Source organism: Anomalospiza imberbis, chromosome 10, assembly GCF_031753505.1.
Source record: "Anomalospiza imberbis isolate Cuckoo-Finch-1a 21T00152 chromosome 10, ASM3175350v1, whole genome shotgun sequence".
Taxonomy (NCBI): Eukaryota; Metazoa; Chordata; class Aves; order Passeriformes; family Viduidae; genus Anomalospiza; species Anomalospiza imberbis.
The window spans coordinates 11,884,794-12,028,548 of NC_089690.1; the positions used below are offsets into that span (position 1 = coordinate 11,884,794).

The 143,755-nt window shown below is 45.1% G+C and overlaps 2 protein-coding genes across 3 annotated transcripts in view; one reads left to right on the top strand and one right to left on the bottom strand.

Annotated features, from left to right (window-relative positions):
- Positions 1-1,289: 1,289 nt before the first annotated feature.
- Positions 1,290-62,151, bottom strand: MB21D2 (Mab-21 domain containing 2). 2 transcript variants are annotated; one of them, XM_068200690.1, is made up of 2 exons: positions 61,904-62,151; positions 1,290-4,954 (listed from the first exon to the last, which is right to left on the bottom strand). In XM_068200690.1, exons 1-2 carry the CDS (start codon positions 62,112-62,114, stop codon positions 3,690-3,692), a joined length of 1,476 nt encoding a protein of 491 aa, XP_068056791.1. In that variant the 5' UTR covers positions 62,115-62,151; the 3' UTR covers positions 1,290-3,689. The 2 variants fall into 2 exon arrangements, with proteins under 2 accessions (XP_068056791.1, XP_068056792.1); XM_068200691.1 differs by lacking the exon at positions 61,904-62,151 and adding an exon at positions 23,476-23,592.
- A 45,400-nt stretch (positions 62,152-107,551) lies between these two features.
- Positions 107,552-143,755, top strand: part of LOC137479616 (IgGFc-binding protein-like) — a 60,534-nt gene continuing 24,330 nt past the window's right edge. The window contains exons 1-48 of the mRNA XM_068200080.1: positions 107,552-107,699; positions 109,076-109,125; positions 109,216-109,365; positions 111,042-111,304; positions 111,909-111,990; positions 113,235-113,300; positions 113,570-113,814; positions 114,886-115,169; positions 117,029-117,306; positions 119,198-119,796; positions 120,156-120,720; positions 120,873-121,072; positions 121,176-121,556; positions 121,913-122,199; positions 122,606-122,877; positions 123,430-123,579; positions 124,178-124,434; positions 124,538-124,622; positions 125,799-125,891; positions 126,263-126,504; positions 126,600-126,883; positions 126,992-127,269; positions 127,564-128,162; positions 128,522-129,086; positions 129,239-129,438; positions 129,542-129,922; positions 130,279-130,565; positions 130,972-131,243; positions 131,796-131,945; positions 132,544-132,800; positions 132,904-132,988; positions 134,165-134,257; positions 134,629-134,870; positions 134,966-135,249; positions 135,358-135,635; positions 135,930-136,528; positions 136,888-137,452; positions 137,605-137,804; positions 137,908-138,288; positions 138,645-138,931; positions 139,338-139,609; positions 140,336-140,428; positions 140,701-140,736; positions 141,080-141,172; positions 141,544-141,785; positions 141,881-142,164; positions 142,273-142,550; positions 142,845-143,443. Coding sequence (XP_068056181.1) covers positions 107,632-107,699; positions 109,076-109,125; positions 109,216-109,365; positions 111,042-111,304; positions 111,909-111,990; positions 113,235-113,300; positions 113,570-113,814; positions 114,886-115,169; positions 117,029-117,306; positions 119,198-119,796; positions 120,156-120,720; positions 120,873-121,072; positions 121,176-121,556; positions 121,913-122,199; positions 122,606-122,877; positions 123,430-123,579; positions 124,178-124,434; positions 124,538-124,622; positions 125,799-125,891; positions 126,263-126,504; positions 126,600-126,883; positions 126,992-127,269; positions 127,564-128,162; positions 128,522-129,086; positions 129,239-129,438; positions 129,542-129,922; positions 130,279-130,565; positions 130,972-131,243; positions 131,796-131,945; positions 132,544-132,800; positions 132,904-132,988; positions 134,165-134,257; positions 134,629-134,870; positions 134,966-135,249; positions 135,358-135,635; positions 135,930-136,528; positions 136,888-137,452; positions 137,605-137,804; positions 137,908-138,288; positions 138,645-138,931; positions 139,338-139,609; positions 140,336-140,428; positions 140,701-140,736; positions 141,080-141,172; positions 141,544-141,785; positions 141,881-142,164; positions 142,273-142,550; positions 142,845-143,443 — 12,801 coding nt within the window. The 5' untranslated portion in view covers positions 107,552-107,631. The remainder of the gene's footprint in view (positions 107,700-109,075; positions 109,126-109,215; positions 109,366-111,041; positions 111,305-111,908; positions 111,991-113,234; positions 113,301-113,569; positions 113,815-114,885; positions 115,170-117,028; positions 117,307-119,197; positions 119,797-120,155; positions 120,721-120,872; positions 121,073-121,175; positions 121,557-121,912; positions 122,200-122,605; positions 122,878-123,429; positions 123,580-124,177; positions 124,435-124,537; positions 124,623-125,798; positions 125,892-126,262; positions 126,505-126,599; positions 126,884-126,991; positions 127,270-127,563; positions 128,163-128,521; positions 129,087-129,238; positions 129,439-129,541; positions 129,923-130,278; positions 130,566-130,971; positions 131,244-131,795; positions 131,946-132,543; positions 132,801-132,903; positions 132,989-134,164; positions 134,258-134,628; positions 134,871-134,965; positions 135,250-135,357; positions 135,636-135,929; positions 136,529-136,887; positions 137,453-137,604; positions 137,805-137,907; positions 138,289-138,644; positions 138,932-139,337; positions 139,610-140,335; positions 140,429-140,700; positions 140,737-141,079; positions 141,173-141,543; positions 141,786-141,880; positions 142,165-142,272; positions 142,551-142,844; positions 143,444-143,755) is intronic.

The following is a 143,755-nucleotide window of genomic DNA, read 5'->3' on the forward strand; positions in this document are numbered from 1 at the left end:
CAGAGATTGCAGGCTGACATAAAGCTCTTAGTCTCCTGTTCCCTTCTGCCTTCAAATAAGTTCTCCCAACACAGCACAGAGTAACCCCCGTTAGCTGGTGGTTCTGCCACCTCTGCAGCAGCTCAGGTGTCCTTCTGAAGAAGTGACAGCTTTTTCAGCATCTCCCAGAACTTACAACAGCTGGAACCAGTCAAATTAGCTGCTTCTCCCACTGCCCTACTTGAGAGAAACCCTATGGAAAGAGAAAAGGCAAAAGCATGTTCCAAAGTAGGACCAGAGCCAGGATGCCCAAGGAGGATCACACTAGGAGATGGAAGAGGAGCCTCTAAAGGGCACTTTTCCTTCCTCCCCACCTTTCTGATGCCTCAAAACCAGACCCACTTGGCTGGGACTCCCTCCCTTTTAACCCTGCAGGAGTCAGTAACTCACAGACTCACAAAGGATTCATCCTACATGCCGCCAACCCCTCACAAACTGTCCCAGTCCTTTTGCAACCTCACTCAGGACAAGGAGCACTCAGGACAGGGAGAAGTCAGCAGAAAGGTGGCTAATGGGCAAAAGGAAAAGAAAAAAAGAAATCTCATCTGCCATAGCAGTGGGTGCAGAGCTGGAGCTCCCATGGAGACACTGCCTCACAGCAGGGACTTGTGAGGCACTCTTGACATCAGCAGGGAAGATGCCTACATTGCTAATTTAAAGCAAATTCCCTCTTATTTCAGTGTTTGTCAGTTTGGCCAAGTCTCTAACCCCATGGGGCTGAGTGCTCTAAAATGCTTGTGTGAATGACTTTCAAGAACTCTCTAATAGGAAAAGCACCATGGTTTCCTCAAAACTTGCAGAGAGAAGTAAAGAGTAAAAGGTCATTGGTATCTAAACCCACTGACTACTTTGAAATCCCACACAGAGACTTCTGCACTTCACAAGTCTGTGCCAGTATATACTCAAAGGCAAGAGGGGACAACAGAAAAGGAAGAAAATAGTCTTTTGTATTCTCTAATACACAAAACATTTGTCACCTCTGGGCTGGCAGCTTGCTTCATTAAGTTAGCTATAGTACATGGAGAGGAGCAAATACTAGACAGATACAAACATACTGCAGATTAGGATTCTGTCTCCTGGGAAGACAGATGATCCAGGTAGAGCATATAACATTCGCACAAACCTACCTGGAAAACTGCTTTTCAGTCCAGTAAAATGTCAAGCCTCCATTCCCCCACAAAAAAAAAACCCCAAAAAAAAAACCAAACCCAAAAAAACCAACACACAGAATGCAGGAAGAACAAGGTGGATACTTTTCAAAATCTTTTTTTAATTAAAACCAAAAAAAGGAGCACACACCAGAGCTTGACATGGGCTAGTCAAACTGCTGGTCACCAGGAGGTTGAACTGGCGTGAGGAAGGCTGTGTTTCTGCATATCTCAGGAGCACTGGCACAGACAATAGGTCTCTTGGGAGAGTACTCTGCCTGCCAGGCTACTGCTGCTTTGTGCTGAGCAGATTTCTCACGTGGTGATGGCAAACTTCATCCTGCAGCCCAGACTCTTCTTTCAACAAACAGAAGTCCCAGAGACTGGGGAAGAAACCACTTCAAAAAATCTGCATTTTCCACGCACTTCTGGAGAGGATTCCCCGTTTTTTCTCCTGCCTCCCCCAGGCAGGATTCACAGGTTTATATGGAAACTCATCTTTGGCAATAGCCACACGGGTAGGACCCGGCTCTGCTTCTGCTGAAGCCAATCCATGTCCTTTCCCGGACCAAACTGCAGCTGCACTGGGGCTCATGATCAAGAGCAAATTGTGCTTTAAGGTTAAATCCTCATCCACTCCATCAGGCCAGCAACTTCTGAGAGCTTCTTGTAATCGTGTACCAGTAAATTCAGGTAAATGTGAACATCTTGGCTATAGCAATGGGGTGAAGTTTTCAATTATGCCCAAGAGATGGAGGAGCTGAAGTTTTAAGACATGACTTGGGCACTAGATCAGGTATTGAAACCTCCCTGCCATCTAATAAAGCAGTTGCCAAAGCTATTGGTGTGCTGCTCCACCAGCCTGGTTTCCTTACCACAAAGGCTGGACTGAAAAAGTGACACATTTTTCATACACAATTTTTATCAGTTAGAATTTACTAGATATGCACCTCATTTGTCTGTCAAATATTTTAAAAATACTTCAACCTGCTCTAATAATCACATTTTAACACATGCATCAAGTTTGGATCAGAACAGCGTCTCTGGGATAATCAGTAAGCCCAAATTGCTTATTTAAGGCCTAAATATCAGTCACTGGCCAGCCAGCCACAATAAGTCACTCTATCCTTGAACTCTTGGAATTATTTTTGGCTCAGACTAACCCTTGTTACCATACATCTTACCCTACACACAGAAGAAAAGTGTATGTGTTTTTCAAGGCTACTGTTGCACCACAAGTTTACATACAAACACAACTTTTGCAAACATGAGACCAGAGTGAGATCTCCCACGTCCCAGGGTGAGTCAGAAAGTTCTCAGGAGTCCAGGGAATGGTAACTGCCAGAAAGGATCAGGCCTAATACATGCATTAGAGAAGCAAGGTAGCTCCTTTGCTGGAGGTCTGGCTGATTCACTTTGCACATACCACTGCTTTAGCATTACATCCTTATCTACTGGTAAAACCTGTTTCAACAACATGCAATACATATTAATGCAATATGCACTGCAACACACAATACGCATCCAAAGAAATATGCCAATGCAAAACTCTGACTGCTCACACATAGCCAGGCTAACAAGGAAGTCTTTTACAAAAGACAATCAAGAAATCACCTGAAACCATGAGACCGGAGGGGTCTCAAGCAATCAGCAATATTGAGACCTAATAACAGATGCTAATTCATGAAAGAAACACAAACAGTGGGACTGAGGTAATGGCAGAGATTTCATTAGTGCAATTACATTTAAAATGGTATGTTCTTTAATAGAATTTAAATAAGGCTTTGAATAATTACACACACTAAAACTAACATTCCATAACCTTATTCCGCATGGAAAAGCAGCAGAAACAACCCTCTGGACTGTACAAGGTCCAATTAATGAACAATTACATTCAAAAAGTAGATCAAAACAGAAACAACTCTTTCCCCAAAAAGCTGCATCATCATGTCTAAAGTCAGCTTTGTCCCCTATATCAGAAATGTGAAGAACAGATGAACTGGGCTTCAGCCCAGTAGATTTGGCCTCATCAGATTACCAGCAGTGCTTTCCAACCCAGCCTCTCCTCATTTCTTTAGGGTGATGGAAGCTCATGGAAAAAGAAGTGAATTTCTGAAGCAACAGAAGGTGAGTTGTCCTTTCTCCCAGCCCAACAATGTACATAAATTATGGAAGCTTGGAAAAAACCCCTACATTACACTGTGGCTTGTGTTTACGATGCATGTCCTCCTTTAGAAACTACTCACAGACAATGGGGCAGGGTGGGTGGAAAAAAAAAAAAAGCAGCATATGAAATAGTAATATACTGTTCCAAAATCTGCACTGTCCTGCAGAAACAGGATTTATAATTTGTTCAGATTGTTCTCAACAGATCCAATCTATGCTGGATATGTAGAAACCAAGATACTAAGTCATCAAGGAAAACCAAATTAAAAAACCTGCACACTGCAAGAGTTTTAAAAAACAAAACAAATAAAAATCCCAGGAAACGCTGACAAAAGCTCAGAAAAATTTATCATCAATTCTGAAGTGGGGCCTTGTGACATCATCTGGATTAATGAAGACAGAGATGGACTTTCCGGGGTTCTCAGTCACTAGCTGTTGCAACTTTTTGGCTAACCGGTCATCAGGCTGGTTGGGGTCCCCTCCGTCGGACTGTGGGGAGGGGATGCTGGTGGTGCTGCCCCGCCGCTGGAGCTCCAGGGTGAGCCTGTTGGCTGCCTTGACGTGCTCGATGGCAGTTCGGAGGTGCTCGGCAGGGTCGGAGCGCACCGAGGACAGCTTCCGTGCGTGGAGCATCACGGTGTCTTCGGAGAGGTGCTCCAGCATGTTGCACTGCGGGATGAAGTAGTTAGGGCACATCTTGTTGACCAAGCAGTGCTGGAGATCATCAATGAGACCCAGGAGGAAATGGGCTGCATAATCCTCCTGGGCCAGGTAGCTGGCTGGCAGCCTGTCACAAGCCCACAGCATCATGCTCCGCAGGTGATATGGACTAATGGCTTTGGGGCGGGACAGCAGTTTGATGATGATGGCTTTGCAGGCCTGGTAGGCTTGCATGAGGCTGCTGGAGATGCACTTTTTCAGCTGCACTTCACTCCTGGCAAATGACAGCCTCCATTCATTGTCCTTCTTCCCCTTGTAGGAACATGCAGGCACTAAGTAAAACCCACTTATGACTTCTTCCTCCGTGATCTTCCCATCCCAGAAGTGGTTCTCCATCAGCCAGCTCTGTGCCACAGCTGGCCAGCCTTTGAAGGACACCACAGGGACAATGTCATACAGCATGCGGCTGCTGCCCACTCCCAAAATAATGGATATGATAGTCCCGTTCTTTTCTACCTTCTCCACCTTTGGCATCCCTCGTTGGGGCTTTTTCTGGATCTCAGAGAGCACAATGCTAATGGATTCATAGAACCAGTCTGCAACTTTTGTTGGGGAGAAGAAGTAATTGGTAGCTCCATTGATATGGTCCACGATTGTGCAGCAGTCCTTCCATTTGCTGATGGTTCCTTCGTCGAACAGGCGCAGGCTCAGCCAGGAGTGGCACAGGGCCGAGTGGCGCATGTCCAGCGTGACCGGCTGGTTGCGGTCATGCAGCTTCAGCGCAGGCACCAGCAGGGTGAAGTCCATGTCATAGTCTGTGCCCCGGGCATAAACATTCAGCTCATCGAGGTCAATGTCCACCACACCTTCCCGCACGCCGCCTGACAGCAGCAGATACTCGTTGGCTACAGGCAGCTTCTGGTCGAGTTTCTGAACCATGCCTGAAAAAGACAGAGAGAGAAGTCCTTTCAAAAAAGGCAAACACATCCAGGATCTAACCAGGATTAAAACCCATTCCATACCCAGCAGGAAAAAAAGCAACCAGAGGTATCTATAACTTTTGGTGTGGCAAAAACATACATCAAGCTCAGCATTCAGACAGCCTTTGGTCTCACCTGACTTAGGGCAGGACCTTCCCTGCATTCCTGGAATGCGTGAAGTCCATCCTAAACATCACATTTCAAGCAATGGAAAAAAGCAGCAGCCGCTGGTGAAACACAGCAAAGCTACTTCCAGAACTAAATGTAACTTTTTAAACACCTACTAAACCAGTTTTCACCATATTGACATTCATTTCCAGAGTATCCAAATGTTTCACCCAACACTCCATAGAGAAAAGAGAATATTAATTGACTCGCTGTTCTTATTTTCTCTCTGGTGTAGAAAAAAGCTGGATCAGCATCAGGGAGTTGGTTTGTTCATGACTGAATGAATAGCTACAAATGTTAGTTCAAGCGGGTCTGATTTTACAATCTGCTTTACATCTACTGATGAACAAGGCAACATGAACAAAAGAAATGCATCCTTCTCTTATGGGCGAATGGAGCAGGCTAAATGATCAGGCAGTTAGAGAAGCCAGCTCTGAAACTGGCTCTTCAAGCTGCAATGACATAAAATATCTGATCAGCTCCCCAGAACACAGACATGAAGACAGATTTTTACTTTCAGCACCAAAACCAGGCATGGCATTCACCCTGCAGTGCCCGTACCAGTTGTACAAAGCCAGCTTTTCAGTGGGAATTCTATAAATACATCCCACTATACTGTGTCCATAGAACATGAACAGCAGACTGGGAAGAGACTCTACACAGAAGCTGAGATATTAGCACCTCATTCAGTGTTCAAATTAGGCTTAAAATTGAGCTCTGCACTTCAACTGCTCTGCAGTCTGCTCCTGCTTTCTGGGCTGTTTCACTGCTGGTGTTCCTCTTGTGGTTAAATGCTTTTGGTTGCTTCCCAGCATCAATTCAGCCTCCACACCTCAGCCATGAGGGAACAAAGGCCAGTGGTTCTGAATGGAGATGCTGAAGCTGTTATAAGCACTGCAAAAGGGATAGATTTTACTCCTTACAAGTACAAATGCACTAGTTTCTGCTGGCATGCAATCCTGACTCCAGCTTCTGAAAGGCAATATGGTTTGTTTACATCAAGCATGGTCAAATGGACAACTTCCATTAAAAGGAAGCTAGTCTTAGAGAGACAGCAAGGGGAATAACTAGCCAGAGGCATAAGAGAGTGAGCCAGAAAGCTGCCAGTCACTCTGTCAGCCCAGAAATCACAGGCAGACACATCAGGAATGTGAAAGACAAATGATCAGCACTACAGTCTGAGTACCCATCCTGTCATAGTCCCAGTGACTGCAGAGCCTTTCCTGAGGTAATGCATCCCTGTAGGATCACAGACACTGCCTGTACTGAGTGGGTCACCCTAGCAGAGAGCAGCAGCAGCACCGCAAGGCACTGAGGGCTGCACTAGGCTGAGTGGCACTGCAGTGCTTTCAGAGAGACTCACCTGTCCCTTCCTGCATGCTAGGACAGCAACAAGGAAACACCACTGGCATGCATATAGGTGAGCCATGACCAGAGCAAAATCTAAAGCTCCGTGGACACTGATTCCTTGGGAAAGCCAAGAAGATTGTAGGAGGAGGCCTCTGTGTGAAGCAAAATGCATCTTGGCGCAATATTCAGTGTACCTGAAACCTCCCATGTGAAATTCCTTGTTAAATACACTTTACCTGTTTCATTCCTTCCAAGAGCACTGGACCCAGTCCATTTTGCTGCACTGAGCTGGGATGATTTTCCTACCAGGCAGGCAAGGACCTAAACCCTTCCATTTCATGCAGCTCCAGGGGCTGCAATAGAAGGAAATAGCTCTAAAAGAGTGCTAAGAAACTCTTCCTGCTAAATCCTGAGCTAATCCCATTCTGCGATCTTGCCACATGCTGCCCTGTTCATCCTCAAAGGGTAATAACTAAGAAAAGCTTCTGTCAACCTCAAAAACATTTTCTGAGGCTTAGACACACAGTGAGCTATGTTACCCTGATCTGTGGAGCGGCAAAGTCTTGCACAGGCTTCTCTATCCCAGAGGCCAAATAAGTAGCAGTCTCTCTTTTCTGTACCCAGGAGGGGTTTTCTAATGGGTACCTAAATTGACGTGACTTCTGCAGACACTACTGACACACTGCCTCTGAATCCTGTCCCTGAACCAGTGCAAGCAGCCTTAGTGTTTTACACCTCTGTTAGAAGTTGAGTCCAATACCCATGGAGTGGAGTCTGGATCAATCACATCACAGGGACAGGGAGAAATTTTTTTTTCCCCCCAAAGATTAATGTACTACTGGCCCTTACTGTGGGGAAGCACAGCTATTCATGATATGAAGGGTTCTGATGGCCCATCCTGCCTCTACACTCAACCAAAATTTCCCCTCAGGATGGTGGTCTGCAGCACCTGCCATGCAGATCCACAGATGTTCCTGAGACAGGCAGACAAAATGTAATTATCCTACAGAAGAAATTGTTCAAACCTATGGGATTCAATAAGGGATACATTTTTCTAAATATTTTTAAACTTAAAGGATGAAAAATGCTCTGCAATGGGCCCTTTGCACCAGAACATCTATCCCAGAGTCTTCAACTAAAAAAGAAAATCAGGATTTTTCCAAAGAGATTCCCCACTACAAAATCTGCTGTTGGTTGAGTTGCTCTCCTTGGCCTGAAGAGATCCTTTGTCCTTACATGGGAGCAATAGAGTTGATAGTCTAACCCCATTCAAACAGCAGCAAGTGGGACTCAAGCCCTGTCTTCTGTACACTGTCAATGAGTCACTTGATTTTCCCTCTCCAGAACTCTAGACCTACCAGCAGAAGAGAAATATTGAAAAATAGTAAGGAAACGGTTACAGGAAAAGATCTAATATATCATCAATATCTCTCTACCTGGCTGGCTGCAGTTTAAATTCAAACCCTTGGGCACTGCTTGGCACAGAATTTCCCCTTCAAGTCCCGAACCAGCAACATCTGCAGCTCTGCCACAGAACAAGAGAAGGAATTTTTGCTAAATGATCACAGCAGCATTGCTGATCCAACTGAAGTGGTGGAGCAGGGAGTTGAGATAAGGTCCCCTTGAGGAAAGTATATTTAGAATATGCATAGAATGTTCTATAAATAGTTGAGCTGGCCAAATTCAGGATTACCTAAGGCTTTAGGGGTTTGCAGTGTCTTCAAACTGACCCCCTTGCTCACAAATCTATTTAAAATGTGAAGGGATTTCAAGGAATCCCATCAACCAACACTGTGTGACACCCACAACCCTGTCACAAAGCTTTCACCCCAAGCTTCTACAGTCCATGAATGTACAACAGCAGTAGGCACTCCAGTTCAGCAAGCATGTAAGTGCAAATACAAAGTAAAATACCAAGACTGGCACTCAACCCAAGTACTTAGTAACATCAGTGGGCAGTTTGAGCTCTGTTCTTTTCATCTCAGTCCCAGGACCACCTGGGAGGAGGAGGCAATAGGGGTTACAGAAAAACTAATTAAATTTATAGAAGAACGGTGCAGTTGTCTGTAAAGACCAAACCAGAATTTGTAGGGTCAAACACACAAAATAAATTTTAGCTGAAGGACCAGCTCTCATGGTATTAAAGTAGGTTCACTGATACATAAGAAGCCTCTTGCTGCTGCCAGGCAAAACACATACTTTGCAGTAGTACCTTTTGTGACACTGAAAAGGTTGTTTGGCAAAGCTAAGTGAGAGACTGTGCACCGTTACCACTTCTTTCTAAAGGAGTTCTGTTTTTCTAGACATGTAACTAATTTAAGATCTTCCCAAGCTATTAAATTTGACATTCTAACAGGTGAGTATGCTTGCAAGCATGAGAAGGCAAGGACTGTAAGAATCAGGAGCACCACCTGTAGGCCAGGCTTGCTAATTGGTTTACTAAACACGAATTCAGAGGAACACAGGTGAGCAAGTGAGTTCTACCAACAGAATGTCATTCCTTTGTTGTTTCTTCAGCGTCAGGAAAAAAAGTATTTATTTCTACTTCAAGCACTAAGATACAAATAGAATAAAAACAGAGAAAAGAGATTTTACTTTATATAACACCTACATTTGGGACACATCCTTGAATGAACTGTGACTCTGATGCAGATGACACAGAGACTATTCTTCCCATTAAAAACAAAAAAAACATAGTGCAAAGATTACAGAATTTCAGATGAACAGATTTCATGACCATTGCAGTGTGTGCTGGGATCCACTACTATTTCATGATTAGCTTTGTGTAAATAAGGAGGAACACACAGATTTGTCTTTGAAGAAACTGATCACAAGAAAAGTATTACATAAAGACTTATTTCTAACATATGCATTTCCTAATTCTGGGTTTCTTCTTGAAGCCTTTCTTCCTGATGCTTTAGATGTGCAACCATTGCCACCAAAAGGATTCATGGCAAAACAAGATGCTGTTCTGTTAGTATAACTTGGTCTCATTAAACTGAATAGGGTGATGGTCTGGGCAGTGACTGAATTCAGGAGGCTTCTCCTGCATGGGAACTAGAGAGAGGTCAAAGGAGCAGTGGGGGGCTCAGAAAGGTTCCACAGAGGAGAATCAGCAGAACCTTGCACACAGAAGAAGCCTATCACAGGAATTCCTCTGAGAGCCAAGCCAGACCCAGGCACTAACTGATGTATGCCCCTCTCGAGTTCCCTGGCAGCCTAGGGAGAAGATATATAGAAGGGATCTTTCTTATATATGTGATCTGTTCTATAGGGAAAGCTAAGAACCACTCACATACCCTACTGTCTTCCTCTTTTCTACTACTGCTTAATCCTTCCACAGGACCCAGCATGCATAGTCAAGGCTCTTGATTTTTCCTCACAGGTTCATCCTTTTTGATGCATAACCTCGAGAATACCTTTTTTCTTCTATATGAAATCATTACCATCCAGTAAATCCCAAGACCTAAGGAAGTCTGACCTCCTGGATGATCAGACAATGGCTGCTCAAACAAAAGATTTCTGCAGAGGTCTCCCAGCTATGCCTGAGCAGTGTGTGTTGAATTTCAGAGACTTTTTTAAGACAAGATGAGAGGCCACTCTGATGCATCTGGACTGTGCAGATTCTTCTGTTTCCCTTGGTAATTGCAATTCTATTTATGAGCAGCACAAGTTTTTGTTACACAGGAGAACTGGAAGAGTCAGCTCTTTAGGGGAGTCTTTAGTTACAAAGCACATTTTGAGAGGACTTGGCGGAAGCAGGCAGGGGGTGGGAGAAGAGTGGGGAGACTGAACCATGTGATACCAGTTTAGTCAAATATGGAATGCAAGAGAAGGAAGCTGCTCCTTGCAGACTGATACACCAGTGTCCTACTGATTCTGCTCCTTTTAGAAATCTTGTGACATGGTGATAGAACACACTGCAGCGCGACAGCACCCCCTCGTAAAAGAAATCAGCTTCTTTCTCCAAAGTCTTCTTTAAAAACAATCTTAAAAGTAGTGTCCCAGTTTTTTTCCATTTTTCATATGTCCTGGAGGAAGCCACTCACCTCACTGAAATCCTGTTTGGCAATGGAAAGGGGTGTTTCATGGTGCAAGCAGGAAAAAAAAAAAAAAAAAAAAAGAAAAACAAGAAAGAGCCCAGATTCAAAGGGTGAGCCTGTACAGTGAAGAGTGGTGCTGTCACAAACATCTAAACCCACTCTGGCACCAAAACCAGCAGCAGTGTTTCTGTAGTGATCGGCTTGGCTAAACCAGTCAGGGCTCAGAGACCACAACAGCAGGACCAGATTGCTCCCAGAGCTGGAAGCAGCATTTTGAGAGGAGCCCCTGCACTGCTGTGCACCTCTACTCTGGGCAGGAAGAGTTTGAGAGTCAGTTCTAAACTCATGCTGGGTTTCCAGCATGCCAGACTGCTTATTTAAGAGTCTTGTCTCCAGAGTCATATTAGCCAAACTAAGATAGGAGTGATGAAAGGTGAAAGCCTACATGGAATATAAAGTGCAAGTCAAAAAGGTGCTCTAGGGTTTGAAAAATGTGGGTAATGAGGTCTGAGAGCAGCTGAGAGGCGGAACAGAAGGAACAGGGGACAGAGAGGATAGCTATAAGAACAACTTCCTGCTACACCCCAGTTAACCCTACACACTGTGTCCATATTTTCAAATGTGCATAAGACATGAAATTCCCTTTGGAAATGGCACAAGATGCCATCTCTCCTGGAACTGCAATGCCAGAGACAAAATATGCCAGGGGACAGATTGTTTTAACAGTTCCACCCCCTGGGACTGAGAGTGCACATTTGGCAAGGGCTACACAGGGTCTAGATGGGCCATTTCTGCTCACACCCCTACAGAGCACTACTAAATATTTGGCAAGATGTTACCCTGGGGGAGACTCACCAGGATTCCTCTCTTGGAGCTGATTACAAGGTAACAGTAGTGGGCACAAACCAGGTTGAGCATCTTGAGTACAAACACATAGCTTGCAGGAGAGGCTGTTCTGCCCTTGTTTTTCCTAGTTCCTTCCCTGTTACTGAGACCCTCACAAGAGCGCAACAACCTCAGAGTGGTACACAACATGTCCATCTACTGTAGCATCCTGGCTCAGGCAACTGCTGCTGAGGGCTTTCAGAAGAGCATTAAGAGCAAGGAAAGTACAGCATAATCATTTTCCCTCTGCCATCTCCAAGCATTCTCTGACTTTGCTATTTCCCAAACCAAAGGCAGTATTTGCAGCTTTGTCTTTAATAGCACTAACAGACTTATCTGCCTGGAATGTCTCTCATTGTTTTTTAAATCAGTTATACTCTTGTTATAGTCAGTGCCTTGCAGCACCATGTTTCACAAAACACGTGTCAAAAGGACTTCCTTTTGCCAGCTTGCTAGGAAATGAAGAAAATCACCTCACCATGGCACCTTCCATAAATCACTGAAGATCTTACACAGCTTCATCAGTCATCTTTCTTCCACGTTGAAAAGGACAACTTATTTAAACTTTGTTTAGCTGCCTGTCCTGATCTGCAATTGTGTGGGCCCTGGTATTGCTACACTCAGGTGAAATGAGATGGTCAACACTGCATGACACATGAAAAGGTGACTGATGGGTAAATGCCTTCACAGTCCTCAGGGAAATACCTCAGCAGCCTTGCTTGCTAAATTAGCCCCACTTCTCTGCAGGTTTGCTCCATGTAATGGAGTCCTCCTCCCCAAAATTTAATTTCACCTTCAGGATGTTCCCCTTGTAAAGGCCAACACCAATCCCATCACGTCACAAGGGGTGTTGCTGACACTGCAAAAGGACTGTGGAAGTAGGACAGGGTAAGGTTTTGGAGACTGCACAGGGGAACAAAGTCCCCAGCCTCCCTCAGGCTCTCATCCCAATCTGAAGAGTCAGCGCCAGGTGCCTCTCACAGAAAACACGTGGCAGCTCTCCACTGATGAGCAAAGCCATTCCCTTCCAGACCTGGGAACACATTCTCCTCTCACTCCAGTCAGACACAGGGGCACAAGTACATATCAGACAGAACTTGACTCCAAGGTTGCAAAAGCACTTTGGGCTCCTCTGGGATGGTTTTGTGTTCTCAATTACTGCCTGGTATCTTTTCCCCATCCTGAAAAGGCTAAGCTGCCTCACCACTTTATGTTCTGGTGCCACTGGGCTATGCACAGAGGAATGCCACCACAACCTCACATCCTCTAAGTAACATAAGAGCCTCCACTGTAAATGCACTTTGAGCTGTTCTACCAAGACTCCTGCTTACAGCTATCAAACACAACAGAAATTCTCTCCCCAGCAGCTAAATTACCAGCTTGCTTTCTTTTCCTTTACTAGTTGTTTTCTGCAAAGATAAGTCACAGCCAAGACAAATCACAGCATCATTCCTTATGAGCTGGGCCTGAGCTAACACTGCTCATCCTCAGGGCCTGCCTTTTCTGTAATAATAGCTCTACCTTGCTGAAGAGCAGCAGGAGATTTGTCCTTGACTCAACAATTCTTCAATAAATCATCCAGAAAAGCTAAGCTTACATGTGGAGTACACGTGGTGACTAACAGCCATCAGGGAGTTGATGAATAACCACAACTGTAATTCATGTCCTTGATTTTTCCTTAAAATTTGGCTCCTGGGGTCAATGACATGATCAGAATAGCATCCCTTTCAATTGTTTTCATTCTCTTAATCTACCAATAATGAAATCTATTTAGGTTTATACAATGGGACATGTCAGAAAAAGAGGGAATGAAGGATGATTCCAGGAAACCAGCCAAGCACCAAAAGAGTGCTGGAAATCCTGAGTTCTCTGAGTACAGAAGGAAAGCAGGTGTCTTCAGAAGCCTTTCTGAGGAATGTAGTGGAGAAAATTACATGAACTGAATCTTCTCTCCAGCCCTTAGAATTCACTGGACTCCATCTGTACAGACCTGATCTGGCCCCTTCGACAAATCTGGTATCCAAACACTGGGGGAAAATAAGACAGATAGGCCAAATATGGCTGAGACAACCAATGCCAGAAGCACAATATAATTTTTCTCTGTCCTTGCAATTGAGCATGGATTGGACTAGCAAGATGAGGCAGGGAATGCAGATCTTTGTCAGAGAGTGCTGAAATCAAAAAGGCTTAAACAATACAGCTGTGTCTGAGATCATGAAGCTAAGAGCAAGCTTTCCTACAGTATCAACCAACTTCTCACCAACCACTGAGAACATGGCCAAAGCCATGCGGGGCTGGATCAAGTCACCCGTAGGAGATGCTTTTGCCAAAGCCCCATGTGCAGCATCAGCTGTATGTATGCTGGCTGGCTTTGACATTCATGCAAAATTCCTCTTCATCCACATGACCAGAAGTTGATACAGGCCAAATTTGTTGTTAGCAGAAAACAGAGCAGCTCTCCTAAGGTGAATGGAAATGTCAAGAGCATTTCTCCTTGCTTTCCATGGGAGACCGGCAGAGGAAAAACCTAAGACCTCCAAGCTTGCCTGTCCATATCCCATTGCTCCTATCATCCTGCTCCAGCTTCATCTTGCAGAGATCATATTTGACAGCACACAAAAGCCAGCAGAAGTTTCTAACCAAAATCTCAGATTTTACAGCCTTTTTTTTTTTTCAGGTGAGCACCATCATCTGTCAAAGATCACAGCAGGAAGCACTGTGTGGATTTGATCTCCATCAAGCACCAAGCCCACAACCCCAGCAGCTGTCAAGGATCTCTTATCCCTGCAGCACAGGCAGTGGCCAGGAAGCATGGAACCGAATAATTAGAGTAAAAGAGAAAGGGAAAAGCAGTAGGGTAGAAACTGGGCCACCTTGTGTGAAGGTATGCAGTAAAATGCCACTGTCATTTTGGCACAGGACAGCAAAGGTGAAATGCAGTCACCTGAAGAAGGCAACAGTAAGAAGTCACATTGCCAGGTGGCCCTGAAAGATGCAGGTATTGCAACTGCCCTCCCTCCAGCGTAAGGTGTGGATTGGCTGGTGGGAAGGAGGAGCTGGTGGAGCTGGCAGTGCTCACTGGCCAATGCCCTGAAAGCATTTGGAGTGAGATGAAGGCTGTATTTTTGGAGCCATTCTCTGTTACCTGGAGCAGGCCTTGAAATGCCCTTTGCACAGAACTCCCATCCCGTTTTGCCCACTCTGCTCACTCAGGAGAAGTTCCAAGAGAACAACCACATCTGTTGCAAAGCCTTTTTGTGCTTACCTGGAATGAAATAAAGCCTCACACACATATTTATTTAAAGAAAGGCCTGGTGATCTCTTGGATCATCAGGATGAAATTTACATTGCAAGGTGAAGGAGGGAGGAGAAAGCAAAATTGTTGCTGATCAAATATAAAATTCGTGAAGTATGTTCCAGGAAGCTGTCCCTGCCAATAGCCTGGTCCCAAAGTAATGTCTCATCTAAAAATCTAATGGAACAATGGCATGAGCAAGATTTGGATCCAGATACTGTCAGAAATGCATGCAAAAGACCTCACAAACTAGGACCTCAAAGTCTTCTTGTAACAGAAAGCTGATGACAATCAAAGCTCATTCTTCAAATCTCATCTCCTGTCAGGGCTGCTTCACCTTCCTGACTCCGAAAGCTCAGGTGAGGTGAGCAGAATCCCATTCACCAATGCCCTCATGTTTTAGGAAGCAGTGTCCCCAGCCCAAATATACATGAAAAGAACAGGCCATGAAATCACGACAATGTCTTCCTAGTTTCATTTTCCCCAGCCATTTTTGCAAGGTGGACAGAGGAAAGGCAACTATTGCTCAAAATGCAATAGAAATATAATTCAATAGAATAGAAAATTCAGTTAGCTCACTTAGCTTTCCCCTGAAAATGTGAGAACTAGAAATGCTTTGTTTACACTCTATTTAACAGAGAACCTCATATAACTCCAGTAAAATGCCTTAAGGAAAAACCACAGTATACTGGTAGAATTTGCCTACCTGCATTTGGAGTTTCTTTCAAAAATTAAAGTACCTTCTTTATTGTCTTATACAGTGGTAATCTGGAATTTTAATCCTACAAATTCCCTTGTACATACAATCATGAAAAGTGCCAAAAACCTTTGCTCACAAATGATGATAAAGAAATCATGCTTAGAAGAGGCAGAGGTACATGGAGAATACAGATCCTTCAAATGGATTTAGTAATTAGAAATCTCACCTGTGTTTTATAGATGTTGCTGTGAAAATACTTTGTAAAATTTCCATGTGTATATTCAGCTCCTGCAAGGCTTGCTATCCCTTGCATGGAAACACTTCCCAGCACAACAGAGATGGATATTGTTTGAATACAGTCCCGCTACACAGAAAGTAACGAATAACACAGTGCTTGCTGCTTTCCCACTGACAGCTGGTCCCCACACTGTGATTAACAGACAAAGAAAGAAGATTACAGACCTCCTAAATTTGCTAACACAGTTTTCAGAATTAATTGCATGAGGTAGAATCAGGAATACGAGGGTGTGAGCTGGTCCTGTAACAAGGGTGTTCGTCCCTGAAGTCAGACAGAGCTGAAGTACAGCCCATATCCAGCAGAAATCAGAGCACAATCCTACTTGTTTGTTCCTGGCTGCACTTTAGGAAGGAGCTGGCAGAGGCAGAGACAGAAAAATACTGGTTTGTAGCTGAAGCCAACCATCACCACAGCACAAATCGCACCCCGAGCTGCGCTGCTGCTCTGGTATTGTTCTGCCTGTGCCCAGGGAGACCTGCCTTGGATGATGGGCTCAGCCAAGATCTGAGGCCTCTGAACTGCCCTATTCTTCTTGCCTTACAAACAACCCACAGGGAGGAGTGTAAAAAGACCTTTCAGATTTCCTTCCCGACTTGATGGGGTTTGGGGCACTTCCTAGTTAAGCTCAGGGATCAGCCAGCTCTTACCCACAGGCATAGCCCAGAGGAGGGCAAAAGTACGTCAGTTCCAAACGGTCACTGGCATCCTCTGCCTATAGACAGGGCACCACTAGGAGGACTCTGCAAAATTTTTGTTGCTAAGACACAACACCCTGCCCCAAATTATATTGTGAGTATTCAAAAATTATGTAAGAAATATTGCACAGAAGTTTGTGTTTGAGGAAGAAGCAGCACTTTATCCCTTCCCAGAGAGATGGCTCATGAAATCATAGTGCTGCTAAAACATCTCTGCTTTCCCAAGCTGAGGACATTCTACTTTGCTATTGGTTCTATAGATCACCATATTGAACTTTAAATCTGAAAGGAATGAGGGATTTGTCTTTACAAAAAAAAAAAAAAAAAAAGTGCGTCTGCTGCTAAATAAAGCTAGATAATGAGAGATAAAAGAAACAATGGGAAGGATTCCACTAATTGACGAAAGGAGTGAGATGGATTTGTCTTTACAAACAAACAGTAGGTCTGCTGAAAAATAAAGTCAGATACTGAGAGATGAAAGAAACACTGGGAAGAACCATAAATTCCATAGGAGTTCCACTGATTGACACAAGGAAAAGAAAAGGAGGGTATACATTAGAAGGCAGTCTTAGGTATTAGGCACTCCGGGAATTCTGTACCTCTCAAGTACCTCAGCCAGTGGGGAATGAGAGAGGGACATGCGGCCGGGAAATGAGGGTAAAAAGGAGGCTGCGTCCTCCAAAAATTAGTGAGACCCCAGGGGAATGCCCCATGGCCTCTCCCTTTATTCGAATAAAGTTACAGTACTACTCCGTCTCCTTTTGGACAGGAACCTCCGATGTTTGTGGATTAATCTTCCTGACAAATCTTACTTCAGACTTTACTGGCAGTTGCCCAGCCGCCTTAGCGAGAAGGCAGGAATCATTCCGCCTCGCTGCGGGCACGGTCACCGTCCCGCCCAGCGGGTGCGGGGCAGCCGCGGCGGCAGCGGGGCGTGCGGTGCTCTCTCCCGGCAGCAGATGGCAGGAGCGCACCGGCGGAGCGGCGACAGCCGCGCCCGGCCGGGACACAGCGGCACGGCTCTCCCGCCGCCCGCGACAAGGCACGGGCACGCACGCAGCCCAACAGCCCTCCCCGCCACCTGACAGGGCTTACCGTGCACAGCCAGCTCTGACACAATTACAGCTTTGAGACCGGCACCAGGCTCCCGAACCGCACTCGCTCCATCCTTCTCACGGGGTGGGGTGTACGCCTCTGGCGGCAGTGTACGGGGGGGAGCGAGATGCGACTTTAAGAGGGGATAAGCCAGAAGATAGACACCAAACCTGTCCGCAAATCCTATTTAATGCCAGATTTCCAGCTTGTGACGACTGAAGGAAAAGGCCAGCATTTTGTCTAAGCCATCTGTACACAGCTCCTTTTGTGCCATTCTCTTTGAGCATTTATGCCACTTTGCACAGCAGCACAACTGAGCAGGCAGCGAGCACTACGGCTTCAAAGGAGAACAACTGCTGTTTATAGAAGCACTGTCAAGAATTTATTGCTGAAAAGAGAATGAATCATTGCAGGTAAATTTAGTTCAAAAATTAGATTTTCTATTTCTTCGTCAAAAACCAAGTAAACTCTCAGCAAGCACAGAGCTGCCCAGGAGCAGTTCTTGTGTTCAGTGGAAGCAGGTACTTCAGTTTAAGGACAGAGGCCTCCAGAGAGTCAGATTAAAGGTGATGTCAACATCTAACTAATCCATTTCTGTTATTTATTTTCCTCCTCAGAACATAGTGAATACAAAAAAAAAGTAATCTAGCAGCATTCAAAATAAAATGCAAAGGGGATCATCTAGGAATGCACATACACCCATGTATTGAAGAGCAGGGCTGGGATTTTGGACCTGATTCAGGGCAATAAATAGAGAGTCTATCTGGAAATGGGGGACGAGCAAAAAGCATTAAGGAAAAAACCAACAAAAATAGTGTTGTAAAGTCGTGTTTGCATGTTTTAATCCAGTGTATAAAATTTCTGAACAAAATCGATTTAAAATGCACCTAAATAGCAGAGACAAAGGAAGACAAAACCAGCTTCTTAGTCAAAGGAACTGTATTTCTATTTTGTCAGTGTAATGTCCAGAGTTTTAAAATACAGACCCTCTTCTATGGGCAATCTTCTGCAGAAAAGGGAGGAGATTACAGCATGACTCCACCTGTAGGACCAAGATTCATCAAACTGTCCATGTGTCAGCTGAGTTATGGGTCAGCAAAGGAACAAATCCAGAGTGGGTAGTGGGTGCATTTAATGTGTTTAACTAATTGAATGTGTGTGCTCTAACAACTGTGAACATCTGGCAACACAGAACACATCTGGGATGAGGGAACATCAAAGGAACAAACCCAAGCACCCTTTGAGTTTAGAGAAATAGCAAATTACCACCACAAGTACTGTGCTGGTAACGCTGCCACTGAGAGAACAACAGCATCGTGCCCAGGAAGAGCATCAGCTCTCAGGGGGCTGGGTATCTCCTACAGACACTTCTGAAGCTGCATTTAAATAGCTATTGTCACACCCACACTGTAGCTGTAGGCCAACAAAAACCTTAATGCAGGAGACAAACATGTATTTTTCTGCCCCAGAACACTCCCTAGCCTTTGAACACTGCTCAGACAGTGTCATAGGAGACACTGCTGGCATACACTCTTGCTGGCTCCAGACATGCATATCCAGAAGCAGCCCACAGCAAGCCCATTTTAACCCCTAGAATTTATTTCCAAGTATTGGACTGTGATGCAGGATGTCCTGTTCTTTCCCCCTTGCCCCCAACCCATATTCAGTCAGGAGTCTGAAAAAAGGGAGGTGAGTGGTAATTCTAAATTTTCATATCTGTTTTCCCATTCCACTCCAGTTAAAAGGAAAGGGCCCAGCCCCAGCAGTCAGTGTGAGGGACAGGGCACTTATTGCAAGGGGGCTGGGTGCAGATCCAGTTTAAGGATCATGGGAGGAAATTCTCTCCTGTGGGGAAGTCAGTAAGCAGGGACAACAAAAGGAACACATCTGGAAAACAGCAGAGGAGGCAGAAAAAGTGAATGAAGTGGCAAAGAGAGCCCTCCTAGGGCCATAAAAGTTGCAGATTCCATGAGGAATTCTTGTCAAATCCAATGGGATGTGGTCTGGTTTTAAAGCAAAATGGTGGCAGTTCAGAAAACACACACAGGTTTTAAGCATTGAACAGCAACACTCACCCAAGCTCTTTAACTTTGGTGCTCGCTCTGCCAAAGGTAGATGAGCTGGGCATGGAGCAGAGAGGGGCCAGAGACTCTGTAATTCAGAGTCATGCTTTTGAAAGCCCCAAGTATTTCATCTCAGAGGCCTGAGACCAGAGCTTGTGCAACAGAAGAAACAAATGTGGAAGACAAGTGAAGCAAAGACTGGTTACAGCAGGGAGGAAATGCAGGAATCGGGCTTTGGGGGAGCCTGCACTGCTAAAGAGCAATCGCTTGATTGCACGAAGGACGAATGCTGGGAGCTGTCTGAGTCTCCTGCCTGCTTGAGATGCTCAGCACACAAACAGCCCTGGCTCAGTGAGCCCCAAGCCACAGCTGCATTCCCCACACCAGTGGATGAAGTGAGAGCAGCTTCTCTCACCTATTTCCTCTCCTCCTCAACTGAGCTGAGCTGAATTTGTGATCATCAACGCAAGCTTTGTATCCATTGCAAGATGAAGCACTTCGCCTGCTTTTCCCAACACCTCAGCTAGGATCAGAGGCTGCTCTGCCAACCCTTGTGTCCAAAACCTGGAACATGGACTTAGCCCATGGAAACATGGAAGGAACACAAGGTCCATTGCTTGTCCCCAAGCTACAAGCTGCCAGATCGCCTTCCTGACTTCCTTCCCCTACTCAGAAACAAAGCTGGAATTCTCACAGCATCATCTACTGGCTCCAGAAACTGGAGCTTTAATGACAGCATAAAATTTAACATCACACTTGATTAAAAAGAGAAACAAAAAATATGATTCTGAGTTGGCACCATTGTAAGGCGCCCAGGTGGCATTTTGCCCCCTCCACTGGAAAATGCTGGGCCAAGTCCAACCACTAGAGACTTGCACAAACACAGCTCGGGTGTGAACCCCCTTGGCCCCTGACTGCTCAGGGCAGAGTTGGTGTCTGATGGTGACAGCCAGCCTCTCTGCCCTGGCAGTGGCATGACATGCCAGCAGCCTCCAGGGTAACAGAAGAAGATATTTTTTACCCCTATTGTTTCAAATGTGTGTCTCCACACACCATCCCACTGTCTGCCCTTCAAGGTCACACACACACACATTATTGAGGCAAGGGCTGGGACAGAAAACCACACCACTGGCAGAATGGATGTTCTTCCCATTTTATGTCTCTTAAAAGCTGTTAACCCGAAGCAGAGAGAAAAGGAATCAATAAATGGAGGAGTTGCAATCTCTTTTGGGTATCTTAAGAGCCTGGCTTTTGGCTATTTTCAGCAAATTAATGTGGGGCTCTTATACACTTATTTCTGCTCTCTGTGAGGTGAAAGCAGGACTGCTGCCAGCTCCGTGACTCATACAAACACAGGGGAGGAAACATAAAACAAGCTGCTGGCTTGCTCTTTCCCAGGGCTTAATCACACCCTTTGTAACTATTTGATGTGCCTGCTCCAGCGCATCCGAAGCTGCAGCACGAGAACAAGCAGGGCTGGGGCTGGGCTTCGACACCTTTGGCACAGAATTGCTGCCAGAGCCCCATCTCAAACTTCCCACTGAACAGAGAGAGGAAAATGGAGATCTGTCTGCACTTTTGAGACAGTAGCTCTCAACAGTCCCTGCCAGCTGGGCAGAAATAACTGTTATGTTTTGTTACAAACCATTTTTGGCTAGGACACACAAGAAGATCCATTCTCATCCATCACCTCCATCTACCAACCTAACAAATACCTACAGAGCTGTTCCTCCCTAAGCCTCCAAATCCTGAGCCATAGGTAAGTATTTATATTGTATTCAAATTCAGGTATTCAGCAAAGATGTGCTGGAGGTGCTTGAGAAATGCTCGATATTTGTTATTTGGCCATATTGCCAATTCTTGTCTTCTGTCGTTTTCTGAAAATCCAAGTTTCTGGAGTCCTAAGGCAGGGCAAAAATCTCAGCTTAAATTTATGAAAAAAAATTAGCAACTCCTATCCATCACAGCTGCAAATAACCAAAAATACCCTGAAGGAGATGAGTCTCACTTAAAAGTAGAAGAAAACAGAACAGAAATAAAAATACACCAAGAGCTTTTAATTTTAGAGTCCAACTCAGCTTCTCAAGTTTCACAAACCAGCTCACTGTTATTCCCTCTAAGCTGTCCTTTGGATGGCTGGCATCAACTCTCTCTACAAATTTACTGAGTAAGAAAATAGCGCAGTAATACCCACTGGGTCTCATATAGGAAGGGAGATGGAGAGATGGCCCTGAGGAAAGGGACAGAGGGATCCCATGTATTGTTCCCTGGGACAGTGATGTTCTGGAAAAAACACTCCGAAAAGCAATCTGCCTGCAGCCCTAGGGATGGCAGGGGCAGGGTATATTCTTCCTTGGACAGAGAGCTTCCTCCTCTAGAGTTCAGGAGTGCAGCGCGTCTTTTCCCAGCACTGGTCCCTGTCTTGTTGTGATCTTCTAAGTGCCCACTTTCACATCACAAGCTCTGCTGGATCTCTAACATCCCTTCAGAGTTCTTCCATGCAGGCAAAGTCCCTCCAGACTCAAAGCAAAACAGCAGCAATGTACACTTGTACTGGAGGTGTTAGAAACACCACAGTGAGCAGGGAAGAAAGGCCCTATTCCAGAGACCATTTCCAGCCAGGTCCTGCAGTGCAGCACAATTTGGGCACCTCTGCCAGGGAAAGAAGTTTCCAGGAGTTGAGAGAGCCCTGACTTCCTCACCAGCTTTACTGCTGGGCTCCTTGCTTGCTTCCCTGCTCAACCTGAGTTAATTATTCCCACCAGAGCATAGTGCTTGCCCCACTGGGGCATCTGGGAGAAGCATTCACACAGGGTATTGCTGTGATTTGGTGCAAAGGGGGACAGAAAAGCAAACTGCAGTTTGAAGAAGCAGTTCTTCTAAGGCAACACAGACCAGCATATCCAAAAGCCGGCTCCTGCCTTCCCTTCCAGCTACTGTCACAGCTCTCACAGCTTCACACCAGGCTAGGCCAGGCTCTGTCCAGGGCTCTGCACACCTCCAGGCTCCTCTACCTTCAGCTGATGTCCCAGAACATCCCCTAGGACACTGACCAAAGGAAGGGGACAAGTCTTTCAGCACCCCACTTGACCCAGCTCTCAGGACCGCCAGAGCTCTGCTGATGCCCAGAGCCCAGCAGCAGCAAACCTCTGCAATGCCACGCTCTAACACTGACAGCTGCAGCCTTCATCGCTGCCTGAGGATTATCCTCCTCTGACCCCCCTCCAGCTCCTCTCTGTGATCTGCCCACCCCATTCCACAGCTTGGCACAAGGCCAGGCTCCTCTGCCTCCAATCTCCGTTACTCCATCTGTCCAAGTCCTGGCCTTTTCCAGCACCCTTCTGATGCTCCAGGGGCACAGCTGCCCAGCCCCAGAGCCTTCCACCCATCAGACATCCCCCAAAGGGCTCCTCAGGGGCTCACAGATAGTGACAAATCAAAATTTTGAACACCATGCTCCTTGAGACCACTCATTTTATCTTCTCCCCCATCTGTGATCTGTGTGCACACAGGGAGCCAAGAGCCTCACTCCCTCGCTATTTCTGGATGTGGGCAGACCCTCCTCTGCCTCTGCTATTGAAGATGTCTGACATAGCAGACAGGCCAGGGCCTGGCATTTGGTTACCTTTCAGGCTCTCTGTTTAGCTTCTACCCAGAGATAACAGATCCCCGCCAAGAAAGTTAGTTGTCTAGGAGACCACTTTCAAACAAGAGTTTGCTAGAAACGATGTTATTATCAAGGGTAGCACATCTCCACCGTGGAGCACTGGGGTTAACTGCCTGCCAGCTCTGCCTCAGTTAAAACACAGCCTCAGAGAGAGAGAGGGAGAACATCAAAATGAAGTTGGCAGCATAACCAAGTCCCAGAGTTCATAATTTCACATAGGTACAGGATTCCCTGGAGGCACTGCAAGGTCACCAAAGAGAGCTGTGCTCCTCCTAGTGTCATGGCTCAATCGCCCCCTCACTTGCTTACACTGATTTAATAATCCAAATTCAAGCCAAAATACAAAGAAACAGTTCCTAGCCTTTCACTAACATTGACTGTATCTCCTCTGGGAACTGCATATTTCAGGTGGCAATATTTAACCTAGAAACAAATGAAAGCAGAAGCAGCTGTACAGGGAGAGCACAAGAGCAGACAGGTGGGTTGGGATGGTGCTGAGCAGAGGGCTGGCAGGCGCCTAATGAAAGATGCAGCCGAAGGGCATGCAAAAAGTTTCACTCTGTGGATGCAGTGTTCTGGCTCCCACTGCATGTTTCCTCCCTCTCTACAGCAATAAAAGCTCCTTTTTCATTTGCCTCTGCCTTCAGCAATAACAATTCCTATTTTCTCTGTTTCCTTCTTCAGACACTGGGTTAGTTAAGAGGGAGAAATCTGCCACTTCCACCCCTCTTACATTACAAATAAAGCTCCCTCACAGCAGCATTATGAGCTACCAATAACTACACCAACACTGAAAAGGCAGCCAGAGAACAGCCGCCAGGAACAAAGAGTGCAAGTGGGTAATAGGGAAGAGTTACCCTGCACGTAATCCTCAAAACCAGCCAGAGATGAAGCAGTTGAAGGAAAGAAAGGCATTTGCAAAACTACCAGGTGTCAGCTGATCTATTTCTAATTGCCTGAAATGACAGCCCCTGACAGCATGAAGCTAATCTTACATCTCTGGAGAGGAGTTTCAAAGGTAGGAGATATTTCCTGGCACAGGGAAAAAGCTGAGCAGGGAATTCAGGTTATAAGGCACATAACAGAGTGGGAGCCATTTTAAGGTCTTCAATCACTTATTACAGCACAGAGCTTTATTTGGTGAAGCCTCTTCTGTACAAAACATGTAAAAATAGCAACTGGTGAGACATGAAAATCAAAGATAGTGAGCTTGTGCCAGAGACATTTAAGGGCAATGATGATCTGCTGTTATGGCTTCAAGCAGTGATTTAAGTCTCCATAATTAATTCTTTGCTCTACACTGGACATGAATGAGGGGGGAGGTTTCAAGGGTTATAGTTCTATCTTCAAGGTAAAGCAAGCCTGAAAATGCACAAAATTTAGCAAAGAACTCAGAATATGAAGTTGAGAGTTTCATTCCATACCAATTTTTTGCTCAGTCTCCTACCAAAACAAAGACCTAGACAGTTTAGCATCTTATGCAGTTTGTCTATAAATGAAATTCAGCACCGATTTATCACATGGCAAAGTCTTCTCTGAAGAACCTTTCACTAAAAGAGCAGAAACTAACAGCAGGTAAATTCTTTTTACTGTATACATTTACTGAAATCTGAATTCAGCCTTCAGGGTCAAACTAAAGAATACAATGAAATTTTAAGTGCTAAATTTCTTTCCCCCTTTTTTTTCAGGAGATTGGTCACTAGATTTTCACACTTTCTTCTCAGTAATGTGCATTTAGCATCTCTGTCTATTTGTATAAACTAAAAATTATCACATTGAGAGGCCCTCTATGCCCTCAGCACCATGTTGAATGTATGGTGACTCCCTTAACCTCAGTAGTATGTTTTTATCCTGGGAAAACATGTTCATAGCCCAGCAGCAAAAGATCATTTGGTCCCTTATTGGGCCACTGGAGGCCCCTAGAATTAATGCTGAGTGGAGGGAGAAAGTAACCTTAAAGAGGAAACAGCAACTCCAGAAGTATGTTTCCAGTGAAACAGTGGGTCTTATTAAAAAATAATTGGGAAAACAAGGTAAAATTGTCCTCCTCTGTGCTGAATTCTGTGGTTTTTAAAATATCAAATAAACCCACAGAGCAGTACAGAGGACAAAAATCCACTATGGCCAAGACTGAAACATTCTGAAATTTGACTTCCTTTGGAGTTGAAACAAAGGACATAAAACCTCTGAAATTATCCACAGGAGGAAAAATCTAAAAATATTTCAGGTACTTAGGTACAGGAACAGCAAATAGAAAATAAACAAAACATTTCAAAAACTTCAAGTGCTCTGTTCCAGCAAAGAAATATCAAATCTCATTATTTTTCCTTTAGCATGGAAAATCAGGGCAATGCAGTCTTGTGAGTTACTCCACTCAGATGGAAAATGATCAAAGGTTTTTGCTACAGCTCTGCTTATCAGGTGTTTAAAACAGCTTCACTCATGCCCTCTGCCTTCCCGAGCAGGATGCTCTGGACTGAGAGGCCAAACCATTGGCCAAGAGCAGCAAGGTGAACTTTTCCTTTTGGTGACCCCAGAGGACACGTGTGTGCCCAAGGGAGAGGTGGAGCCCTGCAGACACGGGAGGTGGATTCCATCCCACAGCAGCAGAACCCCACGGCCAGGCCTGGCGGCCCCAGCACGCATGGGACAAAGGGAACAAGCTGGAACCCAGCCGGGAGCACTCTGCCAAAGCTGTGTGCCAGAGGGAAATCCCAAAAGACTATGGCCTGGAGCCAAGGATGTGAGGACAGGGAATTAAAGAAGTCCATCTAAAGTTGACTGAATTTCCTTCTCCTCCAATTGCTGTGCAGTGTCCTCAGGACTGATGGGGTCTTTCTGTGGAACAGATGTCAGGATAAGGAGTAGAGCTCCTTTGGAAAAACCCAGGAGAATGGACAGAAGTATTTGTGAGGGTTTCTCGTCCTCAACACAAGCCACTCCTTGCTTTAATGACAAATGACCACACAAACCACTGTTTCCACACAAAAAAATTGCCAGTGTCTTAGGCAGCTAAGTGACATATATGAACTGGAGCACCACATAAGGACTTAGGAAAGATATGGGGCCAAGATGGACATCAAGCAGCTAGCTTGGGACTATAAAACAGGACTGGATTTTCCACAGAGTGGGAAAGGATCCAGACAATACAAGTAATTTCTAATCTGGGAAAGTACAACAAAACCAGAGATTTTGGTATCCACAGTTCACACCAGGACTTGGCCCCCTTTGCTCAAAAAAAGCCCTAGAGATACTCAACAGAAAGAAATGAGACAGGGAGATCAACCAAAACCAATTAGCAGACTCCAGCCAGAAGGCAGAATTATCCTTGCCATTACTGGCATGCTGAATTTCAGCTGCAGATGAAGGCTGGAAACTTTGACAGTAGGAGAAAATCAGCTTCAGGGCTTCCAACAGGCGGGTCCCAAACCACATAGTTAGATTTATTTAACAAACAAAATACATTACAACCAGCATTTTCTCTTATCACTGCTAAGTGGGGATTTTCCAGTTTGTTTTTTTTTAACTCTTTGTAGTTTCCTAAAAAATTCCAGGGTAGACACTGACTTTCTTAGTGAATATATAGCCTCCAGTAAGTTTGCTTCTCCCATCCACTTTTCACAAGCCCTGGAGCAGTTGGATATTCTTTTTTAAAATTAATTGAGTTGGACTGAATGAGCAAGATGTCAGTCAGCAAAGCATCAGCATGTTCTCAGGGCTCAAAATCCAGAGGGGTGGGGCAGAAATGAAGAGTTGAAAAGGATGTGGCATATCCATCCCCAGGACTCAACAGATCACTTTCATGAGATACTTCCATGAGCAGTTATCCATGCTCATGTATATGTGTGGGCAGTCCCCTTTCTCAAGATGCAGAGCAAATAGTAATCCCAAAATAGCTCCACTGACGTGCTAAAGATTTCTCCATGAGTAAGATACAACTCAGTGAGAGAAAGGACACCAAAGATAGCCTATACCAAGTCTGTAGCTCTCCTATCCTGGATTGATTTATTAATTTCTTCTGTGCTGGTGGTTATAAAGAGGGGGAAGGGGGTGAGGAGACAGAGACAAGGCCCTTGTGTGCAATGAAATTAAATGCACAGCAGCAGCCATCATTAATGATGCATTATGGAGTAACAAAGGGAGCCTGGCTGATTGACACTCCCTAACAAGTTGTGTATAATAAACACTTCTCTCTAAACAGAAGGTTCCTGATTATGGGATATGTTCCCCCTCATGTTAATGATGATGTTTATTGTCATAAACGCACCCCACTTGAAAGGGGAGTGGCACCCAAAATAAAAGGAGGATTGACTGGGAGATGCTTGACTGAAGAAGCCATGAGGCCACCTTGCTGAGGTCTGTACAGAGCAAAATGCACAAGGCTGAAAAGACATCCAGGAAAATAAATTACTGTAAAACAAATATGAAGATCAGGGGCATGGATGCTCAGGATTTAGCTTCCTCAGAACAGGATCTGGACTGAATTTTTATGATCAGCTCTAAATAGGTAAGTATTGGTGTAGAACCTTGGTTCTACAGCACATAAGCTTCTACATAGAGCACAGAAGCTGCCTGGGAAACCTGCTTGGGGGTACAGGCAGCCCTGCTCACCCACACACCCAGGGGAGCACCCTGCCACAGGAGACAGGCTGCTTTCCTTCTCTCAGCACCAGCCTGGCTCAGGGGGTGACAGAGCAGACCTGGAGCATCAGCACTCAACCAGGTCTGCCCACTCTGAACTGGTGGGGATCCAGCCAGTTCATGCTGACACATTCCTGTCCCCCAGGATCTCACTTGCCCTCAACAGCTCATCTTTCTCTCCCCTGATAACTCTTAGTGCAGTGTCATCTCCCCTCATCCCTCTACCAGTACTCGCTTACTCTTTCCATTTGACCCTAATGATTAGAGGCTGCATAGAACTCGTGAGAGTCCATGGGTGACTGACCACAAGCCACTACTGGTTGGGTTCAAGCCACAGCCCCTCAAGCAGGTGGAGTCCAACCCAAGGGCTGTAGGGTCCTCACAGGACCAGAACACATTCCAGGCCACTCAAGCCATGTAGAACTATACCAGTTCAGATTTCCCAAACCCTGTCTCACCAGCAGAGAATTTATCTCCAATAGAAACAGGGTAATCTAGTGAGGGACAGAATTCTCTTAAAGGAAGGGCTAACTTCATTGCAGGGTTTGAACACCTTTTGCTCCTCAGGACTGAATCCAAAATGAAACGGGATGAAAGGACCCAAGCTCAAGAGAAGCAGAGGGATTATTCCTAACCAGAAATGCTCACATTCAGAAATGCATCTGAGCAAGCATCCCAAACAAGGCCATTTCCAGACAGTTCTACAGGCCAGAGGTTAGGCCCTGGAGCATATCATGTGGAAGGCTGCTGGCACACGTTAAACAGAGGGTGTAAACTCTGAATTTCCCAGAGAGCAATTAGGAGAGAAAAGCAGGAAATTTGCAGATCTGTAATTAATGCCAGTGAGAAGTCAGAACAAAGGGTGACATCACCACAGCTAATTACAACTAGGGGGAAGGGTAGGACTAATCGTTATCCTGACCCTGTGATCCATATCTGACTTGCTTCAACTGTGCTGCTGGCCAGACTTCCCAGGATGACCGTGATTCTCATGGCATGTTTTTGGCTCTGTTCATGCCAAGCACGTGTGAGGCCAGACTCCCATATATTTTACACAGCTATTTAAAAAGGAGAGTAGTCAGGAAGGAGTCTAGAGACAGATCATAGGGCTGCCCATGGGTCTTGCAGCAAGACAGTCCCTTAAAGCTTCTGCTGTAAGAAGATCCTGTAAGGCATCGAGGAGCTGCCAGCCCTGACCTCTCTTCCCCTTCCCGCATTTAACTGCCCAAATCCCCTTTTCCACACCCACCCCAGAGCTGGCATTACTCCAGCAGTCAGAAATAAGTAGACATCTGGCACCAAATGTGAGTGAAGCACTTCTGCACTCCTTGTGCCAAGACAATTCTCCCCAGGCTGTCACCATCGGTGGCCTGGAAGCTGCTATTTCCACATGCACACAGGGGGGATGGATGGCAGGGCTGTATAGCTCATTGCCATAGATGGGGAGATGGGTCACAGAGCAAGAAAACCCAGTAAAAAGCAGGAGCTGCTTAAGGAAGGTTAGCTGTCATTGACCAGCCAGACCTGGGAAGACACTATTGATACATCTTGTTGTCCTGATGCCATCAGTGTTCTGGGATGAGCCCATGAAAGGAACTCTATGTCACCATAGGAAAAAGTCAAAGGGATGTCCAGATCTGAAAAGCAACTGTTGTAGTGCTACACAAGGTTACTAAAACTTCAGGTACCAAATTTTCAGCCACGGCCTTCAGCTGCCCCATTCAGCCATTGCAGCTGATCCTCACAATCTGTTTAACCCTCTGACTCAGTGACATTTAGCTCTCCCACTGCCATGCAAAAGGATACCAGAAGATTGACAAGTGGTCTGCAAAAATGCAACATTACAGCAAAAAGTCCCTCTGAAACAGGAACTGAAACACAGCAGCCAGCATACTGCAGCTTGTGCCCTCCACCACCCTGAAAGGACATGCAACCACTCTGCCATGAAAAGGAAATGATTTCCAAAGTAGTTTGAGTGAAATGGCATATTGGTAGAGGGAGCTGTCAGTTCCAAGGAAAACTAAAGAAGGTCAAAAATTACCCAAACAGAAAAATAAAAGCTATATCCAGAGGAAAGGGAAGGGGAAGTTGCATGGTCTTGGCTTTATTAAGATTGTTCTTTACAGAAAACATGATGTTAGTATATGGAGTCACCATTTTGGCATTGCATGGAAGCAACAGGCCCAGAAGCAGAAGCAGAGAAAGCAGCCAGTTTCTGATGAACTCTTCAGGGTGAACGCAGTGCAGCGAGTTCAACCTGGCAGCATAAAGAAAGGAAACCCACCACACAGAATTTTACTTTGAGTCTTGATACAGGAGGTGTTAATAACACACAAAAAGTATTTTTAGATGCTTTTCTAAACCGCTGCATAAATAAAGCACTCCTGCCAAAAATGTTTAACTATTATATCGAAATATTGTCAGAGATGGTACATATTATATGTTAGTGAAAATTTCTTGGTAGCATTTAGCTACACTTCCATAATGCTTCAAGGATTAAAAATATGATGGAAATCTACAGCATGACTTCAAAGTAAGACATCAGTCAGTTTATACAGAAAACCACAGTAACAGACCTGTAATACCTAACTGCTAGTCTGCAAAGGTTCATTACAAATTCCTTTAAAAATCTTTCTGACATCCTTCTCCCCTTCCCCTATTCTTGTTTTCAAAAAGACTGCAGGAATCCCCTGGATTAAGGGAAAACTCATAGTCCAGTAGCATGCAATATTCAGTCAGTCCTAAGGCTATTACAGCACGCCGCTCCCATGCAGAGATAAGCAGTGAGTTAGAAAAATATCTGAGCAGTTCCAAACATCAAGATGATTTCACACCTCAATGGAAAGTATGCAGGCTAATATTGCAGCAGTCATTATGGCATTCAGCATACAGTCATGCTAAAATCCACAGAAGAATATAACTACATTCCTTCATAGGATTAGAAGACTGATCCATATACCACTGAAACCAATAAGATTTTTTTCCATTAAGTGGGAACTGGGCTGAATCCTATAAAACATTTACTCAGTGAGCTTTCACCAGACACAGAAGTGCAGAACAGCTCCACTGTCAATACCAAGATACACCAGCATACAGTGATTTGTAATGCACACTGCATGTGCTTATTTTCTTTCCTACTAGAAGGGAAGAGCTGATCACAGAATGGGGTAGGTAATGAGGTAACATAGCTGGGTATTGCAAATAATAAGTAAACAGGAATAAATACATGAACTCATGACCTTCCAAGGGATAAAGCTAAGGTAAAATCAATAGCACCACTTTTGCATATGCCAGAAAGGTCATGCATGCAGCTTTTGAGGACAGCCACATGCTAATGTGATGTTTTGAGAAGAGAGATGATATATATAAGCAGTCCTAGCAGAATTCAACAGCTCTTAAAGACCTTTGAGTGGAAAGTTTTTGTAGTGTATAGACTATGTGTGAGCACATTGGCTTCTAAGGTCAGAGAAAAACACTAAGGCAGCCTGACACATATGTGGCTCTTATGTATGGCCACAGCCCAGCCATCTGTGTCACCTGCTGCTGGAGGTGAAGAAGCTGACCCTGTGTGTGTTTGAAAGTCTCACTCAAAGCCCCGTGGTGTGTGCTAAGGCAATAGGGGCAGAGTGAGGGCTGGGGCATCAGAAATAGAACTGGAATAGGAACCCAGCAACATTTTGTGTGTGTGTGTGTGGTGTGTGTGTGTGTGTGTGGTGTGTGCGTGTGTGTGTGAAGAGTTGGGTGGGAGGAAAAAAGCCAGCACCGAACATTGTCAGGAGGCCTTCGCCTAACAATCCTGGCCAAAAGATATCCAACTGCAGCAGATTTCCATGTGGGAAGTCTATGTCCATCCTGAGGTTTTACAGAATGGACACCAGAGCCTGGACCTCCTGCCATGGAAAAAGCCGTTTCAACAGAAAGCTAATGAATGGCTGACAATATTCCTGTCTACTAATAAGTATTAGATAAAACTGATGAAAAGCAATTAGCAGAGAGGATAGTGGGTGGAGGAGGGGAAGGTAGAGAAACACACAAGCAATCAGGCCCACAAACTAAGAGCTGTTTATGCTTGGTCATAATGTTCGTTCCAGCAAAACAAGCTTTGTCAACTACATGTTTTGGATCAAAATCCTTAAGAAAGACTGTGTCCCACAGTCTGTTACAGAGAACATCCCTGTCTGGTCTCAGAGAGAGGGATCTGTATTGAATGAATCACCCATTCATACACTGGTCAAACAGCAGTATTACCTTCCTGTTAGCAGAACTCTTGAGTTCCATTGCAAACCCCTTAAAAAGAGGGTCTGAAAAGGGGGTGGATAATATACTTTAAATTCCACTGTTATGAGTAAGAGTTATTTAAGGAGCCAGAAAACATGCATTTATCTCTTTAACATACTTGGAGATTCTTTTAGTCAAAGTGCTGGAGACAAGGGCTCAGCAAATTAAGAAGGAATGAGAAGGTATCGAGCTGCAAAATACAATGGCAGCCACATCAAAGAAGCTCACACATGTGAAAAAAGCCAAGCAGCTGATCCATCTGCACAACTGAACCGCTGTGCCTTTTATTTTTAAACACTGTTATTGCTCATGATACTTGCATCTACTTTTCCTCTCTCACCCACACTGGAGCAGCTGCCCTGCTTGTGTGAGAAAGGAACTTGTGAGCTCCAGCACTCATTAGGGTGATGCCTCACACAGGCAGGCTCTGACTGGGATGCCAATGAGACAAGTCTGTGCGAAAGGCAAAAATGACAAGGTGGGAGAGACGTTGTGGTGAAGAGTAAGTGTTCAACAACACTAGAATAACAATCCTGGGTCATTTCATCGACCATGGACTGTCTGACAGTGACAAGGAGTAGAAACTTCAGGGCAAATGTGAAAAGGCAGAGTAGCCTACAGCAATACCTCCTCTGAACACCTTCCCTGGCTTTCAGCAATGCGTGGCTTAGAGGTTTCTGCACGCAGCCTTGTAATTGCTCAACAATCACTTTGACAGGCAAATTGTCTATGAATTTGCACAACTCCTTTTAAACCCATTTGTATTTTAAATTTCATGTGCCATGGGGCAATAAGCTCCATGCTGCAACTATGGGTCATGAGAAATGCTTGCATTTCAGTGGCCACCTGCTAAGTTTATTGGTTCCTGTAATTCTTTGGCAGCGTGAAAGGCAATCAATTCATATCATACCACCCTTTCCACTCCATTCACTGTCATTCCTTTCAGGGCGAAAAGGAGTAAAGCACATAGGGGAGACTCCTTCTGGATTGCAGTCACAAATGCCATGAATCAGTTCATTATTCTAACCTGTTTCTTTCCTAAAGGAATATCCTAACAGTTTGGGTTGTTCCATGGCTGCTTTACAAGGAAGAGAAAGATCATATTCTGATCCAGGCCTGATAATCAGAAAAAAATCTTCACTACCAGGCAAGATACAAGTCTGGGCAGAGTGCTTCTGTAAATGGTATGAGTATTATCAGTCCAGACAAGTCCCACTGCAGAACAGAGACTGGGGCAAAGGGAGGAAGGCACCAGGGCACACACATCCCTTCTGGCACTGCTGGCTAAGAAACCCTGCTCCAGGGGAAAGAACTGACAAACTATGTCTGGCTTGTGCATTGCTAAATTAAAGTTGATGTATGGGAGATTTGTAAGAGCCGTAATAGAAGAATGTTGTCAGGACTAAATGGAAGATATGGAAATTTGATAGTAAAACCCACCTTCCCTGTCCATCCCACCCTGCTATGTATCTATCAAGACTAGAGCTACAATCACCTCAGAGAAGAAGCAACTGCCTACTGAGCCCACCCTTCTGCCTGTAAAGCCAGCTGTCTGGTTGTTTCAGGAGAGGATGAAAGACTCTGAGGTTTCTCCTAACTGTGCTACCACAAGGCAGCAGAAGAGGATTATTCCTCAGAGCTTGCAGGGTGGCACTTCCCAGAACCTGCTTCCATCCTGGATCCCAGGCAGCCTGACAGCAGCACTGAGCACCAATGTCCCCCAAAGCAGTGCCCACCAGCTCTGTGGTTCCCGACACAGTGGATGGACTTTATGCTTTGTGGAGGAGAGCAGCTACTCACACTCCTGAGGAAGCATCTGACAGGGGTCTCACAGGGAATCTGGGGCCAAGCTCCCAAGGCTAGACTCCATCCCTAACTAGAGAGGTCTGTGGGCCAGGCAGCAGCTTCCAAGACACTACTGATACCCTTTGTTTGCTCTTCCTAGAAGCACCACGTGGATCTGCACCAAGCTCTGTCTTGAAAGGCAATGAGAAAGGAGAGCAGTGCTGCATAGAGATTTCACTTCCATGAAGTCAGCAGCATCATGAGTTATTCAAAGCAATTTTTCCATCCAGGACATTTCAGGCCCAAGGCTAGCACTTCACAAAAGGACAAAGGAGAACAATACTTCACAGGTTCTGCTTTCCAGCCTTTTCTTTCAAGAGTTCTCTAAGTCCCAGCACACAGTAGAGTCCAAACTTACTAGTGTTGCATACAAGTATTAACTCGGTACTGTCCAGAGATTGATAGAGAAAAGAGAGAATAAGCCCAGCCTATTCCAAGACAAACCTCAGTACAGGCTGTATTCCTGGTGTTCACAGGATCACAGAATCATTTATGTTTAAAAAGACCTTTAAGATCATCAAGTACCACTGTTAACCTGTCACTACCAAGTCTGTCACTAGACTGTGTTCCTAAGGACCACACGTACAATCTTTTAATTATGTCCCGGTATGGTGACTCAACCACTTTCCTGGGTAGCCTGTTCCAATGCTAGACAAACCTTCCTATGAAGAATTTTTCCCTAATATCAAATCTAAACCTTCCCTCATGCAACCTGAGGCTACTTCCTCTTGGACCAGGGGGAAGAGACCTACCTCCAGCTGGCGACTACCTTTCAGGCAGTGATAGAGAGCAATAAAGTCTCCCCTCAGCCTCCCTTTCTCTGGTTAAACAACCCCAGTTCCATCAGCCACTCCTCGTAAGATTTCTGCTCCAGACCCTTCCCCAGCTCCATTGCCCTTCTCTGGACATGCTCCAGTACCTCAATGTCTTTCTGGTTGCAAGTGTCCCAAAACTGAACATAGGATTTGAGGTGTGGTGTCACCAGTGCCCAGCCACTGCACAATGGTCACTGCCCTGGTCCTGCTGGCCACACTATTCCTGATCCAAGCCAGGATGTCATTGGTCTCCTTGGCCACCTGGGTTCACGTTCAGCTGCTGTCAACCAGCACACCAGGTCTTTTCCTGTGGGCAGCTTTCCAGCCACTCTGCCCCAGTCCTGTAGCACTGCCTGGGGTTGTTATGACCCAAGTGCAGACCCATAACCTGACTTTCTTGAACCTTGGTCCATTGGTCCAGCCTGTCCAGATCCCTCCACAGAGCCTTGGTACTGTCCAGCAGATCAATGCTCCCACTCAACCCAGGGTCACCTGCAACTGACAGAGGGTGCGCTCGATCTCCTTGTCCAGATGGTTGATAAAGATACTAAACAGGACTGGACCTGGTACTGAGCCCTGGAGAGCACCAGGGTAGGAAACCTTCCCTTCACATTTTTAACCCAGGCCCCAGGGAGGCAGCAGACTTTCCTAAGAAGTAGGACTGGTCCTCATATTGGGCTTTCCACTCCCTTCAGAAGGCAGTCTCCTATGGCATAGGCACATCTCTTTCCCTTTATGGAAGCAGTTTTGACACAGGGCATAGGCTGACTTAATCTCAATGACACCTCCATGCTACATGGACCACTGTACCCATTATTGTCCAGTTCCACTTGCTGAGCCTCACTCATTTTATGCCAGGGCACCTGGGCAGGTGGAGCAGTCACAGAGGGGACGCGCCTGCCATGCCAGAGAGGAACTTGTCACATTGTCCCCTATGCTTTATGCTACAGTGTTCAACCAAGTGGAGAGAGAATAGGGAATCATCAGTATTGTGCTCCCTCTCAGCCTGTTGGGTATGTCCCAGGGAAGGCAGGATACAATTCCATTGGTCTGTACGTCTCTCCTGCTGGTTGAGCTTGCAGGGCTCAGCACCCCTCTGTGTGAACTACTGCACCACAGCCAGCTTACCCATCCTTGGAGGTGTTGGTGTTGGAGTTGGAGGTGCTCCTGGTCATTGGTGTTCCCCAGGGGCTTCTTTTATAGGTGTGTGTGGGGGTGCTTGGCCGCTGTTGGTCCAGGCCCTGCCCAGGTCCCATCAGCTGCTGCTCACAAGCTGCAGGCTCCTGGAGGATCTCTTGGCTTTCCAGAGGTTCCCCCTGTTCAGTAAAACCCCCTCTAAGCACTGTACTGGAGTGTTCCACTGCAGATCATGCCAGCACTGGAGTCACCTACCAAAGCAAATTTCTGTCAACTTAGAAGATCCTCACGATTGGCTACCAAAACCACAGAGGCTTTTCCTCTGCCTCTAGGATAGGACATATGCTGTACAGTCACATTGCACAGTGTTTGTGTTCCCAGAAATACTGCTTTAGTGAAGGAAATAATTCATTCAAGCTATCTTGCAGTGTAAAAACCCCCATGAAGATGACTGGGCAGTAATCTCTTTTAGGCAGTGCTGTAACCTCCTCTAAAAACAGTTGTGAAGTCTGATCCCATGTAGTGCCCTGACAGATGAATAAAATTGGCTAAGCTTTGCATTTTTTGTGTTCACACTTATTCCAGATAAGTAATGTGTTTCAAGGACAAGGACAGCTCCTGAAGTTGGCACATATGATCCAACTTTTTCCAGACATCCCAGTAAAGCCTATCAGCCTGAATTCCTACCCCCTTGGTAGACAGACTATTCCTTTTAATCTAACCTATTCTTTGTTCTGCTCTGCTTTTTATCTCTGCTGAAACTAAAACCATCCCAGCCTAGGGAATGTGCTGCAACTTATTACTGACAGATCTGCCACTCCCCTTTAACCACCTTAATGCATTTATTATAAAGGAACTTACTTTGACCTTAATTTCCTTCCTTCTATCCTACTTTTGTCTGCTTATAGCTTTGCTTTTCAAGCTAAGCAAACATAGTGCTACAGTGGCCATCTGCATAATCACACCAGCTTGTGGTGCTGCCAGGTATTTAATGACAGCAGCTCCATCCCCAACCTCGAGAGGTTTCCTTGAAGCAAAGTTCTCCCACTCTGCTGCTCACTTCACCTACACATGATGTTTTTGAAGGCTGTCTCCCATCAATTACCTCCTTCTCTTTGTGTCCCTCTCCCTTGAAAAGCTCTTGCATGCATTACACACTTCTTTGCAGGCATCAAGCAGTCTTCTGTTGTTTAGAGCAGTCTTCTGTTGCCTCCTCCTTTGGAGCTTAGTGAGGTAGGAGTGCTGGGTTTTCCCACCTAATCCTCTTTCTAAGGGTGAATCTGTCTGCAAAGGCTCTTTGCATCACCCCAAGATGCTCCATGCCATAAGTGAGAGAAGGTGGATCAAAACACTGTGTGGAGAAACACAGAGTTCTTTCTGGTGGTTATTTTTTTCAATCCTGCAGTCAGAGGGTCCCTGAGGTTTGGGACAACTGTGCCTATTACGAACACTGCATTTAACACCTTAGTCTCCATTGCTCCATATTTCAAGTGGTAATTCTGAAACAAACTCCTATTTAGCTCACAAGATTAATTCAGTGCCAGCCTCTGCTCTTGCCTATTGCTTTACCAGCCTCACTTGCCTCTCTTCTGTCAATGCTTGGCTCGTTCTTTTTCAAGCCCCTGCAGCAGCCTAGCCCTGCTACCTTGCTCAACTCACACTCTATGCACTGTTATGATGTGGTGCTCTCTCTCACCTTAATGCTATGTCACAAATTACAGTTTAGGGAGGTATTTGGGGGCCTCCTGTAGCCCTTCCTCACCTCTATTACATATGTTCCTATGGTTTATAGCCACAAATTAGACAACCCCATAACTTTAAATCATATCATCATGCTCCAGTGCCGCTTACAGTAACAAAGTCCCTATTTCTCCTCCACTGTGTTGGTTTGGCAAACTTGCTCCTTGCATCACCACACAGAGCCATCTTTCTTCTTTTTAGCAGCTGCCTGCTTATTATCTTTGGTTAAGGCAGAACCATTCCCACTCTGAACAAACACTCCAGGCTTATACACCTTGTACCAGCTCTCAGATAGCCCTTCTCTGAGAGCTCCTCACTAGCTACGGGAGAATGTCATGGAAGAATACAGACAAGACTCCAAATCCACAGCTGAACAATGCCCCTCATCAACCTTACCAGTGCCAGTGTGTGCCACAACCACTGGTTTATGCCCTAAGACCCTTTTAAGGGCCTGGGAAGGTTCATAAAGAACCATCTGCCCCTGCCTTCTGTGGCTGAGTTCATAGAAGCGTTTTCGGACAGATTTTATTAGTTTGAGAATAATATATCACCCCTTTGGCATTTTTAACAGGCTTTTGTTTCCAGATATGACACTTAGAGGGAAAGCTAATCTTCATGCAGGCACCTGCTGACACTCAGGAGCACTCAGAGGCAGTAGATGTGTGCAGCCTCATCTTTTACTTACACACACTGTCCCAGGCTGGACAGAAAGCAGAGCACGGCCACTTAAACCCATTAGAGGGGTCTTTGCTGTGACTAAGCAGCACAACGAGATTAGGCAGCAGGAGTGGGGGGATGGGGAGGACCCTGCAGCTCTGTGTTACAGACACAAGATTTTAAGCATTACACATAACAAGAGCGAAGTGTGGATGGGAGGCAGGGCACAGGATGATTTTTTATCTGCAGGACTCCTGTTTAGTTTGCTGCAGCCCTGATCATGGTGATACACAGGCAGTGAAGGGCTCATCCAGGAGACCAGAGCACAGTATCTGGGTCAGTACAGCTGAGGTGCCTACCCTGAGGCAAGAGAACAGCGTGGCTACCACAGAGATTTGTCTCCTCTTTCAAAGGGGCACAAAGGGATTCTGAGTCTCCTGGATTTAAACCCTGGCAGAGGTCAGTGCCAGCTTCTTTTCAGTATCTCCTAAGAAGGTCAACATGATAAAAGCTTCACCCCCTCAGTACTCAAAGCGATTAGCAACCACTTGATCAGCACCAATATCTTCTCCTCCCCTCCCCTAGTTTTACTACCAAGCAAGTCTGTGAGTGGGTTCAAAGGAACAGATGTCTTCATTGTGCCTTCCCCCTCCTTTTGCTCACAGGAAGAGGTGGAGCAGAGATAAATTAGTTCCCTCCAAATAATATTTTTTGCTTACTCTATCCTCTCCACTATTCAACGGTTACAGAGCTAGGGAGGAAACTGCAAACTTCTGATATTTAAGCAACTTATTCAGAGTGTGACTAAAAACTTTCACACTTGGAATACATGAAATAGCCTCTTTATCCAAACAGCATCCATGCTTTAATTCCAAATCTTTGTCGTAAAAGTAATAAAAACTTGGTGAATACATTTTACTTCATCTTTGTATCCAGCTGGAATTGGGTTTGTGGTTACTGGGTGGTTTTTCACCTATCAGGGCACACCTCAGTCTGCAATATGCAGCATTTTACTGCTTAGGACCAAAGCATGCATGCACTTCTGACTGAAATTCTAGGGGCTGCAAAGTACTCTATCATTAAATAGAAGTTGGCAACAACACAAAAGCACTATTAACCCAGCCCCTACTGCAAGCTCTTCCATCAGCATCACCAAAAAATGCAAGAGATGCTATTGAATTGCCATTAAAGTCCTGCAGTATGAGCCCAGTCTCTGCCACTTGGTGCTACTTTTTGCTCACACACAGGCAAAGGTAGGAAAGAGCCTTCCTGGAAAAAAGTGAAAGAACCTTGGCAAGATTTTGCTGACAGGGCCTGCCCTTACTAACCTGAAAGGACATCAAGCCTCCTGCTTTGAAAGCACCAGCCTCTGCACTTTGAGCAGCAGGAAAATCTCCTGTGGCTGGATAGAGAACAGACATTTTAAGCACAAAAGAAGCCAGAGCATATCTGAGACCCCAACTGCCTTATTTAATAATTACATAGAAAGAGGCATGGCAGAGTGTGCAGACACTGTCCCCTCCCCAGGCAGCGACAGAGCGTGGGAGCTCCACCGCTGTTCAAAGGACCACCCTCTCCACAGAATACCAAGGCTACCTACAATAGTGTGCAGTAGCCCAAGCCTGCCACACTTGACCTCTTTCAAACTACCAGGAGCTGTAGCAGTGGCATCGAGGAGAGACTGCTTTTTTGGCTGCTCTGCTCACTGCCACAGGAGATCTGGTTTATAGACCACAGTCAAGAACCAAACAGCAATAAGGAGGTATCCTAATTTCTCATGGAAGGTAGATAGGGTTACTAAACCATAGAGTGAGCTCCCAGAGGACAGATACTGAGAGAAACTATTGTGCCAAACTGTGAACTGCTTTCCCATGGGACCAGAATGACAACTCTGAGTTTCTCATCTCCACCCCCTCCTGCCTCAGCAGTTCTTCCTATAGTTCTCTTTATTAAGGCAGAATGTAGTATATATTTCAGGAGAAGACTGACAGAGCAAAAGTTTTTTTCTGGAAACATGAAGAGGAGACAATTCCCACCATTCCCTGTAGACATTTCCTTCCTTTGATGCATCCATGAGTGAGGCCACTAGTACTCCATGTTCTGGCTGGTGGAGGCTGCTGGTACTCTATAAACATTGTGCATAAATGTCTTCTCTGACAGTCAGACACAAGACTGTAGACTCCACACTCCCCAGTGCCAAGACTTGCTACATTGTATTCCCCATAAATGCCCTAGATGCAATAAAAACCAGGCCTTGTTCAGTAGTTGTGATTAACTTTGAATCCCTATTATGGGTTACAAAATAACCAGTTTCTCCTCCTTGGGCCCCACTTCCCAGGCACCACCATCAGAACACCTCACTTGGACTTCACCCATGCATAAACGTTTAACCAGCTTTAGGTTAAAGTGCTCCAATTTACAGCCTTAGCAGGAAAGTCCAAAGAGCCGTGCTGGTAAGACATGCAGGCTGAATTTGATTAAGCACTTCTGCTCATTCTCTGCACTCCTCAGTCTACATATAAGCAAGTTTTAAACAAACAAATGTGTGTTTACTGTGCCAGACTTTCAGGCAACTGCCCAGTCCCATCTCTGGCATGATTCTATGTATACACACAGCCTTAGAAAAGCTCATTCCAGTGACTTTCTGGAAGACTGCCAAGTGTGACTGCAAAGGGAAAAATAGGTGAGCTAATCACATTCCTATTCATGAAAACAGAATTTTCTCCATCTCAGCAGAAGGTGGAAGGAAATACATTTGGCCAAGAGGACCCCAGTGATCTCTATGCTGATGGTATTTGACTATAAAGGAACACTTGTAGTGGGAGAAGCACACAAGGGCTGTGTGTAAGCACCTCCACACCTCTACACATTAACCAAGCCTATCACAAATGCATTTCTGTACTCCTTTCAGGCTCCCAGGCTGGCTGCACCCAGTTCTGGACACACATCTTCCATGCCTTCCTGGCCTCATGATACAAGACCTCTGTGTGCACCCCTCACCCCATCACTCTGTTAGACCTTTGCTACATCAAAGGGAACTGTACCTGACGTGGCTGCAGTTACAGACATGGAGAGCACAGCCAGCCCAACACTTCTATCAATTTATTCCTTCTCTCAACCCAACTACTAGCTGAGAATTCTGGAAAATGTTTTGGCACCAGTCTTAGCTGAATCATCTAGCAATATAAGCCACATCTGTTCCCCATGCATGATCTGGAAAACATCTTTTTCTTTAGTAATTTCACAGGAGGAGAAGGTAAAATTGATAGCAGCTTGGCTCATGGCCTTGAGTATGCTGCACACTAAAGCAATCAGCTTTTCTAGTCCCAATTGCAAAAGGGAAATCAGTCCAGCTTATTCTTCATAACTTACTCAACCACTTCAATTATTACTAGAGACAGTGAGCAAACCCCTGCCAAACCCCTCAAAAGAGGAACCTCTGGAAACTGACAGACTGTCAGCAGGGATTTTTGCTGAGATGCAAAGAGAAAAGAACAAAACACCAAGCAACTGCAAACAGTCCAGTCAATGGTTAATACAACCCAATGCAAATGAAAGTTAACAAAGGAGCAGAAGGCACAGGAGTATTTAAAATGCTTCTGCTACTTATATCCTGAAAATATGTCAAAGCAAAGGTTGCAGTTTTCAACTGATTTTTACACAGACTGGAGTACAAAGGGGCTGTGTTCCCAACAAAGAAGTCCTAGAGGGACTGGTAATATAAACCAAAAATCTCTATTTCAGCATGATAAGCTGGTTTAAGTATTACTGCCTAGCATTAACCTGACCGTTGTGGGGTGGCTCTGCTGGATGTGTATGAGGTGAAACAGTTCTGCTGGTTCACTCCCTGCCAAGACATCACCAGACAGCATGGGTGCCTCGCTGGCCACAGCACCAGAAGCCACAGGAAGATGTCTGTCAGCAGGTTCCTCTTCTGGGACAGAAATCTTGAGTAGCAAAGCCAGCTATTATGCTGCCTCTTTTCTGAAGCCTGACATTTGCCAATCTGGCAAGTACAACCTTGTCTGCAGTAATCATAATGTGTATGCATCCTCTGCTGTCCAGAAGAAAAAACTAAAGGGATGGAGTAACCCAAGCTCCTTGCAGAGTGCACAGCACCACCAGGCACAGTACACCATTCTAGATCAGTGACTAAACTCCCAGCTCTTTAAAAGGCAGATAAAAACTACTTGCTCCATTGGGACAGAAAAAAAAAAAAAAAAAAGGATTTAATGGCTCTGCTCACTCACAATCCTTGAAAAAATGCCTCAAAGAGTTAAGTAGAAGTTAAGGTAAAGCTTAAGTTTTGCCCTCAACAACCTTGGCTGAATTTTTTCAGTGCCAATGAAGACACTGTAAGAGTTAGAAGAAAAATAAAGTGAGAAGAGGCAGATAAGGGGATTTCACAATGATCCAAGCCAAGCACTGCTGTCTTGTACTGTCCTTGAAAAGAAGCGAGACATCTTTTTGTAGAGAGCACTAGAAGTACAAAATCAATATGTCTAGGAGCATTTTAGGTTGCAAAGGCCACATTATGACCCGAATTAAAAAATAATCTTTCCTTTCTCTTGAGCACTAAAAACAACTAAGCAAACTTGCAAAAAAGAGTCAAACCTTTCACGAACTTTCCTTCTCTCTCCTCAAACCCCATTTCAGTATCTCCTAGATCTGTCCTTCCCTTATGGCAAGACAGCACAAAGAAGGGTTTGAGTTTTTTACTTATATAGTGCTTAAGTATAGAGAAAACTGAGTCAGTCTGGACTGGAAACAAAATGTGTTGTAAACTGCTGTGAGTGATTAAAATTACTTCAAGAATGGTCTTTAAAAAATATAAACAGGATATACAACAACTGGTTTCAAAGTTAAGCTGCAAATGAGAATCCATAGCACCATTTTGAAGCTCACTTCAAGGTGATGACGATTCACATTAGGAAGACTGTGGTGACATGGTCAGGTCCTCCATTATGTGCATCAGCCTTCTCAACTCTTCATGTCATGTGTGGAAACTTCAGTTTGTCTCACTACTTGGAAAAGTACCCTTCACAAACCTAAATACCTGACAAGAAATGCAGGAACAATTGCTCCATTTGCTATGCATCTTCCATAGGGAGAACCCTGTACAAATCAAGATGCTGGGGACAGAAAAAGCTGAATCAAATACTGAAGACCATACATTATACTGATTTAGGAGAGGAGAAAAATTCAATCACAACCTTAAATACATCTCAGTGGAAAGAATTGCATCAGAATGTGTGAAAGGAGACAAACCCCTTTCTGTTACAAATTGAAGCTAAACCTAAAGCACTGGAAAAACCAGAACTTCCTCCTTGTTTTCAATTACGTTTTCCTCTTTTGAAATTCTATCTTTTTTTGTTCAAGATTCTTTATATAATGGGAGAAGCTAGAAACTAATATCATTTTTTCTTAGAAGAGTAAAACTGAAACTAAACCTCCACAAAGCTCCCCCAAGCTGATCTATTCTCCAGAAATTAGGGATCTGTATGAAGTGTCCTTGACCTGACAAAATCACTGTTTAGGAGAAGGCTACACAGCACCAAAGCAAAGTTGGACAAAAAAAGAGTCTCTCTGTCTTATGATACAGTGCCATGCACATGCCATGCATCACAGTCAGCCAACTGTTTTCATAATTAAACTTTTTTATTTGTGTCCAACAATTATCTATCCTTTCCCAATAGCCAAATATAGTTATTTACACCTGAAGAAATTTTGTTTCAAAATAGCCAAATGCAAAATTTGAAACACCAAAGAAAAGCAACAAGATAGTAGTTTGCAAGTACACCAGCTGGGCAAGGAGATCAGCATTCTAGAATTATTATCATTTTACTAATGGAAAGAAAAGAGAGGAGATCGGCATTCTAGAATTGTTATCTTTTTATTAATGGAAAGAAAAGAGCTTTGCCTTTACAGAAAATAAGCACCATGCAGTTTGGACAGAAAGCAATCACACCTCTAGATGGACAAAGAAGGAAGGATGGGAGAGAGGGTGAAGCTTGTGCCCAGCCCAACCCTGCCTATGAAATGGAAACAACTGGTGTGTCTTCCCTGTAGGCTGAGGCTGGATAAGCAAATATTCACCTCCCTGGTATGTGCAAACAGATGCCACCAGGGAAGATGGAGCTACCTCTGTGTGGCATAACATACTTATGGTGTGACAGCTTGGCTCTGTCAGGTGTAAATGCACTTCAGGTGCTCAGAGATCTTCACCTCCAAAGCAGACTCTAGTTGGGGTCAGCACTGCACATGTACCTCATTTAGGAGTGCTTCTGGCAATTTACAGGTAAGGAAAATATATGTGCTGAGAAAAACAGGTCAGAAAAAAAAAAAAAAGACTGTTTAAATATAAAATAAAATGTCAGCCAAGTACATTTTGTGGCCACAGTAAGACCCTTAGGAATCCTGAGACGCTTCCTGACAGCTTGGTGGTAAGCACAGACTATTTTTCCCTCTCTCAGATAGCAAACAGGATCCAGCCCTTCCCAACACTTAAAATTCAATATTGCAAGAGACTGCCGACTCCTCTGTACATCGGAAGCAATGGGGGAAGCGAACAAAGCTGCTTTACTTTCTCTAATCTTTCTCCCTTGTGTGCCTGCACCAGATGGTGCTGAGCTGCAGGTTGGAGAGAGATAATAAACCCAGAGGGGAAAAAAAAGATAATATTAGGTTATAAAACAGCTGACCTTCAAATATGACGTCAGCTCCTGTTTAATTGATGGGACAGGTCCAGACAGACAGACGCATGCACCCCGGGATGCCCATATTCAGCAACTTCCTTTCTAATATGGGAAGAAACCATACGGCAGCACTGTGAAAATGGACTGCTCAACCTTTAGAGGTGTGAGAATGAGCAGAGGAAAAGTCAGAGTCTCCTTTTAACTTCAGACAGGCAGAACAACTTGTGGAAAGCATTCTTGCTGAAAGTGGTTTTGCTTAAACCCTGGTCCAGGATTACCAGTCTCTACTGATGACAGCTTGCCTTTCCCACCATAAGGGAAGTGAAATAACCCCCGAGTTAGACATCTTCCAGAGGATGAAAATTATCAAATATTAGATGTTTTTAAGATTTTGGCTACTCTGGTCCAAAAGATTGCTTCCAACTGCCATCACTGCAGGCACTGCTATGAACAGTGGTTTTAAACACCGCATCAAGGACAGGAGTTATCCTGCTTCAGTCAAGCACAAACTCTGGAAAACTCTGCCACAGCATAAAGACCACACTGTACATTCTTGCAAGCCTTTTCTCATATGCTGATGTTAAACAATTCCTACCAGTCTAGTCTTGGATAACTATTTTCTATGATGTCCAGCTTTGGGTTAAAGCAAAACACACAAATTGTACTCCTGCTGATGAAATGGAAAGCTAGGTTGCCATGAGGAAGATGGAGCAGTATAAAGTGCATAGGCCTGAGAGTGGGAAGCCCTGGGTGGCTCTCTGCCTTCCCTGCAAATGCAGCGCAGAAGGTGGCATCTCCCCCTCCTTGGCAAGGAAGACATCTCCTGCCCACCTGCCACAGCTGTCTGTGCATGTTCATGAAAAGGGCTTTAAGGCTATTCATTGATTTAAGAAACATTAGATTCTGTTTTAGTGCTGCCACTGCTCTCTAGGCAAAGCTGACAAACAACAGCCTCAGCTAGAACAGTGTGCATGTCATGCCATCCTAGAGGAAGCATTTTGCCAGTCTCAAGAGAAATCTATGCAGAGACTCCCAGCAGCAAGGGACAAAGCCACATTGAGTGAAAACACTGAACAGTTCAGTATTTATTAGTCATGTGCAAAAATAAAATAGTTTGTTGTAAGCAGCTCGGTGCTGAAGCACTGAATTCCAGTTTTCTTGCTGTGTCAAAGATACTTCAATCAGGGAGGAACAAAGCCAAGGGCAGAGACACTCAGTCCCTGTGTCCCAGCAGAGTGTCTGCACCCAGACACCAATACAAACATCCCTCAGTCACATCACAGCCGTACCAGGTCTGCCTGGCTCTGCTCTCTGCAGCCAGACAGATGCCTGGACACTGGCCAGCACACAGGTCCCTCACCAAACTACTGCTTCATCATCCTGTGAACAGCCCTGTAACTTGCCTCCGCTCTCAGAAACCAAAAGTTACTGGCAGAGAAAATGCCTTCCTTAGGAACTCAGAAATTCTGCAGAGAGACTGGAATTGGGGCAGCAGTGATTTAATATCTACCATTAAAAGCAGTTTAAAATTTTATGGTCAGAGATAATAAAGCCTATCCAGACATTTGCAGCTTGCAAGCCAGGCCATAGGCAGGGCACAAATAGCTTTGCTGCAAGATGACCAGGAATAAATTTAAGTGTATTTTATATAGAACACAAGCCCTGGATTGCTTCAAACCCTTGCTTAGTCCAGCACCTAGATGAGTAGATGCAGGATCACAAGAGGTGCTCAAGCAACCAATATTTGCCAGTTAAAATAGATGGGACCAAGAAATGAGGAATAAGGCAGAACAATGCTGACCTGTAGTGCAAAGCAGAGCATTATCTTCCTTGGTGCACAACAGAAGAGCAGCAATCCTAAAAATAACCTTACATTTTCCTCCAGAATCACCCTGGGTTTTCATTTTGGTCCAGGTTGCTTCTCATACTGCATGTAGGATCTCAAACAGTTTGAATCACTACCTAGTTATCAAGTGTGGCACTGAACGCCTGCACGTGTAGGAATTGTGCATTAACACAGTTTGGATGAGACTTCAGGATGCACTGTTGAGATCTTTCAGAGATGCTGGTCAAATGATTATTCTGCCCTGCTGAGGACACAAATTGCTTTGCCTTCCTTTGTCAGCTGCTTTTCAAAGCAAATAGAAGGACCTTCAACTACCACCAGAAACAGAGACAGGGGATGGACTGTGTGTCCAGGTTACCCTATCTGCTACAAAACAAACCCACAGACTCCTGCTGCCTTGCTGTGTGAGACACACATGCAGCAGAGGCACACGGTTCACAGAGCTGTGCACAAAGCCAAGCAGGTGGTGGGGCCTCTATGACCAGCTTCCTAACTTCCTCCCATATGGGTCAAGAGCAGACCTCCACATCCTCCAAAAGGAACTACTTAAGTGGCTGGAGGCTAAAGATGGAGTTGCATCAGCAAGGTGGGGACATCAAAAGAGAGAGGTTTGCATCAGTGATACTAGCTCTACCTTCCCACTTCTCCTCTTACCTCTTTAGATCAATTGCCCCTGTAATTGTGAGCAATACAACACTAACTACAGTCTCTTCAATATTCCAGTCACTGAAGTTGTAATGCCTTAAAAACAAAGGAATTGGGAAATGGGATGGTGAAGGGAAAGGGTTGAAGCTGTGCTGTGTCAGGGAAAGGGAAGAGGCCTTTCTCCAGCTCTTTGATGTTGACTCCTGCTGTTCTAAATGGAACCTTACCCAGGAAAATAAATCTTTAGTTAAAGAATACTGCAAACCACAATGGGGTTTTATCCTGGCAATACCAACCCCACACCAGCTTCTAAAGCTCTTAGTTGAACAGAGGGTGAGCAGCAGCAACACTGTGCTGAAATGCACATTCCTAAAATTCCCCAGCGAATGCAGGCACGCTCGGAGAAGGCAGCTTAGGGGTTATTAGCTGAGAATTCAGGTTCAGATGTGCCATGGGACAGAGGTCAGTGCAGGGATACAACCCCCTGTCTCTCGTGCACATTATTTGAAAATCTTCAAGCATTCTCAGCACTCTCTGTGCTCTCACTACCCACCATTGCACAAAGAGTATTTTGCTCGTGTTCCTTCAGTCTGTGCTGTCTCTGGGGCTGGAGATCCACATGGCAGCAGCCTCCTGGAGATCTCATGGAAACAGCAGCCAGCAGCTCCCACCCTACCCCTGATAACCACCACATCTCTGTGAGGAAGGAGAGTATCAATGCAGCAGAAATCAACAAGCCTGCTTGTTTCTTATTCCAAAGCGAAGACAAAGGTGGGGTTGGTTCAGCTCAGCAGAACAGCCAAGCCTTGCAAGGAGGGCAGGAAAAAATGTGGGTATTTTTGATTTTGGTTTGGACCAAGTACCTTGAAACAGGATGCACATAGGAATATTTTCAGAAGAAAAGTTTAAAATTTGAAATGCAGAAGAAAAAAATTCAAAATACTCTATACCCGTTCAGTAACACTGATCCTCTGGAGACAAAGGGGACTGGGAGGAGGGGATAACACAGGGGAAAAAATCCAATGCTTCAAGCTTTTATTATCCTAACTTTAGAATAGAATGGAGTCACTAAACCTTTCTGAATTTTAGAGCATAAGGAAAACGGAAACAAACACTTGATTTTTTGGGTATATTTTAGAAAAAATATGTCACACTAATACTTAAAAAGCAAAGCTGAAAGGTAACAGGGACATAGACAATGAAATGTGAACGTAAAAGAAGGTCCTAAATTCCACACATAGCAACTGGAGGAAAAGAACTGTGAAGGGAGGGAATTAATTCCTATTATTTGGTAGAAGTTTTCTGATAAATCCATTTGCTAATCAAATAACACAATCCTTTTTATTTAAAGTTATTCATTTACAGCGTTTAATAGGTACATTTTCAGCCTTAGACTCTGAGCTGCATTTGGCAGCTACAGTGCTAATAATTAACTGTTAAAATATCTTGCTCCTTCAGCTCACCAGCTCCCTTAAAATGTCTTGTGGCAGAAGCCAGTGTGCTGTTTGACCAGGAAATCAGTTGTCTTGGAGACATCTTCACATGCAACAGCAGCTCAGTCAGTCACTTTGAGTGACGCCACCCAGCAATCTGCACATTACCTTCAAACACAAAATGAGGATATCAAAGCCACTGAAAGAGAAATCATCACCTGCAAGAAACATGCTGTTCTTCTCTCATGCACTGTTAGCTGAAGGAAGAGCTGTCGCAAGATGAGAGTTCTGATCTCAAAATGCTACCTGCCTGTGTAATTAGGTCACTAAAAGGCTAATGGTGCTCCTGGTTCACACAGCCATTTATAGCAAAATTATACTCTGTGTTGGTCTTGCAGATTCAGTTTCAGGTAAACGTACAGGCATCACTTCTAAACCAGAAGGTTACTATAAGATTAGACAAAGAGGAAATCCAGAAGTGTGACCACTAGCTGTAACTAAATCTCTCAGATCAGAAAAAGAGTTACAATTGTAAAGCCATTCTGAAGTACCAGGCACCAATTTACAAAGACTACAAAACAGTTATTTCCAAAGTAAACCATTAATCCCACTTTATATGACCTCATTAAATAAGATGCTTATCTTCTGGTCACCCGAATGGAATGCTAAAATGGTGCTATTCTTGGAAAGAAAATGTGGAACCAATCCTGCCCAGCTTGAAGATGCAGAGAGGGATGCACCAAACTCCCTCTCACCAGCTCCATACACATATGCAAAATGCCAAGGCAGGAAACGAGTCAAATGCCAGGCAGATTAGAATCATGCCAGTGCATGTCTGGGACCCCAAACAACATGTTTGGGAATCAGGATTATAAATAATAGGGCATAATGTCTTAACTGCCTTCAAAACACCTCTTACCTAGGCTTCTGTTGAGCCTTCTCCTGCCCCAAAAGACAGGTTGGTGGTCTAGCAGGTGCTGGATCTAGTGCACCAAAACCACTAGGCATCCTCAGTTTTCTTCAGCACATGGTGTGATGATCCATCATAGCCAAAACTGACAGAGAACTTATTCTCTTCCTGAGCCTCGAGGACCACTAGAGATGGTGTTCCCTGAAGACCTTATGGAAGCACAGAAATATGCACTTAATGCAGCCACATCTTTGCTAACTCAGTTGACTTCTGAAACCACAAATCTATTAACCCTGGGTCTGCATGTTTGCAGCACAAAATACAAAGAAAAGTCCCCTGCATATCTTTTTCATAGTATCACCTATGACTTGGGAGTGGTCCAATTCCTGTGCAAACAGAGGTACATGCAAATGCTAAAAACCTTCTAGAAGAAAGACACAGGCCCTGTATAGAACATTCCTGCCAACAGCTCCAGTTAAAAGTAAAAAGAAAAGCTTTGTCCCAGCTGTAATAAAAGGTTCCCCTGGGCAGCAAGAGCAGTAGTTTTGCTCACAGAATATGTGCATCTCAGCTGAATTAGTTAATGTGTGTTGAACACACTGAAAATTGTGAAGTGGTATATAAATGCTAAGGACGTTATTTATTATTGTCTTGGTGCACAACAGCGGAAACCAGTGCCATTTACAGACACGAATTAAGAACAACAGGAGGTCTATCAACATGCTGTGGGTCTGGGGATTTTCTTCATTTGTCTCCCTCACTCCTGTCTCCTTCAGCCAAATCTTTTCCATAGGACTCCTACAGTCCTCGCCAAGCAGCGCTGGCCTTGGACCAGTGAAGCCTGTCACACTGGAACAGCTCTGTTGAGAGGGGGTGAGACCTCCACGTAGAATAAAACAAAGGCATATACACATTTTAAGGTAGAGTCACTTAAAAGAAGTTGAGAACTCAGTGACATACACAGAACAAGAGAGTGATTCATAAATATATAAGAAATGTCTTACAAGACTGGTCTCAGCATAAGAGCAGATTTTCAAACATTGATTTCTTTACCTGAATTTTTAAGAAGCAGTTTAGATAAAAAGATGATTCCTGATTTTTAGAGTGAACGAGTGAGAGGGTTTGTCTAGTTTCTAAAGTAACTCATGAGTGCTCTAGTTCAGAGCCAGGATTTAGGCTTCAGAGGATCAAAATAATTTTTTAAACTTTGATTTTCCAGACTAACTTGTAACTTAACTCTGCAGCTCTGATAACATGAAAATAGTTTTGCTAAGTGTTTATACAGCACATATGAATCTCTCCCCAAGACAATTAAAATAACTGCACAGAAACAGTCTTTCTTTGATGTTACAAGCCTTTGTCAAGGGGTTATTTTCACTGTAACATTGTTGCCTCAACTGTAAATTTTGCACATCCACAGAAACTTACAGGATATTGAGAAAAAAAATGCATGCTCAGGGTCAAACATTTACAGACAGCTTATTACATAATGCAAGCCTCTGAGAGATGCTCAATCAAATTGTAATAGTTCCTTTTTCTCAATAATGCACTTAGATGTGCATTACAGCTTGCTCATTGGAAAAAAACATGGGCATTTAATTCAGCTTGTCAGAGACATGCTGTGCTGGCAGAGAGACTTGCATTTCTCTTATTTTCCTCAAGTTACTGATTTCTTAGCACATGGTTGTCCTACTGTCTGCAAAATACAGATATTTCAGCAACTCAAGCTTTAAGGGCCTTATATCAAGGGGCCAATATCAATACCTGATCTGCCATTCAGCACACTGTATTGCAACTGTAAAAGATGAATTTCAGTGGCCCTGAAGTGTTGTTACAGTGACATTTCCTTCTCTATTTGCAGAGCTGCACATTTTTTGTTTAATACCATTAAAGCAGAAGTTTATTTTAAACAGCAATTCACAGTCCATGCCAGAACAGAAGCAAGCTTTGCTTGCTGTGTCTCAAGGACTAACTACTGCAGAGCAGTTTCTCAGCTATCCCTGCATACAGATTTGCATCCACACCCAGGATTCAGAATCACATAGAATGAGGAGGGGTGGGTTTCACAGAATCTGCTGAGCTGGAAGAGACCAACAAGGATGAAGTCCAGCTCCTGGCCCTGCTCAGCCCCATCCCCAAGAGTCACACCATGTGCCCGAGAGCATTGCCCAAACTCTTCTTGAGCTCTGCCAGGCTGGTGCTGTGACCCCTTCCCTGGGGAGCCTGCTCAGTGCCCAGCCACCCTCTGGGGACAGAATCTTTTCCTGACATCCAACCCAAAGCTCCCCTGACACAGCTTCAGGCCACTCCCTCAGTCCTGTCACTGGTCAGCACAGAGAGGAGATCAGTGCTGTCCCTCCTCTTCCCCTCAGGAGGAGGCTGTAGCTGCAGAGGTCTCCCCTCAGCCTCCTCCAGGCTGAACAGACCCAGTGCCCTCAGCTGCTCCTCACACAGTTTTCTCTCAAGGTCCTTCACCATTCACAGCCCTCCTCTGGATGCTCTCTAGTAGTTTAGTGTCTTTCTTGCATTGTGGTGCCCAAAACTGCCCCAGCACTCGAGGTGAGGCTGCCCTGGAGCACAGCAGAACACAATAATCCCCTCCCTTGGCTGGCTGGTGATGCTGTACCTGATGGTAAGGTAATTGTTACCTTGTCATAAAAGAAAATCAGATTAAACAAGCAAGACTTTCCTCTCATGAAGTCGTGCTGGCTGTGATCAATGACTGTGTTGTCTTCACAGTGTTTTTCAATACGTCCCAGAATAATCTTCTCCATAACTTTACAAAGCACTAAAGTGAGACTGACAGGACTGTAGTTTCTGGGGTCTTCTTTCTTGTCCTTCTCAAAAATCAGGAATGTTTGCCAGCTTCCAGACAGCTGGCACTTCTATGAATTCCCAAGACCACTCAGAAGTCATTAAGAGAGATTTTATGATAACATCAACAGGTCTTCAAAAATTCTTGGATGAATCCTATCAGGCCACACAGATTTGTAAGGATCCAACTGGAGCAGCAGATCCCACGCAATTTCATGGCTGACTGGGAGTTGATCACTGTCTCAGTCATGGTCCTCCAGCTCAGGGCACTGAGCCCCCCTTGGTCCATCATTCCCCCTTCCAAACTAGCGTAAAGCTCTGTCAAGGAGCACCTCTGGATCAACAGAACCATGCCTTGCTCTGATTGCTGGCAAAGGAAGAGATGCACTTAGAAGGAAATTAGGACATTTCCCTGCTGCTCACAGGACACCCCTTAGTTCATCTGAAGCAGACAAATGTTAGCTCCTTTGTTTGCTCTCAACTCCAGATTCCTCAGTGCACCAGAAAATCCTGTACAATCATGCTCAAGAGGGGCAATGTACAAAAAAGTTTACATGAATTGGTGACAAAGTACCTACAAGAGCTCACAAGATCATGCAAAATGCCCTCTAGAACAAGTTCCTGTTGCACTGAGCTAGGCACATAGATTAGTTATCAGCTTTGACACTCAGCAGGAATGTGTCACAAAGGATTAAATCATTATTTCATGAAGTGTCAGCAAACGCAGCCTTCCTGCTGTTCTACCACTAACTTATACATTAATTAGTGAGGTACAAAACAAACACAAAATATCTCCAAGCACGTGCCTGTGGATTGGACACAGCCAGAGCTATTAGCACAGGATTCATCTCCAAAAGGAGTCACCCAAAGCACCACAGAGACACAGCTCTTCAGACTATTAAAATGCAAAGAGTAGAAATGCTGAAGGGAAGCACACAGAAGCTAATTGCAATGTTCGTCTCAGCATTTTTGATAGATGCTTAATACCACACTTTCACAACCTCAGAACCTGATTTTCTAAATCAGGTCAAATATGCACCACTGAATAAAAACATCCATCCTTGAGAGAGGGTTGTGGAGCAGTGCCAAAAGATCCCACAAACAGGAACAGGAGAGGTGAGACAAGACATTTTAGAACAAAAAAAAAAAAAAAAAAAAAAAAAAAAAAACACACAAAAAACCACACTGCCTAGCAGATTATGCAGTAAAGCAAGAACTGACTTTGTTATTTCCATTATTTCCAGATGAAACTGAAAGTGTTTTCTTGCTGCCCAGCAGCTCTAGACCAAATCATTTATGAACTCTCACTCCATCAGTGGGTGGAAGAAGTTCTGTATGGTCTGACTGCAAGCCACATAAAGAAGCTCTTGGCAGATCAATGACATCCCACACATTAACCTCTACTTTTCTCCTAAATTATGACCTTTTAAGTGTGTCATGGGACAGGAAAAAAAAATCACTTCTAATGGCTATCCAAGCAGGATTTCTAGTTTTAGCCATGTCTTGTATTTTCCCCTTGCCTTCTGTCCCAAACTGCTGCCTTCTACTGAGTGACATTGCCTGACACTGCCAAACTGCATCACTATGCACACTGTGGACAGGATGCGTTATTTAAACTAATTTGTCCCAATTTTGCTTTGGGGTCCATTCAGTACAAAATAAGATTACTTGCTAGAACTGAGTTAGGTTGTAATCTCTCTCATAGAGGTTGAATTTTACTCGATATCAAAGCCACTAGATCAACACCAAATTACAGGCAACTATTTGCCTTCATTATTTAAATACTTTTCATGGCAAGACTCTTAGAACCAGACTTCCCTTTACATGGGAGAGTTGCATGATTAAACCATCCTGTCATGAAAAACTGCAGCACCACAATGTTTATTCTTCCAGTACCACCCCATTTTTCACAGACTGCTGAGGCACAGGAGACAAGGAAGGCCTCTCATAGTACCAAGGCCCTACTACATATCATTATATTCAGAAACTTGCATAGATCTGTATGAATTTGGGGGCAGTTCAGAACAGAGGTCTAGGGTGTCCTCACTCTGACTCAGTGTTTCACCCACAGAATGATTTTCTTAGGTTGAAATAGAGGCCACCCACCTCCTATTCTACCAGCTGAAGCCACCCAATGCTGTGAAAATGTCTGCCCACAGACCTAAACATGAGTGGGTGGCAGTAGCTACCACTGCTGTGGCAAAGACTTGGATATTATGAACCTTAGAGCAACCAATCACCCCCACTCAATGGTATTTGTACTTTTGACACCAGCATGCTCATAACAAAATACATTAACAACCTTCAAATTAAGTGCTTTAAATTAGGTTAAAATCAGACTGTCTGACAGTTGAAACAATGCATTATTAAGATCGTTGTAACTTCCTTAGCATCCACTGTTATTAAAAGCCAAAAAGTCAAATATGTTGGGGAGCAGGGAATCTATCTTCTTCAAACAGAATTATTCCTATACAACCACACAGTCACTGAAATAGTGCTTTGAAAGAACTGCAGAAAGTTTATCTAATGTAAAAGTACATGATTCAGAGACCTGTCAGTTTGGCTGAAGTACTAAGGCACAGATTAATCTACTCAGTCCAGGACAATTGCTATTTACAGTAAAAGGGAACACAACAGGATGGTAGAAATGAAAGCAAACAGTGGAGTTCTCTTAATGAAACACAGCAAAATCCATAGCTGCATCTGTCAATTGGAACACAGCTGCTGCTGAAAGATTTATTTTTAATATCTCATAAGCTGCCTTCCAGTTCCATTAGAAAAAAAAAATCCCAAAAAACAAAAACAACCCACAAAAAAAAAAACACCAAAAAAAACACCAAGAAAAGCCAACTCCTATATTTTTGTTACTCAGACAACAGGAGATGTTTGTGCTAAAAGAAGTCATAAAACTTCACTGGATATAAAATCCATAGTTAAAACGGGGAACTATGAAATATGGTTGTGAGTTCCAATAAAGCTACAGTTCAGCTCCTGAACTCACCCTCTCTACGAGTCATCAGGACAAGACTCAGACCAATAACTTGAGCCATGCAGCTAGACGTCATTTTTCAGCTCTCTCACCCTTGCTCCCATGCAGGCTCACTGCTCTTTTCCCAGTAAAGGACATTCTGTGAATTCAGCCTCCAAAGCTGCTTTCTGCTTAGCTCCCATGATAGGTCTTCTGCTTTTCCAAAGGAAAAATCCAGGGCAGATACTCCCCTTTGCTTCCCCAGAACTCCACCTACTCTACTGCTTGTTTCATACCCCAAAGCTAAGCAAATGAATGACAGTCTAAATGTAACACTGTATGTTGTACACATGAAGGGACTGTCACTCTCAAGGAATTTTCTCCTTGTTCAGAGGATAGCAGGCCAATGGCCAGAATTAATGGCTTTCTTTTAGGACATGGAATTTACCACCCCAGTGTTGCTAAGGGAAAATCCAGGAAATATGTCACCCCATATAATACACTCAACTTTTAAGCCTCTCCTTTCACAGCAAATGATCTACAGCTCTTGCTTCTCAAGTGAGCTTTATACATCAGCATCACCAGACAAAGGTGATGGACTCAACGGCAGGTCATTTTTCTTAGACTCACAGAAACCTGACAGGTCTATTCCAGAGCCTCTACCTGCAGCTGCCACCACAGGGTTTCACATAGATATGCTTGGAAGTGCAATTTGCCCTCTCAATCACCGTTCACAGTGTCATGTTGAAGCAGCCCTTGCAACTCAAGACCCCTTGAGTGGAGGGTGAAAGGCAATCTTGGCCTTAGCCACATCTCTTCCTGCCACTTTCTCACCTAACCAATCCTGCAGAGTACAAACAGGGCAGGAGAAGCTTCCAGAGGTGTGCCTGGGAAAACCTTCTTTGCAGCCAAAGGACTGGGACATGCCCATAAAGGTGCACCTCAATGCAAAAGTGCACATAACAAGTCCCAAGAAAAAGTGCAGAAGTTTCAGCTGTGCAGGAGACAAAGCAGGAATCTGGCATTTGTCAAATAAAAATTATGACAGGCAATCTCAACTGTCCAAAAAAACTGACCAGCTTGGAGATTCTCTGTGAGAAGTCCAGGGAGGACTTTTACCCTCTGAGTTTCCTATAGACTGGACACTGTCTATGGGCTATTCTAGGTCTCTGAGTACACATCCAACCTGCAGATTACCAAAGCTATAATAAAACATGTCCTCCAGCCTTCCTGAGAAATGTTGGAGTCATCTCTAATTTAGCTTCACCTATAAAAGTAGCCAGCTGCTTAAAACAAAGTTGAACAACTGGTTTCTAAATAGAATTGCCCCAAATATTTTAGCATGCATGCAAAGTCACATAGGAAAAAAAAGAAAAGTCAAAACCTCAACAACTCCTGTATCCTGGTTACCGTCCTCCACTGTAATTATAAAATTGCCCTTAAAACATAATTGCATAATTGGGCTTGGCAAGTATTCTCCCAAATCTTTTACAAATATTTCCACAGACTGAAGGAACAGGCGGTGGGCAGTCTGACAAGCCTGCCATGAGAATTTGTGCCCTCAGGACATGTTCCTAGCTATTACACTAAATACTTTGCATCACAGACTAATGTTTCAAAACAGTAGTTGAGCAAATAAAATACCAGCATCTTAAAACAAATTGAGACAAAGATCTTCAATCTATTTTCACTGATGACACATATATGGACCAACAATCCCTTTGAACAAAGAGACAGAGAAGGCTACCAAACCCTTTTTAACTAATTCCCAGTGAGATGAAATCGGTTCATTTCTGACAGGCACAACCAAATAGAAGGGTTGTAGGCTTACCAATGCTTTGTAGGCTTACCTTAGCAGTTTAGTACCCTGTCCCCTAATTAGGAAAAACAAAACCACCAAGAAACCCCCACAGCCTCAAATGCAAATACAGAAACATGTGGTCTGTGGGGAGAGGAGACACAAGTGAAGCCAGAAATGAAATCTGTGATAGAGTAAGGTTGTTTTTAACAGCTGTGCATTATGCATTCAGCAGCACAGGGAATGCCAGCAGGGAGCCTTTATTAACATAGGCCTCAGAGTACAGTGTGCTCCTATCATGATTGGCTTCTCTTGAGGGAAGGCGCACACACACACAAAAGACTTAACCCTAGAGAGATCACTCCAATCCTGTTGCTATTTCATCAGCTTGACACTACAACAGGAACCTGAGAATTTCCATGGTGTATCCTAGACACATACCTAAACAGGTACCACTTCAAACAATGCCTGAAATCTAATCTACAATAGATGTTATCAGCAAGTTATGGCAGGTAGGGAAGGGGAGAAAAAAAATGCCACACAAACCCACACAAGAGTCACACTGCCAATGCTGTTGTGCTACACAGACCTCAGGTACAGGGGGAGACTGGAAAATTCTTTCCTTGTAGAAGCTGCTGATAAAGGCAAGCTATTGTGAGGACACCTGTGTTGTCAGCACAGCAATCTGCACATATTTTAGGGGCTCATCAGTCCAGGAAACAGCTGGAAGCCTTGCTACAGATGCAGGAGCTCAGCAGGTTAGCTCACTCCATTTGGGAATCTGGTATTGGCAGCAGAAATAATTTGCTGATGCCAGCTCTGCTTCCACTCTGAGACTCGCCTCTATCACAAACACTTGCTAGCATGCCCAGCACAACACCAGAGAATTAGGAAATGATCTCAGAATAGGATCACCACCTCTCCTGTATCAGGTGCTGAGACAAGCTCCCTAGAGGTTTTGTCAACAGCTCTAAGTTGCAGCTGGCTGCAGATGCTCAAAGTATGGCCTGCCCTGATGGGCACTTCCCAGAGAAGTAACCATGAAGTGACAAAAGGATACTACACTAGAGGCTTTAAAACCCCAAAAGGCCACTTTAGCACCAATTTAAACTAGTCCTTTCCTTGATTTGATTTCTCAGGAAGGAGAATGGCATGAAATGTCCTTAAGCATCTGTCTTCTGGCTCTGCTGAGAAGTCTCACAGTAGGAAACAGAAACAAAACACCAAGCTAAAGAGCTTGAAAACTGTTCTAGATGACTGAACCCTGATGTGTACCTGGAGTGGAAAATAGAGCTCTATATAGTCTGTACTTATTAATATATCTTTGTTCCTTTCTCTTGTTACTATATAAAATTCTAGAGTCAGTATTCCACATGACATGAGCCGGTCTGAGGTAGCAATAGCACTAGAAATTTGAAGGAGTTATTTCATATGCAATGTTCTAGTTCCCAAGAGCATAATATATGGGTTTTTTTTAAGCCTACCATGTCTGTGCATTAAAGCACTTAGGTGCTGAACAGAAAGAGACAGGCAGTGTTTATTAAAGAATTTCCTGAAAGTACTTGTACTGCAAGAAAAATACTCTCTAGGTCAGGTAACCTTAAAAGGTTTTTAATATGACTGCTATGCACCTTCCATCACAATGGCAGCAAGTACTTTAAAAATCAAAATATCATTGACTGTAATATCATCATTTGATAAAAATACTTCTTTATCACTCTTTAAGCACAAAACCCCTCAAAAATGAGTCATCAGGGGAATAAGTAGTTAGCTTCTCTCATGACCAGCAGGCAGAGACTTGGTCACAGCCTCTCTTAGCCAGTCCTCTGCCCAGCACACAAGACTGTCTCTTCTTGGTTGCTACAGCCTTTCCTTCCTCTGAAGCTTAATTATACCTCAACCAAAGAGACAAGTATTTATCAGGCATAGATCAGTGTGAGTACAGGAATTTACCAACAGAGGCACCAAAATACACCTGTTGTTTTGGTGTAGGGTGTTGGCAAGACCATATGGTCTTGGTAGCTGTGAATGGACTGTGAATGTCCAGGAACCACCCACATGCAGAAAATACTCACTTCCCCCACCAGAGAGGTAAGTCATTTGCAGTCCTCCTCTAATGCCTGGGGCACAAGATTTTGGGCAAACACATGACAAGTAGTGCCTCTCCCTAATTTTCTCCAGTCCAACTCTTTAGATCTCCCAGAGTTCAGTTACTTAAAGCCAGGGCAAGACTACACAGATGAAAAAGAGTTAATACAAATTAAAAGCAAAGTCTGACCTAGACAGCAAGACATGCAGAGTACAAACATCTGAGAATATTCACAAGGTCTCCTCACCTATCATTCATCCACCAATTACACACCAGTGTAATTAAATCAGGAAAGCTATGTTTAATTTTCCTATCATCACCCGACGAGATAAGAGCAGTACGTATGGGAGGGATCAGGCACAGGGGAAAGAGCTATTTATTAATAAGTTAAATCCTTTTAGATTTAAGAGCCTCTCTTGCTAAGAAGGATCTGATCCACAAATACAACTTCTGGGTCTAATGCAGGCAAATCAGAAATCCACCTCAATTTCTGTCCTGGGCTCAGTCCTTAAGTCTCTTATTCAGAAACAAGACTTACTGAAAATTATCAGGTACAACTTAGACAGAAATAAGTTTTTTTGTTGAAACCAACGGTTTAGCTATACCTTTAAGACTGAAGAATGCTCATCTCTCAGTCATTATATTAACAAAGACAACCACATTAATTTACATTACTTCTAAACAGCCTAAGGCTCCCTGTTTCATGAACAGCAAGGCATTAGGGTGCAAATACAAGGCATGCTCCAGTTTATTCTTCTGTCTTTCTTCTATTGCCTTCTCCCACAAAAGGCAGGAGAAATTCTGTGATCCCTGTACCCTGCGAAGAGTATTAATGCTTAAACACGATCGTACAAAGCTTTCTCTACTTGCTAGCCACACAGCAGCTATAGCTGTTTTCTCTCCACTCTTCTTTGCTCCATCCCATCCAGCCATGTTTCCTCAGCCACTTATTTAAAGCCCTGATTGAAAAATTTATCAGATCATAATATTGGATGACTTCCATCAGATCAGGTTTTTAAGAACAAAAATCCTACAGGCTTTGATGCAACCATGGCTTCACCACATCTTTTTTGTTGTTTAACTGGGAAGGGGAAAATATTTATAACTGCAACTATAATTATACACGCTACTGACTTTTCAACTTGTTGTCCTTGTTCTCAGGCTAAATTTAGTCTGCTATATCCTGTCCAGCCCTTGGTGAAAGAGCAATACACATATAAAATTGTGCAAATCCCATACAACAGGCAATTATACTTATCCAGGTACCTTACAAGACAACCAGTGGGACAGATAGATTCTCATTACAGAGCGTAGGTGTGTTCATGGTTAGAGAGGAAGTGGTCTATTATAGTGACAATCCTTCGAGACAGAAAATAATAATTATTGCAATAGAACAGCCCTGTGTTTCTGGATGAGAAAAGTGATGTAGGTTATTCAGAGTGTACATGTAGACCATACACTTGGTTTGTGCCAAGTATGCTTTAAGGGTGTATGTGCACCTCTGAGCTACAAATAACCACTCACTGGCTACAGCAGCTGTTTACACAAAAATGTTTGAGAGAATATTTAAGACAATGATTGAAACTTGGATGACTGATTTCAAGGCCTAATCTGCATGTTAAAGAGCATCCTTTTGTATCCTGAAGGCTCTTACTCGTCTGAGTGATTTCTTAGTTAATTCACGGTAAATATTTATCAGAAACTGACTACCTGGAGAATCAGAGCTGTTAGTCATTCTACTGTTACTCTTAAGAAGCCTTAGTCATGCTAGAGCCCAGGTGATTTCCGCAAGGGCCAACACATGCTTCACCCTGGTTTAAGGATCCCTGCCCGCGATTCAAAGTTTTATACAGATGAAGACTCCCCCGCCACAATCTGACTTGCTCCACTCGCAGCGAGTTTTGCAACCTAAGCAAGAAAGGCAGTTCAGGAGAAGCTCCTGTACAAGCACCCGCCGGTCTAATAACCAAAATAAGCGGTCCATTAAAAAAAAATTAAAATCTGTGTTTCCTATGTGTCGACAGCTGGGGGTAAAAACAATAAAGGGTCGGACGCCTCGCCTGCAGCCCTGCTGGCTCGGCGTGTTTCTGGAGCACCGGTCAGCTCTGCGACCCAGCCTTTCCTCTGTGCTTATAAATACACCGCTGCCAAAGGCTAGTTGGACAGGACAGGAAAAATTAGTTTCCTGGGGGTGAGAGCCGCCCTGCGACCGGGGACCCCCCAGCCCGGCGCGCCCGCGGCGCAGGGAAAGGCTCCGCTGGTGCCGCACCGCCGGGAGCCCGGCCCGGGGGTCCCCGGCCGGCATCGCCCCCGCCCCGCCCCGCACGGTCCCTGCCCTACCCAGCATGGAGAAGATGAAGTCCTTCGCCGTGTGGATCTCCAGGGCTCGCTGGTCGTCGTACTCCCGCTGATCGTGCTTGGTGAATTCCTGGATGAGTTTATTTAATTCCTCCACCCTGGCTCCCGATCGGAAATCCAGCTCCGGGAAGGGAGGCTTGCTGGTGGTGCCGGCGGACCCTGCCTTGCTGGCGAGAGGCGCCGCCATCTTCATGAAAAAAAAAAAAAAAAAAAAAAAAAAAAAAAAAAAAAAAAAAAAAAAAAAAGGAAGGAAAGGGAGAGGGGGAAAAAAAGAAAAAGGAGGGGTTTGCACTGTTGAAATGGAAGAATGCGAGCAGCGGCAAGCCCGGGCGCGGGGCTGGCCGCCGGCGCGGAGCCCGGAGCGGCGCCGGCCGCCGCGATCAACAAGCGGCCGCGCGGGCTCAGCCCCCGCCCGCGGCACCGCGGAGCCGCCCGCCCGCTGCCGCGCCGGGGGCAGCGCAGCGCAGCGCAGCGGGGGCTGCCCGCGCCGGCCGGGGCCGCGGGGGGGTTGTCCGCTGCCGGCGTCACGGCGGGCGGGTGCTGAGGCTGGAGCCAGACTGCTGGCTCGGGATAAAATCCTCTTTTTTTTTTTTTTTCTTTCTTTTTAAATTTAAATTTATTTTAAACTTCAGCAAAAGCCTTGTCCTGAAAGTGGATTGTTTACTGGCTGTGAACTCTGCTCCTCTCACATGTTCCCAAAGCATTCTGTGTTTATTCATTTTTAGTTTATTGCGCCGTCTTGAAGGTTGCTTTATATATACATGTATGTATATATAAGAAATTATTTTATGGTATGTTCTCGGAGAAATGACCAAGATAAAGTACAGTAACTCCTGCTCTTGAGACCAACCCTGCCTCGAAGCTCCTGGGAGCCACATAGACAAAGGGTAGGAGGGTAAAATGGGATCTCGGAAGACTTACCTGAGGTCAGGTAGCCTGTGGCAAGGAGCCCAGACCTCTGATCTTCATCCATTTCTCCCATCGACAACATTACACCCTTTTCTTCTTTATATAATTTTAATGCCTTCTAACTTTTCAACCTGCAGTGGTTTTCTCCCTTTGACCTGATCTTCTGTGCCTTGACCCATCATTGAACATATACAGCATGATCCATTACATATCTTAGTGCATCCACTGGCAGAACTGTCTTTCTGCCCAGGGAGTATACAAATATATTGTTTTTGTCTTCTGTAGGGCATTTAAATGCCATGCCACTGATGCAAACTACTTGGATATGTATTATCCTCTCAAGATTCTTGGCAGGAAACTAAGCTTTCAGCTCAGTCTCAGACTATGGTAAAATGTGTCTACCAAAAATCAGGCATGAGCATTCAGATAGAAAATTGGAAGATAAAACTAATCTCAGTGTGAAGAGGTTACAGGCGGGTGTGAAGAGGTTACAGGCTGGTTTGCCTGATACATTGTAAATACAGATGCCAGTCTTTAAACCCGAGCTTAGGGATGTTGCTTAGTTCCTCTGAACCTTTACCTTGATCGGAAGTGGAAGTTAAGCGGAAGGGTTTGGACCCTGTCATAGAAACCACAGACCTTTCAAGCAGAACGCCTGATGCCTCTGGCTTTGTCCTGTAGCCACTGATGCCGTTTTGGGCACTGATATGCTCATTATCTAAGAAATTATGTCCCAGAGGTACAGGCAGGAGCGTGTGTGTGTGTGTGTGTGTGTGTACATGCCCTCTGCTGGGTACACGGGCCCCGTTGTGTTCAGACACTGCTCACATCGACTTCATTCACCATCCGAGCCTTGGTGATCAGGTGCCTTGTCACATGAACCTCTGACTAGCACCTTGTCCGACTTTGACCACCTCTCCAACCACGTCTCCTTTTTCTCCCTCCCCAGCAAAGCCCACAGAAAAACAAAAAACCAATTAACCGATAGCACTAGCACAATGCAGGATCTGACTTGCAGAAGAGCAATTAGCAGTGTGTAGGCCTGCCCTGGGGGATTAGTTGGGCTAGCCCGGCTCAGCCCACGTCCTCCACGCTAGGCTGCTGTGGTCACTGCCTGTCTGAGCACTCGGGACCTCTTGCCTCCCGTCCCTGCCAGGGTTTGAGGACCCTGGTGCTGTTTCCCTGCAGTGTTTCTTGCTGGGGTGACAATCTCATACAGGCGGACAGCTCCCTCTTGTGATAATGCTGCTCCCACAGAAGCCACAGTAGCTTCTGAACCCCAACCCACTTCAAGACCTGCCCTGTCCATCTCTGAACACCTCTAAGTCTCCTGTGTGCCTGTCATAACCATTTTTAGCTGTGTGGGTATCCTTGTTTCCCTTTCACGTGGTGCAAACCTCCAGCAGCTCTGCCGCATGCATCACTGGCACCACTTAGGCAAAGCAGACAGATCTTTTTATACCAGTTACAGTCTTCATCCCCAATCCTCCTGCCTCATCTTTTTCAAGCTGATGATCTCCACGAGCCTCATGGACCAGATAGCTTTCTTTCCTAACCATATCCTATTTGCTGCATCTTGAAATATGATATTTCAATACTGGAAGTTCTAGTCATTTCTTTATGACCATTTTGTCTCAGATTCTGTCTTTCAGTGGACCTCCAAATGGTCCCATCAACTCTCCACCCACATCAACCATAGACTTATAATTTTCTTCCCTGTTCATTTAACAGGTCTAAAACCCATTCAGTGACAACTTCATAGCTAGGTTTCATTGCCTGAATTCACAAAGCACCTATGGAAAACATGAAGTACTTCAGAAACAGCTAACACCAGAAGCAATGGTGATTTCAGTTTGTCTTTTTTAATGGCACATCTGCTTGAAGTTATAGTAACCTTCATACTTAGAGAAAGTTTCCATTAGATCAGGCTCATAACTGCTCCATGCTTCTTGTTCATCTGAATTTGTTTTATTCCTGGTACCATACATTATTCAGAAATTGCTCAGATCCAAAAATTTGCTTCATTCAGTGTCTGAGCTCAAACCAAGACTGCTCACCAAGAGCAGCATCAAGCAAGCAGCTTTAATTTTCTTCAAAAGTCTCTGACAGGTACTGCACCTCTCTGTCTCATCTCAGCGCTAAGATAAATTTTGCTTCATGAAAAGCAGCTGTACTTGAAAAAGATCCCTCTTACCACCTTCTCTAGAAACCTTTGAATGGGTTTGGGTTCCTCAGTGGCAATTGGCATCTGCCTCACCATCATGTGCTTGTTAATACCCTTGAAACTGCATCAGCTTGCAATTTTACCTCATCACATCAGTGTAATTTAAGATCTCTGAATAAATACACAGTTAATTCAAGTCTTACGTAAATCAAGCACTGGGGATTACTTGAGCAAATAAATGAGAATGAGACTGCAAATAGTGTTGGCCTGGAGTTTTCTACCAAATCTTTTTTCTTTCTGAAATTGAACTCTTTGTGGAAAAAATGCAGCATTCTCAAAGCTCCTCTTGTGAGCATTGTTTGGCATCTGGAAGGAACCTATGGCCTCTGCTGTGCTAGCCCCAAGAATTGCCAATGAGGACATTCACCTTATTCGGATAGGGGTTGAAAACCTGGATTACTGAACTGCTTCTCACCTACACTAGAATCTGTGCTCTCCCTCTCATATTCACCCTTCTTTTCTCCCGTGTGTTCTTTCTTTCCTTCAAACAACCTTCCTCTTTTCCTCCTTCAAAATAGACTTCCTGTTCCTTTTTTCTTGCAGAATAGATACCCTCTTTTCATTGCCACTCCCAGCAGTCAGAAATATATCATGCCACAGAGAAATGATGTGAAAAAGAAGAAATAACTGTTCTCACTTCTGTAGCATGACCTGGGACCTCAAAAATCTTTTCACACTTAAATAGGCTGTCTCAAAAAACTGCTGGATAGCAAGTAAATATTAATACCTTAATCCTAAGACTGGTGAAACAGTACTGCTATGAAGAGCTATGAAGAGCAATTGGCCCAGGGTACCAAGGGAGAAGGACCAGGCAACTCACGGCCTGATGCTCAGTGCATTTCATTTAGGTGCTGTAAACTGTACAGGGAATTAATTGGAGCAAGATCCAGAAATAAGATGGAGCCTGCGATACATCATCTTAGAATATTTCACTGCAGTTGGTAATTAGAGCATGATGGAAAATGAGCTAAATTCATCCCTCATTTCATGGAAATTGTACCCAGTTTTTTCAATTTCAAAGTAGACTTCAGAAAACCCTCCCTTTTTTGTACTTAGCACCACAGCAGCTGTAGCTCAAAGCTTCATGTGGCATGAGGACTTCACCAGGAACAAAACTGCTGACTGGAAGTGCTCTATTTTCTCCATCTGGTGGCTGCAATTTCTGTTTGTATTATTGCAGTGCCGGCTAAGCTGTTCAAGAGTCCTTTGTGCCTTGTGTTGCAGAAACCTGGTCCTGGCCTATAGAACAGGCTGTCTGTGCAGATAAGAAGAGTGACAGAGCAGGGAAATGAGCTGCTCACATGGAGAGAGCTGCTCAGTGGCAGAACAAGGATCCTGCCGTGCCATCTTTCTCCCTCTCCTTCACTGGCTTTGCACTCAACTGTGCTCTTCCCTTTGATAGCTGAATCCTGGCCAAGACTTCTCCCTTTTCTTCTGCCTGTACACTTTCTCTGTGGGACCTCAATTCCCAGGTGTGCACCAGTCCCAGTAGGAAGGAGCCCAGATAAGCACGAAACCTAGTTTCACATTAATCAGGACCTCACTTTCATTGGACTGGTGATATCCTAGTGTACTTCAGCTGCTTCACTGCTCTTCAGATCTTTCCCTCCACTAGCAGTTCCTAGTCTGGTTCTGTAGCAAGGCATTTTTGGGATTCCTGGACAGACCTGGAATGTCACAGAATGCCATGATGTAACCAAAGCACTCCTTGTGCTTCTTTGCGCCAGGTCTTCCCTTCCTTCTGATGCCAGAAACTTTGCCTGTATTCCATACACCCCCAAAATAACTTGAGAATAGCACTTACAGGTAGCAGTCTTCAGGCTCCACAAGGCTGGGATCTGCAAAAGCTGGGTTTAGTGCAGACTCAGGGCACACAGAATCTTTCAGATGAAGTCTGGACTCATGATGTTTCCCTGGCTCTGCTTGTCAAATGACATGCTTCAAAAGGGCAAGAGTTTGAGGAACTGCAGTCACAGAGCCCAATCATAGCACTTCCAGGCTCTGGAGATCTGGAACTGGCAAGGAATTGGGCTCCTGTTTTGTATCCACAGCTCCCTCTTGATTTCCCCCATTTTTAGGGTAAAATCAGCTCAATTCTAGTAACTAATGCCATGAACTCCATTAGTTTCACCACCTAGAGCTGTCTCCACATGGATATGAGTGGTCACATTAAATTGCCAGCCAAACTAGCATGGATTATACTCAGCTGTGTCCCTCTCCAAACACCTAGTGTCCCCCAGGTGTTTCCCAGAGACAATGACAAGCTCTGCTCCCTCCTTATTTCCCCTCCAGGAACCACAGATTTTGTGTCTGTAGCTAAAATTCTGAATGATTTACATGCACAATTTCAATATGCTAAGGATTATGTCAGGCCAATAGCATCCAGGATACACCACAATCTTCAGACAGTTTTAAGAAGGTGTGTGTTGCTTCCTTGACAGACTTAAAATTCTTCTCCAGGTTAAAAAAAAAAGCCTTCCTCTGTGAAGAGTTGTGATCTGCATCCTCCTGTCAGTAGAACACAGCATCGAGCCATCTGCATGGCAGCAGTGCTCATTAAAATTTTTTGAAACAATAGCATTGCATCTGTCATAGCCAGCCTCAAAGTACCCATACTCAGGATGCTTAAAACATTTTCTAAAAGAAGAGCAGATGCTTTCAAGTAAGGTTCTAAGAAGCAAACTCCTGATTCTCAACCAGCTTCAGACAGCAACTATTGAAAGTCCTCAGGTGGATCATTTACTATCCTTGCCTCAGTGTCTTTTTTTTTTTTTTTTTTTTTTTTTGTGTCTTTGTCTTTGGTGAAAATATACTGGTGATGTGTTAATCTTATTATTTTTAAGTGTCATTAGATTGTAGCCAGGCACCTTTGAAGATGATCTGAAAAACTTCATAGTCTCTAAGTGGGCTGGCTCAGGACCTCTGTAACCAGTGTTTGTATAGGTTTCTGCTGCTCATTTCCTGTGTTTATGTTAATTTTCTGTCATTAGATTTATTTTGAAGTTGGGATTTTCTCAAGCAGTGAAATTTGGATTCATATCTGAGCAGTGCTGAGTATTGCAATGCTGCACTGGAGCTAATGCTTTGGTACAAGGATATGACCTGAACATTAAATCCCTCATCCATGTGCAAATTTCTCCTACACAGTGAGCATGCAGATCTGGTGTTTGGGTTTGGTTCCATACGTAATAGATAAATTTTGGTGGGGCAGTTTGGGGAACACAAACAGTATGACATGCTCCTTTACACATCTATATGCATTATGTATAGTTTGTCTACTCATTGCTGTTGTTCATTTGTAGCTAATTGCTTGTATTACAATAATATCAAAACCCACAAATTATAATCAGGGCCCTATTGTACTTGAAACCAGATATAAACACAATGAAGAAGTGGTCATTAGCACTTCTGTTTCATTTCCTAGTATGCTCAGAGTCCTCACTCAGCGACTGTCTTCTCATCCAGGAGCTCAGAAATGTTCCCAGTGGCTCTGTGCCTGCAGTGATGTACAGACCCACAAGATCCAATTACACCATTTCTCGAGCCACCCCTCTGCTCACAAGGTGACTACCAGCAGCAGTTTAAGTTTCACATCAAATTCTGCAGCTCTTGAGCAGATTTCAACACAGCACTTTACATGCAAACTCAATAAAATAGCAGCTGTGATGTAGACATACCTGCTACTTTGGAGCCTCCTAATGTACCAGTCTCTTCAAATCCCACATTGAGTTCACAGGTGGCTCAGTTCTCCAGGCCATTGTGTAATGGCCACAGCTGTAAAAATGGCTGTAGCTGTAAAAGATGGCTATTTCTCCAAGTCTGAAAACAAGAAACACTCCAACAGCTAGACCCTTTCCTATGAAGAACACACTTCTTACTAGTTGTCATAAGGGTGTGGGAAAATAGAGGTTTGCAGGAAATGCTACAATTCCCTGTGGCAGCATCTACACAAAGAGGAAACCATCCCTTGGTCATATGTTTAAAGCCAAAAGTCCCTTTCTTCTGCCTTTCCCAACATTATGCTTCCTGTTAGAATACCCCAGTCTGTAAATGATTGTCAAACCACACTGACTTATATATCAATTTCCTTTTCATTAGCATGAGGATCTAATAGATTTCTTTATGACTTTCTATAAAAATGCAATGACATAAAATGAAATCCAGGAGGCCTGAGCTCTGTACTGTATTTAACTGCCCTGCTTCACTAAAAAAATCTCTCTGCATCTGGCCACTGCTGACAGATTTTTAAGACCTCGATTTTTGTACTGTTGAGAAGCAGCTCTCAGCACAGCTTTGGCTGATGCATGGGTTCATATCTGAGAAAGGGAAAATCTGAGATGGATAAACAAAAAGCAGGAACAATGTATAATAACAAAAAAATCTCCTGTAACTCTTGTGACAGCCTGAAAATGTGTTAGATAAAACATTTTAGAGAGCTATAATAATGAGTAGGAGTTTGTGTCCTGAACACAGGACTTGTCTGTCTGCCAAGACAATCTCAAATGAAAAATAATGAAAGAATGGGAGGGGAGGAAAGGAGGGAAAATAAGGAAAATCAAGGTAATTGTGCTTTTCATGAAAGATATTAGTGAGCCAGGACTTGGTCAGAACTGCAACACACGTGAATGGTTTTTCTAGCTTTAGTTCAACTTCTAAATCCAATAACGAACATAATCTGTTTTCCACTTCCAGTACTGAGCATGCTGTTTTCTTCTTTCTGCAATGGTTTGTATTTCCTCTTAAGTGTTTTGTGTTAGCAGCTGGCATATGAATATCTGCAATATAAATGAGTTCCTGGAAAACAAAAAACACCTTTTAGTCTGAGATTATCAAACGTCTTTTGTCATGTGGACTTTAAATGCATGGGTATGCAGTGCTGGGGTATGCACAGATATGCAATGTTGGGACACCTTTATAACATTTTCCTAATTTGATTTTTCTCAAAAAAAAAACCTCAGTATCCTTCAGTGCCAGAATCCCTCTGTGACTCCTGTGTGAAAGCTTGGCATGTTGTCACCTGGAAAGTCACCTAAAGTCACCATGTTTCCTCTTCTATCCTCACCTCTTTTGCAGAAACAAGCAAATTCTGAAGTTCCTGTTGACATCCTTCTTCTATTTTCCCTGCTGGGCACTTTTAAGGGGTGATTGAGAATAGATGCCTAGACTTTTTCTGTGACTTGTTCCCAGATCTGCAAACCCTTGCATGTGGCAGCTTTAGCTGTACTGCTTAAACCCAGGGTAACTCTGGCAGCACACTTTGGAGTCAGGCACTGTTCAGCATGTCCCCCATCAGGTGATGAAATGACAAATCTGTTAAAAGCACACAACGACACTCAGCAAGGTCTTTTACTTCAAGGTCGTATAAGAAGAGAGCAAAAGCAGTTAGCATAAACCAACAAAGGAACAGAAAAGCCTATCAGAAATGGAAAACTCCCAAAGCAGATACTGTGTAGCTCTTCCTGCTGACCAGGCGAATGGAAGACGAGCTTGGTAGCACTCCCAAATACACAAAGCACCTGACAGTGCCCCACCACACTGCCATTGTGAGGATTCCTCAGCTGCCTAAGCATGTTAACAGTGAGACCAGGTCTGTGTAGCAAACCACTGCACAACTAAGACCCAGTTTTCCCTAGGTTACAGTATTGATGTCTGTGAGGTGAAAGTGAGGGTGCTGGGCAGGGTTCAGGGAGTCCTTTTCTGTCCGTGTAACAAGTACTAGGGGAGGAAGAAACAGGCTCTGTGCAGCACAGTCTGCTCATGAGAGAGCTGTGATTGCAGCTGAAAGACCTGGCTGCTGCTCAGCTGAAGGATGTAAATAAGGAATTGATCAATTATTGCTATATTACACATGAAAACATGGATCCTTGCATGCACGCTTCCAGGATATGATCAAATTCTACAGTCAACTTACTGTGTTAGTTTATGGAGCTAATCCAAAGTAAAGCTCTCTGCATCTTCTTAAAGCTGCAGAGTTTAGAGGGGAAAGGGTCTGCCAGATGTAACTCCATGCAGGATGAAAACCTTAGCTTTTTTCTGCCTTCTTTGGCTATGTGATGCATTTTCACAGGGTTACGAAGATGATGTCCTGTAATTTCATGCAGTCCTTTTTCCCAGAAACCAGATCACTGGTCTCTGCTGTCTATTTTTGCTCTTGCTCTAATGAGTGTGCATTATAAACAAGGGTGAACAGCATAATAGAACCCTCTGGAAATATTTGTAAATAAAAGGCTTTTAGAAACCTTTCATAGGGAAGCCCTATAGACATTAATGGATAGTGAACACTTTTCTAGAGGCATTGTTATTCCACTAGTCTATACTATTCAATAGCGAATTATATTCTTGCTATCAAATCCCAAAGGATGATTCAGAAAACCATTACAATGGATCTAATTCTCTGTAATTTTCTTCAGTAATTAAGATAAAAGCCTTTCAGGGTCTCCTCCATTACAGTGCATGGGATTTTTCCACAGGAAAACAAATGATCAGTTTAAATTCCCCCTGGTTACTTAAGCAAAGTAAAGCCAGTATTAAGATTTATTTATCTTAATAAATCTTCAGTAAATAATGAAGATTTATTAAGATAAAATTTCTTTACATTTCTGTGGGAAATTCACTTAATTTCAGGAGACACTGAGGGCCAAGCATTAGGCTCCCTGTATGTGATTTTATAACAAGACATCAAACTCCACCTTCTGCTAGAGTCAAAGAGTTTCAGTGATTTTGCACATCTTCCATTTGCGCTGCCAGGCAAGGTGCTCTGTGGAGGCATTGCACACAGCAGCAGGTGTCATTCCAATAACACAGGGAGGCTCAGTGTAGCAGTGAACTCAGGGCTCTGAGAACCCTGGCACATCTGGGGAGCTGCAGAGTGCTAATTGAAACACCACTTGTGTTTTCTCCCTCGTGTGCTTGGAAAGCTATCTGAGGACAGAGACAGTGCATCTAGAATGTAGGACTGAGTTCCTGTGAAACCCATGTGGTTTTTGAGCCCTTGTCTCCACATTTGCTGCCCCAGGAGAGGCACTAATGACCTCTGCAGGGAGCTCAATGCAGAGCCTTAGGAAGAGGTCACACATAGAAGAGAAGAATGAGACATAAAAGCCATGGTGACATATCCTAGAGCTTAAAGGCAAGTATCACTCCACTGCCATGCTTTGTTGGAGCTCCCTTTGTGAGGATGTGACCTATACTTTGGACTACATTTAGCTGAGGTCAGACCTCTATGAAATCCTGACCTTGATGACAACAATAGGCGCCTTTTCACTGACTTTTCTGGGTTTCTGGTGTGCAAGATTTGTCCATAGCTCTATCGTAAGTGTGCTCCAGGAAGTGCCCTCTCTGCCCATCCTAATGGCTTTTCCTCCAGCCTCCTCCACTCCACCCTTCTCCTCCACCACTCTTTGAGGCTGACAGTGAACTGCCCACAGTAAAATGACAACAGTAATAGCTTCCATGGTGGCATTTCTCATTCCCTGATCCTTTCAGAGCCAAATGCTTTAATATCACTGGCCTTTTACATGCAGCTTATAGCTGCATGGCTTCCTTGGAGAAGCCAGAGCCAAAGCTGGGTACAGAATATAGCACTTTGGATTTAGTTGTCTTCACTAAGTCTTGTACCTGTATCTTTCCCTGTCTCATTACCTGCCTCCCAGACACAGTGTAAAAGGAAGCTGTTCTTGTTTTCAGGAGCAATGGCAGGCCCCAGCTGATAATACAATAAGGTCATTAGGGGCTAGTAGGTCTGTGAGAAATCATCCCTTACCTTAGCGAAGAATGAAAGCCTGCAGAAAATGGCTTATCAAAGATGTTAATCACCTCTGCTTCCCAGTGGGCATTTGGAGGTGTTGGATACACTCATCAGTTACAAGACTTCCTGCTGGAATTGCTGCATCAATTAGCCACATGAAAATTTTCATCATGCTCTCTCCACTTCAATCAGATTTTTCCTTTCAGTATGTGATGCTCTCTTCCTCTTTATTCCAGAGTTATTTATTTCATCTGGTGGCACTTTGCAAAATTTCCTGACCTTGATACTTATTTTGCTTCCATGTACCAAAATGTGACTTTGATAACGTCACTGTCCCAACCACTCTAAATCCTATCCACTTATCAGTAAATTTAAAGTAAGTCACAATAGGTTCAGAAACAGATGACTTAAAAGTTAAATCTTCAACTGTCAGACAGATCACCACCTCTAACATTAAAAAGAAAAGTAGGATTGTCATAGTAGGTAACTCCCTTCTGAGGGGAAGAGAGGGCCCCTCGCATGCTGGGTTAGGAACTTGCTGGACAGCCGGGCCCAGAGAGTGGTGGTGAACGGTGCTGCATCCAGCTGGCAGCCTGTTACTGGTGGTGTTCCTCAGGGGTCTGTGCTGGGGAGCTCAGTTCTGTTCAATATTTTTATTGATGACATGGATGAGGGGATTGTCTTTCATTAGTAAGTTTGCAGATGACACTAAGATGGGAGCATGTGTCGATCTGTTGGAAGGTAGGAGGGCTGTGCAGAGAGACCTGCACAGGAGGGATGGGCAGAGTCCAACGGGATGAAGTTCAATAAGTCCAAGTGCCGGGTACTGCATTTTGGCCACAATAACCTCCTGCTGTGCCATAGGCTGGGGACAGAGTGGCTGGACAGCTCTGCCTGGTAGCCCAGGCAGAAAGGGACCTGGGGCTACTGGTGACAGCCGGTTGAACATGAGCCAGCAGTGTGGCGAGAAGGCCAATGTCACCTGGCCTGGATCAGAACAGTGTGGCCAGCAGGAGCAGGGAGGTCATCATTCCCCTGTACTCAGTGCTGGTGAGGCCACACCTCGAGTGCTGTGTCCAGCTCTGGTCCCTCAGTTTGGGAAGGACATTGAGACGCTTGAGAGTGTCCAGAGGAGGCAACGAGGCTGGTGAGGAGCTTGGAACACAAGCACTGTGAGGAACAGCTCAGGAAGCTCAAGGTGTTTAGCTTGGAGAAAAGGAGACTCAGAGGTGACCTTATCTCTCTCTACCCCTTCCTGAAGGGTAGTTGTAGTCAGGTGGGGTTGGTCTCTTTCACCAGGCAGTAACTGACAGAACAAGAGGACACAGTCTCAAGCTGTGACAAGGGAAATATAGGTTGGATATTAAGAAAAAGTTTTTTACAGAAGGAGTGATAAAGTACTGGAATGGTCTGCCTGAAGAGGTGGTGGAGTCATGAACCCTGGATGTGTTAAAAAAGAGACTGGATGTGGCACTCGGTGCCATGGTTATTTGAGGTGCTGGGGCATCGGTTGGACTTGACGATCTTGAAGTTCTCTTCCAATCTAGTCATTCTGCGATTCTGTGATCAGTGCCAGTACTGCACAAGCAAGTAAACCATAAATCTTCAGAGCACCACTACAGAATGTCACTGTACTACTCCAGAGACCAAAGGAAAGAGACCACTCTCTGAATTAGCTGATTTTATTTTGATAAATTTAATGGCTTTTGCTTGATATTTTATAAAATTACTGTAATTCATGAATGGTGCTTCTTCTTCATTTAACACCATGAGAGTGGGGAAAAGGACATGACTGAAGGGATTTTCTTTTCCTCCAGACTAGGTGGTTCTCTGGCCTTAAGCAAGTCCCTACAATGTGGGGGTCTGATTGCCTACTTGCCAAACAGGAGTATTTGCAATGAAGCTGAGTTAAGAGTCACTGACCTCCATTCATAAAGTCCCTTCACAGTCTGCCTATCTTTTGAGTTCTTGTGGAAGTCCTCTGGGGGATCTTGCTGTGGCTTTTGACCACAGTGGACTTAAGAGTGCTCTGAAGCTCACTGCTAAAATTGGAAGATTCAGACCATCAGAAAATTCAATGTGGCCAAAATCTACCACGAGTAATTTCTTCTCTACATTAATTTTGATTAGGAGTTTGCACAAGGCTACAAAGCCCTCATTTCACAATGAATATTTTTCCATATTCAGAGTGACAGAAGTCAAACTGCACCAGTGTCTTTTTTTCAGAGTTTTCAGGGGACTTGTTTTATCTAGCTATACAGCTATACATACCATTCAGCTGTAGCCAAACCATAATAAATAATTTCCTGCTATTTTTACAGACAGGTGTTTTGTTCCTATGTGACAGTGAGTCCCCACATTTTCAAAAGCCTTCTGCCCATAAGTGATGTTTGCCTTTGTGTACAGTGGAAGCATACAAGGGCTCTCTCACTACTCTTTGATGAGATTTTTTTCTGCACACATCTTTTAGCAGCCCCTTTACATGAATGAATTTTATACAAACAAAATAGTTTCAAGATTCTGAGCTGAAAAGCACTGTGTAGGTGCCTAGGGTTATTTTCAATTAACAATATCTAATTCCAAGCACACCATGAATCACATTTTTCTTCTCTTTTTAGAGCCAACATGTTAATCCTTTGAAACAAAAATGGCTGCATTTTAATGAGAGTTTAAAGGGGTGAAAGTTCTGCTCTAGTACACTGAGCATAATAGAATATTTTTGTGATGCATATCTCCCATCCACTCACTTTAATTTTCAGAATAATATCTGGAGAGCAGCCTGTTTTATCTCTGGGCTCTCCTCATTCACTCCACTTAGCTTTCACTGTGTGTATCACAGTTAATTTGAAGTTGATATTTGCTTTTCCTTATGGGCACGAGGTTACAATAACATCAAAAAGATTACAGTGTTGTCCTCTCCAGGTTGGCTTGCACAACATATCTCAGAGAAGTATTAATTATAGTTGTGTTTTTATACTCTATTTCCATAGAATTATAGAACATAAGAATTAGAACATAAGAATTCCTTGTTGGATTAAGTCCTGAGCTGAAGACATGTGGTATTAGCACATGAAAGCCTCCCAGTGTCTGGCACAGACCCCATGTGGGTCTGCAGTGGGTTGGCTCATGACTGTCCTTTGCTGGTGGTGAAGCACTGTAAAGCAGCAGGCAAGACTGCCAGTAAGGGTAGGAGAGAAGTTGGAAGCTAAGAAGGAAATTTCCTGTCCAATTCATGTGAGGCCAATACCTTGTCCACAACCCCTCTCTAGTGTGATTTTGTGGCTTTCATAACCCGGTTCTCTGTTGCTTTAGCCAGTATTCAAGCCAGGAGTGTGGGGGAAATTGAGGTATCTAAAAATACCTCTGAATGCCCTTTTCCCCCTTTGTGCTCAGCTCTAGAGCTGAGAAGTCCAGGTAGCTGTTTATGTTGCAGATGGGGAGGGGTGGAAGTGCCCATGCAGAAGGTTTTTCCAAAGACTTATTTCTTATCCCCAGAGCTCTGAGCTGAAGTAGGTGAAGCAGGTGGATGACACCAGACACTGGCTGTGAGCCCAGTGTGATCAATTCAGTGCAGAGGTTTGTGTTTCCCATTGATGTATAGACAGCTACAATCTGACTTTAAACAGCATTTTGAGCTAGGTAAAACTGGCTTCTTTTTATGGGAAAAAGGAGATTTGAGGAAGCCTGTATAATATTACTTCAAGCCTTGAAGAAAAAGCCTACCTTTAGGCAGAAAGTCAAACTGCACAAATCAAACATCTCACAACTTCCTTTGATTACTCTGATCAGGCCATGTAAACAACATGCTGCTAGAGGAGAAGAAAATAAAGACTTTAAGTAGGAAGAAAAAAGGTTCTAACAGCTGCTCAGGAATTAATAAAATAGACATAAAACCCAGCAAAATATTATGGGTAAAACTAGAACAAATCATCCTGGAGCCAACCCAGCCGAGGTACGGAGTTGCCACCCACTGTATTGTTTGTAAGAGACAAGCAGAGGTGGGCAGATCCATAATGCAGAGATGTTATGGAACTGGATAGACAGCTGGCTGACCATGTTTTGGCTGCAGTGCACAGTGGCTGATATCTCTACCTATCCATGCTCTCTGCAGGTAATTTAGCTCCTGACTCCTCAAGCTATCCTTTCTCAGTTCTGTTCAGTTACTGTCAATGAACAGTGACTTTTTAGTTTACTTTTTAAGTATATTTACTCCACTTCCAGCAGGAAAGGTGTAATAGAAGCTGTGCCTGCAGCATGCCAGGAACCTGACACCGTAGACTGTGTATTAAAGTCAAAAGGTTGGTCAGTCAGTCAGCTTCTGTCCATCTCTGTAGCACCAGCACATTTTACTGTAAAATTTGGAGAGCTATCACCAGTCCTCCCCATATAGACCCCTACAATGAAAATGTCATGGGTAAGATAAATTTCATTTTCTTGCTGGCAGATTTTCCTAAATACACTAGTTTGCCTTTTCTAACCATCCTACAATATGTTGGGGCATTCCATGCAGTGTGGCTTCCTCAAGCAGATCTATGTGATCCTGCAAGAGTAAAGTTTTTAAGTTGTTTATCTGCCTACTTGAGGGTCCTCCATCACGGAAGGGAACAGCCAGTAATGATGCATTCTCCAGTGAAAGTGGAGGGTGAAAAGAGGCCTCCAAATTTAAAATACAATTCTGTGTGTGTAAACCCTTGCAGATGCAAGAATTTTTACCTGCCTAGTTACCGAAATTAGGGATAGGATGAACTGAAGCTACAATGATGAAGTAGACAATGACGACACAATAGCACCTGCCAGTCTTATTCATATCCAGGAGCCATCAGATATTCTGTAGTTATATGTGATGTGCGAACATGGGATAAGTGGACATATCCTCCATTAACAGTCTGCTGAAATTTTTAGTCCATTTTGGATTATAGATGAATTCACAGCCTCTTGCATTATAAAAAACCCCATAAAATCTCATCCCTTCTTCCACTAGATTTACAGATGGGCACGGTTCTCTCCTGGACTGGTTCATGGGAGTATCTCCCTGCTTCACTGCCGGGTCTGTACCTCTGCAATTTCCTTCCTCTGCCACATCCACTCACCCTGGCTGCAGTCTCTCCAGAGGTGACTGATGTCATTTGTGTCCAAATCAACTCAGGACAGGAGACAAGCAGTAGACAGAAAAGGAGAATGTGTTAGTATGCTTATTTGTAATGGTGGCTGAATTCTCATGGTTCATTTAGACAAAAAGAAAAGAAAATTAATTTGCTAATGGAAATTAACTCTACAGGCATAACAGAGAGCTTGCAAGACCTGATCCTTTTATCACTGAGGGATTTCAGATGCAATTTTTCTTGAGTTCTATAAAATTTCCTTGGTATTAGCAAGGAAGATCAGGTCTTACTTTCAGCATGCTGTTTAAAATATACATGAGAATTCTCCTCTCCATTGTGGCAGAACAAAAGCCATTCTCACCGCTCTAGCTGGAGAAGCTTTGGGCCAAAATGCATGTTAGCATGTTACCTCAACTGACTGATTTTCTTTGCTGCACTGATGAGCAAACTAGGAGTCATCAACTTCAGCACATCACAGGAATCAGAGCACCTGTCCCCTTGCACTCTGTGCTCTGCAGGAGATGAAATAAAAAGCAAGTAGATCAGTGCTTGTGAAGCAGAGCAGCTAAGTGAGCACTGAAACAACCTTGCAACACCCCTGGCCTGGCCTGGCCTGGCCTGACCTGACCACTCCCTCTTGACCCAGATTTACACCTCTGCCAATTCAGGTAATGAACATCAGTTCAGAGCTTCTACTCTCTCCTAACCAGCATCTTCACTAAGAGCAGAGACAGGTTGCTCTTAATAAGCAGGCAGGAGATTTTATTACTTTGATAGAGTGAAAGAGAAACGAAGGAAGACAAGAGTGCAGAGCATCACTTCCAGACTGTGTTTCAGCATATGAAGTGTTTAACAGCCATACTGGTTCCCGTACTCCACCATACTACTGCTCATTCCCATTCACTTGCTGCAATGAACCCCCTTGGCTGCACAAGGGTCTGAGATTTTGCTTATTGGGCCAGTAGTGAATACATAGCTGCATTCTTTAGCCATTTTCTTCTTCCAAAAGCCAGATCAGTTCCCTGTTCTTGTTCTTAGCGTGGGCCTCAGAAACACTTGCACTGATATAATTAAGAGGGTAGGTGGGATGAGATGTAGGCCATGAGTATTCCCTAGATCTCTGACTTTGCCACACCTTTGGAACATAAAACCCTGCCCCATAATGAAATCTCAAAGGGTAAAATTCACCTAGACACAGAAGCCTAGCATAAGAGCAACATGCAGTTTTAAAAGTCTGATTTGTTCTTAAATATTGCTCATGTCAGAAATGTTTAGTTCTAGTTCACAAGAGCTGGTTATAAATTCAAACTTTACCATGTCAGATGCTATGACAAAAAAAAAAAAGGGAAAAAAAAGAAAAAAAAAGTAGGCTCTCTGCCTCAGAGAACTCTCACACAGGCATAAGTCTGTGAAGAAACACAGAAAATGACAGATGGAGAGTTCTGCAACCACATTCACCCAGCATCACATTCCTGGTGTTGCAGGAAAGGGGACTTTCAAAAAAGTGAAAATCACAGGTTTATTTTATTTTTCCCCTTTCATGTAGAAGGTCTATAGAAATATGACATTTGTATCATCCATCTAGGCTCATCTAGGCGTGGTTTCAGTGACCTTCAATGTTTCTGAACATTTTGTTGTGAAGCTCAATTCATCAGGGACATCTTAGAAATTGTCATGCAGCCTCACCATATTTGAGTCTGATTACCCTTGACCAAGCTGGGTAACTTTGCAGACATTTTTCTCATCTCTTCTCACTGACAAGTACTGAAAAGTACAGAAACAGAGCCAGGCTTTGTCCACAGACAGTGAAAACACACACATATGCACAGAGTGAAAGCCCTAGGAAGTTTTCCAGAGTCACAAAGGCTAATATTCACCTTGCCATATTTCAGTCATTAAATGCTTCAATTACATTGCAGAGCAGAAATAACTGTTGAGATTATGGGCATAAATGATGTATTTATTCACAGGTCTATGACCCATAAATTAATTCAACATTTCCTTATATCACGGATAACGAACTTCATAGCCAAACTTCTGTTCCTACAGCAAACAAATTCAGATGGACAGTTTCCTGCTCCAAGCAAAATGTGTGTTTTGACATCTTGGAAACATGGCTGTAATGTCACTAATGTCCATCAGCTAAAGCTCTCTGAAAGCTCTGGTGCTTCAGCCACATGCCTAAAGAAGGGTTTAGAAGACTAACCAGAGACACTTGGAAAAGCTGCCTGTCAAAGTTAAGACACGTGATCTAGGAAGAGCCACCCATACATTTTGGAGCTGATCCAACACGCACTGAAGACCTGAAGGTCAATTCATTTATTGACTGCACTCTGCCATGGATGGATTCTCATGATGAAGAGACCAGGATGGAGTAACAGAGTGTTATGATTAACAGAAGTTAATGATTAATAGGACTCCTGGAAATCACTGCAGGCAGGATAACCTTGAGCAATGGAGCAGCCATTTCCTTCAGCTTTGTGGCAAACAGTTTCACAGGACTCCTTCCCTGCTCTGGATCTTTGCCTTTACTATGCCAGTGATGTAGTGTGAAACTGCAGTGCTTGCTGATGAGTAAAATTTTGAAAGGCAGCTTGCAACACAGTAAGTTGCAGAGTGAAAATGGAAAAGCCATTCTTGATTCACTCAAGGAGGAAGTGCTAGTAACCCAAAAGCTTGAATGTTTCATTCTGAGCAACCCTGAACCTTATTATGAAACCAAACCAAAAGACCTTCATACTTGTATGCCTACTTAAATCACTGGAATTTCGAGAGGTGGAGCTCCCATGGACAGTCAAAGATTTATGAATTTGAGAAGGTAAATGTCAGTACACTTTGGGTGAGCAGAATGGCCTAGAATCAGACACAGACTATGGAGAAGTGTGAATTCAGCACTGAATCGATATTTCAGTCCCTTATCCATGAGGACAGCCCCTGCTTCTCTTTCTGACTGATCAGGCAATGAGGTGAAATGCTGGTATCAAGGGTAGCTGTTATTCACAGCTATATTTTGTGTCTCTTTGCATTCAGAAGCAATTTTATTCATCTGTCAAGAGAAACAGGTTAAGATAAATTTCCAAGTTGTGTGGGAGGATGCAGCCATGAAACTCACAGCAACAAGGCCCCAGCACAGCAGCCTTATGCTGGCATAAACAGATGGCAAATGGGGAGTTATGAACTGGGGACTGGCTGGATGGGAGCCCCACTTTTTTCCCTGCACCAAGATCTATAACAATCATGCTGCAAGAGTGGCTGCAGAAGGTTAATTTTGAGAATTTACCCTACAAGTCAGACCTAATGAGATGTACAAGTGTCTGTGTGCAGCTTCTGCAGCTGCCTTGTCATTAGAGGTGCTCATTTCCTAGGTGGGCATGTGATTTCCCATTTCCTTGGGTTAGGAAAATAACATAATTATACTCTGAATTAAAATCTGCTCTGCTTTAGAGAGAAGCAGGGTCTGATATGCATATTTTTGAATGGATGTCACATTGCCATTGCACAGGAAACAGTATTGATTTCTCTTCTGTGTGAATTTTTATTTCAGCATATCAAGAGTCACTTTCATTTATACTTAAAGTCCAGAATTAATCTTAGCACAAACTTTGAAAAAAAACAAAATAAAGGCATCCCCAGTAGAAATTAATAGATAGGTGACCATCTATCTTCCTATCTTCTGTTCAAGGAGTCAGACCAGATGCACTGTTGGCCACAGGAGCACAACTGTAATCTGTCAAAAGATTTTCACTTTTGTGCAGATTTTGGGTTTTTTTTCATTTAATTTTCATTTTATTTTCATTTCTTCATTTACTCACTTTGTACTTGACTGTAATTTTGCACTGTGGATATCTCATATTTGAAACATAAGTCTGTTATTTTACTGTAAAACCATGTATAACTGTCTTCTTTCTACAGCTCCCCCATTAAAATTTCACAGATGAGAAATTCAAGCACTAGACTCATGCAGACTTGAGCCATAAACAAACCCTCTGGATTGTAAAGGCCCTAATTTTCACAGACACTTTACTCAGAAAGGCTTTGGGCTTAAAATGCCCACAGTTGAGAAATGGAAATTAGATTGTAAGTTGCTGGTTGGAGATATGCCAACTTTGTTCTGCTTTGCTTCCCTTCTGCTCGGCTAGAGGATCATTGACCCAGTGTGGCCTTGAATTTGGACTGAGAGCTCTCTTCAGCACTTCACTGTGTCCTGCTGTTCATGTGAAAGGGCGCCATGTTTTAGAGATGTGTAGTAGTCCACAGCACATGCAAAGGTTGAGGATAACCCGCTTTTTAGGGAGCAGATCCCATTTGAGATGGCAGGGGGAGCTCCACAAGTCACACTCCTCTCCATATTCTGCTTATATCCCAGCCAAGCTCTCTTGTTCCCTACTCCCCCAGAGCAGCACTTGCTGCTTCTCCTATCTCCAGAAAGCAGAGGATGTCCTCTTTGCAGCAGCACCCCACACTCCTGCCCCATATGCATGTGCAAGGATGTTCTGACTGCCTCCTTCCTTAGGAAGGAGTGAAAGTCTCCTCTCTGTGCCCTTGAAACAGTGAGTCCCTGCTGGCCCTACAGACTGCCAGGATACTGAGTGCCATCAGTCCTGCTGATTCTGTGGGTGACAGAGCTCTGCAGACATTCCCTCAGGCTGTCCTCTCCATGTTAATATGTTATCTGGACTTCTCCAGCTCTAAGTGGGTCATTTTCTCTCTCATTTGTCTCATCTCATAGAACCCTGGAGGTTTGCTCACATTTATTTTTGGCTCTGGTGGAACAGATTTGCCTGTTTCAGTTTGATTTACCTTCATTCACAGACATTTTTATTTCTCCTTCTTAGAGAGGCCAGTATTAAACCAACATGTTCTTACTGGTAGTACTTTTGTAATCAGCATTTTGCTCCTTACTCCCTGGGAAGCTGGATACCCTGTCTCCGTTAGTAACCTACAAGTGGCTGGAAAGGTACCCAAACTGTGCAGACACCTGTGCTGTGAGGACAGTTCCCTGTGCATCTCAGGTCTGGATTGTAGGCTCCTACAAAGCTAAAGCTGGAGGATGGGTTTCAAGCATCAATAAAGCCAACAGCTCTGCCTTCAGGTAGGGAGCAGACAGTGTGGCCAAGGGCTGTTTGCCTTGGTATAGGAGGAGTGCCCGGAGAGCCACTGGGGGCTGTTCCCCTGGGAGTAAAGGGTGGAACTGAGGCACACTCCACATTGTACAATTTGAGCTCTTCTGCAACTTGGTCAGACACAGACATTATCCTTCACTCCCTGAGATACATCTGGAGGATCCATGGGCTGGGCTGACAAGGATGCTACAAGTTCCTTTTACTGGTAAGGGGTAACACTGCTCCCAAAGCTGGAAGGCACAGCTCAGGCCCTGCAGGCTGAATATTATTCCCCACATCCAGCTGTAACTGAAAGAGCAAGGGAGAGCTGCTCCCTCCCCCGCCCTGGCTTCAGGATAGGGATTATAGTGTCTAAGGAACCATGAAGGAGAAACTCTCTCAACAGTATTTCTAGTCTTCTCTGCAGCCTATTCTTGCCACTGTCCTGACAAGTGTAAATCATGTCTCAGTGTAAATATACCCAGTACATCTGTCACATCCAGGTGGCAATGTTGGTTATGCTGTCTGTAAATCCACTGAGAATAATGTATTTGTGCTGTGGGATGACATCCCATAATGAGATTGTGATATTCCATAGCCCCAGATTTGCTGTTTGTGACAAAGATGGATTTCATGAACAGAAAGGCTGCCGGGAGATCCCCTAGACGTAAGGGACATTCATAAGCTGGGGATCTTTCTAGCCTACTCTGCCATAACTCAAATACAAGGGAGATACTTTCTCTTGCTTTTGAAACCAACAAATAAACACCATTAGCTGCATATGTGGCCATATATTTGCATTCAAAACACGACAAAGCACAAAACAACTAAATGTAAAAAAGCACTGTCAAGAACTGCATATATTTACAAGCCAGCCTATCATATTGATACAATTAAACTTAATGTAGCAAGTATAATAGTAAAAAAAAATATTTCCAGGTGTAGAACAATTCCTTTTTTTTTCTCAGAGGTTTAGAATCCTTTTAATAATGAAATTCTGTTTTTTTTTCCTTTTCTTCCAGGTGTAGTTTATTTATGGAAAGCTTAAGCAAAAGTCTTCATCCTTTTTCATGAAAATATACATATGCCACACCCTTCCCTCCTGTGTTGTGAGCAGAAGTTGTATATATGTGTATTTATGCATATGTAGAAATCTACAAGTAAATTCATGCCTCTCTAAGCCTCTTAGCAGCAAAACATCTTACACCTAAGTTGTTTCCTCTATCTCATTGGGAATTAATCTAGACTAGATCAATCACCTAGACTTTTCAAGTAGGTGAAGTAATATATTTATTAATAGATTTTATAAAGGCAGCCTTGGAAATGCTGAATTGTTCAAGGCCAGACAATAAGACAAAAATTGTTAAAAACACAGCCTCTATACAGAGCTCAGCAGAATTAGGAACTCATCCTAAGCCTCTTGAGTCACAATCTTATTTCTCTGTCTCTGAGACCAGCTGTCTTGTCTTTATTTAAATTATTAGTCCTTTGAAATTACTATTCTATGCTACCAAATTTCTTATTCTTTACTTACACCATCACATGTACAAACATGGAATAGAGTTTCATGTAAGTTAATAAAATAAAAGAGAGCCCAGCGTATAATGCGAACTCCAAACCCCTATCCGTGCAGAGCCCAAGGCAGCTCCTGGAAGTTGAAGTCCTTACTCAAGCTGGTGTGAAGCTAATGCTGCCCGCACTATGGGGAGCTGTACCCAGTGACTCAGGGCATGCTCTTAGCCTTAATTTCTCACAGCTGGAGCACAGACACCCCATTTTACAGGAGGGCAAAAATATGAAAAAGCAAAGCGAAGCAATCTGTCTGTGGCCATACAACATGTCTGTGACCATGCAGAGCAGGTCTCAGTGTCCCACAAGCCTGTCCTATCAGTCCCTGCAGCTGGAGCTGCTTGAACTCCTCCTATGCTGGGTACTGTATACTCAGATGTATAAGAAAATGTGTTTCTGTTGGCTATTTGCTTTGCTTCCCACCTCCACCTGCCCCTTAGTATAACAGCTGATCAGGGCTGCAGACAGGTAAGAGAGATGCTTACACACGAATTAGCACATATTTTAAAGCTGCCATTTCCCAGGACTGATCTGGACATCTGGGGCCAAAACCAGCACTGGGAGGAGTGGACACGGTTTCCCTTACATCATCAGTGTTGTGTCTCCTGAGTCACAGTGCATGCTTGGCTCACTCTATTGCCTCAGTCAGGCAAAGGGCTTGTAAAGCGGTGTAAAAGAAGCATTGATGGGATTTAACATAAAAGGTAGAATCAGGCCACTGAAACTGACCATTTAAATCTAGCAGGTCACTGATTCTTTTCTCTTGATCTGAACTGGAATAATCAAAACCTGGCTGGGTTCCCCTTGCAGTCTCTCCCTCACACCATCTGAATTTCCCTGCATTCAGAGAACACTCCCACCCCCTCTATCCTGCTCTCTGAAGGAACAGTTAGTTTGAATTATATGTTCCCTTTTTAACAACATTTTCTCAGAAATCCCAAATGCCAAAGACTGCGCATCAGCCTGTACAATCTCAGCTATTCACATGCACACATCAGTGATTTTTCCCATCTCTAATATATCAATGCTGTTTACAAAGATGATACTTACATATCTATTTCTTACCTTTAAAAAAACTGCAGTAGAGTGACTGCAGTGACAGCCCTACATAACTGCAGAGTTCCTGTCCTAGAGATACTGCTGCCAAGGGGTGAGCTAGCCTGTAAACAAGAGGCTCATGCAGCCCATGGGTATAGTTTCTAGCTTGTATTTATATTAGAAGTCCCATAGGTTTTGTAAAGCAGATAATGGAAGAGCTTTTTTCCATGTTTTGTGAGCCATATTTCAGGTTTATAATTACCAAAGGACAGAAACCTCTCCTTGCATTACTAATCTTCAGGAAAATGTCACGGCCATCACCACTAAAGATACTAAAACCAAATTTATCACAGGAATCTGAAAAAATGCCATTCTGGTGGTATCCTCATCTCTACCATGCCTGTCCAGACATTTGCCTGACACTGGTTTTCACTGCCCCAGGAGAGGCAGTGCAGTTGCGGTGGTGTACATCAGCTAAAAGAGATCCTGCACTGAATGTTCTGCAAAAGAGAAGAAAACCAGGGAAAAATCTTAAAAAATCGTCTTGGAAGACAATTTCCAAAAACACTGGGAGCTGCTGAGGAGCTCATAGAGTATTTTGAGCATCTATTTTTGCCCAGTCCCTCTGATTTCTACATCTTATCAATGTACCAGCCTGAAAACTTAGCAGGTATCTTTGGAAATTGGAGGTTTCTCCTCTATAATGTATCACCACAAAGGATGTTTGGAAAAGTGCTTTGACAGGACAAGAGGAAAATGCCTCACGTCGCACCAGGAGAGGTTCAAGTTCAGGCTGGACATCCAGAAGAATTTCTTCACTGAAGAATATTTATTTATTTTAAATCAAATTTCACTGGACACTACCCCAAATATTCAGCTCCATTTGCTCTAAACTCCATGCTGGGAGCTCAGCATGGGACTGCAGAAGCTGTTCCAGTTGGAGACAGTGGGAACAGTGGGAAGGGAAGGACAATGGGTGCTAGTCAGGCTGCCACTGAATTTGGCAATTTGGGATGACATAAGTAAATAAGCTGGATGGTTCTGCAATGTGATCAGTAGCAAAATGGACTGCTGTGGTAGTAACTGTAGTAACTTGGTTGTGATAAATGCATGTGGATGTCTCAAAACTGGTTTCCCACACAGTCTGTCATATCAAGAAAGTTGTATTTTATCAGTGACATCTTTCTGAAGTTTTCCCCACAGCTATAAGCACTTGTGATACCTATACTTAACTGTATCTCTCCCTGCAGAGGAATGTCATGTGGCAAGAAACACGGAAGGATTTTGCTGGTCCTAGAGCAGGGCAGCACTAAATAAACAGGCCCGAGTCTCTCAAAAGACTGCTGCCAACTCCAGTGGGACCAGTGCCTGCTTACATCAGCACTTGATTCACTCAGAAAAAAAGCCTAGTGATGGGCTGGAATTTTTCTTAGTACAACTCTCTTGACTTCAGTGGAGTTTCCCTTGCAGTGAATTTGTTCTGACACACTCACATTGTTCAGTCTAGCAAAGTAGCAGAGGCTCTGGCTGGCAGGCCATAATCAAATTCCACTTCAAGTAACCCAGGCAGCCTGCTGCCAGGGGTTTGGAGCAAGGAGAGGCAGTATGCCAAAACCATCTCCTACAGAATTGTGTTGTTCCCTATTATTTAGTTATACTGATACTTACAAATGTATTTTAACATTAATAGTAGAAATACTTGGGTTGGAAGGGACCTTAAAAACCATCTAATTCCAATCCCCCTGCCATGGGCAGGGAAGTCAGCCCCTCAGCTGTTTAGGGCCCCATCAAACCTGGCTTTGAGCACTGCCAGGAGTGGGGCATCTACAGCTTCTCTGGGCAGCCTGTGGCAGCACCTCACTGCCCAATGAGTAAAGAACTAAAGAACTTGGCTCTAACATCTAATCTAGATCTCTCCTCTTTTACCTTTAAATCATTTTCCCTCCCTATCACAATCTGCCTGTATAAAAAGACACTCTTCCTCTTTTTAAAAGCCCTCTTTAGGTACTGGAAGGCTGTAGTAAGGTCTCTTTAGAGCCTTTTCTTCTCCAAGCGGAACTACCCCAGCTCTCTTAGCTTGTTTTCATAGGAGAGGTATTCAAGCCCTACATTTTGTATTCTTTGTGGCTACCTCATCAGTGTTCACAGCTCAGGGTGACTTCTGATTAAGTAGCCAGACCACTATCCATGGAGTTCAGCATCCAGTCTCCTGTAGTGTTTGCTGTGGTCACGAGCAGCACCAGGACTGCTGTGGAGGAGTTTGTGCTGGCTCCTCTCCAGGTGCTGTTTGCACTTCTGGCTTTGGAAGGCACTCTCGCTCTCCTCTACAGACACACTCTTGCTCTCCTCTCCTCACTGCTCCTGCTACTGAGTGTGACAGTGCCTACCTTAGTGAAAGGAACACAAGACGAGTCTGTTCCAGGTTGCCAAGGAGATGCTGAGTAAGGTATGCAAAGTCAATTACTTCACCAGAAAACAGCAGCATGAGGAAGAAAAATAAACCTAAGCTCTTCTGGGATGAGCATGCTTATTTCTCAGAGCATGGGACTAGAATGCTAGAATGACTAGAATCATTAGCCGTTTGTACCTCAAATTCTGGTAGGATATTGTTGGGAAGAAATAAATGTACACTGTATTATGTCCTGTGACAGGAAATTTTATGTAGAAAGTGTTTGGAACAGCTAGGCACAAGTCTACTGTAGGCCTAGTATGAATTACTCTATTTCCTTTAAAATGCTGGAAGAAATCACCTCATTGTGATTTGTAGGAGCTGAGGAATAAGAGCACTTCCCTTCACACACTTTCACACAGAAATTCTCTTCAGAATTTCCCATGAATAAGGTTCTTCTTTTCCTCTGACAAATTGTGACCAGCTCTCTCTTTGCCCTTAAGAAAGGGAAGCTGGTCATTGACAAAGTACTAAATGATGGACTTGTGGATTTCAATGAAAATAAAAGGACTATTTTTCATGAGTACTTCCATACACCAAAAATATTTGTGGGAGGTTTTAGCTTCCTCTGGCCAAGGAAAAAGCCCTCCCCTGTTGCTTCTCCCTCCCTTGTCCCAATTAGTTCCAACCACAAAACTTAACAACAAGCTACCATGGCATTCTCCTAACAGCCTGACTGGTGCCCAAGTCAGAGGAGGCTGACTTAGTTGAGTTAGATTTCTCTTTGATGAAAAAGTGATTCATTTTCTTCTCCATTTCCTAGCATGGATGGACACAGACACTCCATGCAGGTGTTTCTTTTTCTGTTGCTGAGAAAAAAATGAGATTTGGAAAACCGAACCTAAACTTTCATGATTGTAGCAGTGGGTATCCAAAACCTACTCCTGCATTCTTGGCAACATTCTGCAAATACTGTATCTTGTGTGAGTCACAAGTCTTGACTGAGACACCATTCAATCTGCTCTGCTATGCCTGATTTATATTCAGATTTTTTTTTTTTTTTTTTTTGCTCTGTTTGTTTCTTATGAATGCATCAGAGTAGTCTGTGTGCATCCCAGGGTGGTGTACTGGAGGCTGTATCTTGTAGCCTGTGACTTAAAAAAAAGCCAGCAAAATTATTTTTTTTTCACTGAGCTGAGCTCAGAATCCATTTTTCTTTATAAAAAGGTCCATAATTTTTAGAGCATTTTCATTTTTTTATTATTTAAAATTAATTTTAGCTGTGGCTGAATAAACTGACTTTATAGCTGGTGAAAATGTCACTCTATAGTATTGCAGGTGCAAAGATGAAGCTATACAGTAGCTTAGTAATAATGTTATCTAGATAAATACAATTGTGATTTACAAGCCTGTGAAGCTTGGAAGTTCTTATAACAAAGGATTGTTTGTGGGTCTCTTGTTGTGGGAGTGGCTTTCAGAGGATATGAACTGCAGGGCTGCTATTTCTTATGGCAGCCCCATGGTCCCTGGTTGCCAGTCCCAGCCCAGTGAGCAGGGATTTCACACTGTCACCTCCCAGTGCAGCTGAGCAGGGACCATGATTTGATTGCTCTTGGGAATCCAGGGGGAAGACTTCAGTCCATCTTAAATTAAAATCATAGGTAGTGGAGGCAAACAAGTATGTACCAGAACATTAAAATAATCTTGGCTAAATGCCCTTCAGTGAAAAGGAAAGATCTTTTATTTGTCTAAAATTAAAATCAGAAGGAGATATGATAACAGGTTTTCTAGGATAATGAACGTGCTTTGTTGCAGCCTGAAATAAATTAAAATGATGAAAATGATGATTACATCTGTCACAATCAGAATCTCAGAATGGTTGAGGTTGGAAGGGACCACAGGAGGTCATCTAGTGCAAGCTCCCTGCTCAAGTAGGGCCTCCTGGAACATGTTAGTCAGGGCTATGTCTTGACAGTTTTTTAATATCTCCGGAGAGTGAGACTCCCCAACCTCACTGTGAAACCTGTGAGCAATCTATCTGGTGAAGGAGGGTCTCCCATAACTGTTCTCCAAGCATTCCTGCAGGAAAATGTGCTGGCCTGCTACAGTCTGGCAACAGTTTGAGCTCCTTTTTTTCACCATGCCTCCATCAGCATTTTCAGGAGAGATTCCCACTGGGCCAGTTCAGGATATGGGGAGAACAGAGCCTAGTTGGAAGTGGGCTGAATCCCTTTCACATCATTATTATTATGAGACTTCATCTTTCTTCTTCTACTCTGAGACTATTCATCTCCACCAATGCAGACAAGATTGCTGGTTCAGTGCATCCCCTTTCTATGTGAGTGAATGAATCCCACTGGCCTACCCTCTACACAGTGATAGAGAGAGTGCTATCCAACACCATACAACTTTACTGCAGCATCAACAGGTGCAGCTGAGGCTGGGATAGTCACATGCTTTGTTTATATAGTGGTGTGCTTTTGTTGCCTTGTTGTTAGATATCATTAACTGGAAGGTTGAAGAACAGAGGTTATTTGAGAGAGCTGATGTCTCCCACCAGGTACTCAAGAGAGAGATTTCCTGACACTAAAAATCTCTGTCAAAGGCTTATACAGCCAGCACCTTCTTATGGTTATAAATTTCTTTTAGAGAAAAATATATTCTAGGAAGCAGGTCTTAATTCTTCAACTACTGTTACAAAAAAGCCTTAGAATAAGAGTTCCTACAGTATAACACTTTGGAAATGTATGTGCCAGCAGTGATAAAAACATGATACGTGGAAAACAAATCTGTTTTAGTTGTGTGCACTCAGGCGTTACTTCTGATTTGTTTAACATGCATCTTCTGTCCAGTCCATCTGAAAAAAGACCAACTTAATGAAGCCCAAAGATGTAAGGTTTTTAGATCTTTTCATTATATTGTGGACGAAGGAAGAACTGTGGGGTGGTGAGCATCAGACAACAGAAACAACATTGATATGTGTCTTGATTTATTGTAAAGCAGCCATATGGCAAAGTTTTTTATTTCTGAATAGACAGCAGAATTCTTTCAGAAGTTGCCACACAGGAAATCCCTAAGGAATACTTACAGCAAAGAGACAGGTGGCCACGAGCTGTCCCACCACACAAGTTGCTGTCAGAATGGAAATACAACCATAACAGAGCTACAGATCTCTGTCCCACAGTAGCAATCAACTCCTGCCTGCCTCATCTGGCATTGCTTTCTTCAGGAAGCAACTGCTCTTTCTGCTGAGCATTCCAGATCTCTGGTTTGGCTTGGCTCCAGGGCAAAGAGGAATTTGTGGAAGTTGGCAGCACCTTCAGCTGCAATCACTGAGTACTTTCCTCATCTTTAGGCAATGAATTTTGTCATCTCCTCCTTTCCTGTTGGCATCATTTCTTGATAGACAGTGAAAATTTCAGTCATCTTGTGGATAGAACATTTTTTCTGTTCATGAAACAAGCTAAACCTGATTTAAATATTAACATTTATTTGGCTGCAAAAATATGCTCCCCACACCCAATGACCTGTGCTCTATCCCACCCACAGACAGAAGCCTCACCCAAAATATAATTCATGTTCATTGTCCTGTCAGTGTAGACAGTCTTGTTCGATCAAGAGAGAATTTGACAGTCAAAGGCAGGGCCCTCATAAAATTCTTTTGGCTTCCAAATGGGTGAGACACTCTGTTTGATCTCTGTTATGATGACACACTGGCAGATAGGTGCTCTGTAAGTCACAATGGGTCTGGACCTAAATGTTTCTGAGATCAAAATCAGTGGGTAAATTGCTGGTGCATTTTACTGAGTCATGATAGGATACAGGAAAATTACATTAATTAGACCACAGATTGCCACCCACAGATTGCGTGTGCCTGCTAAGGTCAGGCTTCACGTCAGAAAAGGAGTAGTACAAAAGTGCATTGATAAATGGGCAGGGCCTGAAAGACCTTGAGTCCTGACAGATGAAGATGAGAGAATGAAAGAATTTTTGTCTCTATGCTATAGGTAGACAATAGAGGATCTCCAAAGTGCATGCTGCTGCTCAGGTCCCTGAACCAGCTGATAACACTTGGTGTTTCTAAAAATCATCATTTGCAAAAGCAGAGGCAGCACCCTTTGACATTACCTTGAGCTGGCATACCTCTCATCCCGTCTTCACAGAATCACGGAACAATCTGGATTGGAAAGGACCTTAAAGATCATCTAGTTCCAACCCTCCTGCCATGGGCAGGGACATCTTTCACTAGACCAGGTTGCTCAAAGCCCCATACAGCCTGGCCTTGAACACTTCCAGGGACGGGGAGTCCACAACTTCTCTGAGCTTTACCTCCCTCATAGTAAAGAGTTTCTTCCTAATATCTAATCTCAATCTACTCTCTTTCAGTTGGAATCCATTCCCCCTTGTCATGTCACTACATGCTCTTGTAAAAAGTCTCTCTCCATTTTTGTTGGAGATTCCCTTCAGGTACTGGAACGTCACAATTAGGTCACCTCTTAGCCTTCTCTTTTCAACATGGAGCAGACTTACTAGATCTGTACTCTGTGAGCACATTTAGATTGTTTCCAGACTAGATTGGTGATTGCACAGCCACTCTGGCTCTCCGACCCCCAGGTTTTGTTAATTTCTTGGTATCAGATTTAGTATGGCCAAGTCAACATCTGGATGCACACTGGAACATCCACTCTTCTCTGCGTGAACAGGCTGCAAAGACCAGGATTTAACCATGGGTCTTCCGTCCAGTACCTAACTGAAAATAAACTTTCATGTTGGCCTTCAGTAAAGGGCCTTCAGTAATACCTTCATGTATTTCAAAGTTGAAGAATTGGCAGAGGGCACCTAGTTGCATACATTTCAACATCTACTTGTTTCAGTCTGAGGAAGATTCAGGGTACCTGTGGGCAATAGCTGGGCAATAAAACTGTGGTATTTCTTTAGTAATCATTGCAGTAAGAATAGATAAATAGATTTCATTGTTCAGTGTCATTCACCACCCCATAACTCACTCAAAGATTCCTGATATAGAGAGATGATGAAACAACCTTGAAGGAAAAGTTAATTTTCTGTGAAGTTTAAAATCCTTTCAGAAATGGGAGGGAATTTCCTCATTGGCCTTTTATAGATTCCTTTTATATTCCTGAAGAGTGTTTTAGGTACCATCTTTTGTCCGTATATACCTCAGATTATGTCTCTTCTGTATTGAGACTAGCTTTTACTCACAGGTTTCAGGAAGTGTTTGTGATTTGTGGTGCTCCTGTTTGAGGATCCTACCTTGCTGTACCTGGAAATGTTGAAAATATTAAGCTGTCTAAGATGCACCATCCATCACTTGAAGATGGGAATGACTACAGGGCCCCTATTCAGCTTCTACTCTGCACCATTAACCTGAGAACCAGACAACTGTTAAGATTTCACTTACATGACGACGCTCCCAGTCCTGCAAAGTCAAAGGGCACCAGATGGAGTACTCCACCTATCTTTGTACTTTCTACAGCTACAGTCTGAGGCAATTAAAGAACAGGACTCAAGACATGTCTACACAATGCAGTGCAATGCAGAGATTTTCAGCTACCACTGATTCATCCCATAGTGGAAGTTCCTCTGACTCACAGAAGTCATTAAAAACTATGAGATTATGTACAGCTTCCAGAGATGAAACTTCTGCTACAAGACTTCAGATCTTTCAGCGTCTTCAAAGAACCAGAGACTATGTTAGGTAGCTGTGAAGAGTTAAAATATTTTTATGTATGGGCAAACATTTAAATGACATGCATTTGTACGTCCAAGTAAAAGGCAGCCCGAAAGACCAACAGATAACTGGCAGAAATTGACAATCTTCCATTTTACCATGTTGAGTCTTCAGGATACTTCACTTCTCCTGCCTGTCTTAGTAATACCCTCAGGAAACTTGGTTTTCAGAGACCATCAGCAACTCAACAGCTGAAAGTCTTGAAATGGAGGCAGCCAGAACAAACACTTACTTTTGAGAATTTGAGCTATTAAAAGTAGAACTCTTCTGCTGTCTTTATTTATGAATGATATAGCCAAACTGAACAGTCTGGGAGAACCTAAGCCTCAGGTTTGGCTTTTCTGGGGCACTCCAAGCAAAACACCTGTCATTTAAAAGCACCTCCCCCAAAATCAGTCAAAAATTATATTTGGCCTGTGCTTTAAAATTCTAGTGACTTTTTCCTTGTTAAAGGCTAGTATGTTCTCTCTTTAAAAAGTAATACTAATGTGTGTAGAGAAGTGCATTTAACAGAACTGCACCTTTTTAACACCACATCTGTTCAACTTCACTACAGTTTAGTCAGATTCCTGCAACTGAATTTCCTCTTCTGGCTGCATTTAGTGCATTTAGCAAGCTCTGGACTAACTGTATGTGAGTAAAGCCTCGTTTACCCAGCACCAAAGTGCTGCTAAGGATTAAACAGGTAAATTATTAGGAACCAGATCTAGTATCCTGCTTCCTCTTCATTATCAAGCTGTTGCCTCAATTCCACTGGACACAGACATGTAGGAGAATACCTACAGCCTGGTCAGAGTGAGAGGAACAGCAGGGCAGCTCAGGCACATGGAAGGTGGAACAAAGTGCTATGCTCTGCTCCTAAAAAGCAGCAGCCAAAGCAGTGGCAGATCAAATAGATCACCTGCATGCACTGAAACAGCTGAACTGTGAGGGACTAATAAAAGGCACTGGTAATGCCATGAGGCAGCAGAGCCAGTCAGTCTCATGTCACTGGTAACTTTAAGATATCATTACAAAGCTGAGGAAATATCTCTTTTTAGCATGTTTTAACAAGAGAGGAACTTACTACACACAAGAGAATTATTTCACCACAAGCAAAACAGTGTTAAAAAAGTCAAAAACCAACCAAGGAAACCTCATGCCTTTATATAGCCTATAGAATCCAAGATTAAGTAATTTTATAATGACATAATTTAAAGTACCGGTACTCTCATTCTCTGTATGCCATTTAAGAACATTTTTGAATATTATTTATCCAACAATATGTTTTTCAATATTCTTAGCTTCTTCTACCTGCTGTCTTCCAAATTATTTCAATGCTTTCAGCAGGTTTCTTGAATCTTTACTCCAGACTAAAATAGCATGCTTCAAATGAGCAAAAATGTTCAGTTAATTATAGCTGCCACAGCTGACTCAGTATTCCCAGCCCCAAATCAGCTCAACCCTTCTGTTTATGATATTGAATTCTGCTGATTTTACACTGTGAACATCCAGTCTGTTGGAAAACTTCTTAAGCCCTGTCACCTTCCTTGAATTACAGCCTGTATGTTGGTAGCAGGAGTAGAGCTGTGTATTTCCCTTAAGTGAACATCCATGTATATTACAAGCACTACAGATCTCTCTAACACCATTCTCTAGATTGCCTTATCTAATATATCCATAAATGTCTCATCTGAACACCCCATCAGTCATGATTTTATGGTTTCTTCCACATCATTGCTCAGACTATGAAACAGCATACACCCAAGAAATCAGCCTAAGCTCCACACCCAGACTGCGATAATCCCTTGTTTATAGTTACCCACTGGGGTTTAGCAGTAATAATTCAGCTGGGAAAGGAACTCCTCAAGAATTAAAACATTTTCACAAAACCACTTAGCACAGTGCATAGGATGTGGCTTTTCTAGAGAATTGCATTGACTTCCAACTGTACTGGCTGCCATGTAGAGACCATGTAAAAAATGTTTTTACTTACAAGGTTTACTCAGGTATTCACAGCATGTGAATGGCCACACACAGGTATCTTAGATGTCAGTTCTACAGAAGCAGGGCATCTCTTTGAAAACATCCTCAGTCATCTCTACAGTCTAAGGCATCAGCAAGTCTTTAATTAAAGCACCACTGCACAGTTTGACCACAGCCATCATGTGCAGCACTGGGATTATTCAAGCATTAGTGTGGACTGGCCCTAATGGTTGCCCCCTCCTCATACTTTTACCCTTGCTTCATTTTGGGCAGCCTTCTTAGTGTCTGATGGTCTCTGGAGATAGTAGAGGTGACAAAAATTAGCAGGAATAGCATCAAACAAGATTAGAGAAACTACTGCCTTTCTTCTGTTATTACCCACAATTTTGGTGCCAGGGTGTTTAACTCCATGAGTTTTGCTTCAATCTAGTGCAGAGAGAGAATTATTTGTGAAATTCAGCCCTAAAGTTTGGAGGAATATGAAGAAAGGACTATGCCTAAAGATATATGCAAGTGCAGAAAAAAAATTGTTTGCCAAACATTGAGGAGGTTTAGCCTCAGTTTCATAGAATTCCAAGTCTGATGTCTGCAAAATGTTCAAGAAAGCTCAAAAGCATCTGAGGCCTTGGCTAGGCTTACCAAGATCAATAGGGCAAAACATAGGCCTGCCAGATGTTCCTAAAACTCTTACTGAACTGGTCTGAAAGATGAATATGATCTTATCCAATCTCAGGAAATGAATCCAAAGCCAAAGGCCATGTCTAGCTGGATATTTGACTTAACAAAAAAGGCTAAGATTTTCAGGCCTGTGCAAATCTAATACCAACATTAAAATCTAGAGGGATAACTGAAACAATTCTTTTCTCATTTTTCTCATTCTGTCTGAAGATATTAAATCAGTTGACAGCTTTGTACAGGCATCAATAAGTGGCTTGCAATGAAGAAGTAATTCCACAGGTCCACAAACAGGAACAAATGCTGGACCCCAGCCAGTTATGTGTCAGGCCTTGCTGTCACGGTGCACATCAAAGCTCATTATTTTAACACCTGGTATTGTGAAAATGAAGTTTGGACTCAAGGAAGAAATCAATGCCATCAGCTTACTCAACAACTGAATTTCCCACTTATCACCAGACACGAGAAACGAAACTAAAGAGTGACTCTGGCACAAACAGAAAATTGCTGTGGCATTACTGCAGGATGCCCTGGATGTGTAAGCCCCACAGGGGACTGTGTAAAAGGTAAAACCATCTCAGCCTGGAGAATCTCTCCCTGTGAGGAGACAGCTGGTGTGACATGGTGGGAACCTGCCCACCATGGCTTCCATCCATGTACCACCCTCTTCCTTTTCCCTGTCAGGGGGAGCACCACACCACAGCCCCCAGCTGGCTGCAGCACAGGCCCCTCATGCAGCAGCTCTGACCCCCGGGCCCGGTGACGGGAGCGGGCCCAGGGACAGGAGTTGGGTCTGGGGACAGGAGCCGGGCCCAGGGATGGGAGCCGGGCCCAGGGACGGGAGCCGGGCCCAGGGACAGGAGCCGGGCCCAGGGAGGGGAGCCGGGCCCAGGGACAGGAGCCGGGCCCAGGGACAGGAGCCGGGCCCAGGGACGGGAGCCAGGCCCAGGGACAGGAGCCGGGCCCAGGGACGGGAGCCAGGCCCGGGGACCGGAGCCAGGCCCAGGGACAGAAGCCGGGCCCAGGGAGGGGAGCCGGGCCCAGGGAGGGGAGCCGGGCCCAGGGAGGGGAGCCGGGCCCAGGGAGGGGAGCCGGGCCTGGATGCAGCAGAGGCTCTGTGGGCAGCCAGGACCCAGCCTACAGCCAGGCAGGGCTGGGCTGCTGCAAGGCCAGAGAGTGGCCCCAGGCTGGGCTGCTTTTAGTTCAGGTATAGAGTACCAAAATCAAGTCCTTGCTTCTGTTACCACCTGTAAACACCAGCTTTTGTTTCTGCATCTCTGGCACATGCCTCTGCCCACTGGCAGGCAGAGGGAATGTCCTGAGCAAGGCCAGTTGTCCCAGGGGCTTACAATGGTGGCTCTCAGAGTGATTGACCATCCTGTCTCCCAAAGCACATCATCTCCTACTAGAACCAGGGAAGCCTGGAAGTGCCTTAGCCATTGGCCTTAAGGAGAGAAGCCTCACCCTTCACCACACTTGCTAATGCACCAGTTTTCATTTCCTCCATGGCTACCACAATGCAATTTGGTCACCTTCATGCCTTAAGGGCTGTAATCTGCTCGTGTGCCCACAGGCTCCATCACTGCTGCTGTTTCACTTTGGTAAAACCTAGGTGTTTTACAAATCGTGTGAGTGCTCCAATCCCTGAGCTGACCAGGTAATTTCACTCACATTTTTCCCCTACAGACTTGCTCATTTTCTGTGAAGAATTAAATATCCCCAGTACAGAAATCTAGGCTGACTCACATGGGATGCAGGAGACCAAGGTACAAGAACTCACCCTGTAGAACAGACATTTGAGATAAAGGAAAGGCCAGGTTTCTTTTCCAGTCTGTGACATCTGACAAGCCCAATAATCTCTTACTGTTCCACCCTGAAAACCAGGAACAAAGCAGCAGCTCTGAAATCTCAGCTTGAGGAAAAAAATCAGAAATAAAGAGAAACCCTGTGTGGTTTCACTGAGTGAAACCAACTGCAGTAATTTATTGCACCTAGTTCCTTAAGTACAGTGGTTTAGAGATCTGTTTCTGTATGTCAGCATGCAAAGATAGCCCAGAGAAACATTTTATAGCCCATGGTTGCTTAAAAGATTTTTCTAAGTATATTATCATACTATTTTCTTCATTTTACTTCTCTCCTGGATTTGCATGGTAACATAAAGCAACAGAAGAACTGTGGGATAAAATTAAAGCCATTTTCTATAGTAAAATCTTAACTGATTTGTATGCTTAATTTCTAGTTGTTTGGGGTTTTTTTCCATAAAGCTTTTCTCACAGATTATCCTCTGCTATGCTTCTATAGCAGGCCTGAAATAAAGAGAACTTGCCAGGACTCGGGGGTGTCAAGCACTCCATCTCTAAAAGGCTTATTAAAAACTACAAGGAAGATTTATGGGTTTGCTTTTCTTCGAAGCTGTGTACTACCAACATTATCAGTGAGAGGGGAATTGCCTCTGCTTCTGTTTCCCAGCTTTACTTGAATGTTTCTCTAACCTTGCTAATTCTCCCATTTTGATCCTAGTCTTTAGAAATTATTTTCATAAAGTGAAAATCGTGGAATGAAGTGAGTATTTTTTATTTACAGGTGGCATTTTAGTTAAAAACAAAACAAAAACTCAAAAAAAAAAAGTGGGGGGAGAGAGTAATTCTACTTCTATCATATCTATACTATCAGATTGATTCTATCATATCTATACTATCAGATTGAAAATCTGATAATATAACCCAATGGTGACCTGGAAACTCAGAGCATAGGGCACTGAAGAAAAAGCAGAGTTGTGAGCTTTGTGATTCTTAAGCCATCACACAATTACTTCTGAAGCCCAACACAAAATCAGTTTTAGCAATATGTACTATCCAGGTAAATCTCATGTCCTCTCTTGTCTGGTTCAGCTATCAGAGAAAGGCCTGTCTGCTCTGTAATTTGTTATTCCTGACTAGAGCACATTTATAGACACTTCTGCATGCATTGCTGAATGTAAGTGTGAAGAGAAGCTCATTTCAAGATGGGTGTCTACTCGTAATTATATTTTTAAATCTTCCTAATGGGAATGCTCAAACACAGGAATCACAGAAGGACCAGATATGTTGTGGTGTTTCCTTCTTAACTGGGCAAGGGCCAGACCAACCTAATGTAATCTTGGAGTTACTTAGACTTTGAGCAAGGTGTGAACCAGGTAACTTTCAGAGCTTCCTTCTACTTTTGATAATTCTGCAATTCGTATGAATTACCATGGGCCTTCCCAACTAGGGAGCCTTGACTGATATAATTCCAGATGAATCAAGACATTGCCATAATTTTACTCATACAATTGCACACATGGGCATACTATCCTGAAATAAGGGTAGAATATTCTGATACTATTGATCTGTTTTGCAAACTGTAGTATTATCGTTCAATTTTCTTATGTACAACAAAAGGAAGAAGGAAGATTGTGTGTAGTAGATATATCTGCTCTCAATGAGGCATCTCTGCAGGTGTCTCATAAAGAGTTTTCCAGCTCTGCATTTTAAAGTATGTGGAATTTGCTTACTTCCGTAGAAGCGTCTAGATTGCTGAGATCATATATGATTTTGTTGTAAGGACAATTTATTTTATCTTTCTGAATCATCTTAATAGCTACTTATGTCCTTGCTCTTATAACACAGTGGTGCTTTTCAAGAAATAGGTATGTAATAAATCACTGACTTGATTGCCATGGCTTTGGCATCCTTGAATTCCAAGAACCGTTTGTTTCCTTGGTTTGATGTTCATTTTCCAATCCACGTGCTCCATTCAGGCTTTCTTTCAGCAGTGAGATACTACTTTGCCAACCCCTTCTATCTACTAAATGCTGAAATAACATATCCAGTGACTTTTCTCTTCAGTCCATATTCACTGCTGTAGGCACTCTTTCTCCACAGATTATATTGTATTTAAAGGTTGAAAGATAATTTCTTAATCTAGATTTTAAAAGAAATTCATATGCATGTGTTCTTTTTGATAATTAGCATTTCAATTTACAGCATCATGGTAGTTGATATTCTTCATCTTTTATCTATATGTCTTTGATTTTAATATTCAATGGCAAACGGAGATGCTTAGAAGAAATGTGTAAAGTTTGAATTTTGACCAGCAGAACCCAAATTGAAACATTTTCTCTTGATCAAAATACAGTTATGTTATCTAGAATGACACACTTTGAGTGGACTCAATATGTTAGGAAATGCTATCCAACTGTCTTTGGTTTCTGAAAATGGAAATCACAGTCATTCACTTTAAAAAAATTGTTTTCTGAGGTCAACTATATGTCCTGAACTTTGTTCACACAAGTTTTTTATGTGTATATACGTCTTCAAACACACCCAGGTGTCACCTGGAGTACTAAATGCCTTGCTGATAAGGAACCCTGTGTACCTCAAGAGACACAAGCCTTGTTTTCCTGCATAGCTCAAAACTCAAGTACTCTAGTGTAAATACAGTTCACTCCAAAGCAAACAACAGAACCACTCTGCTCTGATCCCATTAATGACACAAGTGAGTTCCATTTCAGTTTTGTTCATTTCAGGTGTTCATTTCATTTCAAGTGCAGAACAAAGTACAAGTAGCAATGCACTCCACAACCTTCATACTTTGCTAGGGTCCAGAGTGCATTTCATTTGTGATCTGTGGACAGACTGCAACAGGTTAACTTTCCTCTTTCTCTGATTGTAAAAGTGGCAGGAGCTGCTGGACTGAAACTTTTCTTAGCTGAACTCAGTCACCTCTCAGTGTGTTTTCCTGTAGAGTGGGCAGGGAGTTATCTGTGATCTAGGTAATGGAGACTACTGCATAACTCCAGTAGTCATGGGAAGTATATGATCAGAAAAGGCCATATGAATAGATTTTGTCAAGTTTCTTAATGTTTAAGTAATTTATAATTTTATATTTCTAAAAATTTACATAAAACCAAAATTGTATTCGAATTTTTTTGTGAAGCAACTGTAGTAACAAGTTAAAATAGCTTAATTGCACAAACTATTTGCTATTCAGAGGGCTGTCTTACAGAAGGGGCTGTAAGAAGTGACCATACCTTGGGACTGTAACTTGAGAGGAAGCAGATTTATCCAGAAGACAGGGGATGGGAGAGGTCATCCTTTGTGAAATGACCAAGAAGAGTTAAGAGGCTTGCAGGATTACTCAGTTCATGAGGAGCTGGGTTGGAAGGCAAAGGTCCCAATTCATCTGGGCTCTGTAGCAAAAATAATCAAATAGACACAGACAGCTGTTTAGAATCATGTTCAAGTAAGTGAAAGGTTTGCTGAAGCCAGAGTGCTGAGGACAGGAGAGACAATGCAGGCTTCATCAGCACCAAAGGAGTCTGCAGTGGTGAGCTGAAAATTCAGACCTCAGTATTCATTAAGCCAAGCCCGAGATTGCTAATTTTAGACACAGCTGCTGCTGTAATACAAGTTATATTTAAAGAATGAGCCAGGAGCTCCATTTGTTTAGATCACAATGAACTAGGACCAGCACCACCAGCTTTAAAAGTAGAATACTGGAATTGAAAGAGTGCAATAGTGGAATCAGACCTCCGTCTCTGTAGGTAACTTGGATTTGGATTTACAAACCCATGGACAGAAATAAGAACAACACTCTGCCTCTGAATGAAAGTGTTATTAGGGTATGGTCCCTGCTTACTGCAGGTTTGCTGTGCACTGTAGATGCAGTAGTAAGTGTAAAATGTATAAAGGTGCAGACATAAAATTACTGAACTCCAGTGAACCAGAGACAGTTGCTTAGATTATCATTGAACCAAAAAAAACACCCCAATCCTATATAAAGAAGGCAGTTAAAGAGGTAAATACCATCTATTTCCTCCTGCCAGAGATCTACTCCCAAAACACACATTCAAAATTGTCATTTATATCTTACTTATTATTAAGAGACAAACTTGGAACATTTCTGGGCTTTTATGAACTGATATAATCTTATGATTTTAAGTGTAACCCCCCAAATTTAAGAAGAGTTTTACCTATTACAGTCTTTCCTTTCTTCAAATATCCCCTGGAATAATAGCTAATCCTCTTTTTTGCATTAATTGGGAGGAATTTTATGGTCTTTACCTCAGTATGTTGAAAATAAAATATATTATATTTATAAAATATAAAATATAAATAATATATATGTATATATATAAATAAATGTAAAATATGTAAAATATAATAAAGAAATAGAAACAGAAACAGAAATAGAAATAGAAATAGAAATAGATTATATATATGTATTTCAGCTGAAAGATAAGAAAGGCCATAGCAGTTACAGATTTAATTATACATTATCCATATAGTACACATTTGTAAGCACTGAATAAACTCATGAATGTTACCTGAAAATGCATTACTTTTAGATCACAGTATAAGAACACTATTTGCCCTCAGGAATTTTGGCCCTAGGCAGTTGACTACAGAAAATACTGGCCAAAAAGCTGCAATCTTTTTATTTCAATTATCTCTGCATTGTTCACACCATAAGAAAGATAATTAAATTTGAATCTGGCATCTGTACTCTAGTAAGAATGCTACATTTAATTTCCAAAATTATTATAGATTTCATACCAGGAAAGAGATAGCTTGAATTTCAAATCAAAGTTTCAGTTTGGAGAGCCAATAGTTAAAAAAACAACCTCAGCTTGTGCTCAACAGAACGCAAACACTTTACTCATCAGGCAAACATCCAGTTATAACACACATTTTCTGTGTCCTATCAGCCTATCACCATATATTACTCAACAGTACAAAAGCGAGTTTAGTTACACTCCTATATAATGAGAATTTATTAGTTTATAGATTTATGGGTGCTGATTGCTTGATTTATAACTTCTTGGTGACTGTTTCTCAGAGCCGTGACTTGAGTGTAGCTCAAACAGGAGTCCAGCAGAGAGAGGCCTCTGAAGGAATGGGACATCTATCAGTGCCTTCCACCCACAACGTCAGTAAAGGCAGAATGGAGCCATAGGTCAGTGAGAATTCCAGAAACAGTGACAGAGGTAATACAGCCTCCAAGAACTGACTCAGTCATTTGTGAGGACCGAGGAAGAAATTATTAGCTGAACAGAAACAACAGGAGGATCCTTTTTCTTACACAAATTGTGTCAATTTTACTGAAATTGACGCAAAAAAAAAACCAGTGCAGTTAAATCTGTGCAAAGCCAATTACATTGTCTGAAAACCAGATAAAGATCTTTAGTTTCCATTTGCAAATTTACAGAACCTAATGTATTCTAAATTAAGGGAATCTGCACAGAATTCTGCTATTTGAGAGCAGCCATTTAGTTAATTAATTTAAATTTTTTTCTAGATATAGCCTCAGACAGAATAAGTCTTGAGATAAACATACTTCAAGTGCATTCCAACAAGACAGCAGCATTTCATATTAGGCAGTCACCTGTCTGCTTTGTGCTAGGTAGCAGTGTAAGCAGCCTCCTGTTGTGTCACTTTGAGGCTCAACTGGCCTCAAACTGATGCCTTAGGAGAAAGAAGTTTTGTGTAATTTCTCCCATTCTTTAAGCTTTTCAAGCTCCCTAGCTTTCAACTGATTACAACACTGCAGACTGGGCATTAGCTATTCAGTGAATCACAATTGCTATTCATCAGAGAACACTTGCATTCAAGAAAATGGGAGGAACCAGATTTAGGTACTTGAGGACAATTATATCTATTGGAGTAACTGTGCAGCAAAAGCTGCTCTAGACAGCACTCACTAGAATGGTTGAACTGCTGAGTTTGCTTCCTTTATTATTTTATTTATCTTGCTTGAGCTTTATTTTGGTGCCTTTTTGGGGTTTTTTTATTTGTTTGTTTGGTTTTTTGTTGTTGTTATTTTCTTCATTGCTCTGTCCCCCTGCATGCGTATCAAGCTGATTCTGTCTCTTGGGAAACATAAATTCATCCTGCAAAAATTAAGAGAGTGTCTTGAAGAGACCCTTTCTGACCACCAGCCAGAAATAAAGTTGTATGCAGTATTATCTGTTATTTTGAGGGTGTTGCATGTCACACCAATCATTGACAAGCCCCATTATTGGCATCTTCTGCTGCAGATTTAATGTGGGAAATGTCTTGTATCACCTAAAGGCAAACAGTCCCCATGATCAGCCCCAGTGTGCCTTGTCAACAGGCAGCAGGTGAGGTATCTAATGCTGGCTGCAGATGGAGTGAAATCTGCTGTCAGAATGAAACACAGCAGCACAGAGCACTAGCAAGCCACTCATAGGCATTACCAACCAGGTGTGCATCACTTGTACCCTGAATTTAAGGCAGAAGTAAAACATAAACTATTGGTGAGATTTCCTGCAAATGCCCTTCCTTCGAAAGAATTTTAGCTTCACTGTATTAGCAATTAAGAACTGATGTTGCTTTTCTTCCTCAGGTTACTGCGCAGTCCAGCCTAGTATTTTTATACAAAGGGCAGTGTCTCCCAGGCACTTTTCAGAGATACAAAGCATGCAAGTAGAGGAGAGAAATAGTGGGGTTGCAAAGTGATCAGTTTGACTCTCAGGAATGCGGGATACTGTCACATCCTACTGGAATAAAATGACAAGTAATTTCCTTGTCATCCTTTCCATATGGCAAAGAGGTTATTAATATTTGTCCCTCACTGAAAAGCCTTAATCCGTACTTCAGTTCACCTTTCACAGAGTACCTGAGATGGCAGTATGTTGAAGTGACAGAAAAGTCACATAGCAAGGCTGGGGGGATGTTCAGGGTGCTGCAGGGCCTCACATTTGCTGTGGTTGAGGAGGGGTCAAAGAATGTGTGAATGTATGGATGGTTTTATCAGAGGGCTGCTTTCTTTTCAAGACAGACTCATATCTTGTCAGAACTGTAGAGAGCAGCACCAGATGCAGAGCAAACCCCTTGTCTGCAGATGGAAAGCATGTGAGTACATGGAGAGCCCCCTCCTCCCCACAGCAGTCCTAAGCACGTCTATTGCCCACATTTCCACCTGCTGGACCAGAATCACAGGTGGCAAAGGGATTCATTCACCCCCGCTGACAATGCAGTGTGCTCAATGGATCTGTGTCTGGTGGTCACTTGTATTCCCCGTCCCACTGTTACGAATGAAGTTCTATATGTCTAATTTAATAAACAACAAAATTGAATTTAGCAGCAATTTTAATTGAGCAGCAATTTTGTATAAATGAATACAAACAAGTGTATTAAATATAATCAAGCATATACAAAAATTTGGCAGTGATTAATTCAGTATGATTAAGATTCATATAAAGCATAAGCAAAACTGACCGGGGTATGGGGAGGGCTTCTCACCCTGCCTCACGTATAAAACAAAGCAATCCAAACTAAACTTATGTACTGATGCTAATACATAATCATCAAAAAATTTCCGTAAATCTCCTCCTATTTTTGATTCTTGAAATCTGCGTCACTACATTGCATAGTGCATGCTCCATTTGTTGCTGGGGGTCTTCTGGCTTTTTGGTGGTCTTTTCAGAGGAAGGCTCACCATCTTCCTTGCTGCCCTCTGAATAACCTCACAGGCTGCACATGCACATTAAGCTTTGTGTTATGTTAATTAAGCATTATGCTCCAAATTAGCCTTATTATTTCATAGATAAAACCACTACTTTAGATTCCATATCTGGAATCGTCCCAACTTTGCTCATCCCAAGGCCAATTCTACTTTGGGAATCATGCCAAAGTATGATTGTTCGTTCCCAAGGCCGATTCTGTTTTGAGATCTTGCTTATCTCAATACTACATCCTGTATCCTGTTTTTCACACTTAATATCTGCAAAGAAACCCATCTGGTTTGTAACAATGATCACATATACTTTTCCTTTTTATTTTATAACAATTATTTTCTAAAATATTGATATAGTTACAATTTAGTTAGCATGAATCATATCCATTTATCACACCACTGAGCTCTCCTCAAGTGAACTGGAAAGTGTGGTCAAGGACTTTGTGCAGGAAATTAGTCTCTTTTGTCTCTAAATCACAGAAATCCTCTTCCTTCTTTACTGGGTGGCCAAAGTATACACATTTTCCTAGGAAAATATTTGCACTGGAGAGAGATTATTACCAGTGAAATGAGCATCTACCCTCTTGCTTGGGAGGGACTAGTGCAGGGTATGACATTGTGGCAGAATGCAGGTCCAGGCTCATTGTCAACACATCCGTTAACATCTAACTTGAAATGCTTTTGTGTTTCTCCTTAGCGTCCCTTGATCTTCCCCTATTTCTCTTGTTTCTGTAAGTTGGCTCCTTCATTACTTGTTAATGAGTAAGGCAAAAAGGAGTTGAAGAAATTCCAGACTTAATTTATGAAGGCTTAATGATCCTAATCATCAGAATACAATAGAAAAGATAAAGCTGTTGCAACTAAGAGGCCACTTTTACAGAAAGGCCCACTCCCAGACACATCCTCCTTTTAGATAAAAAAAAAAGAGCCATGGTCTGAGGTTTTCTGGCAGTGCAAGGAAGCACTGTACACTTTATGATACTCCTTTGACTCTCATCACTCACAAAACCCAAGTGGAGTAGGAATTTGTCTGCCTTTGAGCTATTTGTTGCAGACCCCGGTGCAAGAAATGCTGCAAAAGAACAGAACGGTAAAGGCCCAAGTGTCAGTGGGAATGATCCACCTGCTTTTTCTGGACTGCCAGCAACTGACAGAGACTTCAGGGAAGCCTAGAAAATGATCCCTTATTTTTAAGCAAGACCAACATGGTATCAGTAATATTTCAGCAAGTTCCTGAATTATGTCCATGACAACTTGACTGTTGTGAGTAAATTGAAATGTTATCTGCTCTGCTGACTGCTAGTTTCAGAAAGGGAGAAAATTCAGTCAGAGTGAGAAGTCTCACATAGATTAGCAGTAAAAGCTGGGCAGGAGTTTTAAAATGGAAAAAGTTGTCTTGCTATCTATGTGAGAAAAAAATCCCTTTAAACTTCCAGACTTAATTAATATAGAAGAGCAGCAAGAAAAAGTTCCAAAATCACATCAATTTCTCTAGCAAACAGCAAAGGGTGTCAAAGAAAGTGACACAGAGTATGAGTCTTCAGTTCATAGGTGCTTTTCTCAAGGTAGACAGCCCAGGGAACACGCTACATGGTTGGACAGATTTTTATAATCGCCTCCACCCTCTTGTCAATATATTCACATGCTTCACCGTAGGTCATCCCCTTTTCCTCCTTGTTCAGTACAGCTGGTGGATTACTATGCAAACTGAACTACACAGAAGATTTAACTTTGTCTTCTAGCATGGGAACCCCCTGGCACTTACAATACATTTTAATTTTACTCTGTATTTCAGTGCTGAATACCACAGGGTAAGTAGCACACTACTGAATGTAGCTTAATTCAGGAAGATTAGCTGTTAATGATTACTTACTTCATTTTTAAAATGTGGAATGTTTCTTCCCTTTTTAAATTATGAATTTTGTACAATTGAACCATGTCATTTTTAAAAATAAATCATTTAATTTTGTGGTTACCTAATTCTGCTCTGTCTTCTGTCTGAGAGAGAAACCTTTAACACCTGGATTTCTAATGGTACATCTGAAAAGAAGAGATCTGGACAAATAGCCACAATACTTGTAAAACTCTCTTGACTCTGAATATACCTACAGTAACCTTTGCTTTAGCATTTGCCTGATGTGTATCAGTTTTAAGATAGCACTGAATGGAGACTGAGTGGCAACTTTTCATGGCTTTCCCTTTCTCATGGAAGAAGAAATCCAAGAAGAACAATGAAGAAAACTTTCTTACTTTATTTGTCTTTACATATTCTTCCTCCTTAGCCTGAGATCAATCTGTTTTCCAGTTGCTTGCTGCATTTCATTGCATCATTTTACAATAAATTAATTATTATATTTGCTCCTAATCACCCCAATTTTCTGAATGTCATTGCTTGGATTTTGAGCAGTGCAGACATTCCTTGTTTTGCATTCACTTAAGAACAGATTTTCTATACTGTGTCAAGTACAATAAGGATAATGAAGGAGGGAGCACCACAAAGTTTGGAATAGAACCCTGCCTCCAGAAATTGGGGATCATCCCTTCCCTATGCAAAACACCCAAAGAGCAGAGCCATTTACGTTGTGATCTGTGGTGGGAATTTAGTCTTGGGATTTTGTCATCTCTGCAAGACTTTGTAGCACACAAGGACTGTGCATTGGTAACTGCTTTTGTTTTGCAGCATTTTCAGAGCAAATTAGAAGAACTGCATGAAATGAAACCTTTGTGTCATGAGAGATTTGCAGGGGTTAAAGGAAATATGTAGCCTTCCAGCAAGTAACCGAGTTACACAGAGCACTGGGTTTACTGGTATTGACACGCTTTGCTTAGCAACAGTGGGGATAATAATGCCATGAGCAAGATCCTAGAAAGTCTTTGCTATTATCCTGGTGCTGCCCGGGCTGAGAGGTATCCCTGCAGCTCTCTGTGCCCAGGAGAACTCCCCTCATCTCAGTTCAGTGGGATACAGAGCAAAGGAACCTTCTCACCTTTGACTCACTCTCAGAGCTTTGCCATGAACAAGTAACTTCCATATGGGAAGAGAAATTCAGACATGGGTGAAACCCTAAGTCTATTCAGTTATTCAGTGAAACACTCAGAGGCATAAGTTGAGGTCCCAGCATTCTTACTTAAACAGTCTTTGAGTCACAAATTCCACAGGGGCTTCACTCCATTTTTTTCTTGACAGGATCAAGCAAAGACCAAGGGGTGGCTTGAGGACATGGGATCCTGAAACAGGTAACTGCATGGCATTGGTACTGATAACCATCCAAGGTACACTTTGGACATGCTGGCTCCTCTTCCTCACTTTTATGTGCTGTATTTCAGCTTATCTCACCAGGTGTGATTTTAACAATAACTCAAGGCCATTCTGTGACTGGACTCAGCCTTGCAATGTCAACCAGGGAATGTGGATACGAACCAAGCATGACACTCCAACTGATGGAACAGGTCCTGAGGGAGACTATCCTGATGGAAGTAAGTGCTCATTTGTGGCCTTGTTGATTCTCCTTTTCTGAAGACAGCCTGACAACCTTTATTCTTCTTTCCTTGAAAGAGAAAAGAGACTCATGAAGCCCTTTGAAATGTGTCTTGTTTCTTTTATACTGACACCTGTCTTTGACTTTTCATCATATCAGACAGAAGTTTATTAAACTGACTTGCATATCATAGATTGGATATCTTTATCAGTGCATGGAAGCAGTGCATGGAAGTAAAGGAAAGCAAATTGTATCATGCTTAAGGCCTCACAGAGAATATAGTGACATGGAACAGGTAATTTTTCAAGAGAGGGCTTCTGGCCAAATTCCACTGATACCAGTTTATGGCAACAAATGTAATGATTACTGCTACTGCACTGGCACAGGATAAAGTTCACACCAGCTAGTTACAACATCAAGTCTGAAATTGAAGAATATTTTTAAAAACCTTGTCCTCTGATACCTGTGATTTAAAAACTGGAGTCTAACATGGTCACAGTATCAAACAAATACTCCACAGTTCTGTCTCTCTGTGTTTGAACTGCTATCCTTGTCCCAGCAGATCCATTTAGGGGGATCAGTCTGCAATCATATAGCTTCCTGTAATTATCCCAAGACTGAAAGGTCAGCTACTGTCAGAGTCAGTAAGCAGATTAGAACAGTATTAGTTGGGATTGTTGCTAAATAATTTTCTGTGTTTTTTTTCTATTTTGATAATAACAAATAAAATTGCCTGTTGGAAGAAAAAATGAAGCATTTTTAATTTGGATTAACATAAATAATAATGTTTAGCTTTTTGAATTGACATAGACCATATCACTTTAAATGTGATTTAGATTTTCTTGCCAACTTAAATCTATGACTGAATGTTAGATGCATTGTGTGGAGCCTTACTTTACCAGACAGAAATGGTCATTAATTTATTAATGATTCTTTTCCATAGTCAAATGGGAGAGACTTGACTTTAGCTGCACTGGGGAAAGGTAACATTGATCTTAGCCCACTTGAAGCAAAATATTTCAGCCCTGGTAAAGCAAGATCTGATCTCATATTGAACCAATCAGACTAGAGACTAGAATCAGACTAGATTCTTTCAAATCCTAAAGAAACACTGCAAGTTCCTGAATTTTGAAACACTTCCTTCCTTTTCACAATGTCAAATTTAAATATTTTGAAGGAAATATCAGCATTGCTTTCTATTTCTTCTATTTTGAGACAAAACAAAATGCTGACAGTTTAGAATTTTCCTTGTGGCAAGGATTTACTCATCTCGAGACCAAAATATTTATTAAAAAAAATATATTGCACAAAAGAACATATGTAGAAGATTGCCTTATTTTCCTTTGGGGAAAGTGGAAACTGAACACAGATCAGCGTGGCAGTGTCTGAAAGTGCTCTCTCTTGAAAGGGTCCCATGTCTTTAATTGCGATCCCAGAATAACAGTTCTTGTGAGATGAAATATATTTGCTTTGCTCTCAGGTTCACATTCTACTTTGTATAACTGCACGAGTTAACCACTGCATTGTGAAGTCCAAACACCTTTTGCTTTGCTTTTTTACACTGATAATGATGCCTTTATTTCTTCCAGATTTGGATTGTACTTCAGTTTTAAATGATACCTAATAAGTTATCAGAAGCTTCAACCATATTTTAATTTTTGTTTCACTCTGCAGAAGGTTATTTCATCTACCAAGAAGCAAGTAATCTGATCCCCTTCGACACTAACAGGCTGGAGAGCCCAGATACTGTAGCTTCTGGAAAAATATGCATAGACTTCTGGTACTACATGTTTGGATCAGAAGAGATGAATGAGCTGAGAGTGCTTGTCCAAGATGGCACAGGGGAGTCTGTGGTGTGGCATCGGAAGGGAAACCAGAGTTCCTTGTGGAAATATGGTGCCATCACTCACACTTTTCCAACACAGAGGAAGATAAAGGTAATAGGTTTGCAGAATATATTTCTTTGTACAGTGTCAGCATTTGTTCTCACCTTGCAGGCTGCAAAATGTTGTGCATGTAAGCTAGAAAATATAAACGAGATATGCTTGGTTTATATTTTGTAAACAGAATGGCCTCGTGATTTCTGTCAATGAACTAAGAGAAGAAACCACCAACCTCCTAGTTTCACCAGTGCTGTTAGTTAAGGGATAAAATTCAGTTTAGTTTTCTCTCTTTTTCCTTCCTTTCCTCCTTAATTTTATCATGAATTTAAGGACTTTAGATGTTGCAATTAAATGCAGGTTTGTCTGCTGTGAGTTTCAAGGTTTGAGCTTTGGAATGCCACCTGCGTTGGACTCCGCTGTAGAATCCAGACCACTAATTCTCATAAATCATTTATAAGTCAGCAAAATAGAGGACAAGGTTTCTTGCAGTCCTCACTTTATTACAGAATATATATTCCTTTAGCTGTTATAACATCATTTTGCTGGTTGCAATTTTTAGCAAAAAAGCAGACAGCTTAGTTTGAAAACATGCTAAGAGAAATGGTCTTGTGTTTGCCAAAACATCTCTGATGCAGAGATCACTTTGCGTCCCACCTAGGTAGTTTTTGAGGCTGTCCGAGGACTGACAGAGTATGGGGATACAGCACTGGACAATGTGAGAGTAAGGGATGGACCCTGTGGTAAGTGTGTGTTTGCACCAAGTCTGTGCTACTTCCTCCTCTCTGTTTAGAGCTGAACACAAATTTCCATTACTCTGCTCCATATACAATATAGCAACCCCTCAGAACTTCAAACCACAAAAGAGAAATGGCAGAAACTTTACAGCTCACTTCATTTCAATGTTATGTTTTGCTGTAATTTCTTCCAAAATCGTTCCTCATCACCTCCAACATCCAAGACAAGCTATCCCTTTCTCTGCAAATGTGACCTTTTTCACCAGGTCCAGCAAAATTTACCTTCACTTCTAAGTCTGAAGTGCATCTCTAAACCTAGACAAGGCTTTGCACATTGATCTTGGCTTCCAGATTAAATGGTCTAATTGGCATTTTATAGCAAATATCAGTTCATGCAAGCTCATTAAATACCCAGTACAACCATATGTCACAAAAAGAAATAACAATGAGTCAATAACACTGAGTTGCATTACCAGCTTTGACTATGAATCAGCAATTTGAGCTTGATCTCTGACCCTGTAACAGATCAGTCAAGACTAGCACAAGCTGTGCATGGCTGGGGTCCGTTTTTCCTGACAAGCACGAAATACCTACAGAATGTGAATTGAGCAAGAAATTTGCTGAAAAACTTACAGAAAGTTTCATTAGGTCTCAATAGGTGTTGTTCTCTGTGAAATACTACTAAGGTAATGAAATAACGTTTCAAATTTACAATAACTGTGACAAAGATTTCCTTTACAGTCCACATCCTCTGATCATATGATTTTATTTAAAATTCCAGAAGAAAGACTTGGGGCCTAATTTTGTTTGAGGGCTAGGGAGAGCCAGTTCTTCATTCTCCCAGTTGTATTAGCACATGATTCAGCCACTGGATGGTGCACAAAGGTAACTCCAAGAGACCAGAGCTCTGTTCATCTCACTCTTATACCTGCCAGCACTCGCTGACAGTAGGACCTTCATGTGTCTTAACACACACCAGAGGGAGTCACACACCCAACTGTAACTACACTTCCAGCTCCCGAGAGGAGCCCGAGCTCAGTCACTGTGATCTATCAATCAGATGAGCTTTCCTAAGAGCTAAAAACAACATCCCCGATTTTAAACACAGGCTGTTCTACTAGCTTCACTGGAGAACTTCTAACTTTATGCTGGTGAAGAGTAAGTGAAAATTCCTGTATGTTGGTGTGTAAATAGTGTTCACCCTATAATGCTTAAAGCTCATTGTATTGCTTTGTCTTTTCCACTAACAGAAGCTGTCCCTACACCTGTACCACCAACACCTACACCAACAGAACCTACACCACTTCCAGTGACAGGTAATTTTCGCCAATCACATATACTACTCAATGGGTTGTAGGATACTTACATTTTTTACTAGCAGTACTGTTTCTTTGCTTCAGTTAATTTCTATGGGTATTTGTTTATGACATTACTTTATGCCATACAAATCAGCTTTCTGTGTTTCAGTTATTTCAGGTGTAATCTACAAAATGAGGGTGATTGTGCAATGGGAGGACACAAGAAGATGGGCTTTTGGGATGTGTCTGTATGTTAATGACAGCATATTCCTTTTTCCTGTCTCCAGAAGCTATTTGCAGTATACATGGGGATCCCCACTACAACACATTTGACAAGCAGCGTCATGACTTCATGGGCACCTGCACCTACACCCTCTCCAAGCTGTGTGAGAGCAACAGCTCCCTGCCCTACTTCAACGTGGAAGCGGCCAACGAGCACAGGGGAGGCAACACCCGTGTGTCCTATGTCCAGTATGTGGATATTGATGTCTATGGCTACAGGATCAACCTTGGTCAAAAAAGAGCTGTTAAGGTAAGGTTGGAGCCCACTGTCTATCCTTCATAACTCATAGCATGAATAAAGATGTTGTACAGTGACTACAAATTTCCGGCATCTATACAATAAATTTTAGAGGGAAGTCAGATATTTAGGAGCAGAAGTACTGTGGAGTTCCTAAACATGGGAATTTCAAAACTGAAAGCATAGGCTAGAATTCTGTGCTGTGTTGTTGACAGGTGGGCTAAGAGCTGACAATCCAGGTGGAGTTGGTGGGCTAGACTACCTTCCTAACCTGCTTCCCCATGCTCAAGTTTGTCATGTAACATGGAGCAAAGAGGCTCTGAATTAGCTGAGTTCATGCTGATAGTCATTTCCCAATCCTGTGTGGTAGCCTGTAATGCTGAACACTTCTCCCTGATTGCTACTTATTCCACTTCACTGTTAACTTCACTTAACATCTGGCTTTTGCCATACAGCAGGGTCAGGTGGCAGTCCGGGAGTGACAATCTCATGACTTTCCTTACACTGATTGTACACTTGGCCTGCTATTGCATCCTAGGACTTCTTTCTGGATCCTTTCCATAAAGGGCCAAGATAGTAGAAATGGTTGAGCCAAATCCCCTGCATATGAGCAGGTCACCTTGCTTCATTATTACCCTTCTTATAAGAAAATACAACAGTGGTTTAAAGGAGGCAAAGGATTAAAGGTACACTGAAACCTTTCCCATCTGATCTTAGAGACACAGAGAACTGATATGTCCTCATTTATCCAAAAGCCTCTCTCTTTACCTTATCCCTCTATTTACTGGTTTTATTTTAAAAAATAATAGGTCTGTAGGCAGTTGCTGCAGACAGACCACACTAAGTCTGGGACTTCTGCTAGCTGTGTCTGGCTTACCAAGAACACACTACTAAATTATGTTGTAGCCATGCTGTTATACCCTCAAGCCCTAGATTATGTGGCCATATACACATATACATGCATATACTAGCACAGAGTGAGTTCTTACTGCTCACTGTGTCAATATAGGGATCTAAGAGGGCCACCATTAAAAATGCTTCTTGTCAAGTGCTTACAATAACTGTCCTCCTCTGTGCCTGCAGGTCAATGGAGTCAGCCAGGTGGTCCCTGTGACCTTAGTCCCAGGTGTCAGTATTTCCCTCAGTGGGCAGTATGTTGTGGCTACTACTGACTTTGGGCTGCAAGTCAAGTTTGATGGAAACCACAGAGCAGAAATCACTCTTCCCAGTACCTATATGTCTAAAGTCTGTGGAATATGTGGAAACTACAACGGGCAAAAAGCAGATGACTTTCTCAACCCAAATGGAGAGATGGAAGCAAACTCAACCAGCCTTGGCAACAGTTGGCAGGTTTACAATGACTCCAGGTAGGACTCCTGTCACGATATCAGGTCTTACCTGTTGGCTGTGCAGTGACCAGTGTTTTATGCAACTCTTCTTTGGAGGCCAAAAATGTCTGACGTGGGATAAAATCTATCCTTGTCAGTGTTCTTACTTTATGCATCTGGGTAAAGTTTCACAGAAAATTTAACTGTGCTTTAAAAGAGAAAATTTCTTAGACTCTTAGAACTGTTTAGGCTGGAAAAGACCTATAATGTCATTGAGTCCAACAGTTTACCCAGAACTGCTATATCCATCAAAAAAAAAAAAAAAAAAAAAAAAAAAAAAACATGTCCCCAAATGCCACATTTTGGCATCTTCTCAATTACTCCTGGGATGGTGACTTCACCATTTCCCTGGGCAGCCTGTTCCAATGCTCAACAACCCTTTTGGAGAAGAAATTTTTCCTAATACTGAGTCTAAACCTCCCCTGGTACAACTTGAAGACACTTCCTTCACCCTGTCACCTGGAAAAGAAATTCTCCCCCATCTCACTACAACCTCCTTTCAGGGAGCTGCAGAGAGTGAGGAGGTGTCCCCTTTCCTCTTCCAAGGCCTAACAACCTCAACTTCCTCAGCCCCTCCTCATAAGACATGTGCTCCAAGACCCTTCACCAGCTCCATTGCCCTTCTCTGGATACAGCCCAGCACCTCAAGGTCTTTTTGGTAGTGAGAGACCCAAAAGGGATCGCAGGAATCAAGGTGTAGCCTCAACAGTGCCAAGGACAGGGGAATGATCCCTCCTTCTTCCCCCTTCAAATCTTACTCCACATATGCTTTGTGCCCAAAGAGAGCCCAGCTGGGGTGGGGAGCAGGGGAGTGTTTTTGTTCCCTCACATCATGATGATACCTCATAAAAAGCTCAGGCTTTTGCTGGGCTCAGTCAGCCAGTACCACCCCTGTGGCCTCACCATGGGGAAGGGCTTTGTCCCTGTTGTTCAGGGCTGGATCCTGCCAGGTGCTGGGCACTGCCTAAACAGCACCCATATCTTCACATCACATACCCCTAGAGGGACCCCTGGGCCTGAGTTTTAGGGTTACTTACACCCTAAAAAACCTTATTGATGTTTTCAGGAACAGCAGCCAATTAAATAAGAAAAACATCTATTTTGTAATGTCTCCATAAATGGTCTCTTCAGGGAACCTGATGCAACCCAGGGCACAAAGCTGCAGGCAAGCAACAGTCCCATAAAAGAGACACTGCCTTTCTCATTTGCTTTGCCTTGCTGATAGGAGAGAAAGGCCGTGGGGGCTTCTTTTGTACCCTGGTGCTGTTTGAGCAAACACAAAGTATGTTAAATACAAGCACAGGCCAGACAGGGAGAGTGATCTGTGAGTTTTAGCATTGACTTGGCTAAATTCCTTTTGTACATTTAAATGTACATTTTAGTATTTGAATAAAACACTGAAGGTGCCCACTAAGATTTCAGTTATTGCTTTAGTTTATGAATGCTAATACTTGAAGACATTGTTTCAACTCTTCTGAGATACTTGACTTGTTATGAATTATTTCACAATATTTTATTTAATGATAGCAGGATTTGAACTTTGAATGCTTTCACTCTCTAATTCCCCTTCCATGTAAACAGCCTGACTTACCAGAAAGCAAAAAATAAATACCTTGGTTTCATCCAGGCCTCTTAAAGATTATCAGGTTGAGATCCTATTAAAATCTGAATTTCTATCCTAAGAGTCTGAAATAGAGGGATTGGAAATACATCATGTTTAGTCTGGGAAGAGACCGGTAGTTTTGGTAGATGTGATTTCAAAAGTGTCTCAGATGCAAGAGAATCCGAAGTTGATCTATTCGTTTTTCCACATCTTTTTACTTTTTCTCCCTCATTAGGTGCTCACCAGATGATGGCCATACTCCAAACTGCACTGATGATGAAAAACACATGATCCAAAGCAATGCATACTGTGGTCTGATCACAGATCCAAGTGGTCCATTCCAGAATTGCCACACAGTGGTCGATCCACGGAGTTATTTTGAAGATTGCCAGTATGATCTCTGTGAACTTCACTTGAACAATGCAGCCCTCTGTGAAAGCCTACAGGCTTATGCAGATGTGTGCCAAACTGCAGCAGTCCACCTGGCACCATGGAGAAATGCAACCTTTTGCCGTATGTATCAAAGATTGCTAGAAATTACCACTTGTCAGGAGGGTTTAATGAGGATTTCCTGACTACAGAGTCTTACAACCCTCTTTTGAATTCATGTAACACTGATAATCTTGAGTGATCAGGCTAAAGATTTCAAGGTTATATGTAGTTCCTCAGTTTGATTCCTTTGGGAAAATTCTAGTGAAAATAGTTCAGCCGCTTTGAATAAAAGAAAAAAATCCATCTAATCCATCTTAAAATTGAATTGGAGACCTTTCCTTTGAATTCCTCTCTGCAAAGAGAGTAAAATGAAGGAGGAACTCTTCTGACTAGCTGAGCAGGAGATCTGGGATAAAGGGAGGACAGTGTTGTAAACACTGACAGTGGCAGACTCCCATATGTATAAGAGAGTAGGGAGTGCTGACCATTCTTCCCAATTGGATGTGGAGGAAAGCATCGGAGTGTCCTGTACAGGCGTAGTCATTCATGGTTTCAGATGGCAAAGGAGCCAACACGGACAGGCAGCCTGGAATTAAAGGCTAGGACTGAAGTCAGAAGTCTGTGAAATGCATGTTGTAACAATGCTACTGAGAATGGAGAACACAGGGAGAGTAGGAAGAGATGGAAGAGACAGAAACACACAGAGGTACAAGACAAAATGTGTAATATGTAGATGTCTGTGCTAGGGAGCAAGTAGGAATAATGATTTTTCTTCTTTGAGTATTGGTAAAGAGTAAATAAAGAATGTTTCTCAAGCATTTAGGTATATATTATAGGAAAAGAAATCCATTTTCTTTTTAGAACAGAATTTAAATACAAATTCAATGTCTGAAATGCCCGAACAGATCTGTTCCCTCTAGAAACAATAAAAGGAACAGGAAATAGTAATTCAGTGACCCATGTGCCTTCTGCACTGAATGAGATGGTGAGACTTAAAAGCTTGTCTGAAAATACTGAAATTATTGAAGCCTAATTTCTTTTCTGACTTTTGTTTCCCATTTGACTTCAATCTCCATCTGGCATATTTTCTAGGCTGGGGACATTACTGAGGCTTTCTCTCCTAGAGGTTCCTAGAGGTTCTAGGATTTCTAACAGGAGTGAGCTGTCTCTGCATCTCTTCTTTCTGCTGAAAGAACTCACAGGATCCCTTCTCCTTGCCTTGTGCCTATTTCCTTCAATGAACCTGTATATATTTTTGTCCTCTGCCAACCTCACCTACTTATTTCCTGTAGAGCACGTGGGTCAAATTAAATGGGAGGATGGGCAGAGAAATGTACAAGGTCATTGTATTATTTCTGTCTCCTTAGAAAAGTAGGCTAAAGATAGAGTGAGAAAATTTGCCATTAAAAATTGTCCCACATCACATAAACATCTGGAAGCTGAAAAAAAGATTGATCAGGAAGCCCCAGTTCTCAGATTTTCTCATCAGAATATGACAGTGTTTAAAACATCTAATTACAGAGGGTAGTTATATGTCATGCCTGTAACAAAATATAAAAATAGAACACAGCGGGTCTACATCCTGATAATTTAATAAAACTTGAGACCTCAGTGAAGTGAGAAAATAAGGCTTAAGACATTAAAGCATGTCTGGAATTAAATATGAGAACTAAAGACTAAATATAGCATGTCTAGTACAAATAGCTAATATGACATTGATATCCCCTGTCCAATGCAAGAATTCAAGAAATTCTCTTTGTGTCCTAGGAAATGCTCTCTCTGAGTGAAATTTTAGACAGCCAAAACTCAAAATAAATTCAAGTGTGGTAGGAAAACAAAGGCATGCATGAAATACTGCTAATTCCAAGATGTTCACATACATTTTAAAGAAATCAGAATATGATATTACACAAACACCACTAAATGAGTAATTAAAAAATATTAATGTATATATATAACTTTTCTTACACAGCATTGGCCTGTGCAGCCAACAGTCACTACGAGCCCTGTGCTGCAGCCTGTCCTGCCACCTGTGTTGACCCAAAAGCTCCCTACAACTGCAGCCTGCCGTGCGTGGAGGGCTGTGTGTGCGACAGCGGGTACCTGCTCTACAACGACCGCTGCGTGCCCAGCCAGCAGTGCGGCTGCTGGCACAACGGGCAGCACTACCCCGTGGGCTCAGAGTTCTGGACGGACCACACCTGCTCCTCCAAGTGCACGTGTCCCGCACGGGGAAGCAAAGTGCAGTGCTTCAATGCCTCCTGCCCCATGGGCCAGTACTGCGGGGTGCAGAACGGGAAACCTGTGTGCCTTGAACACTCCTACGGCATCTGCCACGTGCACGGGGACCCCCACTACCAAACCTTTGACAAGGTGACGCACAACTTCATGGGCAACTGCACCTACACCCTGGCCAAAGTGTGCTCCAACACCACCTCCCTGCCCTACTTCAACGTGGAGGCCAAGAACGAGCACCGTGGCAACACCCGAGTGTCCTACGTGCGCGAAGTGGTGGTTGAGGTGTATGGAGAGCGCGTTGTCATCCTCAAGCAGCAGAAGAGCCACGTGCTGGTAGGCTGTGGGGCTGGCTCAAGTCGGGTGCGGCTGCAAGGCAGGGCTGCCTGCTGCGGGCAGGGCCTGGCATGTTAAAAGTCTCAGGAATGGGTGGGTTCCCCTGAAGGCAGCAGGTTGCTTTTTCTTCCCTTCTGGGAGGGGCTGGAGGAGGAAGAGTCAAATGGGGAAGAACATGAGCCATGTTGAGCCCAGTGCAGAACTCAGCACACAGCTCTGCGAGCCCCAGGGGTGTTGGGGTGCGAGGACATCCCAGGCAGCTGTTTGCTGTGCCCGGGCTGGCAGCTGATTTCCCTGGGCAGGAGCAGCCAGGGAGGCCGGGGCCAGGCCCAGGGCCCACTGTGCTGTGTGTGCCGTAGGTGAACAACGTGCGCCGGACGTTGCCGGTGAGTGCAGCGGGAGGGGCCATCACGGTGAGCAAGAGTGGTCGCTACATCGTCCTGGAGACAGACTTCAACCTCAGAGTATCCTATGACGCTGACCACTCGGTGGAGGTGAAGGTGCCCACCACCTACTTCAACCTGACCTGTGGCATGTGTGGCAACTTCAACAACCGCAGAGACGACGAATACATGATGCCCAACGGGCAGCAAGCCGCAGACTCCAATGCGCTGGGGGAGAGCTGGCAGGTCCCAGACAGTGACCCCTCCTGCGGTGTCCCCGTCCCCTCCCCACCCTGCAGTGCAGAAGAGGAGAAGCTCTACCGCTCCGACCAGTTCTGTGGCATCCTGACCACCAGGCCTAGCTCTTTTGAGAAGTGCCACGGCGTGATCAACCCCCAGGACTACTTTGACACCTGCTTGTATGACCTGTGTGCCCTGAATGGTGGCCAGGAGTTCCTGTGTGCTGCTCTGGAGGCCTATGCTGATGCGTGCCAGGCAGCTGGTGTGACTCTTCTTCCCTGGAGGAATGCTACCTTCTGCCGTGAGTACCTGCCTTGCCATTGCCAGAAAGGGAAATGGGCCACACCCTCTGCTCTGAACCTCTGGCCTAAGTGTGTCTTAGGTCTTTCCCTTCCCACAAGGCTGTCCACGGATGCAGTCTTGCTGGTCCTAATATTCCCCTTCCCATTGCAGCCCTGCAGTGTCCTCCCAACAGCTACTATGACCCCTGCATGACCGGCTGTCCTGCCACCTGTGTTGACCAACAAGCCCCACAGAACTGCTCCAAGCCTTGTGTGGAGGGCTGTGCATGTAGCTCTGGCTTCCTCCTCAGTGGAGACACCTGTGTGCCCGAGGCCAACTGTGGCTGCCTCTTTGAGGGCAACTACTACACTGTGAGTGAAAACCCTGCCCTGGTTTGCAGACCCCTGCCAGGCCACTCCTCTGCCTGTACTTTCCTGCCTTATACACTGAGGTTTGGTGTTTCCCTGCCTGCAGGAAGGCGAATCCTCCGTGAATGAGAACTGTACTCGCCGGTGCCGGTGTGAAGCCAAAGGCCAGATGGTTTGCTCTGCCTTGTCCTGTGGCGAGGACGAGGTCTGCAAGATCCAGGATGGCCAGAGGGGCTGTTACCCAGCCAGCACTGCCGTCTGCCACATCTACGGTGACCCACATTACAGCACCTTTGATGGGAAGCTGCACCACTTCCAGGGCTCCTGCAACTACACAGTGGTGACGGGCTGTGACAACTCCTCCGTTGGGTTCAGTGTCACCACCCGCAACAAACATCGTGGCAGCCAGAGCTGGACAGCTCTGAACTCTGTGGCACTGTCCCTCGAAGACCTCCACATTGCACTGCGTGAGCACAAGGCAGTCTACGTAAGCCTCTCATTTTTGTACCTGGGAACAGCAGACACACCGGACCCCTCTTAAAATACCCCTCTGTCCCCAGGGAGAGCTTGCTATTCCCTGAGCCTGCTGCATGCTCACAGAACAGCATGGCAGAGCTCTGAGTGGGGCCATATACGGCTGCTCATGCAGACACGGATTCTTGGTTACTTTCCTGAGCTTTCAGTGTGCCATTGGTACAGTTGCTGCTGCCCTCGTTGGCCTGGGCAAGGTTTCTCATGCCAGCAGTGCTTCTGGCTCACTGGCACTGGCACTACCCCAGTGAGTGACCCCTCAGTGGAGGGCACCTCTTAATGCTTCTGTCTCCCTCTGTTCCCCTTCTCCAGATCAACGGTGCCCTGGTTTCCCTGCCTGCTTCTCCTGTCCCCGGTGTGACCATTTCCCTGAGCGGCTCTTATGTGCGGGTTTCTACCAAGCTGGGCCTGCAGCTGCAGTTCAATGGGGACCATGAGCTCCTAGTGAAGGTGTCTGAGAAGTACAAGGGCAAACTCTGTGGGCTGTGTGGGACCTACACTGGGAGCCAGCAGGACGACTTCATGCGACCCGATGGGGTGGTTGTACCCGACTTCAATGACTTTGGAAGCAGCTGGATGGTGCCGGATGATGAGTGGCCGTGAGTCCTTGTTCCACAATGCAGATGAAGGACAGAAGGGAGTGTTGGAGAGGGGAGCTATGAGGGACATCAGGAGGGAGGGTTGGTGATGGCAAGCATGGGGCGAGGGAGAAGAGGCAGGTTCCTGACCTCTGGGAGAGTGGGCTGAGCCTGGGCAGGATGCTTTTCCTAAGCTGCTTGGATCGCAACTGCCTCAGTCGGTTGTTTCTGCCCACCTGAAACCAGGCAGGGAAATGGTGCCTATGGGCCATGTGTTCCACCCTTTCAAGTGACAGCCATGGGTGCCTGTCTTAGTGAGGGATCTGGACTGCAGAAGCTGAGGTTATGGCTGGGGAGGAGGTCAGGAAATGCAGTGGCTGCTGTCAGCAGGCTGCAGGGAACTCAGGGCTGTTTGTCTGCTTTGTAGGTGTGACCCAGCCATCAGCCCACCTGCATCCTGCTCCCCTGCTGAAGAGGAGGTAGCTAACCAGCAGTGTTCAATCCTCACAAACCTCAGTGGCCCGTTCCAGCCATGCCACGCAGTTCTGCCACCCAAGACATACTTTGAGAGCTGTGTCTATGACCAGTGTGCCACGGGCGGCAACACGGAGCAGCTCTGCAATGACCTGGGGGCCTATGCTGCAGCCTGTGCCGAGGCAGGCATTGCTCTGGGAGACTGGAGTGCTGGCACTGTCTGTGGTAAGCCTTCTGTTGACCACTTTGATTTCCTTGAATCTCAGAGACATGGAATTGGGTAGTTCTGGGGGCAGTACATGGGACAGAGATTTACCCATTTATCACATAACTAGCCACTCTGGTGGGCCAGCCCTTGCATGAAGAGACTCTTCCAGACAGATGGAATCCCTGTCCTGCACTTCGTTTGCAATGGTGTGGAGATGTATTGGGAATTGTAGGACATCCTCATTTGGGATCAAATCTCCATTTTCAAACATACCTCCTCCACTTCTGTTTCCCTCTGTTTCATTCACCAGCTCCCCCAACCTCGCCCCCCTTGCCAGGCACTACAAATCCGCCTCCACGTACAACAACATCATCACCTGGGACGAGCACAGGTACTGTTGTGTCCCATCTGAGTTTTTTAGTGGCTGTGCTAAGCTCTTCCCCCTTGGCTGGCCACCCTCTCTTGTCCATGGGCATGCCATGGATGCACCTGAGCCCTGCTGGACATAGGAAATAGGTGGCTCCACCCTCACTCTACAACTTCTGCTTTCCTTTCTGCACCATATTCAGCTCCACCAACAGACTGCAATTTTGCCTGCACATTTGACAAGGACTTCTGTGGCTGGGTCCAGGAAGATTACAGCAGCATTGACTGGATAAGGAACAAAGGCCCAACACCCACGCCAAATACTGGCCCATCCTCTGACCACACAACTGGAGGTAAGAACAGCAGTCAGGACACAGGCAGAGGGGTATCCCCACGAAGATGGCAACAAATTGCTAACAGCAAACATAGACCACATCTTTGCTGGCCTTCCTCCAGAGCACTTTGTCCAGTGTCCCTGAGGGCCAGAGGATTCCTTTGGGAGGATTTCCAGCCCTGGAAATCAGTTTGTGCTGCCACCAGAGCAGGCGAGGACCTACCATGCAGGGGAGAATGTACAGCTTGACAACCTGTCCATCTCTGGGGAAGACAAATCTGTCTGTGACTCTGTTACAAGATCCTAGCTTTTCCAGAAGCCAAAGATGAGGGTTCTCCAAATCTGCAGAGCTATGTGAGGACTGTGACAATACTATGGAGGTGTTGCCATGTCCCAGTCCAAAGCATACATCTGCTATGGCCCTGAGAGCACAATTATAGAGGCACTCAGGTCTGGGGAGGGATGTAGCTTGTGAAGGAGCTGTGTTTGCTCTCCCCTCCTTTTGCCTGCCTGAAACTGCAGTCCTGGGGTGCTGCCAGGACTGTGCTTGGGTTGTCCTTGGCTGCTTTGGGTGGCTGTGATGCATCTGTGACAAAGGGGGTCATACTTTGTTTCAGATGGCTACTACATCTTCCTGCAGGGGAGAGATGATACTCTCCCTGGTTTTGAGGCTCACCTGGTCAGTCCAGTATGCAGCTGGGAAGGAACACTCTGCTTCCGCTTCTGGTACCACATGTATGGTGCTCAAACAATGGTCCTGCGGGTGTCTGTGCAGAAGGATGATGAGCAAGTAGTGGTCTGGAAAGAAGTTGGGAACCATGGAGACAGGTGGCACTTGGGAGAGGTCACAGTGCACACCACAGGAAACATGCAGGTAAGGCCACAGACTCGCACTGTAATCTCAGAGGAACCATGCTTTCTAATGGCTCGTCACAAATGCAGCTGGAGCTAATGCGGGGAACCATTCCTTCCCTTAGATTTTGCTGCAGGGAGAATGGGGAGAAGATGCGCGGAGCAACATAGCATTGGATGATGTATCCATTGCAAAGGGATCCTGTGCAGGTAAAAGGCTTGGCTTAGGGAAGGACAGCTTGAGACATGTCACTGACTGAGGTGGCAGGCTGTGCTAGAGGCAGGAGCACAGGTTGTTTTTGGGCACTGATGCACCTTGTGCTCAAGTCTCCTCTCCTCTGGGAGGTTGGGGCACTGGCATTGCCTGCAGTCACTGTTTTAGTTCACATGTCACAAGGCCCCCGCACAAGACATTGACCACAGGTACAAAGTGGTCACCCACTGGATCTGCTGTTGTCACCCAGCTAAGCTGGTGGCAGAGCCATGGCGTGGGACAACTCTGCCTGAGATGTCACTCTTCAATCCCTGTCCTGGCTATGCCCGGTCATGGTGTTGGGTACTTCAGAAGGGTGAGGGAACCAGCTGTCTGCAACAAAACTCCTGTGTTGGTGCACATCTCCTCTAACTCTCTCTTGTGCTAGGTCCATCGACACCAACACCCACGGTCCCCTTGCCAGGTACCACAACACAGCCTGTACTCACCACCTCACCAACCAGACCCACACCCAGCTCAGGTACTGCCATGTTTCATCCCTGTCTCCTACTGCTCCTTAAAATGTTCATTTTGTTTCATGCATGTCCATCACCATGGGGCATGTCTGTTTCTTCCTTCGTTCCATCAATGCTGGTGGAAGAATTTTTGATGTGGAGTCACTGTTCTGTCTCTGTCCTCGGCATCCTGAGCCTTTTCTGATCATGCTTTTTGGCTGTTTCTGATGAGTGGACGAGTTGCCTGCAACAAAACTCCCCTGTTGGTGCACATATCTTCTAACTCTCTCTTGTGCTAGGTCCTTTGACACCAACACCCATGAGCGCTATGCCAGGTACCACAATGCCACCTATACTCACCGCCTCACCAACCAGACCCACACCCAGCTCAAGTACTGCCACCTCCCATCCCCTTCTAGTTCTGCTTGTTGAAACGTTTCATTTTGCTTCCTCCAAGGCTCATGACATGAGATATAGTGTGGATACTGAAGGGTGGTGTGTCTCCTCCTATCTCCCAGCTCTGCTGCTGGTGGTAGCATTTTTGCAGAGATATAACAGAGCCATCCCTGCCCTGGGTCTCTTGGGTCCGTGCGTCAGCTTTTACAGGAAGGCTGGATAAGCTGCTTACAACAGAGGCCCACGTTGACACTTACCACTTCTTCCTCTGTCTCTCCATAGGTCCACTTCCTACTACACCCCCTACTCCGCTGCCTAACATTACCACACATGCAACACCAAGACCAACACCAACAACACCTGGGATGACCTCAGGTACTGCTATTATTTGTAGAGTCCTGAGTCCTCTTCAAAACCCATACTGGGAACACGGTGCATTTACATTTAAGGGCTGTTACTTGATTTATTTGAGTCTTCCTCAATAATAAGACATGCATTGAATCCTCTTCTGTTTCTACGGGTTTGTGTGGGACCGCTGTGCTTCCAGCAACAGGATGTTTGAGTAGCTTTGAACTCTATGTCTGTAAAAATTAATACCATTGTGATATAGATCTAAAATAATGCTGTTGGTGCTTAAAGCCAATAGACCAGTCATGCACTAGATTCTGTTTGAGCAACGTGAGCTGGGGAGAAGAGGCAGTAGGAGGTGCTCAACTGAAAGTTTCCTCTGGTCTTTCCACTGTCAGGCTCCTGTGTGGTGGAAGGAGACCCTCACTACCACACATTTGACAAGCAGTTACACCATTTCATGGGCACCTGCACCTACACCCTCTCCAAGCTGTGTGAGAGCAACAGCTCCCTGCCCTACTTCAACGTGGAAGCGGCCAACGAGAACAGGGGAGGCAACACCCGTGTGTCCTATGTCCGATACGTGGATGTTGATGTGGCTGACCAGAGGATAAGGCTGGGACAGGGTGGAGTGGTGACGGTGAGCTTGAGGGAGAGATGCTGTGGGGCACTGTGAGCGGAGAGAACTGTGCCAAATGGGCTGCTCCAATCCTGTCTGGGTTCCTGTCCTTCCAGGTCAATGGAGTGGAAGAGATCCTGCCTTGCAGCCCATCCACGGGCGTGCAGGTCTTGTCCAGCGGGTTCTACACCATGGTCATGACAGACTTTGGCTTGAGAGTCAAGTTTGATGGGAAGCATCGGGTGGAGGTGACGCTTCCAAGCACCTTTGGGCAGAAGGTTTGTGGCATGTGTGGGAACTACAACGGGATAGCAGCAGATGACTTCCAGAACCCAGAAGGGGCAATGGAGCCAGACTCCACCAGCCTGGGCAACAGTTGGGAAGTGTCCAACAACAGCAGGTGTGTATGGCCCCCAGTAGCCCTGGGGACACACTGTGCAAGGCAAGGAGGAGGCACCGGGAGAAGTCCACAAATGACCCAGGGGCCCTTCTGCCTGTCTTTCCACAGCTGCTCAGCTGGACCTCTGCCCACCCCAGCCTGCAATGAGACCGACAAGCAACTCATCAGCAGCAGCCACTTCTGTGGGCTCCTCACCGACACCAGTGGCCCGTTTCAGGTGTGCCACGCTGTGCTGAGCCCCAGCAGCTACTTTGACACCTGTTTCTATGACCTGTGTGAGCTGGGGCTGGACCGTGAGACCCTGTGCAAGAGCTTGCAGTCCTATGCAGATGCCTGCCAGGCACTCGGTGTCCAGATACCTGTGTGGAGGAACACAACCATCTGCCGTAAGTCCAGACATGGTGCCTGAGGCCGGTACTCTCAGGAAAACCCAGGACAGTATTGGAAGAGTGAACTGGGGGATAGGAACTATTCTCCCTCTGGGCTGTAGGGATATATAGGTAAATATCAGTATTAGAGGCAGCATTTTCTGATTCATTTTGATTGGGTAGGACAGAGAATACAAGTAGAGCCAAAGAGACTGTAGAGAAAATAGAGATAGTTACTTTTTCAAAGGGAATATTCAGCAGAAAGGTGTATTCTGTTCTACAAGTAATTTTCTGGGTCATCTGTCTTGGCAGCGATCACTTGTCCGGCCAACAGTCACTACGAGCCCTGTGCTGCAGCCTGCCCTGCCACCTGTGTTGACCCAAAAGCTCCCTACAACTGCAGCCTGCCGTGCGTGGAGGGCTGTGTGTGCGACAGCGGGTACCTGCTCTACAACGACCGCTGCGTGCCCAGCCAGCAGTGCGGCTGCTGGCACAACGGGCAGCACTACCCCGTGGGCTCAGAGTTCTGGACGGACCACACCTGCTCCTCCAAGTGCACGTGTCCCGCACGGGGAAGCAAAGTGCAGTGCTTCAATGCCTCCTGCCCCATGGGCCAGTACTGCGGGGTGCAGAACGGGAAACCTGTGTGCCTTGAACACTCCTACGGCATCTGCCACGTGCACGGGGACCCCCACTACCAAACCTTTGACAAGGTGACGCACAACTTCATGGGCAACTGCACCTACACCCTGGCCAAAGTGTGCTCCAACACCACCTCCCTGCCCTACTTCAACGTGGAGGCCAAGAACGAGCACCGTGGCAACACCCGAGTGTCCTACGTGCGCGAAGTGGTGGTTGAGGTGTATGGAGAGCGCGTTGTCATCCTCAAGCAGCAGAAGAGCCACGTGCTGGTAGGCTGTGGGGCTGGCTCAAGTCGGGTGCGGCTGCAAGGCAGGGCTGCCTGCTGCGGGCAGGGCCTGGCATGTTAAAAGTCTCAGGAATGGGTGGGTTCCCCTGAAGGCAGCAGGTTGCTTTTTCTTCCCTTCTGGGAGGGGCTGGAGGAGGAAGAGTCAAATGGGGAAGAACATGAGCCATGTTGAGCCCAGTGCAGAACTCAGCACACAGCTCTGCGAGCCCCAGGGGTGTTGGGGTGCGAGGACATCCCAGGCAGCTGTTTGCTGTGCCCGGGCTGGCAGCTGATTTCCCTGGGCAGGAGCAGCCAGGGAGGCCGGGGCCAGGCCCAGGGCCCACTGTGCTGTGTGTGCCGTAGGTGAACAACGTGCGCCGGACGTTGCCGGTGAGTGCAGCGGGAGGGGCCATCACGGTGAGCAAGAGTGGTCGCTACATCGTCCTGGAGACAGACTTCAACCTCAGAGTATCCTATGACGCTGACCACTCGGTGGAGGTGAAGGTGCCCACCACCTACTTCAACCTGACCTGTGGCATGTGTGGCAACTTCAACAACCGCAGAGACGACGAATACATGATGCCCAACGGGCAGCAAGCCGCAGACTCCAATGCGCTGGGGGAGAGCTGGCAGGTCCCAGACAGTGACCCCTCCTGCGGTGTCCCCGTCCCCTCCCCACCCTGCAGTGCAGAAGAGGAGAAGCTCTACCGCTCCGACCAGTTCTGTGGCATCCTGACCACCAGGCCTAGCTCTTTTGAGAAGTGCCACGGCGTGATCAACCCCCAGGACTACTTTGACACCTGCTTGTATGACCTGTGTGCCCTGAATGGTGGCCAGGAGTTCCTGTGTGCTGCTCTGGAGGCCTATGCTGATGCGTGCCAGGCAGCTGGTGTGACTCTTCTTCCCTGGAGGAATGCTACCTTCTGCCGTGAGTACCTGCCTTGCCATTGCCAGAAAGGGAAATGGGCCACACCCTCTGCTCTGAACCTCTGGCCTAAGTGTGTCTTAGGTCTTTCCCTTCCCACAAGGCTGTCCACGGATGCAGTCTTGCTGGTCCTAATATTCCCCTTCCCATTGCAGCCCTGCAGTGTCCTCCCAACAGCTACTATGACCCCTGCATGACCGGCTGTCCTGCCACCTGTGTTGACCAACAAGCCCCACAGAACTGCTCCAAGCCTTGTGTGGAGGGCTGTGCATGTAGCTCTGGCTTCCTCCTCAGTGGAGACACCTGTGTGCCCGAGGCCAACTGTGGCTGCCTCTTTGAGGGCAACTACTACACTGTGAGTGAAAACCCTGCCCTGGTTTGCAGACCCCTGCCAGGCCACTCCTCTGCCTGTACTTTCCTGCCTTATACACTGAGGTTTGGTGTTTCCCTGCCTGCAGGAAGGCGAATCCTCCGTGAATGAGAACTGTACTCGCCGGTGCCGGTGTGAAGCCAAAGGCCAGATGGTTTGCTCTGCCTTGTCCTGTGGCGAGGACGAGGTCTGCAAGATCCAGGATGGCCAGAGGGGCTGTTACCCAGCCAGCACTGCCGTCTGCCACATCTACGGTGACCCACATTACAGCACCTTTGATGGGAAGCTGCACCACTTCCAGGGCTCCTGCAACTACACAGTGGTGACGGGCTGTGACAACTCCTCCGTTGGGTTCAGTGTCACCACCCGCAACAAACATCGTGGCAGCCAGAGCTGGACAGCTCTGAACTCTGTGGCACTGTCCCTCGAAGACCTCCACATTGCACTGCGTGAGCACAAGGCAGTCTACGTAAGCCTCTCATTTTTGTACCTGGGAACAGCAGACACACCGGACCCCTCTTAAAATACCCCTCTGTCCCCAGGGAGAGCTTGCTATTCCCTGAGCCTGCTGCATGCTCACAGAACAGCATGGCAGAGCTCTGAGTGGGGCCATATACGGCTGCTCATGCAGACACGGATTCTTGGTTACTTTCCTGAGCTTTCAGTGTGCCATTGGTACAGTTGCTGCTGCCCTCGTTGGCCTGGGCAAGGTTTCTCATGCCAGCAGTGCTTCTGGCTCACTGGCACTGGCACTACCCCAGTGAGTGACCCCTCAGTGGAGGGCACCTCTTAATGCTTCTGTCTCCCTCTGTTCCCCTTCTCCAGATCAACGGTGCCCTGGTTTCCCTGCCTGCTTCTCCTGTCCCCGGTGTGACCATTTCCCTGAGCGGCTCTTATGTGCGGGTTTCTACCAAGCTGGGCCTGCAGCTGCAGTTCAATGGGGACCATGAGCTCCTAGTGAAGGTGTCTGAGAAGTACAAGGGCAAACTCTGTGGGCTGTGTGGGACCTACACTGGGAGCCAGCAGGACGACTTCATGCGACCCGATGGGGTGGTTGTACCCGACTTCAATGACTTTGGAAGCAGCTGGATGGTGCCGGATGATGAGTGGCCGTGAGTCCTTGTTCCACAATGCAGATGAAGGACAGAAGGGAGTGTTGGAGAGGGGAGCTATGAGGGACATCAGGAGGGAGGGTTGGTGATGGCAAGCATGGGGCGAGGGAGAAGAGGCAGGTTCCTGACCTCTGGGAGAGTGGGCTGAGCCTGGGCAGGATGCTTTTCCTAAGCTGCTTGGATCGCAACTGCCTCAGTCGGTTGTTTCTGCCCACCTGAAACCAGGCAGGGAAATGGTGCCTATGGGCCATGTGTTCCACCCTTTCAAGTGACAGCCATGGGTGCCTGTCTTAGTGAGGGATCTGGACTGCAGAAGCTGAGGTTATGGCTGGGGAGGAGGTCAGGAAATGCAGTGGCTGCTGTCAGCAGGCTGCAGGGAACTCAGGGCTGTTTGTCTGCTTTGTAGGTGTGACCCAGCCATCAGCCCACCTGCATCCTGCTCCCCTGCTGAAGAGGAGGTAGCTAACCAGCAGTGTTCAATCCTCACAAACCTCAGTGGCCCGTTCCAGCCATGCCACGCAGTTCTGCCACCCAAGACATACTTTGAGAGCTGTGTCTATGACCAGTGTGCCACGGGCGGCAACACGGAGCAGCTCTGCAATGACCTGGGGGCCTATGCTGCAGCCTGTGCCGAGGCAGGCATTGCTCTGGGAGACTGGAGTGCTGGCACTGTCTGTGGTAAGCCTTCTGTTGACCACTTTGATTTCCTTGAATCTCAGAGACATGGAATTGGGTAGTTCTGGGGGCAGTACATGGGACAGAGATTTACCCATTTATCACATAACTAGCCACTCTGGTGGGCCAGCCCTTGCATGAAGAGACTCTTCCAGACAGATGGAATCCCTGTCCTGCACTTCGTTTGCAATGGTGTGGAGATGTATTGGGAATTGTAGGACATCCTCATTTGGGATCAAATCTCCATTTTCAAACATACCTCCTCCACTTCTGTTTCCCTCTGTTTCATTCACCAGCTCCCCCAACCTCGCCCCCCTTGCCAGGCACTACAAATCCACCTCCACGTACAACAACATCATCACCTGGGACGAGCACAGGTACTGTTGTGTCCCATCTGAGTTTTTTAGTGGCTGTGCTAAGCTCTTCCCCCTTGGCTGGCCACCCTCTCTTGTCCATGGGCATGCCATGGATGCACCTGAGCCCTGCTGGACATAGGAAATAGGTGGCTCCACCCTCACTCTACAACTTCTGCTTTCCTTTCTGCACCATATTCAGCTCCACCAACAGACTGCAATTTTGCCTGCACATTTGACAAGGACTTCTGTGGCTGGGTCCAGGAAGATTACAGCAGCATTGACTGGATAAGGAACAAAGGCCCAACACCCACGCCAAATACTGGCCCATCCTCTGACCACACAACTGGAGGTAAGAACAGCAGTCAGGACACAGGCAGAGGGGTATCCCCACGAAGATGGCAACAAATTGCTAACAGCAAACATAGACCACATCTTTGCTGGCCTTCCTCCAGAGCACTTTGTCCAGTGTCCCTGAGGGCCAGAGGATTCCTTTGGGAGGATTTCCAGCCCTGGAAATCAGTTTGTGCTGCCACCAGAGCAGGCGAGGACCTACCATGCAGGGGAGAATGTACAGCTTGACAACCTGTCCATCTCTGGGGAAGACAAATCTGTCTGTGACTCTGTTACAAGATCCTAGCTTTTCCAGAAGCCAAAGATGAGGGTTCTCCAAATCTGCAGAGCTATGTGAGGACTGTGACAATACTATGGAGGTGTTGCCATGTCCCAGTCCAAAGCATACATCTGCTATGGCCCTGAGAGCACAATTATAGAGGCACTCAGGTCTGGGGAGGGATGTAGCTTGTGAAGGAGCTGTGTTTGCTCTCCCCTCCTTTTGCCTGCCTGAAACTGCAGTCCTGGGGTGCTGCCAGGACTGTGCTTGGGTTGTCCTTGGCTGCTTTGGGTGGCTGTGATGCATCTGTGACAAAGGGGGTCATACTTTGTTTCAGATGGCTACTACATCTTCCTGCAGGGGAGAGATGATACTCTCCCTGGTTTTGAGGCTCACCTGGTCAGTCCAGTATGCAGCTGGGAAGGAACACTCTGCTTCCGCTTCTGGTACCACATGTATGGTACTCAAACAATGGTCCTGCGGGTGTCTGTGCAGAAGGATGATGAGCAAGTAGTGGTCTGGAAAGAAGTTGGGAACCATGGAGACAGGTGGCACTTGGGAGAGGTCACAGTGCACACCACAGGAAACATGCAGGTAAGGCCACAGACTCGCACTGTAATCTCAGAGGAACCATGCTTTCTAATGGCTCGTCACAAATGCAGCTGGAGCTAATGCGGGGAACCATTCCTTCCCTTAGATTTTGCTGCAGGGAGAATGGGGAGAAGATGCGCGGAGCAACATAGCATTGGATGATGTATCCATTGCAAAGGGATCCTGTGCAGGTAAAAGGCTTGGCTTAGGGAAGGACAGCTTGAGACATGTCACTGACTGAGGTGGCAGGCTGTGCTAGAGGCAGGAGCACAGGTTGTTTTTGGGCACTGATGCACCTTGTGCTCAAGTCTCCTCTCCTCTGGGAGGTTGGGGCACTGGCATTGCCTGCAGTCACTGTTTTAGTTCACATGTCACAAGGCCCCCGCACAAGACATTGACCACAGGTACAAAGTGGTCACCCACTGGATCTGCTGTTGTCACCCAGCTAAGCTGGTGGCAGAGCCATGGCGTGGGACAACTCTGCCTGAGATGTCACTCTTCAATCCCTGTCCTGGCTATGCCCGGTCATGGTGTTGGGTACTTCAGAAGGGTGAGGGAACCAGCTGTCTGCAACAAAACTCCCGTGTTGGTGCACATCTCCTCTAACTCTCTCTTGTGCTAGGTCCATCGACACCAACACCCACGGTCCCCTTGCCAGGTACCACAACACAGCCTGTACTCACCACCTCACCAACCAGACCCACACCCAGCTCAGGTACTGCCATGTTTCATCCCTGTCTCCTACTGCTCCTTAAAATGTTCATTTTGTTTCATGCATGTCCATCACCATGGGGCATGTCTGTTTCTTCCTTCGTTCCATCAATGCTGGTGGAAGAATTTTTGATGTGGAGTCACTGTTCTGTCTCTGTCCTCGGCATCCTGAGCCTTTTCTGATCATGCTTTTTGGCTGTTTCTGATGAGTGGACGAGTTGCCTGCAACAAAACTCCCCTGTTGGTGCACATATCTTCTAACTCTCTTTTGTGCTAGGTCCTTTGACACCAACACCCATGAGCGCTATGCCAGGTACCACAATGCCACCTATACTCACCGCCTCACCAACCAGACCCACACCCAGCTCAAGTACTGCCACCTCCCATCCCCTTCTAGTTCTGCTTGTTGAAACGTTTCATTTTGCTTCCTCCAAGGCTCATGACATGAGATATAGTGTGGATACTGAAGGGTGGTGTGTCTCCTCCTATCTCCCAGCTCTGCTGCTGGTGGTAGCATTTTTGCAGAGATATAACAGAGCCATCCCTGCCCTGGGTCTCTTGGGTCCGTGCGTCAGCTTTTACAGGAAGGCTGGATAAGCTGCTTACAACAGAGGCCCACGTTGACACTTACCACTTCTTCCTCTGTCTCTCCATAGGTCCACTTCCTACTACACCCCCTACTCCGCTGCCTAACATTACCACACATGCAACACCAAGACCAACACCAACAACACCTGGGATGACCTCAGGTACTGCTATTATTTGTAGAGTCCTGAGTCCTCTTCAAAACCCATACTGGGAACACGGTGCATTTACATTTAAGGGCTGTTACTTGATTTATTTGAGTCTTCCTCAATAATAAGACATGCATTGAATCCTCTTCTGTTTCTACGGGTTTGTGTGGGACCGCTGTGCTTCCAGCAACAGGATGTTTGAGTAGCTTTGAACTCTATGTCTGTAAAAATTAATACCATTGTGATATAGATCTAAAATAATGCTGTTGGTGCTTAAAGCCAATAGACCAGTCATGCACTAGATTCTGTTTGAGCAACGTGAGCTGGGGAGAAGAGGCAGTAGGAGGTGCTCAACTGAAAGTTTCCTCTGGTCTTTCCACTGTCAGGCTCCTGTGTGGTGGAAGGAGACCCTCACTACCACACATTTGACAAGCAGTTACACCATTTCATGGGCACCTGCACCTACACCCTCTCCAAGCTGTGTGAGAGCAACAGCTCCCTGCCCTACTTCAACGTGGAAGCGGCCAACGAGAACAGGGGAGGCAACACCCGTGTGTCCTATGTCCGATACGTGGATGTTGATGTGGCTGACCAGAGGATAAGGCTGGGACAGGGTGGAGTGGTGACGGTGAGCTTGAGGGAGAGATGCTGTGGGGCACTGTGAGCGGAGAGAACTGTGCCAAATGGGCTGCTCCAATCCTGTCTGGGTTCCTGTCCTTCCAGGTCAATGGAGTGGAAGAGATCCTGCCTTGCAGCCCATCCACGGGCGTGCAGGTCTTGTCCAGCGGGTTCTACACCATGGTCATGACAGACTTTGGCTTGAGAGTCAAGTTTGATGGGAAGCATCGGGTGGAGGTGACGCTTCCAAGCACCTTTGGGCAGAAGGTTTGTGGCATGTGTGGGAACTACAACGGGATAGCAGCAGATGACTTCCAGAACCCAGAAGGGGCAATGGAGCCAGACTCCACCAGCCTGGGCAACAGTTGGGAAGTGTCCAACAACAGCAGGTGGGTATGGCCCCCAGTAGCCCTGGGGACACACTGTGCAAGGCAAGGAGGAGGCACCGGGAGAAGTCCACAAATGACCCAGGGGCCCTTCTGCCTGTCTTTCCACAGCTGCTCAGCTGGACCTCTGCCCACCCCAGCCTGCAATGAGACCGACAAGCAACTCATCAGCAGCAGCCACTTCTGTGGGCTCCTCACCGACACCAGTGGCCCGTTTCAGGTGTGCCACGCTGTGCTGAGCCCCAGCAGCTACTTTGACACCTGTTTCTATGACCTGTGTGAGCTGGGGCTGGACCGTGAGACCCTGTGCAAGAGCTTGCAGTCCTATGCAGATGCCTGCCAGGCACTCGGTGTCCAGATACCTGTGTGGAGGAACACAACCATCTGCCGTAAGTCCAGACATGGTGCCTGAGGCCGGTACTCTCAGGAAAACCCAGGACAGTATTGGAAGAGTGAACTGGGGGATAGGAACTATTCTCCCTCTGGGCTGTAGGGATATATAGGTAAATATCAGTATTAGAGGCAGCATTTTCTGATTCATTTTGATTGGGTAGGACAGAGAATACAAGTAGAGCCAAAGAGACTGTAGAGAAAATAGAGATAGTTACTTTTTCAAAGGGAATATTCAGCAGAAAGGTGTATTCTGTTCTACAAGTAATTTTCCGGGTCATCTGTCTTGGCAGCGATCACTTGTCCGGCCAACAGTCACTACGAGCCCTGTGCTGCAGCCTGTCCTGCCACCTGTGTTGACCCAAAAGCTCCCTACAACTGCAGCCTGCCGTGCGTGGAGGGCTGTGTGTGCGACAGCGGGTACCTGCTCTACAACGACCGCTGCGTGCCCAGCCAGCAGTGCGGCTGCTGGCACAACGGGCAGCACTACCCCGTGGGCTCAGAGTTCTGGACGGACCACACCTGCTCCTCCAAGTGCACGTGTCCCGCACGGGGAAGCAAAGTGCAGTGCTTCAATGCCTCCTGCCCCATGGGCCAGTACTGCGGGGTGCAGAACGGGAAACCTGTGTGCCTTGAACACTCCTACGGCATCTGCCACGTGCACGGGGACCCCCACTACCAAACCTTTGACAAGGTGACGCACAACTTCATGGGCAACTGCACCTACACCCTGGCCAAAGTGTGCTCCAACACCACCTCCCTGCCCTACTTCAACGTGGAGGCCAAGAACGAGCACCGTGGCAACACCCGAGTGTCCTACGTGCGCGAAGTGGTGGTTGAGGTGTATGGAGAGCGCGTTGTCATCCTCAAGCAGCAGAAGAGCCACGTGCTGGTAGGCTGTGGGGCTGGCTCAAGTCGGGTGCGGCTGCAAGGCAGGGCTGCCTGCTGCGGGCAGGGCCTGGCATGTTAAAAGTCTCAGGAATGGGTGGGTTCCCCTGAAGGCAGCAGGTTGCTTTTTCTTCCCTTCTGGGAGGGGCTGGAGGAGGAAGAGTCAAATGGGGAAGAACATGAGCCATGTTGAGCCCAGTGCAGAACTCAGCACACAGCTCTGCGAGCCCCAGGGGTGTTGGGGTGCGAGGACATCCCAGGCAGCTGTTTGCTGTGCCCGGGCTGGCAGCTGATTTCCCTGGGCAGGAGCAGCCAGGGAGGCCGGGGCCAGGCCCAGGGCCCACTGTGCTGTGTGTGCCGTAGGTGAACAACGTGCGCCGGACGTTGCCGGTGAGTGCAGCGGGAGGGGCCATCACGGTGAGCAAGAGTGGTCGCTACATCGTCCTGGAGACAGACTTCAACCTCAGAGTATCCTATGACGCTGACCACTCGGTGGAGGTGAAGGTGCCCACCACCTACTTCAACCTGACCTGTGGCATGTGTGGCAACTTCAACAACCGCAGAGACGACGAATACATGATGCCCAACGGGCAGCAAGCCGCAGACTCCAATGCGCTGGGGGAGAGCTGGCAGGTCCCAGACAGTGACCCCTCCTGCGGTGTCCCCGTCCCCTCCCCACCCTGCAGTGCAGAAGAGGAGAAGCTCTACCGCTCCGACCAGTTCTGTGGCATCCTGACCACCAGGCCTAGCTCTTTTGAGAAGTGCCACGGCGTGATCAACCCCCAGGACTACTTTGACACCTGCTTGTATGACCTGTGTGCCCTGAATGGTGGCCAGGAGTTCCTGTGTGCTGCTCTGGAGGCCTATGCTGATGCGTGCCAGGCAGCTGGTGTGACTCTTCTTCCCTGGAGGAATGCTACCTTCTGCCGTGAGTACCTGCCTTGCCATTGCCAGAAAGGGAAATGGGCCACACCCTCTGCTCTGAACCTCTGGCCTAAGTGTGTCTTAGGTCTTTCCCTTCCCACAAGGCTGTCCACGGATGCAGTCTTGCTGGTCCTAATATTCCCCTTCCCATTGCAGCCCTGCAGTGTCCTCCCAACAGCTACTATGACCCCTGCATGACCGGCTGTCCTGCCACCTGTGTTGACCAACAAGCCCCACAGAACTGCTCCAAGCCTTGTGTGGAGGGCTGTGCATGTAGCTCTGGCTTCCTCCTCAGTGGAGACACCTGTGTGCCCGAGGCCAACTGTGGCTGCCTCTTTGAGGGCAACTACTACACTGTGAGTGAAAACCCTGCCCTGGTTTGCAGACCCCTGCCAGGCCACTCCTCTGCCTGTACTTTCCTGCCTTATACACTGAGGTTTGGTGTTTCCCTGCCTGCAGGAAGGCGAATCCTCCGTGAATGAGAACTGTACTCGCCGGTGCCGGTGTGAAGCCAAAGGCCAGATGGTTTGCTCTGCCTTGTCCTGTGGCGAGGACGAGGTCTGCAAGATCCAGGATGGCCAGAGGGGCTGTTACCCAGCCAGCACTGCCGTCTGCCACATCTACGGTGACCCACATTACAGCACCTTTGATGGGAAGCTGCACCACTTCCAGGGCTCCTGCAACTACACAGTGGTGACGGGCTGTGACAACTCCTCCGTTGGGTTCAGTGTCACCACCCGCAACAAACATCGTGGCAGCCAGAGCTGGACAGCTCTGAACTCTGTGGCACTGTCCCTCGAAGACCTCCACATTGCACTGCGTGAGCACAAGGCAGTCTACGTAAGCCTCTCATTTTTGTACCTGGGAACAGCAGACACACCGGACCCCTCTTAAAATACCCCTCTGTCCCCAGGGAGAGCTTGCTATTCCCTGAGCCTGCTGCATGCTCACAGAACAGCATGGCAGAGCTCTGAGTGGGGCCATATACGGCTGCTCATGCAGACACGGATTCTTGGTTACTTTCCTGAGCTTTCAGTGTGCCATTGGTACAGTTGCTGCTGCCCTCGTTGGCCTGGGCAAGGTTTCTCATGCCAGCAGTGCTTCTGGCTCACTGGCACTGGCACTACCCCAGTGAGTGACCCCTCAGTGGAGGGCACCTCTTAATGCTTCTGTCTCCCTCTGTTCCCCTTCTCCAGATCAACGGTGCCCTGGTTTCCCTGCCTGCTTCTCCTGTCCCCGGTGTGACCATTTCCCTGAGCGGCTCTTATGTGCGGGTTTCTACCAAGCTGGGCCTGCAGCTGCAGTTCAATGGGGACCATGAGCTCCTAGTGAAGGTGTCTGAGAAGTACAAGGGCAAACTCTGTGGGCTGTGTGGGACCTACACTGGGAGCCAGCAGGACGACTTCATGCGACCCGATGGGGTGGTTGTACCCGACTTCAATGACTTTGGAAGCAGCTGGATGGTGCCGGATGATGAGTGGCCGTGAGTCCTTGTTCCACAATGCAGATGAAGGACAGAAGGGAGTGTTGGAGAGGGGAGCTATGAGGGACATCAGGAGGGAGGGTTGGTGATGGCAAGCATGGGGCGAGGGAGAAGAGGCAGGTTCCTGACCTCTGGGAGAGTGGGCTGAGCCTGGGCAGGATGCTTTTCCTAAGCTGCTTGGATCGCAACTGCCTCAGTCGGTTGTTTCTGCCCACCTGAAACCAGGCAGGGAAATGGTGCCTATGGGCCATGTGTTCCACCCTTTCAAGTGACAGCCATGGGTGCCTGTCTTAGTGAGGGATCTGGACTGCAGAAGCTGAGGTTATGGCTGGGGAGGAGGTCAGGAAATGCAGTGGCTGCTGTCAGCAGGCTGCAGGGAACTCAGGGCTGTTTGTCTGCTTTGTAGGTGTGACCCAGCCATCAGCCCACCTGCATCCTGCTCCCCTGCTGAAGAGGAGGTAGCTAACCAGCAGTGTTCAATCCTCACAAACCTCAGTGGCCCGTTCCAGCCATGCCACGCAGTTCTGCCACCCAAGACATACTTTGAGAGCTGTGTCTATGACCAGTGTGCCACGGGCGGCAACACGGAGCAGCTCTGCAATGACCTGGGGGCCTATGCTGCAGCCTGTGCCGAGGCAGGCATTGCTCTGGGAGACTGGAGTGCTGGCACTGTCTGTGGTAAGCCTTCTGTTGACCACTTTGATTTCCTTGAATCTCAGAGACATGGAATTGGGTAGTTCTGGGGGCAGTACATGGGACAGAGATTTACCCATTTATCACATAACTAGCCACTCTGGTGGGCCAGCCCTTGCATGAAGAGACTCTTCCAGACAGGTGGAATCCCTGTCCTGCACTTCGTTTGCAATGGTGTGGAGATGTATTGGGAATTGTGGGACATCCTCATTTGGGATCAAATCTCCATTATCTTCCTCCACTTTTGATGATGTCTCTGTTGTAAAGGGATCCTCTACAGGTACAAGGCTTGGCTTAGGGAAGGACAGCTTGAGACATGTCACTGACTGAGGTGGCAGGCTGTGCTAGAGGCAGGAGCACAGGTTGTTTTTGGGCACTGATGCACCTTGTGCTCAAGTCTCCTCTCCTCTGGGAGGTTGGGGCACTGGCATTGCCTGCAGTCACTGTTTTAGTTCACATGTCACAAGGCCCCCGCACAAGACATTGACCACAGGTACAAAGTGGTCACCCACTGGATCTGCTGTTGTCACCCAGCTAAGCTGGTGGCAGAGCCATGGCGTGGGACAACTCTGCCTGAGATGTCACTCTTCAATCCCTGTCCTGGCTATGCCCGGTCATGGTGTTGGGTACTTCAGAAGGGTGAAGGAACCAGCTGTCTGCAACAAAACTCCTGTGTTGGTGCACATCTCTTCTAATTCTCTCTTGTGCTAGGTCCATCGACACCAACACCCACAGTCCCCTTGCCAGGTACCACAACACAGCCTGTACTCACCACCTCACCAACCAGACCCACACCCAGCTCAGGTACTGCCATGTTTCATCCCTGTCTCCTACTGCTCCTTAAAATGTTCATTTTGTTTCATGCATGTCCATCACCATGGGGCATGTCTGTTTCTTCCTTCGTTCCATCAATGCTGGTGGAAGAATTTTTGATGTGGAGTCACTGTTCTGTCTCTGTCCTCGGCATGCTGACCCTATCTGATCATGCTTTTTGGCTGTTTCTGATGAGTGGACGAGTTGCCTGCAACAAAACTCCCCTGTTGGTGCACATATCTTCTAACTCTCTCTTGTGCTAGGTCCTTTGACACCAACACCCATGAGCGCTATGCCAGGTACCACAATGCCACCTATACTCACCGCCTCACCAACCAGACCCACACCCAGCTCAAGTACTGCCACCTCCCATCCCCTTCTAGTTCTGCTTGTTGAAACGTTTCATTTTGCTTCCTCCAAGGCTCATGACATGAGATATAGTATGGATACTGAAGGGTGGTGTGTCTCCTCCTATCTCCCAGCTCTGCTGCTGGTGGTAGCATTTTTGCAGAGATATAACAGAGCCATCCCTGCCCTGGGTTTCTCGGGTCCATGCGTCAGCTTTTACAGGAAGGCTGGATAAGCTGCTTACAACAGAGGCCCACGTTGACACTTACCACTTCTTCTTCTGTCTCTCCATAGGTCCACTTCCTACTACACCCCCTACTCCGCTGCCTAACATTACCACACATGCAACACCAAGACCAACACCAACAACACCTGGGATGACCTCAGGTACTGCTATTATTTGTAGAGTCCTGAGTCCTCTTCAAAACCCATACTGGGAACACGGTGCATTTACGTTTAAGGGCTGTTACTTGATTTATTTGAGTCTTCCTCAATAATAAGACATGCATTGAATCCTCTTCTGTTTCTACGGGTTTGTGTGGGACCGCTGTGCTTCCAGCAACAGGATGTTTGAGTAGCTTTGAACTCTATGTCTGTAAAAATTAATACCATTGTGATATAGATCTAAAATAATGCTGTTGGTGCTTAAAGCCAATAGACCAGTCATGCACTAGATTCTGTTTGAGCAACGTGAGCTGGGGAGAAGAGGCAGTAGGAGGTGCTCAACTGAAAGTTTCCTCTGGTCTTTCCACTGTCAGGCTCCTGTGTGGTGGAAGGAGACCCTCACTACCACACATTTGACAAGCAGTTACACCATTTCATGGGCACCTGCACCTACACCCTCTCCAAGCTGTGTGAGAGCAACAGCTCCCTGCCCTACTTCAACGTGGAAGCGGCCAACGAGCACAGGGGAGGCAACACCCGTGTGTCCTATGTCCGATACGTGGATGTTGATGTGGCTGACCAGAGGATAAGGCTGGGACAGGGTGGAGTGGTGACGGTGAGCTTGAGGGAGAGATGCTGTGGGGCACTGTGAGCGGAGAGAACTGTGCCAAATGGGCTGCTCCAATCCTGTCTGGGTTCCTGTCCTTCCAGGTCAATGGAGTGGAAGAGATCCTGCCTTGCAGCCCATCCACGGGCGTGCAGGTCTTGTCCAGCGGGTTCTACACCATGGTCATGACAGACTTTGGCTTGAGAGTCAAGTTTGATGGGAAGCATCGGGTGGAGGTGACGCTTCCAAGCACCTTTGGGCAGAAGGTTTGTGGCATGTGTGGGAACTACAACGGGATAGCAGCAGATGACTTCCAGAACCCAGAAGGGGCAATGGAGCCAGACTCCACCAGCCTGGGCAACAGTTGGGAAGTGTCCAACAACAGCAGGTGGGTATGGCCCCCAGTAGCCCTGGGGACACACTGTGCAAGGCAAGGAGGAGGCACCGGGAGAAGTCCACAAATGACCCAGGGGCCCTTCTGCCTGTCTTTCCACAGCTGCTCAGCTGGACCTCTGCCCACCCCAGCCTGCAATGAGACCGACAAGCAACTCATCAGCAGCAGCCACTTCTGTGGGCTCCTCACCGACACCAGTGGCCCGTTTCAGGTGTGCCACGCTGTGCTGAGCCCCAGCAGCTACTTTGACACCTGTTTCTATGACCTGTGTGAGCTGGGGCTGGACCGTGAGACCCTGTGCAAGAGCTTGCAGTCCTATGCAGATGCCTGCCAGGCACTCGGTGTCCAGATACCTGTGTGGAGGAACACAACCATCTGCCGTAAGTCCAGACATGGTGCCTGAGGCCGGTACTCTCAGGAAAACCCAGGACAGTATTGGAAGAGTGAACTGGGGGATAGGAACTATTCTCCCTCTGGGCTGTAGGGATATATAGGTAAATATCAGTATTAGAGGCAGCATTTTCTGATTCATTTTGATTGGGTAGGACAGAGAATACAAGTAGAGCCAAAGAGACTGTAGAGAAAATAGAGATAGTTACTTTTTCAAAGGGAATATTCAGCAGAAAGGTGTATTCTGTTCTACAAGTAATTTTCCGGGTCATCTGTCTTGGCAGCGATCACTTGTCCGGCCAACAGTCACTACGAGCCCTGTGCTGCAGCCTGTCCTGCCACCTGTGTTGACCCAAAAGCTCCCTACAACTGCAGCCTGCCGTGCGTGGAGGGCTGTGTGTGCGACAGCGGGTACCTGCTCTACAACGACCGCTGCGTGCCCAGCCAGCAGTGCGGCTGCTGGCACAACGGGCAGCACTACCCCGTGGGCTCAGAGTTCTGGACGGACCACACCTGCTCCTCCAAGTGCACGTGTCCCGCACGGGGAAGCAAAGTGCAGTGCTTCAATGCCTCCTGCCCCATGGGCCAGTACTGCGGGGTGCAGAACGGGAAACCTGTGTGCCTTGAACACTCCTACGGCATCTGCCACGTGCACGGGGACCCCCACTACCAAACCTTTGACAAGGTGACGCACAACTTCATGGGCAACTGCACCTACACCCTGGCCAAAGTGTGCTCCAACACCACCTCCCTGCCCTACTTCAACGTGGAGGCCAAGAACGAGCACCGTGGCAACACCCGAGTGTCCTACGTGCGCGAAGTGGTGGTTGAGGTGTATGGAGAGCGCGTTGTCATCCTCAAGCAGCAGAAGAGCCACGTGCTGGTAGGCTGTGGGGCTGGCTCAAGTCGGGTGCGGCTGCAAGGCAGGGCTGCCTGCTGCGGGCAGGGCCTGGCATGTTAAAAGTCTCAGGAATGGGTGGGTTCCCCTGAAGGCAGCAGGTTGCTTTTTCTTCCCTTCTGGGAGGGGCTGGAGGAGGAAGAGTCAAATGGGGAAGAACATGAGCCATGTTGAGCCCAGTGCAGAACTCAGCACACAGCTCTGCGAGCCCCAGGGGTGTTGGGGTGCGAGGACATCCCAGGCAGCTGTTTGCTGTGCCCGGGCTGGCAGCTGATTTCCCTGGGCAGGAGCAGCCAG

Excerpts from the sequence above, each read along its gene's own strand:
- MB21D2 (XM_068200690.1), bottom strand. The coding sequence starts at position 62,114 with ATGAAGATGGCGGCGCCTCTCGCCAGCAAGGCAGGGTCCGCCGGCACC. Across the intron at positions 4,955-61,903 it reads CTTCATCTTCTCCATGCTGG|GCATGGTTCAGAAACTCGAC; the intron begins GTAGGGCAGGGA and ends TGTCTTTTTCAG.